A 143,904-nucleotide genomic window follows, 5' to 3' on the forward strand; every position below is an offset into this window, starting at 1 on the left:
TTTTAGTTATTTAATTGGAAATGTAGTTTTACTGTTTTCAAAAATATTAATATACAAACAAAATAACCTAGTAACATATAAACAGTTTAATTATGAGTCACTAGATGACTTAAAATAACCTTTAAAAAACAATATTAAAAGAAAGCCTTTTAAAATTCTGTGGTCCTAAATAATATAAAATTAACAGAAGCTGCTTCAATCCTTCATCCACCTTATCTTCTTCCTTCTTCTCTTCCTCTTACTCTTCCTCCTCCTTTTCTTTTCTTGAGACAGGGTTTCACTATGCAGTTCAGGCTGGCCTTGAACCCACTGTGGAGCTAATGCTGGCCTCGAATTCATAGTGATCCTTCTGCTTCAGCCTCCCAAGTGCTGGGATTGCAGGTATGCACCACCATGCCTGGCTTCTTCTTTCTTTTTAAAGTTACCTGGGGTCAAGACTATTTTTAATATTCCTTTACTTTTCATTGAACTTATTTCATGGCTGCACTGATCCTTTACTCTTGTCTATTCCAGAACTTTGGGTAAATGAAACAAACTAGATTTATTCTGCTACATATTGTTCTCATTGTTTACCATTGTTCTTGTGAAATTCATCTATATATTCTACTGTGAGGATATATCACATTTATCAGCAATAAATATAGACATCATTTTTCTTTTCTATCTGTCTTCAGCATTTTGCTATCATGAACAATGCTGTTACAAACATTCTACTATGCACAAGTACATCCATTATGTTTATGGAAGAAAGTCTGAGGACTATATACCCAGAGTTAGTGGGTCATAGGACATGTGTATATGTACTTAATTATCATGAATAAACTATTCTGCAACATGGTTATACTAAGGACCCAGCTTGAGAGGGCTACATACAATATGATTTCATTGATATCACAACCTACAGAAAAGCAAAATAATAGTGATATTAAAATCAGTGGTAGTTAAGGGTTTGGTGTTGTCAAAAGAAAGGGATACATAAATAGAGCAAAGGAGATTATTAGGGCAGAAAATTATTCTGCATGATGCCATAACAATGATTGTCTTTCTCTATGCACTCGTAAAAACACACACAATCAAAAAAAACAAAGTTATAACTGTATAGCACAAAGAGTGAATCCTCAGGTAAACTACAAACTATAGTTAATGAAAATATAACAGTTAGGGTTCAACTATATCAAAACACATTAAATAAAAGTACACATTTTAGATACACTGGCAATTTTATATATTTTAAATTTTTTTTATTTTAAAGATAGTAAAATACCACAAAGCAAGAGAAAACAAATTCAATTAAGACAATGCAGCAAAAGTGGTACAGAACTTCAGAGCAGGATATGGAGAAAATAATAATAGCTACCATAGTGTATCTTGTTATCTTCACAATAGTTGTCCATTCCATCAGGTATAGCAAAATCAAACCAAAAACAAAACACAATAAAACCAATCAAAACAGAATATTGAATAAAGCAAAGCAATTAGAACAAAGCAAAACAATGAAAACAATATTAGACTTCAAAGATAAAAGGAGGAAGTTCCTCATATTTGCTATATTGCATACTGTCATCCTCCCAAGAGATACTCAGACTGCTGGCCCCAGGCCTGCATAATCAACCAAACAATACAAGCATTTAGTGACTTTATGTAATCACTTTAGTTGCAATCAACTCAGGCTGTCCTTGGAACCATCATTTGCTAAGGGGGTGGGGGTTGATTTTCAGCCTGCACACCAGTAGGCTTGCACTGCTTAGCAGGAGGGCTGGATCCTTGACTTCTTGGTTGATCCCCCAAGACCTGGCACTGCAGATTCTCAGGAGACACTGGCTTTTCTCTTTGGCAATTTTATATACAATATTGGTACAATTTTCGGTGGAGAATATTAACTAGTGCATTTTATTTTTAGGGGAATCATGACAGAGCACTGTTTATATTTGCTATTTTATCATTATAAAGTTGCACTGTAAGAGTTAGAGAAGGAATGAGCATCAAAGGATAAAGGGGGAGCACTGAAAATGTCACTGGGATTGGAGAAGAGCCAACGATCATTAAACATATCAATTTGAGACCTTGGAGGTAGGCCGTGAAAGGCATATTGTGAAAGCATTTAGAAAAACACACATATTGTTATCCTATACTTGGAGATTCTGTGACAAGGTCATGAAGGACTGAATGTTAGAAACTTTAGAGTTTCTGTTTTGTTTCGTTTTTATGGTGGCAGAAAAGCTCTAACTGTAGGATGGTGTTTTAACTTAGGGCACCACTAACAGACCACAGATCTTGATCCGAGAACTGTGTTACATAGGAAAATGAAGATTTTTATTGAGAGTTTAGAGGTAAATTTGGACCAATGTTTAAGAATATATCTGTAGAGTGAGTTAGAAAGGTTAAAGAACTCGAAGCCCGTCCTATGGGCTTCCTATGCAAAAGGCAGCATCCACCCAAAAGATGTCTCTGAAGTGTGATGGATCTCAAAACCCATAAGGCAAGCTCTAATGTAGATCATCTTTTTGAGAAACTGAGCCTCAAAAACAATTTAAAAATGCCTCTATGTTGTTGTGGTGCACAATTCCACCATGCTCTACTAATCAGCTCAGGATAGACCAGAAATTTAGCAGTAACTGGGAACTGATCTTATGCACGGAATGCCCAAAAGATGAAAGGGAAACTCACCATCCTGGAGAGTTGGAAAACTAGTCACTAGTCTTCTGTATCAGGAAGTCTAACTGCGAGAGGTGAAAGACAGAGACCAGCAGCAGTTACATGGGTGTTCTCACAGTATACACAACTTCCCTGTGGTCAAGTTTCCACCAACTGCATTGTGCACTGAGAGGGAGTTCCTGAAGCAAGATAAAATGGTCCTTTAGCCTTGCAGACTATGGTGGGCCATCCTTCTTTTCCTGTTGCCTTTGAGTCCCACTTGAAATTGGTCCTACCCAGGGATCATCAGTGGCAAATAGGAAGTAAGATTTCCTGAAAGGGTACAAAAGCATTCCCTATCTCATATTGTGATGAACTAAGCTGGCCATGGTCATAGCCCAGAGGCCTTCAGTTCCCATCAGGATGTTGCCCTAACCAGGGTCATTATCTAATTTGTAGCAGTAACCACACATAAGTACCAGAGTAGAGAAAGACCAAAAGAAGCAAGAAGAGAGCTTGTCCCCGTACAGATCATCAGACGCCATTGGAGGCAGCATACTAATGCAGACAGTAAAAAGAATTTCCCAGTATTCAAGGAATACAGGAAAGACAAATTTTTATTCTATCCAGGTATATGGCAAATTTCACAGCAGGTAGTTTTCCCAAAAAAAGGAGTGATGCCATCAGAATTAGACATTGAAGATTTTATAAGGGGTTGAGAATGTGGACAATCAGTCTAAACAGCAAATATGATTATCTAAAGAATGTTTTCTTGGATCACATAGCATCTTGAAATCTTTCAGGGAGTATCTTCATTGTATTCAAAATTACGTTTACATTTATGATTTGGGGAGACCATTTCCTCTGGACTATAGAAGCCCTTTTAGCTTTAAATAATGGGGCATACATATCTTTTTGAGATGAGTCAGAATTCATTGAGAGGAATGGACAAATCTTACATTGAAAGCTTGTTTGTTTCAGTGTTGCTAGCTTTTAAATAACTGCCGAGAACAGATTGCTTTAGCTGGAGTTCTGCTGTTAATGGCTTCCACTGTTTTGTTTTCTGTGGCTACTCTAATCTTTCTTTCTTGTAGGCTGTGTGGTGGCCTTGTCAGGACTGGAAGCCTTACCGTGTCTCATCACTTTGTGAATGCCACCTTTCTTGTGGAATTTATTTGTGTTATTTATTTATTTTAAAGAGAATGAAACCAAACAAAATGAAACACAGTACAGCCAATCAAAACAGAAAGTGATACAGGATTTCAAAACAATGTAATAGGAAAACAACAATGGCTACCATAATGCTTCTTGTTATCTTCAGAATAGCTGCTTATACTAAGAGACATAAAGTCAAACAAAACAACATAATAAGCCCAATCAGAAAAAAAATGAAAGCAATACAGGACTTCAAAACAAGATAATAGGAAATCAGTAACGACTACCATATCTTGTTATCCTCAAAATAGCTGCCCATGCCTTCAGATAAAATAAAATCAAACAAAACAAAATAGAATAAAACCAAAGAAACAAAAAAAAAAACAATGAAAATGGTACAGGACTTTACAATGAGACAATAGGGAAGTAACAATGGCTACCACCTTCAGAAAGAGCTCTCCTAAAGTTAATATATGGTGTGTTGTTATTCTCTAAATAGAAGCTCAGATTACCAGCTTTAAGCCTGTAAAGTCAATCAAGCAATATATTATTTTTTACTTCAGTGACTATTATCTCATCCTGTGTTTCTTGGAATCAGCCAGTTGCTTACTAGGTTGGGATGGGGGGCTCGGCATTTCTTGTCTCCCAACTCGTGTGCTGGCTGTCTCACAGGAAGGATTTGGCTTGGCCTACAGCTGCTACTGGTTCACAGGAAGGGGTTAGCCTCTTCTTCTCTTGTGGAATTTATTGAACCGCTCTTCGCTGGCTTTAAATTCATGATTCATTGCACTTGTAGAGGAGCTTTCTTGCAATAAATTACTATGTAATTTCCTGACTTTTTCTCAGATCAGACATTCACTAATGCTATCATCTGTAAGTAGTTTTCCAATCAACCACCTTAACAAAGGTTTTTCCATCTTTTCCACTGCCTGTATCCTCTGATTAGTTGACATCATTACTCCTCTTCCTACATTGGATCATAAGATATTCTTCAAAATAGCTGAGACTGTCAGCTTCACAGTCTTGTACTCCAAGGCCATATAAGCCACACAAATACAATACACATGCTTTTCTACAATTTTCTTCTTCAATTTGATGGTGATTATCTTCAAAACCTTCTTTATATAATTCTTGCTACCTTCAATATTGCTCTGCACATTCTCATCACCTTCACTGTCACTCTGCATTTTCTTTTTACCATCATCCAAACTCTGTGCTTTCTTTGGAGCAATACTGGATTGAATGACACCTTAGAGTGTTACATGTGATAAAAAGCACATAAAAATGCTCACGAGCAAGTGTGTACAGATGTGTCTGTGACCATGATCTCAACTAGAGGAAGCCAAGACTGTGTGTCAGAGCAGGGAAATGGCCAGTTTAATGTTTATACAGGGAAGATGGCCATGGTTACGTTCATCACTGTACATGGAGTTCATGAATCAGAACAAAATTTCGCCAAATGCTCCTGTTCACAAGCCAGTTGTTCAAGAACAGCACCAGTTGTGGACTAAGGTTTCACTGTACTCATTCCTTTCCCATTTTCTTAGAATTTGAGGAACACTGGCTTCAGATCTTCCCTGAAGTTCTTTTTTTTTTTTTTTATTTAAGAGGAAAAAGAGAAAAACACAAAACAAACCAAAGCGGCGTAAGGGTACACGCAATACAGAACTACAAAAACAAAACAAAACAAACCTGTAATGTTTACAATGCCTAAGTTTTATTGGTCTTGTTCTCTACTGTTTTGTCCAACTCTATAATATCTAATAAGATAGACAATTCTTTTTAAGGAAACAAGGGACAACGTTGATCCCTGAAGTTCTTGTTGATTTGGCAGTGAGTCTATCAGACACTGGGCTACTCCTGGTGGCTTTTTGTTTTTTGATTTGTGTTTTACTTTCATTACCTGTTATTGAATTATTTAAGAATTTTAAGTCCTCTTGGTTCCATTTTGGTAATTCATATTGTAACTAGCAATCTCTCCATTTCCTCTCAGTTCTCTAATTTATTGGCATGCAGGTTAATGAAGTACTTGCTAATACTCTTCGGAATTTCAGCTTTGTCTGCTGTAATTTCACCTTTTTCACTTCTAATTCCATTAATTTGTGTCTTTGCTTAGGAAAGACTAACAGTCTGTCTATCTAGCTTATTATTTCAAAGAACCAGCCCTTCATTTCAATATTTGCATTGTTTTTCAATTTCTTTTCATTGATTTCTTCTCTAATGTTTATAACTTTCTTCCTTGTACTAGCTCTGGATTTGGATTACTCTTGTTTTTCTAGGACCTTGAAATACATCATTAAGTAATGTATTTAAGCTTACTGTTTTTCTGATGTGAACATTCATGGCTATAAATTTTCCTCTTAGGATTGCTTTTATTTTCCCAAAAATTCTGATATGGTGCATTTGCATTATCATTTAATTCTACAAACTTTCTTATTACTTCCTTAATTTCTTCTGTTATCTATCGATTATTTTAAAGTGTACAATTTGAGGCCAGGAACATAGCTTAGTGGCACAGTGTCTGCCTGGCAAGCACGAGGTCCTGAGTTTGATTTCTGGTACCAGGAGGGAAGGTGGGTGCTTTAATTTCTATGGAGTTGCATAATTTCTGTGGTTTTTTTTGCCATTGATTTATAGTTTCATTGCACTATAATCTGATAAGGTATATGATAAAGTTTGATTCTTTTGCATCAATTAAACATGTTTTATTGGCTAGTATGTGGTCTATTTTGGAGAAAGTTTTACACGCTGCCAAGTAAGATATATTTTTCCTTGTTTGGGTGGAACACTGTGATAATCTGTTAAGTCTATTTGTTTTAAAATTCAGTTCATTTTTCTTTGTTCATACTTGATCTATGTGTGTGGTATTGAGATCCCACACTATAAATGTATTGATGCTTATCTGGCCTTTCCCATGAGTAGTATTTATTTTATGACATTATGTGTACTATTATTTGGTGCATGTATGTTTGCAACTGTTATTTCTTCTTGTTGAATGGTTCCCTTAACCATTATGTGGTGTCTCTTCTTATCCTCTTCTGATCAGTTTTGACTTAAAGTCTCTTGTCTGAAAATAGGAGAGCTGTTCCTGGTTGAATACAGGTTCAGAATGCATAAACTATTGTTTTCCATCCTTTAATTTTTAGTGTATAAATTTATTTTGGAGTTAAATTTGTTTCTCGTATACAGTCTACCACTGGGTTTTGTTTTTTGATCCATTCTTGCTAATCTGTGCATTTTGACTGGCAAATTGAGATCATTCACATTGATAGTCATAACTGGTGAGTGTTGACTTATTTCTGTCACTGTATTATTTTCCTGTTGCTGGTTTTCTTTCTTTCCCTTCTTAATTTCTCACCCTTTTTGGTGCATTCATTTTCTTGGACATTTTAGCACTTTTAACTTCCTATTTTTCTGGAGTATCCTTGAGAATTTTTTGGATTGTTGTTTTGGTGGTCATAAATTTCTTTTAAATAAATTTCAATTAAAGAAAGACTAAACATAACAGAAAATAGGTAGAAACAGTACATATGTTCAGAGAAAAAAATAAACAGCAAGAAATCACTAGTTGATGTTTACATATTGTCGCTTTACAAATAGTTGTTCAAGATACAAAAATGGAGCATGTAAAGTGGGAATTCAGACAGGGAGACTGCAAACAGTTCTGTTCAACTGTCCCAAAAAACTTAGTAACATGGTTGTCAATCATGTACACCTAAACATACATGCAGTTATGCATATCTTCAATTATGTTGAGATTAAACAAACTAAAGCAGATTAAAATCATTCTGAACAAAGAATAATAGTATTGCTGGATTTCACATCATGACACTCTGGGATCAGCACTGGGTACTGTAGTGTCTTTTTTAAAAAATTAATTTAAAGAAAGACTAAACAAAACAGAAAATGGGTAGTATCTCTACTACATAATACATAATTGCAAAGAAAAAAAATAAACAGTAAGAAATCACTAGTTGATGATTACAGATTGTCTTCTTACAAATATTTAAGATACTAAAGTGGAGCATATAAAGTGGGGATTCAAACAGTGAGATTGTAACCAGTTCTGTTCAACTATCCAACAAAAACTTAGAAATATGGTTATTAATCCTATACACTTAAACATACATGCAGTTATCCATGTCTTCAAATATGTTGAGATTGAATAAACCCAAGCAGGCTAATATCACTCTTAACAAAGAATAATACTATTGCTGGGTTTCATATTATGACACACCAGGATCAGCACTGGATATTTTAGTGTCTCTTTTTCTTCAGAGTATCTGTTCATTTCATCATGTGTCATAAGATCCGTTCTCATAAACTGTTTATAGGTTTTACACAGGCATGAGTCTTAACTTGTATTTATATCCTTTCTATACTAGAAGGAGAAACAAAACAAAGCAACACGAAACAAAACATATTCCTATAAATGCATGGAATGAAAAAAAAACATAGAAGACCATTGTACAAATAATTCTATCATGGTTCCTGTGTTGTCTCTTGTTGTTTCCAATAGAACTGGCTATATCATCAGACATAGTATAATTGAATATATCAGTATGTAACAGTATTACTAAAAACACAACTTTGTATATAGAATAGAACTTCAAAAATCTGCAGTTATCAAACTAGAATGTATGCCATAGAGTCTTGTCATCTTCAGTGTAGTTGCCTATACTTCAGACTTGATATTATCAATCATATAAGTTTTGAATAAAATCTTTTCTGTCTCATTTCTGTTATGCTCTTTTTTTGCCATCAGTTGTCTGCTTATCATCTTCATTCTGTTTTCTGCTGCATTCATTGAGGCTTTTATGCCACTGTTCCTGGAATCCTAGTACTTTTCTGCCTCTCTAGAATGCCCTGCAATATTCTCTGTAGAGTTGGATTGGTGGCTGCAATTTTCCCAAGTCCCTCTTTGTCTTGGAAGCATCTTGTTTTTCCATTAATTTCTAGAGACAGTTTAGCAGGGTATATCAATCTGGGATGGAGGTTATTTTCTTTCAGGGCTTGGAATATTTCGCCTCAGGCTCTTCTTGACTTGATGGTTTGTGTCAAGAAGTCTGATGTTATTCTGATGGGCCTTCCTTTATAGGTGATCTGTTTCTTGTCTCCAACAGCTTTTAATATTCTGTTCTTATATTAAATTTCTTGGATCTTGATTATTATATGCCTGGGTGTAGCTCTGTTTTGGTTGTAGATGGCTGGAGTTCTGTATGCCTCATATATCAGAGTGGCATTTCCTTTTCCTATGTTTGGGAAGTTTTCCTTAATTATATCTGTGAACAGCCTTTGTAATTTCTTTGCTTGTATCTCTGTTTCTTCATTCACATTCTTTATTCTCAAGTTATAGATCCTCTTGTCACCTTCTAGCCTTTGTATTGTTACTGCTTATTTCCTTGTTATTTTTTAAAAGTTTTTCTTTTCATAATCACACATTGCAAAATTGTCCTCTAGTTTGGGTAATCTATCCTTAGTTTTTTTCAAGCTGATTTGCTGTGTTTCCATAGAATTTTTAATTTCCTGGTAATCTCTTTGAATCTACTTCATGTATTCTATATTTTGTTTATATTCTTCATCAAATGGTTCTCTCCTTTGTTTGAGTTCCTTCTGTCTGTGTCTGCTGGAGGGGTGCTCAGTATTTCTTTTATTAATCTTCTTATATCTTACTTTACTTGGCTAAATAATTCACTTTTGAACTTGTCTATGAGGTCCCAAATATATCTCTTTATGTCCACTGGTGCCGTGTCTGATATTGCATGTTTGCCATTCTCATTCTCCTTTGTATTTACCTGTCTTGGGTCAAAGTTCTCAGGGTTGAGACCTGGGGACTTTTTGTTGTTGCTTTCTCTTCCCATCTTTTTTGCTTCTTCCAGAAGGCCCCAGTTTCTTTCTTTTTTGGTTACAATTCTTCTGAAGCATGCTGGCTAGATGACCCTTCCTACTTCTGTGTGCTAGTGAGTTGCAGACAGGGACATCATAGACTAGACCCTCCCTCCAGATCAGTCAAGCTGCTGTGGCCTGTCCTACTGTATTCCATTGTGCTGCCTCCTCTCTGGACCAGCCAAACTTCCGAGGCACCATTGGGCCAGTGTGGTCAGTGTGTCCACCACTGCTGGGACTTGATCTTGGATAACCTATTGGGTCTCAGCCAGGTCACATGACCCAAGCCTAGCTCCCTCCCCCAATCCCATTTGGGAAGGGAACAACTGACTGAAGTCATTGCTGCCCCTTGTACTTGCTAGTCCTGCCCAATCCCAGAATGTCATCCACCAGAGCCCCCCTATCTATGCACTAGTTCCACTCCTATCACTCATCACAGGTCGATATAGGCACCCTGCCAACTCAGCCCTCCCTTTGGCTCGCTCACTCCCAAACTCAATGTAACTGCAACTCCAGTGAGTCTGGGACCTTGGACAGCTCGGCCAGTCACAGTGGGACCTCAGCCAGACACGGCAGGACTTTGGATGGTTGACAAGTCATCTTAATTTCTTCTTGGGACAAGAGAATTCATCTCCCTCTGTTTGGGGTTCCCCACTCTGTATTATGTTGAATTCTAAGTTGACTATCTCAGGGAGCCTCTGTAGCCATTTGTTATCAATCCGCCATCTTTGTTCCTCCCCTGTCATCTGTGTGGTGTTTGAGTTCCTTCATTTTGATGCTCTACAAAACTGCTTTGGGAAAGCTGGGAATTTTAGGCACCATTTTTTGTTGTTGTGTTAAAGAGAAAAATACACCAAAAATTTTTAAAAAAGCAAACAAAAATAAGCAACAACAACAGAACAAAAGTAATAGCAATATAGGATTTCAAAACAAGGTGATAGGAATTTAACAATGGTTGTTACATTGCATATTGTTATGGTCAAAATGTTTTCTCAGATTACTAGACATAGGCATGCAAAATTGATCAAATAAGAGCACTAACTTTTCCTTTCCATGATTACCTTTGATATCATATATATATTTTTTCTTTTCCTTTCCTTTTTGTCTTTTCTCTATCCTAGTTATTCTTTCCTTTGAGCACTATATTTCCCTTTCACTATATCTATTGTAAATTGTGGATCTTATTTACTTTTTCAGTTTCTTTTACTAGGGAGACTATGGTGTTTATACATATGAGTCTGATTTATTTGACATGAATATGTTCTGTAGTTGCATTCATTTATCTATAAAAGACTCACATTAATCCTTCTTTATAGATGAGTAGTACTCCATTGTATAAAAATACCACATTTTTAATATATTCCTCAGTTGATGGACATTTAGATTGTTTTCAAGATCTGGATATTACAAACTGTGCTGCTATAAAGATGGGTGCACATATATCACTGTGGCATGTTGTTTTCAGTTCTGTGAAAATAATCAGTAGGGGAAATTTTTTTTGTCTTTTTGAGACAGGGTCTCGCTGTGTAATTCAGGCTGGCCTTGAGCTCACTTTCTAGCTTAGGCTGGTCTTGAACTCGCAATGATTCTCCTGCCTCAGCCTCGAGTGCTGGGATTACAGGCATGAGCCACCACACCTGGCTGCGTGACGCTGCCGGCGGACCCCGTAGGCTGGCCTAACCCAGATCCCAGAGCCCGACGGAGGCCGGGAGGGGCGGGCCCCGCGTAGGCTGCCTGGTGCGCAGCGGTGAGTGGGAACACCTAACCGGCGCAATTCGATCAGGCTGTGGCTGACAGGGAGAGAAGCTGGGCCTCTCATATAAGCTTGCATATATAAGGAACAGAGAATATGGGAAGAGGCAGCAACAAGAAAGGCTCCTCAGCCCCCAATTCTGAGAAACAGGCAATAGCAGACACCGCACCATTACACATAAGGCGCCACATAGAGAGCCTCATAGACCAATTCAGGAATGAAGTTATCAACGACCTGAAGCTAGAAGTATGCAAAATAGTTAGAGAAATGCTAAGCACCACCCAAGAAAAAACAGATGGTGGAATGGAAGAACAGAAAAAGAGGGGAGAATTGTTTGATGGAGAAAACAGAGAAAGCATAGAATACGTGAAGCAGGTTCAAAGGGACTACCAAGAAACTAAGAAGTCTATCGGAGCCTGGCATAACAGCTTGAAAGAAACTAAGGACAGACTATCTGAACTGGAGGGCAGAATTGTAATATGGGAGAATGAAATGAAAAACTTCTTAAAAATAACAAAGAAACAAACAGCAATAATACAAAGACAAGAAGATGATAAGAGGATCCATAACTTAAGGATTAAGAACATAAAAGAAGAAGTAGGGACACAAACAAATGAACTACAAAAGCTACTCACAGAAATAATCCAGGAGAATTTTCCTAATTTAGCAAAAGGTAAAGATACTCAGATGTATGAGGCATACAGGACCCCAGCTACCTACAACCCAAACAGAGCAACACCCAGGCATATAATAATAAAAATTCCAGAAATTCAATACAAGAACAGAATATTAAAAGCTGTCAGAGACAAGAAACAGACCACTTACAAGGGAGCACCCATCAGAATTACAGCAGATTTCTCTGCACAAACCATCAAATCACGAAGAGCGTGGAGGGAAATAATTCAAGCTTTGAAAGATAATAATCTCCAGCCAAGATTGAGATATCCTGCACAACTGTCCCTGGAAATTGATGGAAAAACAAGGTGCTTCCAGGATAAAGAGGAACTGGGGGAATTTGCAACCACCAATTCAACTCTACAGAGAGTATTGCAGGATATTCTAAAAAAAGAAAAATACAAAGAGTCCTGAAATAATGGAGGACACAACGAATGGAGCAGAGAACAAAGTGAAGAAGACAAACTGACAGCTACTGACAGAATAAGAGCTCAACAGAAATGAGGCAGAGAAGATTGGATGATAGGAACAGCTATTTTGGAGAAAATGACATCTTAATAGGTAATACTGATTTAGTATCATCTTGTTTTGAAGTCTCATCTAGCTTTTGTCCTTCTGTCTCCAATGGTCCAAATAGGTTGTATCTTACTGGATTTTATTATGTACGATAGTATAAGCAAAAACCTTTTAAAGACAAGGAGATTATACAGAAACCATTGTTCATTTTCTGTTAGTCGATTCTAAATACTCTGTAATGCTGTCATTCTCTTAAATGGTTTTACATTGTTTTGATATACTTAATCCTGCAGTATACGAAGTTGTACTCAAGGATTTCAAGGAAAGAGATAATATGGTAACTACTTTTAGGTCAGGATTATCTGGTGGTGAAACACTATTCTGCTTAAATGGTTATGTTTTGATCTGTGCTGTTTCGTTGTTATGCCCTCTTTTATCTCAATCTCCACTCCATTATTTACTTTTTTATTTTTATCCTTTTAATTAAAGGAAAAAAATAGCAGGATATATTATAGTAACCCACTTTGACTTTCTATTATCTCGATTTGAAGCCCTGTATTACTCTCACCATCTTGTTTTTGACTGAGGTTCCCCTATTCTGTTTTGCTGGATAGTATCAGGTTCGAAAATTTAGGCGTCAGCTGTGAAGATAATGAGATTCATTATAACGCCCATTCTCGTTGACTTTTATCTATTTTTGAAGACCTACAATGTCTCCAGTGTTTTGGTATTGTCGGTTTTATTCTTTACTGTTTTGTTCAATTGTATTATAACTAATGGTATAGGCAATTCTATTAGAGATAGCGGGAGGCATTATGGTAACGATTGTTGATCACCTTGTATTATGTTTTCACATTATCTATTATGTCCACCCTTTTGACTTGACCGATTCTGTTCTGTTATGTCACATTTGGTTTTACTCTCTTCCAAAAAAGTAATAAGAACCATGGGAGCAATGAAACCCAAAATGTGTAATTGTTATTGTACAAAAGAGAGGAAAAGAAAGTGCTCTATACTATATAACTGCATGTATGTTTAAGTGTATAGGATGGAAAATGATATCACAGAGTTTTATTGGATCATTGAACAGAACTGTTTGCAGTATCATTGATGGAATGTCCACTTTACAAGCTTTAATTTTGTGACTTGAACAATTATTTCTAAGATGACAATATGTAATCCATTAACTAGTGATTTCCTACTGTTCATTTTTTTTTCTGCAAATCTGTATAACTTGTACCCTTTCTTTGCTTTTTTTTTCTTTTCTCCTTAAATAAAATTAAAAAAAAAAGAAAGAAAATAATCAGTAGGGGAACAGCTAGGTTGAATGTAATCTCTAATTCTAGTTTTGGAGGGGACTCCACAGTGATTTTCACAGTGCTTGTAATAGTCTGCACTCCCACCAACGGAGCAGAAGGGTTTCTTTTTCCCCACAGCCCCTTCAATATTTGATATTGGTTGATTTTTTGATATTAGCCTTTCTTTCTGGAGTGAGCTGGAATCTCAGTGTTGTTTTAGTTTTTATTTCTCAAATGACCAATGATGTTCAACATTTTTTCATATATTTATTTGCCATTTGTATTTCTTTATCTGAGAACTGTGTATTCATCTCAGATTCCAATTTTTGGATTAGGTCTTTGAATTTGGGGAGTCTGATTTTTTCAATTCTTTACATACTCTAGATGGAGGTCCTTTGTCTAAGGGATAGTTGGAAAAACTCTTTTTAAGGAGGCACTTTGTTGCATTATTGTCTGATTTTTTATTATTCTATCATTGTCTCTGCCTCTGCCTCTTCCTCTGCCTCTGCCTCTGTGTACATGTTTGCCTGTGCGTGTGTGTTCTAAGTTTTATATGTTGATTATTGTGTTAAGACTTTGATGCTATTATGGAGACCTCTTTAGTTAGTGTTTGCTTTTCAGTGATGCATTCTGGGCATGGATAACTTAGGTCTTTTCTTCTTCTGCAAGGTCCAGCATCCTCCATTAATTTTGATAAAAAATTTCAGTATAATTGCACTATCCTTCAGCTCACTGAGATTAGGACACAGTATTATTAATGTTATAAACCCAATGCATATATTGACATACAAAGAAAACTAGTTAATAACAATTTACCAGACTAACAATCACAATAAAAATTAGGAATAATAATGACATGAAAGACTGTAAGTATGTTGATGCACCACATGAACCACTAATATGCTATATTTGACCACAGAAAATAAATCTATAATTGTAGTATAAACACTAAGACAAATAAATGTTTACATACAGCAAATATCTGGTAAGTGCAAAAATTATGCTTCTACTAACAATAGAAAAGAATTCAACAGCAATAACATAAATTATCTAAAAATTAATAAAGCTTGAAGTTTATAACAGTGAAGATGGAGGGAGTAATGGGGGAATTTTGAGAAATTATTCAATAGAAAATGAAAGAAAAGTGAGATAAATGATTCTATTAATGTGGTTATGAAAATTAATAAAGTTAAATAAGTGCAAGAGAAAAGAACAAACAAGAAAAAGAAGAGAAAAACAGCAAAATAACAAACTAAAAAAAAAGAAAAAGCAAGAAAAAAGAAAACTTTACATAATTTTCAAAGTCAATAAGAATAAAACTGAGTCAAAACTTTTTTCTGTATTATTTTGTTTTGTTTTTTTCAGACAGGCTCTCATTAAGTAGTTCAGGCTGGCCTCAAACTCATGGCAATCCTGCCTCAGTCCCCTGAGTGCTGGGATTACAGATATGCATCACCATACTTAACTCTTTGTACTACTGGTCAAGTGATTTCTTTTCAATATCTTCAGTCTCACAGCCTGGGAAGTCATTGTTTTGTACACTTAGCTTTATGCTCTATGGATTTTTGAGGTGTCTGTGCATTCCACAACCTCCTCTGTCTACATACCTCAGACTGTGGCAACTGTCCATCTGAAACTGTGTCCTTACTCAGAGGGGGAGAGGGGGAAAGCAATCAGATTACTGATCTCTGCGATAGACAGGCACTAGGGCAGGTGGCACTAGGCAGCTGTTCAAGCAGATAGACACTAGGGGAGGTGTTTAAGCAGATATGTTGACTTAATGCCAGGACTTCTAGACCCATCTGCCCCTGAGAGCCACATAAATTTGGCTTGATTTTTCACCATGGATGGCAGGGTTGATTGTCCTTCCTGGACTGAGTTTTAACTTCTCAGGGAGCCCATGAGTAGTGTACATCTTTTGTCTGTCTCTTCTGACTGTCTCTCCCCATCACTAGATAACTTGAAGTGAAATTGTTTTATAGTTGTTCTGTGGGTCAGTCGTACACAACTTCTCAAACTGTTTCCTGGTTAAATCCTCTCCAATGTGGCAGGCACTGTACTCGATTTCTTCTCCAACTCTAACCATGTAGAAAGAGTCACTTTCAGAGTAAAACTCAATACTAGTGTGAGAAGTTGGAAGTGTAAATGAGAATCAAATGTACTCTCCAGTGGGTTCCCAGCATGGGTGGGGAAAAGCAGCCAGCCCAGTGTCCATACACACACAGGCTGCCATTTGCTCTCTCCTGTGGGTAGCCAGTGTGAGTCAGGAGAATCCACTAAAGAATTCTCTCCACTTGAGAATCCAAGCCTCAAAAAAGCCAAAAGGGTCTGGAGAAGTGCATGCCACACCCACCACCTCCTTGGGAATTTGAGTTAGGACAAACCCAGGTACTTGATCCAATCCCCTACACTGTGGATGGGTAATCAGTGCAGGAATCACTTGGGACCCCACAACCTGCTCACCTGGTGGGAAATGTCAAGACAACAGAGAAAAACCAATCTCTAAACTCAGCCCAAACAGAAAAAATACAGGAGACATGAACATGAAAGAAAGTAGAAATTACACTCCTAAAATTTCTAGAATGATTGTAACTGAAGTAAAGAAACTATTTCATGAGGCTGTAAAAGAAATTAGATCAGAAATAATATCTCAGGTAAAAGAAGAAGTGACAAAAATACAAGTGTTGCTGAGCATATCTGAAGAAGACATACATTTAAAAAAAGAGGAGCATTGGATAATGAAAGAAACCTTGAACAAACAATAGAGAAGAACGGGAATGCATAAAATAGACACAAAGAGATATCCAGGAAATTAAAATCTCCCCTGAAGGCGGGAAAAACCACTTGAATGAAACTGAAGATAAACTTCCAGACCTTGATGGAAAATAGTGATCGTGAATGGAAAGATCTCTTATGAATAATATCAGCTGCAAGAAAACACAAAGAAAAGTAATTTAAGAATGATAGGTGTCAGTGAAAAAGCAGAAGTCAACAAAACGACATTAAGAGACTCTTTGCAGAAGTCATAGCACAGAATTTTCCAAGAATGGGAAAAGGACCTGACATACAGGTAAATGAGGCATCTACAAGTTCAACTAATTGTACCCAAAGTAAATCTAAATCCAGACATACAATAATCAAGATTCCAGAAATTCAGACAAGGACAGAATATTAAAGGCTGTTAGATAAAAGAAACAAGTTACCTACAAAAAAAACCTCATAGGATTCACAACAAATTTATTAACTCAAACAATCAAGTGAAGAGCTTGAAGTAAAATATTTCAAGTCCTGAAAGAAATCCAACCCAGACTGAATATCTTTCAAAATTAATGGAGAAATAAGATGCTTTCATGACAAAGAACAACTATAAGAATTCATGACCACCAAACCAACTCTGCAAAGAATGTTGAAGAAGAATCTAGAGCGAGATAAAAATGACCCTGGACCCTGGAACAGCAGCAAAATGGAATCACAGAGCAAGGCAGGAAATTGAATGGAGAGGAAAACTAGGGAGCCAATGACAGGAAAAAGCATGGCAGAGACAAACCAGTGCATGTTGGCCATAACCATTAATGCAGATGGCCTCAATTTACCAGTACAAAGAAACACAGGCAGAGTGGATCAAGAAACAAGATCCATCAATATGCAGTATACAAGAAGCACATTAACTCTAAAGGAAATTTACAGATTGAGGGTCAAAGGAGAGAAAACAATGCTCTATGTAACGGGGAACCAGAGAAAATCAGGGGTAGCTTGCTTATCAACCACAGAATGAATGTGAAAGATATGGCCTTTTAATACAATGGACAACTACTCAGTTATAAATAAGGTAATCACAAGGGTCTTGTGGGTAAATGGATGAAACTTGTGATCATGTTCTTTAGTGAAATGGTTTGAATCACATAGATGAACATTATGTTGTCTTCCTAATATAAAAACTGTATGAGTTAGTGGAATCTGAAATGTAGAATAGATATTGTGAATGTGAAAAGGGAGGAGACATCTACAAAGCAAAGGTGATAACCATTGTTAATTCCCTATTATTTTGTTTTAAAGTCCTGTATCATTTTCATTGTTATCTCTTGATTAGTTTTATTCTGTTTTTTTTTGGTTTGATACTATTGTATCTAATGGCATGCGCAATAATTTAAAGGAAGCCAGATATATTATGACAGCCATTACTGATTTCCTATTTTCTTATTTCGAAGTCCTGTATTGCTCTCACTGTTTTGTTTGGATTGGTTTTATTCTGTTTGGCTTTATTCTCTTAAAAATAAAAAACTAAAAAAGTTAAATTTTACAAGCGATATGGTGAAATGGAAAGAAATTGCTCATAAAGAAAATGAGAACTAGGAAGGAGGAGAGAGAAAGGAAGGGAGGCAAGAGAAAAACTGAGATGAGTAAAATGGAAGCCAAACTCTCAGTGAGGAGGGGAAGAGGGAGAGAGGGGTGGAAGGGCGTGGAGAGGAATGGGAGGGGGAAACCAAGTCAAGGTGTGTCATGTACAGTACGAATTTCCTTTGATGAATGTGATCACTGGGCATACTGAATTGTACCCACAAAATTAATCAAATTTTTAAAAAGCCATGCTGTTTTTTCAGCTTATAAATAAGGGTTTTTCTTAGGATTAATGCTCTGCCCAAACTGTTGTTTCTCCTTCTGACTGTCTTCAGGTTTATCTCATCTCTTTGGGCATTGGCCTCATGCTCAATCAGGTCAGGGGTTGTTGGCAACTCTGCTGTGCTGTGCCCAGGAGAAATGAAACACATAATGTGACCACAGCTGGGCAGCAGCCTCAGCCAGAGGATACAGTGCAGCATCCTCGAACTAGCCAGGGGCAAATGCAACTCTAAGGAGTTTCAACGTCTCCTGGTCCTCTAACTGCTGCCTCCATGGCTGAAGCCTCCTGTGGGTGACATCAGCTCATTTCCTTCCCACCCTTTTGCTTCTATATTATTATAGTATCTCGTTTTGAGAAGTATCTATTCTGCGCACTTTCCCCTTTTTCACCAGGTTCTATATTTTATGGAGGTTAATTTTTAAGTTTTTTCATATATTCTGCATATCACTATCCTATTAGAAGAATAACTAACAAAGGTGTTCTCTTACTCAGTGAGTTGTTTTTTTAACTCTGCTAAGTTATCTTGGCCATGAAGAAAGTTTTAATGGGGTATAGACCCTTTTGCTGATTCTTTTTTTTTTTTCCTTTGTTGATTCTTGAGCGTGGAGCTATTGAAGAGGAATTCGGGAGAGGTTTTGATTGTGCATGTTCAGTGCATTCTAACAAAGATATTTAGCCTTTTTGAGTGTGGACTGAAGGGCCAGGTGGGAAGTCAGGAGTCTAGGCAAACTGAACTGAGTTCAGTAGGACTTAAACATATGTGACCGTTTTACTTTAGAATGAAAATACATACTTCTCTGCTTGAATAAATAAATTCAGTGTCACATTTCCATCTGAAATATTAAAAGTTTTCTTCGCTAGTCCTTGTGAAACTACTTCTGGTCAAGGCAAGGTACTTAAATTCATTGGTACAGACTGAATATTATGACATATAATTCTGTATTTATTAATGTTTTTTCATCCCAATATTTGTTCCAAAGGTGGAAATTAAAATTTAAAAGACATTTAGTAATTGGCCCAGTGCTATTAAGCTGGCAGTATTTAGGTGACATGAAGTCAAATGTCGACATCTCTAAAAGATTTGATTATTTTTCATGTCTCGTTATTACTTTACCATTTTGCTAGAAATTTTGTTTTAACCTTTACAAAAATGCTGACATGGAATAAATCAAATCCTAATATGAATACGTAGAACTTAAGTATATATATGAATTTATACTGTTGTTGAGTGTTTATAGATGTGTGTTTATATTTTGACATATGGTCACCTTTTAAATACATAAATAAAAAGGCTCTGGATCTGTGTGCAGAAAGTCCCTGAGTCAATTTCTAGTACTGCAAAAATGAAGCGAACTTCCAAACAATGCACACTACTAAAAAGAACTCTCAGACCTAATTTTCCAATGTTGTTATACACAACAGAACATAAATGATCCATTACTTAACTACATTAGTTATTATGTGGTTATTAGCACATCTGAAATTGTAGCCTCTTCCTTGTTATACTGTTAGACTGTCTTTCAGTTAAGTTGTTTCTGCCTGAGCATTTTTTGTTAAATAATAAGCTATTGCAGGGGGAAATTTTGAATAGGATTAATAAAGATAAGATAAACTTGTGGTGGAAGAGGATCAAGATAAAGGCCGTCAAGGAAATGGTATCAGGTACTTGAGTAAGCAGTAAGGTTATTTCTCAACTTATTGATAATGTTTCCATATTTTGTTTAATCAAGTTAGAAATATTGGATTCATGGAATTATTTATTTTTACCATAATGAAGGGAAGAGAGGCATGCAAAGATAGCCTTATGATTCAGAGAGAAAGTTTTGTCACCCTTTAACTTCAATGATAAAGTCAGATCAATTGTAGCTTAATTATCAGGGCCACAGATGATCAATAGGACTCAGACAGCATTTGTAAAGGCTAAATATCTCACAGAATTTATTAACTCAAATAGAAACTTCAAGTACAGTTTGATTTTTAAAAGAACCAGAATCAATTAAAATTGTTTTAATATTTATTACCTTTAATGATAAGTCAATCATACTCATTTTCTACCCAGAAACTATGAAAAACCAACTCCATATCTTTTAGGGAAGAGACTGATATGTTTAGGAACTATATTCCCCTGAGACAGGTGGTGATATTAAAATATAATTTCCTTCACTCTTTTAATCTGAGAAGGAAAATATTAGAGTATTTCTGGTGTTTTTGAAATAGCATTATGTCCAAATACCAGAGCGTGGTTATCATATTTAAGCTCTGGCTGCATTTGTGACATACTCTGAAATACATTTTCCTCAAAGTAGGCCAAGTATCTAAGGAAGCTCTGTAAATCACCAAATTCCTAAAAGTTGTCTTGCAGTAATTCATTATTCCCTCAAGGATCAACTATCTGATGTCTGTTTCAACACATTGTTCTTTCTCAAGGGAGCCACAAGCAATGAAGCAGTGATACCTGATTTGTCTCTAATTTGGAACTGGGGAGGAGGAATTGTCCTTGGGGCCTTCTCTATAGTTTGAAAAATTAAAACGCACACTGATTTTTCAAGAGCTGTGAACAAAGAAGTATACACATGTCTACTATGCTTTTTCTAGAACTGGTGACTCTTCTGCTTGTTGCAGAACCCACCTGTTTTACTGCATTCTGCATAATCTAGTGAGGAATGAAAGAACTTTTGCTACTTTCTGGCTGATGGGATCTGGGCTCAGTATCTAAGGCACTGTGCCAGAGAAGAAGCAGACTTTACATTCACTAATGTATTGTATGTGTTGTGATGTGTGTGCACTGAGTATATGCTATTGACTCCTAGATTCTACCTCATCTCGCATCACCATATGATACACAGTCCATGAAGAGAAATTGGCCTTTTATTGGGTATGTATCCAAGTCTTCAGATGATAGATCAAAACCAAATCTCCATGTAAAATAGCCTATCTCAAATTGATCTTACATTTAATGGAAATATATATTTGTCTTTGGTTATGTTCAATAAGCAATGGGGTTTATTGGATTCTCTTCCAAATTTACAATTTTATGCCATATTCTCTGTAATTCTTTTTGTCTCTGCAGTCACAATTCAACTGTAAGCATATATTATTATTTTGTACCTAAATTACTCCAATAACATCTCATCCAGATTTGATACTCTTCCCTAATCTCTCCCTAGTAGACAGCAAAACATTTTAAAAATTTAGTTATGTTTTTGAGTTATGTTATTTCTCTGACAATTAATTAGAAACTTTCTATGATAGCACAAAAAAGCCTTTTGCGCCCTGATTCCTTGGTAACTCTGTCATACATTTCTTTCCTAAGGCTGAGTTTGGTGTTATCTTTTGTTTCCTACCATCACCCTGTTCTCTCCAAAGACTTGAGAAATGCACCCTTTTTTATAATCTTCATTTGGCAGCTTTTTATATTAGGGTTTCTATGTAAAAGTTTACTTTTATTTCTTTGTGTTAGAAAGGTTTTATAGTGATTAAAGATAGAAGAAGAAGCATGTTCTGCAGAGTGAGAGCTGTTCACTGAGAATGGAGATCAAATAGCCACAAGGGTAATGGCTGATGTCGTTTATACCCCTCATTTCAAAGTTTGCTTTTAAAGAAAGTCGTCTTCATCACTTTTGGCCTCTTGCAATTTGACAGTCTATTAAAGTCATGAAATAGATCCTACCTAATTCCATTTCTAAGACTTTTTCTGACAGAAGAATCTGCTAATTTGCAAATGACATATGAACAATGTTAGAACTGCAATATTGTTGGAAACAAGAAGCAATTAGATAGAAGAAACTATAACTATCTAAAAAGGTAACTAGCATTTTCACTGTGATAAACTAATATGGAAATGAAAAAAATATTTGAAAATATAATCCATATTATGTATCAACATAAATAACACTAACAAGAATTTTAACATAGTGGGTTGAGTAATACAGAAACTTAAAGATAATTTCAATCAAATTGGCTTAATTGATATATTAATGTAAATTTTACTTAAGCCACAAAATCAGTAATGAATAAAATACTAAGCTTTGCAAACACAAAGGCCTTAAAATGAAATTAGTTTTTATATAGAACATGGATTGTTTACACAGCTTCTAAGTGACCTGCAAGACAAAGGGACAAGAATGATTAGCAAAGTCTAGGAAATGTTGAAAAAAGTAACAAAGAAAATATGATGTAAGAATTTTTGGTAAAAAATTAGAATATGAACCAGAAAAACAAAATTTATTGCTAATCCTAGACAGAGATTTACAAAAACTTCCATTGATAGATGTTGGATATAAATAAAAACGGAAACTATTTCTTGACATTTGTGAAATTCAGTACAGATTATTTGATTTCAGCTGGGTTAATACACAAGGGGCAGGATTCACATTAGATACAGACTATTTCTCACATTCCATGAAAATTTCTTCAGACGTGATGATGCTAGAAGACTAAATATTTTGAGCAAATAAAATCATCTCAAAAGAGTGAATGGGTGGATTATTTCAAGGTGTATCACTATGGTATCATAGACCCATGCCTTAATGCCCTTCTCTCAATCTGCTATTAAATGTTATTTCCTCCAAGTTTCCAGATATTTTCATCTCAGAGATCAGTAGATTGTCAACCTTGACACAGTGCATAGAAATAAAACACTAATTAAAGTGTGCTTCAGGAGCATGGGAGAAAATAAGAGTCAACAGGTGATTAGAAGTGCGTTCTAGTTTTTATTATTAATTGGTTACTGAATTGCCTTTGAAACTTAACCTCTGATGTTAGGTTTCCATCATGATCTTATGGACCTCTCAAGGCTTGAACCTGATCTGCTTTGAGGATCATTCAGAAGTTTCATGGTTTCTGCAAAGAGGTTTAGTGTTTTTCTAGGCACACAAATAATGTTCAGTATTCAGAATATCACTAATGCATTAGTGTGGCAAAAATTGAAAGACGCATATTAGGTTAACATGCACAGATAGAGTGGTTCACAATCATGTTTCCACTATTTAATAGTCAAAACGAATTCTCATTCTTTCTCAAGTCCATCTCTTTTTAATTTCCAGCAAAAGAGTGGAAGAAAAGTATGATGGTAGATAATCAGAGCAGTGTGTCTGAATTCATCCTCCTGGGGCTCCCCATCCAGCTGGAAGAGCAAGGCTTGTACTACACCCTGTTCCTGGTCATGTACCTGACCACAGTGCTGGGGAACCTGCTCATCATCCTGCTCATCAGACTGGACTCTCACCTCCACACCCCCATGTACTTCTTCCTCAGCCACCTGGCTCTCACCGACATCTCTTTCTCATCAGTCACGGCTCCAAAGATGCTCATCAATATGCTGATGCAGAGTCAGTTCATCTCTTACACTGGGTGTATTTGTCAGGTATATTTTTTTTTGTTGTTTGCAGGTCTTGACAACCTCCTTCTCACCTCAATGGCCTATGACAGATATGTGGCCATTTGTCACCCTTTACACTACACCATCATCATGAGCCAGAGACGCTGCTTTTTTCTAGTAACTGTGCCCTGGGTCTTATCTTCTGCCAATGCTCTTCTACACACCATCCTTCTAGCCCATCTCTCTTTCTTTAAAAACAACATTCTCCACCACTTCTTTTGTGACCTCACCACCTTACTTAAACTATCTAGTTCAGACACCACTATCAACCAACTGGCTGTTCTCACCGTAGGACTGGTGTTCACTATTCTGCCTTTCATGTGCATTCTGGTGTCTTATGGTTACATTGGGGCCACCATCCTGAGAGCTCCCTCCATTAAAGGAATCTGCAAATCCTTGTCCACGTGTGGCTCTCACCTCTGTGTAGTTTCTCTGTACTATGGAACAATTATTGGGCTCTACTTTTTTCCCTCTTCCAATAATACTAATGAAAAGGATGTCATTGTGGCTGTGTTATACACCATAGTCACACCCATGCTGAATCCCTTCATTTATAGCCTAAGGAATCAGGAGATAAAAGGATCTGTCAGAAATATCCTTAGTGTAGGAAAGTGTTCAGTGTACTGGGCATGTGATTCCTGTTAGAATGAGACCTTCTCAAATCTTCCCATTCATCCTTTCCTCTTTAGATCGAAGCTTCTTCATGAATTTGATATAGAAATCAACTTCCAGGCCTTGTTTCAGCGTGGATGTAGTTATTGTCTCTGTTTGTCATACAGACATTGAAAGTCTTGGGAAAAATTATGTTTTTTTTTTATTAGCAAAGCTTTTTTTCCTTTCTCAAGATAAAATAATTCTTGTGGTTGGTTCATTTTATTTTTGTGTTTAAATTTGTTATACTCATGTAATCCATTTGTTAAGCAATAGAATCTTGAAGTTCAGAGTTACATTTGTTTGTACTTTAAAAATTTATTTCTTATTTTTAAATTGACATATATAAAATTTTATATAGTCATATGTGTCATATGATGTTTCTATAGATACACACATTATAAAATAATCAAATTGAAGATAAGGATATCTAATTTGTGAAATATCTACCAATTTTTGAAGTGAGAACACTCCAAATCTTTTCTCTTACCTTTTTTGAGATACGCAGGAAATTATCATTGTCTATAATTATCCCATTGTGTAATAGATTACCAGAATTTATTCTTCAGTTTTAAACTTACAACTGGTTGACCTACTTTTCTGTCTTTAATTTCATAGTCAATGTTTACTTTTTAGTTGTTTTCTTAGCATGATCGTAGCTAGGCACACAGCCTGGCCAAAAAATGAAGTGGGATGAATTTCGGTATAAGGAATAACAATAGGACACACAGAATAGGTTCATGTCCAAAGCACCGGCAGAAACCTGTTTGGAGCTCTCTGTGTTCTAGGAAGGTAAGGGACATGAAGCCTAGCAGTAAGAGTGAAAATATTTCACAGGTCTTCCACACAGTGGAAGTGGGATTCTGATAAGTGAGATATCTCTCCTGGGTGTGGGCAGAGGGATAGCCGGGCAGGATGACAGTAATCTAAGCAACCTGAACTGAGTTCAAACAAGATGTCAACAAGAGACCTATGATTGATTTGAAAATTAAAGAATAATTTCCAGACAGAAACATGTGTAGTTTCTTGTTTCACCAGAAAAGTTAACCTTTTCATTTTAGTCCTTGAGAAAATCTCTTCATTGCTTCAACTGATTACTATTAAATTGACATATATGAAATTGTATATGGTCATATGTGTGTGATTACTGCAGAGATTCCTATATTTATTTTGTCTTTTTCATTTTTATTGGAACCAGGGATTGAACTCACGACTGCCTGCTTGCAAGGCAGGTGCTTATGCTGCTGAGCTAAATCCCCAGCCCCTTATTCCTATATTTATCTATTCAACTCTACCAGTTGGTATAAAGGTAGACAATAAAATTTAAGAGAGGTTTAGCAATTGGCCACGTGACATCAAACTTGCAATATTAAGTGGATGTGGAACTCAAAGTACTGTGGGGGTGGTAGCAAATCCTGAGACCAGTAAACCACTTGAATATTTAAAAACATGAGCAATATTTTTACCCACTTCCCTGGCAATTTTTCTTTAGTCTTTATAAGGTGCTCACAATAGTACAAAATGGTATATATGTAGCTAAAATATTTGCATATATATCATGTTGTATTATGACAATAATATGCATCTTTTCAAAATCAATTTCCTGTCTCTATACCTAAAAATTGTATGCTATGTTTTATGCAAAATTTAAACTTTGCTGTCAGAGATTAAGCCTTAGTATGTGAGAAGACAACTAAAACTCAAAAATTTATATTCTATGTCTAAGCAATTCGGTGCTGAGTATAAAACTGTCAAAACTGATTCCTTATGCTAAAAAAGTCATAGATGATAATATTCTTAGATGCTTTACTTTAGATGAATATAATTACATAAAATAAACACAAATATATGCAATAAACCCTTTACTAGTCTAAGTTAATTAAGAGTTGGATTTGTTCATTATCACAGCATTTCCTGGTTTATTCGCTTCTTTTTATATCAGTACATAGTCCAACTTAGAATACAATGTTATTGACTAGAAAGTTCATATTTTTTTGCAGTACTAGGAATTAAACCAACAGTATCATGCATGCTAGACAAGTGCTCTATCACTCAGCTATATCCTTAGACATAAAAACATTGTTCTTCATAGACAAAAACTGAAAAATCTTAGTATTTATCAGCTGGGTAATGGTAATAAGAATTTCATCTGTTGAATAATATAGAACTGTTCATACTGTTGAATAACATAGGGCAACACAGGAAAGAATGAGCCACTACTATGTAAGACACCATAAATTAGTGTTGTTTGATACACTTCTTTCGTATAGTAAAGTGAAAAGCATCATATAAAAATGCAGTCTCTGGTTCTATTAGATGAAGTAGAAATCATGCAATTGTAATCAGTTATGACAATGATTAGAAGGCTCTTTACACATGGGAGGATATTGACTGTGAAAGGAAGAAGGAAGTTTTCTTCATGGTGCTGAAAGTTGACACTATCTTGATCATTTCATGGGTTTATACTAATGAAGAAATAAAAATTTAAATTTTATATCCTAAAAAGTGTTTTAGTTATCTGTTACTGAAAATAATTAAGTAATCTGCAAATAAACAATCTGTATATAATTGATTTACCAAACATAAACCAAAATATAAATTAGAACTGATATTGATAATAAATGATATGATACTGCACAGGAAATAAGTTTTAAGCTTTGCCCTCTTAGAAATTTGCAGCTGGCCTGAGAGTTACACCAATGTGAGACAGTTTAAGCTACATAATAGACCCAATTGACATAGCAGGCAATTATAAAACACTTTGTTCAGCAACTCTAGAGTACACATTTGTTTCATTAGCACATAGAACATTCTCTGTCCAAGACCATATTTTATTAATTTCTTTTGAGACTGGATTTTGGATGTTCACGCTAGTCTGGACTCACTGTTTAGCCAAGATTAGCCTTAAAATCATGCCAATTCCCCTGCCAAAACCTCCTAAGTGCTGGGATTACAGGTTTGCATCATGTTTTAGTGCACAAGTCTTTAGCAGTTTTGAAAAATTGAAAAAATAGCCTTTAAATTCCTCAACTATAAAAGAATGAACATAAAAAACAAGAGATGTAGAAATTTTACAAATACATTGAACTTACACATGTCCTTAAAAGATCATGGATTCAAGGAAGAAATCAACAGGAAGATTTTAAAACAAAATAAAATGGAGCCATAACATAGAAAATCTGTTATGTAAAACAAAGTTTATGAACTGGGTGTGGTTTTGCAAGCTTGCAATCGCAGCACTCTGGAGGCTGAGGCAGGAAGGTCACAAGTTCAAACTCAGCTTAGACAGCTCAGCGATTTAACAAGACTTGCTTTAAGATAAAAAAGAGCTGAGATGTGACTGAGGGAAAAAGCACCAATTACTGGTTTAAATGACAAACACTGACAAAAAGGAAAAAGAAGAAGAAGAAGGAGTAGGAGGAGGATTAGGAGGAGATGTAAAAGAAGGAGGAGGTGGATGAGGAGGAAGAGGAAGAGGAGGAGGAGGAGGAGGAAGAAGAACAAGAACAAGAACAAGAACAAGAAGAAAAAGATTACAATGAATGTCTTTTTAAAAACCTGAAAAATTTCAATAATAGCCTACTTAATGATGAAAGTTAAGAAACTAGAGGTTCAGGAAAACCAAAACCAAAATCAAACCTAGTTTAAAATCAGAGCTGAAATAAACAAAGGCTACAAAAGATTAATGAAAAAATCAATTAAATGAAGTTTTTATTTTTAAACTTTTTATTTTAAAGTGATTAACAGAAAACAGAACAGTAAAAACAAAACAGCAATAAAAATAATGTGGGATTTCAAAACAAGATGACAGAGAATTAACAATGGTCACTATATTGCATATTGTTATCTTTGAAATAGTTGCTCAGATTACAAGTTACAGGCATGTAACACATGTCAAACAATATAAGCACTCACATTTTATTTCCACGAACTGGAAAGTTTTAGTTTTGAAAAACTATTCCTGAAAAGCATTTATCCAGACTATCAAGAAAAAAGAGAGAAAATCCAAATAAATACAAACAGAGATGAAAACACAGACACTACAATAGATACTATACACGTGCAAAGAATCACTAATGATTATCACAAATAACTCTATGCCAAGTAATTGGAAAAAATTTCTGAGCACATCTAACCTACTCAAATTGAAACATAAAAAAACTGAAAAAACCAAAAGCAAGTAATGAAATCAACTTAGTAATAAAATAGTCTTACAAAGGAAAAGACAAAGACTCTACGACTTCAGTAGTAAATTGTATCACATTTTTAAGATGAACTAACATCAATCCTTTTCAACCAAATATGATGTATTGAAAGGAAAAGAATACTTCCAAACTTACTCTATGAGACCATGACATTCTATCATGGTAAAAAGTAGATGAAGACACAACAAAAAATCCAAACTAATGTTCTTGATGAACATACATACTACAATTGTCAAAAATACTATCAAATAACATCAAATCACTATCAAAATATTGCACAGCATCATCCTTGGATAAGACAGATGTATCTAAGGATGTTCCAATAAATTCAAATTAAAAAGACATACTACATCACATCAAAAGAATGAATGATAAAAGTTATGTTCATGTCTTTAGATACAGAAAAAAGTCTAATAAAATTCAACATCCTTTTGATTTTCATAATGCCAATGATGAAATAAATTGAAGAAGACGTGACAAATGGAAAACCTCCCAGGTTCATGTATTGGAATGATTAATACTGTTTAATTTACATACTACACACAAACAATATATATCAAAATATTTTTCACAGAAATAGAAAAAAAACCACCATTCTCCAAATTTGTTTGGAATCACAAAGTACTTGAAATAACTTATACATACACAGCAACCTGGCACAGAGGAAGAAATTTTTTACAAACCATCAGAAGCAATCTTGAGATGAGTCCTACTATTAGGAAATAAACTCCTCTGGGGGAATTTTATCAACTATTTCTGTGTATCTCTTGACATAATCTTCTGCTGTATTAACTGGATGGGAGAAGTAGAAGAGATAGTGTTTACTAGAGAGTGCAGGACAGAAGCCCACCAAAAGATCTGAGAATTAAGGAATGTGGTCTACATTGGAGATAGAAATGGAAAGTGAAGATATTGATGATTTCACCCATAATGACTGGGATTCAAGCCAATGCAGAATAATGTGCATCTGAGGATGAATCAAGTGATCCCTCAGTTCAGTGGCCACCTCTCCATTGCAGACCTTAGTGAGTTACTTGTTCTCCCAATTCCCTTGGACTCCTCAGAAACTAATATTGATGTATTACTTGATCATTTGCCACATCCTTGCTTTGTGTTCTAGACTCATCTGGGCTGAAGCTATACAGGATCATTGCTGCTCACAAGTCATCAAATGTGGTCTCTGAATGAGGCTTGCTATTGTTCAAATGTAGACTTGCTGCTCAGAATTCGACCTGCATCTTGGGAAAGTGTGAACACTTGTTCTGCAAAGTCTAAAATGCCAAGAATAGATTGGTAAAAGGGACTCCTGGTGGTAGGTCTGTAATTTGCAGTGCTGCTGAGTGCCCAGATGGAGAGTGTGACCATCATTCCTGATATGTCAATTCATTGACTTAAGAAACACCTATTAGATTAGTAGAGTATTCTGCTCAGTGTTCTGGGCCAGTCAGAAGGCATAGGTTGGGGTATTATCCATGGTCCCTTGTCCATTCCTCTGCCACACTTTCCAGTGCTCTCCTTTCTGGCTGCCATGAATTAAGTGAATTTGCTCCACCATGGTCTTCCACCATGAGGTTTCTTCCTTGAAGACTGTTGGTCATATACTGGATCTCCTCAAGCCGTAAATTAAATTATACATTTTCTCCTTAAATTCGGGGTTTTAGGTATTGTATCTCAGCCACAGGAAAGCTGATTAATATAGAAAATTAGTACATGAGGAGTGGGGTCATTGCTGGGCCTGTATCAGACCATCTGCATTAGAAGCCTTGGAACTGACCTGTAAATGAGTTTGGAAGGGATTGATGATGCAAGCTCAACAAGTCCTAGAATGATGTAAACAGCTTTATGGGTAATTTGGCAGGAGGGGTGGAGCTCAGAAGAAAACAATGTGGATATGAATGTGAATAGTAAAGGCCAAGCATAGGAGGTTGAACCATGAAAGCTCCACTGGCAGCTGTGTGTTACATTCTGAAGACCCATGTGTGTTATAATCTGGCAGAAAATTTGTCTACATTTTAAGCATGCAATGAAAGTGCAAGAGACTGATATTAAGGGCAGTGGAATAAATAATCTGGCAGAGGAAAGTTGAAGGCATCCCAACATTTTGGTTATGACAGGAATACTGCTGGTTGCATTTAGCCATGATTTTTGTGAGAATTAGGAACAATAAGCAAAAAGAATAGTTGTAGACATACGTTTTGTGCCAAGAAAATCCAGATATATAAATTTGAGGCAAAAAGCAAGTATGTAACCCAAAGATATTCACACAGTTAAAAAGCAACAATGCACTTTGTACAGAAATAAGAAAGATGTCTTGAAGGCATCTCAGGAGCCAGCAAGATCCTACCCAAGCTCAAGAGTGGGAAAGTGTTATCTTTCATTTAAGAGAGAGTATTTGCAACCTCTATTCAAGAAGAGCCTCATAGGTAACTGATGCTTAGACATTCATTTCACCATGCATAGATATCAGGACACTCAGAAGGAACAGCAACCATGGTTCAAAGGAGCCTGCACGTAGCTTCCATTCAAAATAGACCTTTACATTGTTTATATGATGCAGACTTTACTGGCCTACAGCATGCACGCATAATGGAATCAGGGAGGCTCTACCCAAGTTTCAAAAAATGTTTAAGAGGTCAGGAAAATAACCACTAAGAGCACAGTGTATGAAGCCAAATGTGCAGGAGAGACCCCAGGAAGTAAGCGATTCCAGGAAAGTGGATTGTTAGCTGAGGAAAGTTTCAGGCTATGAGTGGAACCAGCCTAAGAGAGAAACCTCGGACTGCAACTGCTAAGGCCAGAACACTGGAGAACTCCCATCTGGAAGTGATATTTTACTACATGTTTCCTGGATGCTGGCACGGAAATGGAGCCACAGAAACAGCAGCCCTGAGTTTTTTCTTTTTGTCTTGCTTGATCTTACTCGTTTCTATTCAACGTTTCTTTGTTTTAGAATGTGTTTACGAAGTGCCATTGTACTTTAGTCATGTGAACTTTGTAGCTAAAAATTTACTTCAAATCTCAGAAGAAACTCTTAACGTTCAAAAAAATGATGAGACAGTTGAGACTGTGGGGGAAGGAATTACTACAACTGCTATTGTACACAGGACAGCTGTATTATGTTAGGAAGAATTAAACTTTATTATTGCTTTTATTTGGATATTAAATATGGCTTAAGGATAGGCTTATTGCAAGGTGAACAAGAGGTACATTGTGACCATTTATCACAGCATGCCAACTTCACTAGATTAAGAAATAGTAAGAACTGCCTAGCACATTAATATAGTATCCTCCTACTTTTGCCTGTGACAGTCATGGAAGCATGCCCTTTGATTCTATATATGGTCATTTGCCTATTTCATTCTATCACTATTACTATTACTTTGGTCTGCTCTCTGATCACCATGAAATAAGCAGCTTTACTCCAACATGTTCATCTTCCTTTGAGGATTGTGACATGTGTTCTCTAAGCATTCCCAAATTTCTTCTGCAAACCAATTGTGAAGGTTTCTGAACCACATTGTCAGGATAATTACAGGAATGACCCTATTCCTGGTACCAATTTCTCTGTATTAATCACTTTCTCACTGCTGCAATCTAATACCCAACATCAAACTTGAGGAGGAGTTTGTTTGGTTTATATTTTCAGAGAACTTAGTCCATAACCCTCTGGTCCCAAGACAGAAATGATAGAAAGGCCTGGGAAGGAAAGCTGTTTCCCCTTTCCATCAGCCAGAAAACAGAAAGAAAGAGTGCATCTGAGAATAAGAAACAGTGATCCGCCTCTTCTGACTGGTCAGAAGGGAAATGTTTCTAAGCAAAGAAAATGAAAATTACTACAAATATTTAAGGAGATGGATGTGACTTAGCTTGATTATAGTAATCATTTCACCATGTATATGTATTTGAATACATGACATTGTATATCTTGAATATGTATGATTTTGTGAACTATACTCAATAAAACACTATTTGAGAGTGATGTCTGACACTGAAATGTATGGCCCACAGCAATGGACATTTTCAATGGTAAATCATAATGTCACAATATTTCTCTATTAAAAGTGATTAAGGCTTCTGATTAACACACATCATTGATTGCCTTCAAAAGTCCTCAGCACAAATACTTTACCCTACATCTATATGCAGTGACAACCTACTGAGGTTTTAGTATGTCTTTCCCTGACTGCTGCTGAGTTTGACCGTCTTTCTAAGTGATAAATCCATTTGAAGTTATCATTATTAGGGTTTCTCTGAAACCCTAATTAATATTACTTGCCTGTTTTTAAATGTTTTTGTGCCTGCATATTTGAGTGTTTTTGTTATTAAATTATAAGCTATTGCATAGAAATGTTATGTAACCCTAAACAAGTGATAATGCCATTTATTGGCTCAAAGATACATTCTCTTACTGCTGAATCAAGTGAGAAATCTTGAAGAGCCTCTGAAATTTTTGTATGTGTCCATGAAAGTATGGAAAGAGGAAAGAGGAAATGATGTTCTAATCTGGGAAGGAGGGAAGTTTTGTCAGCCCAGGACCTTTATGAAAACATATAGCTCAATTATAAGATTATCATCATGAAAATGGAAGACCTACCATGATCTACAGGAACTGTTCTTGTCTGAGTATCTTTCAGGATTTCTACATGGAAATAGCTGTCCCAAGTACAGATGAATTTCACATAAACAGAACCAACTCACAACACTTGTAGTCATACATCTTCACTTTGAGTAAAGAACACAAGATATTAATTTTCTACCAGACATCGCAGAAATGGGACTGGAAATGTGTGGAATGGATTTAAGAACAGTTTTATAAGAAATTGAATGGAAAACAAACACTGAATGTTTATTTTTAGGGTATAGTTAGTCTTACATGAATAGAATGCTTACACCATATCATTTGGAAAAAGACTGAGATTTATAAAAATTATAGTCCAGTCCCTAGCCCCAATGATGATGATGAGATATAAGTTCCCTTGTGTTAACACATAGAATTAAGATGATAGATTATTTTTGAAATATCATGGAACTTGAAATAAAGTCTATTATCATACTTGACCTCAAGCTTGTTTTATTACAGAATTTGAATCATATTTAGGGTTTCAACAAGTTGGTAATAACTGTCTTTTGGTTATTGCATTTATTCCTCCAAGAGTGAACACTCTTGTACTACTTCAGTATAGTTCTTCCCTCAAGGGAGTCAAATGCAGTTAAGCAATTTTATCCATTTGTCTCTAATTGGGACCTTGTGTTTGGAGATTTTTTCCAAAGTCCTCTTCCTGATTTGTAAAATTAGAACTCACACCAATTCATCAGGACTAGTGATAAGCATGTGTCCATATATCTATCTTGTTTGGTTCTGAGCTGGTGATTCTTTTGTCCTTTGCAGTAGAACGTTGATCCCTTTAGAGTTTTCATCCATTTCATTTTAACCTGTGTCTTCTAGTGAGAAATGGAAGAAACTTCCCTTGCTTTGTAATTGAAAGTACCGTGTTGATCATCTAAGGGACCACATCAGAGCATGAGTAGGATTTGCATAGTAACTCATAGTAGCGTGATTATGTGTGTTTGTGTTTTTATGTTGTGTGTCCAATGCTTGCTATTGATCCCAAGGTTCTGTCCATCTCCCACTGCTGTGTGGCCAACAACACTGTGTGGCCAACAACACTGTTAAAGTAATACATTTTTTAACTGAGTATCTATATATTGAGATGATAGGGCAAAAGGCATTTTCATGTGAAATAATCTCTTTAAAGCCAATTGTAAAGGTAAATTTCTGAAAGTTAGAAAAATGTATCTCTCTTTGCTTACCTTAAACCTGAATTAGCTCCTATTTTTTCCACAATATAGCACAAGCTTTTGTTTTCTTTATGTATGCTGCCATGTCTAAGTATAATAATCTATTATTTCATACTATTATTGCAATAAATTTCAGATTCTTGCCAGTACTTTTACTTGATTATAGCCTGGTGTCTTCCTAGTAGAAAACAAGCCATTTAAAAAATTTTCACTTCTCTACTTAAAAATTTTCATAATGTAATAGTGTTCTAGAGTATCTTGAAGCTTTCTATTAAATCTGAGACGACCCTATACTCTGGCTTCTTGATAATTCTCCAACTCATATATTTTCCAGGCTGATCATGGTTTTGAATTGTTTCTGTTACTCTAATGTCCTATCCCTGTTTTCTCCAAGTACTTGGTTAACATATCCATTTTTACAATTTTCATATGAAAAGCTCTTGTACTCACACATTGTTAAATGATACGTGTGAATGACCTTCCTTATCAACTTAACCTCTTGAAATTTGACAGTCTTTCAAAATCATGAATATATATTTCTTCCAATTCCATTTTTAGGAATCTAGCCAACAGACATACACACTAGTATGAAATGTGACAGGAGAAAAATGTTGCAGGTTACAATACTAGGTTAACAAGATTCTTATTATGGGGAGAATATCCAAGGTGTCACTACACATCCACATCCACATCCACATCCACATCCACATCCACATCCACATCCACATCCACAAGTTGAAAACTTCCTGATCCCCTAAGGACTGAAATAAGATTATTTGATCTTAAATAAGATTTGTGGAAATATCCAAAGTGTTCATTTGTAGAGACATTTCGTCCACATTTCATGAAAATTTTCTCAGAAAACAGGGAAGAATGACAGTATTGAGTGGGAAAACAATTTTCTTAAAGGAAGAATTGAGATATGTATATAAAGTATATATATATATATATATCATTAAATATTTGATGTTAATATAGATTCATGCCTTTAATAACCTTGCTTAAACTCCTAGTATGTGATATTTCCCCCAGCTCTTCAAATTCTGATATCTTGCAGATTCAAAATCATCAGTTAGGTTCTCTTATCTTGACATAATCCATAGAAATAGAGTACTAACCAAGGTATGTTTGATAGCATTGGGAAAGGTTAAGAGAGCACAGTATATTAATACAGATCACCTAGTAATTTTTCTTTACTGGTTACTGGTCTGTTCTGGAACTTGAAAATCCAACTTGTTTTTCCCTTAATCTCCTGATGTCCTCATGTAGAAGTGAGTAAGATCTCATAATCATTCAGATTTTTTCAAGGTTTCTCCAAAAATAAGTAGTTGTTTTCTAGGTAGCAACATCCTTTGCCAATGCCAGCCACTTAACGCGTTAAGTTCAGATTAAAATGAACATACTGATGTAATTCAAAACCAATTTTTTACTATGGAAGTGATACCACAACTCTTCATTTGTTCATATTTCTATATCGCTTTTCATGTCCTAAAACAGAGAAGAGAAAGGAGGAGGAGGAGGAGGAGGAGGAGGAGGAGAAGAAGAAGAAGGGGCAGAAGAGAAGTAGAAGAGGAGGAGGAGGAGAAGGAGAAAGAGAAGGAGAAGAAGAAGAAGAAGAAGAAGAAGAAGAAGAAGAAGAAGAAGAAGAAGAAGAAGAAGAAGAAGGGGCAGAAGAGAAGAAGAAGAAGAGGAGGAGGAGGAGAAGAAGAAGAAGAAGGAGAAGAAGAAGAAGAAGAAGAAGAAGAAGAAGAAGAAGAAGAAGAAGAAGAAGAAGAAGAAGAAGAAGAAGAAGGGGCAGAAGAGAAGAAGAAGAAGAGGAGGAGGAGGAGGAGAAAGAGAAGGAGAAGAAGAAGAAGAAGAAGAAGAAGAAGGGGCAGAAGAGAAGAAGAAGAGGAGGAGGAGGACAAGGAGAAAGAGAAGGAGAAGAAGAAGAAGAAGAAGAAGAAGAAGAAGAAGAAGAAGAAGAAGAAGAAGAAGAAGAAGGGGCAGAAGAGAAGAAGAAGAGGAGGAGGAGGAGAAGAAGGAGAAGGAGAAGAAGAAGAAGAAGAAGAAGAAGAAGAAGAAGAAGAAGAAGAAGAAGAAGAAGAAGAAGAAGGGGCAGAAGAGAAGAAGAAGAGGAGGAGGAGGAGAAGAAAGAGAAGAAGAAGAAGAAGAAGAAGAAGAAGAAGAAGAAGAAGAAGAAGAAGAAGAAGAAGAAGAAGGAAGAAGAAGAAGAAGGAAGAAGAAGAAAAGCAGAAGGGAGAGGAAGATGGGGTTGAGGAAAAAGAGAGGAGCAAGAGTCAGAAGAAGAAAGGAGAGGAAGAAGAGGACGATAAGGCAAAGAACAGCAAGGAGGAGGAAGAAAACAGGAGTATTAACAGGGATCATCAGAGCAGTGTGTCTGAATTCATCCTCCTGGGGCTCCCCATCCAGATGGAAGAACAAGGCTTGTACTACGCCCTGTTCTTGGTCATGTACCTGACCACAGTGCTGGGGAACCTGCTCATCATCCTGCTCATCAGGCTGGATGCCCACCTCCACACCCCCATGTACTTCTTCCTCAGCCACTTGGCTCTCACCGACATCTCTTTCTCATCAGTCACGGCTCCAAAGATGCTCATGAATATGCTGACACAGAGTCAGTCCATCTCATATGCTGGGTGCATCTCTCAGGAATTCTTTTTCTTATTATTTGATAGTCTTGATAGTTTCCTTCTCACTGCAATGGCCTACAACAGGTGTGTGGCCATCGGTCACCTCCTCCACTACTATAATAGTATGAGATGAGTCATATCCTCTGTTTCTTGCTAGTAACAGTGTCTTGGGTCCTATCCTTTGCTGCTGCCCTTGTGCACACTCTCCTCCTAGCCCATCTCTCCTTCTATAGAAACAAATCTCTCTGTCACTTTTTCTGTGAGCTGTCTGACTTAAACTGTTCTGCTCAAACACCACTATCAATGAGCTGTTTATTCACATTATAGGAACAATGATCATTACTCTGCCATTCATATGCATTCTGGCGTCTTGTCACATTGGGGCCACTCTCCTGAGAGCTCCCTCCATTAAAGGAATCTGCAAAGCCTTGTCCACTTGTGGTTTTCACCTGTCCATGGTTACTTTGTAGCAATTATTGGTCACTATTTTGTTCCTTCGTCTAATAACACTAATAACAAGAATGTTATTCTGGCTGCTGTATATTTTCTGGTGACTCCTATGCCGAATACTTTCATCTACAGTCTGAGGAATTGAGATATGAAAAATTCTATGGAAAATCTGTTTAGTAGAGAAAAATTTCAGCTTGATCAGCATTGTACTTTCTATTATCTGGATCTGAGATCTTCTCAGTGACATGTATACAGCTCTTCTCTGAATTGCTGTTTTTTGGTGACTCGTGATTGCATATTCTCTTTTACATTTGTGTTTCATGTTAAGCATAGTTTTTCTATTTGTCCTGTTGGTTTGAGGGTCTTGAGAAAGGTTCTTACAAATACACCTGTATAATGACCTTTGCCTATATCTCTTCCTTTCACATGTTTTGCTACTGTTACAAAAGTTTTCATTTTATTTATGGTCACAGCATTTGGTTCTTTTTACTGGATGATTTATAGCCTTTTTATTTAAAGAAAAAACAAAACAAAACAGTAAAAGGGTACAGGTAATACAGAATTTCAAAAAAATAAGAAATTACTAGTTAATAGATTACATATTGTCATCTTAGAAATAGTTGATCAAGTTACAAAATTAAGCATACAAAGTGGACATTCAAACACTGAGACTGCAAACAGCTGTTCAATGGTTCAACAAAAACTTAGTAATACGGTCATCTATCTTACACATTTAAACACACTTGCAGTTGTGTCCTTTAGAGAAATTTCTTTTCCTATCTTTTTTACAATAACATTTACACATTTTGGGTTTTATTACTCCCACAGTTCTTATTACTTTTTTGGAAGAGAATAAAACCAAATGTGACAAAACAAAGCAGTCAGTCAAAACAAAGGATGGACATAGTACATGATGTAAAAACAGAACAAAAGGTGATCAACAATGGTTACATAATGCCTCTTGCTAACTTAAAAAGGATTGCCTATATCATCAGTTATAATAAAATTGAACAAAACAGTAAAGAACAAAACCAATAAAACCAAAAAATTGGAGACATTACAGGACTTCAAAAGAAGATAATAGTCAAACCAGAATGGGCATCATAGTGAATCTTATTGCCTTCAAAGTAGTTGTCTATACCCTTGAAACTGATAATATCAAACAACAGAATAGAGTAAAATCAGTCAAAACAAGACAGTGAGAGCAATACAGGGCTTCAAATCGAGTTAATAGGAAATCAAAAAAGTTACTATATCATGCTAATTTTTAAAAACTTTTTCTCTTAATTAAAAAATAATACAAAAATAAATAAATTCTAAAAAAGGGGGGAGATTGACATAAAATAGGACATAACAACATAACAATACAGGTCAGAACAGTACAATTTAAGCAACATAGTGTTTCACCACGAGATAACCTGACTTAAGAGTAGTTACCATAGTGTCTCTTTCCTTGAAATATTTGAGTATAACTTTGTATATTATAGCACCCAGCTTATCAAGACAGTGTGAAACTATTCAAGAGGATGAAAATATTACAAGGTATTTAGAACCAGCTAACAGAAAATGAAAAATGCTTTCTATATTATTTCTTTGTCTATAAAAAATTTTGTTTATACTATCACATATAATAAAATCCAATAAGATACAACATGATAAAAGCAATGGAGACAGAAGAACAGTTTGATGGGACTTCAAAACAAGATGACATTAAATCAGCACTGGCTATTATGATGTCTTGTTTTCTTCAAAATAGCTGTTCATATCATCACAGACAATAATATCAAACAGCCCACGATAAAACTATTCCATTTAGTGGGTGAAAACTTTGTAAGACTTCAAAACAATATAATGAGGAATCATGATTACCACATAATTTTATGTATATGTATCATTTCATACACTAGGGAAACTACTCAGATACATACATGTGAGTTTGATTTATTTCACTTATGAGTATGGTCTCAAGCTGCGTCCATTTATTTATAAATATCTCAATGTGAGCCTCCTTTATAGCTGAGTAGTACTTCATTGTATAAAAATACCACAACTGTTTTTATCCATTCCTCAGTTGATGGACACTTGGGTTGTTTCCAAGATCTGGTGATTACAAATTGTGCTGCTATAAATATGGGTGCACATATATCATTGTACTATGATGTTTTCAGTTCTTCTGCAAATATGCCTAGAAGTGGAAGAGCTGGAACAAATGGGACTTCCAATCCCAGCTTTCTGGGAAATCTCCAGACTGACCTCCACAATGGGTATACCAGTCTACACTCCCACCAACAGTGCAGGAGAGTTCCTTTTTACTCACAGCCTCTCCAGCAATTGTTGTTGATGGTTTTCTTGATCCTGGCCACTCTTCCAGGAGTGAGATGGAATGTCAGTGTGGTTTTAATTTGCATGTCTCTAATGAGTAATGATGATGAACATTTTTTCGTGTATTTATTTGCCATTTGTATTTCTTCATCTGAGAAGTGTGTATTCATCTCAGATGCCCATTTTTGGATTGGATCTTTGAATTTTGGGGTCTGATTTTTTAAAATTCTTTATATGTTTTAGACAAATGTCCTTTGTCTGAAGGACAGTTCACTAAGATTTTTTCCCCAGTTTGGGGTTTTCTTTTCACTATGCCAGAGATTTCTTTGACATGCAGAAATGTTTTAATAAGAGTGACCCAGTCTTGTTCAGGAATTCTCTACCTACCCCTATGTCTTCAAGGTTTTACCCAATTTGTTTTCCAATAGATTTAGTGTTTCTGTTTCAATATTCAGATATTTGATCCATTTAGATTTTAATTTAGTATATGGTGATAGACATGGGTCTAGGTTTAGTTTTTGGCATATGGAGAGCCAGTTTTTCCAACACCATTTATTAAAGAGACTGTTATTCTTCCAGTGAACATGTTTGGCCCCTTTATCAAAGATAAGGTGGTTGAGTGTGTTTGTAGTTGTAGCTGTATCTTCTAATCGATTCCATTGATCTTCGGCTCTGTTTTGATTCCAGTACCATGTTGATTTTACTACAGGTACTTTGTAGTATAACTTAAAGTCAGAGATTGTGATGCCTCCTGCCTTGCCTTTGCTGCTTAGAACTGTCTTTGCTATTCTAGATCTCTTCTCATTCCAGATGAATTTTAGGATTGATTCCTTGAGACCTATGAGATATGCTGTTGGTATTTTTGTTGGGATTGCATTGAATCTGCATAAGAGTTTTGGGAGAATGGCCATTTTCACAATATTTATTCTTCCTTTCCATGAGCAAGGGATGTCTTTCCATTTTCTGAGATTTTCTTCAATTTCTTTTTTCAGTGAGTTAAAATTTTCCCTGTATAGGTCTTTCACTTCTTTTGTGAGAGTAATTCCTAAACATTTCTCTTTTTTTTTTTGGTTGCTAGTGTGAAGAGTGGGGCATCTCTTATTTCTCTGTCAGTGATTTTGTTGTTAGTGTATAGGAATGCAATTGATTATTGAGTATTGATTCTGTATCCAGCTACATTGCTGTATTTATTTATTATATCTAAGAGTCTTTCAAGGGAGCTTTGGGAGTGTTCTATGTAGAGTATCATGTCATCTGCAAACAATGATAATTTAACTTCTTCTTTCCCTATCTTTAACCCTTTTAAATTTCTCTCTCGTCTAATTGCTCTGGCTAGTATTTCCAGTACTATATTAAATAGCAGCGATGATAAGGGACATCCTTGTCTTGTGCCTGATTTTAAAGTAAAGGCCTTCAATGTTTGACCACTTAGTATGATACTGGCTGCTGGTTTGTCTTAGATGGCCTTTATTATATTGAGGTAAAAACTATTCCAATTTTCTGTAAAGTTCTTATCATAAATGAATGCTGGACCTTATCAAAGGGTTTTTCTGCCTCTATAGAAATGATCATGTGATTCTTACTTTTGGCTTTATTGATATGGTAAATTACATTTATTGATTTATGTATGTTGAACCATCCCTGCATGCCTGGGAGGAATCTCACTTGGTCATGGTGTATAATCTTCTTGATGATTTGCTGCATCCTGTTTGCCAATATTTTATTGAGGATTTTTGCATCTGTGTTCATTAGGGAGATCAGTCTATAGTTTTCTTTTTTAGTTGGGTCTTTCTCAGGTTTTGGTACTAGAGTAATATTTGATTCCAGGAATGACTTAGGAAGGATTGCTTCCTTTTCAATTTCTTTGAAGTATTTGAGGAGTGTCGACATTAAGTCTTCTTTGTATTTCTTGTAGAATCTACAGTGAATCCGTCTGGGCCTGAGCTCTTCTTTGTAGGTAAAGACTTAATTAAATTTTCTATTTCATTAATAGAAATTTCATTAATGCAGTTTTACATCTTCTTGACCTGGCTTTGGTACTTCATATGTCTCTAGGAATCTTCTTTTTTTTCTGTGTTATCAAACCTTTGAGAGTAGAAGTTTTCAAAATAGGTGTCGATGATCTTCTGTCTTTCTATAGAGTCTGTAGTGCTTTTGCCTTTTTCAATTCTTACTGCATGAATTTGAGCTTTTACTGCCCTTTTTAAAATAAGGTTGGCTAGGGGCTTATCAATTTTATTTATTTTTTGAAAGAACCAACTCTTTGATTCATTGATTCTTTGAATTGTTTTCTTAGTCGGTATTGCATTGATTTCTGTTCTGATTTTTATAATTCCTCTCTTCTTTTGGCTTTAGACTTGACTTGCTCTTCTTTTTCTAGGTGTTTCAGGTGTAGCATCAGGTTATGTATTTGTATTCGTTCTGTTTTCCTGATGTGTGAACTCAGTGCAATAAATTTTCCTCTGATGATGGCTTTCATTGCATCCCACATATTCTGGTAAGTTATGTTTGCATTTTCGTTTGCTTGTAGATATTGTTTAATTTCTTCTTTAATTTCCCCTGTGACCCATTGATTACTCAAGAGTGTGTTATTCAGTTTCCATTTGTTTGTGGGATTTTTGCAGTATTTTTATCATTAATTTCTAATTTCAAAGCGCTATAACATGATAACATGCAAGGGATAATTTCAACCCTTTTGCATTTATTTAAATATGTTCTGTGAGCTAATATATGGTCTATTTTAGAGAATGACCCATGTACTGTTGAGAAGAATGTGTATTCTGATGCTGTTGGATGGAACACTCTGTATATGTTTATCAAGTCCATTTGTTCACAGGTGTGATTCAGTTCTGTTATTTCTTTGCTGGTTTTCTGTCTGGTTGATCTGTCCCTTGGTGTCAAGGTGTGTTAAGGTCTCCTGTTATGATTGTGTTACTGATAATTTGATTTTTCATTTCTGTTAATACTTATTTTATGTAACTGGGTGCTCTGGAATTTGGTGCATATATATGTTAGTTATCTCTTCCTCTTGAAGTTTTCCCCTAACCAGTATGTAGTGACTTTCTTTATCTGTTCTGATCATTTTTGGTTTAAAGTTCACATTGTCTACAGACAGAATGGCTACTCCCACTTTTTTTTTTGGGTTCCTGTTGTGTGAAATATTGTTTTCCATCATTGACTGTCAGTCTGTGAGTATCCTTTTGAGTTAGATGTGTTTCTTTTTTTTTATTTAAAGAAAAGGAAACAAAAAATACATGGAGATAAAAAAGGGTAGAAATAATACAAAACTACAGAGAAACAAACGGTAAGAAATTGCTGGTTGATAAGTTACATATTGTCATCTTAGAAGTAGCTGTTCAGGTTACAAAATTAAAGTATTTAGAATGACATTCAAAAAGTGACACTACGAACATTTCTGCTCAATGATCGAACAAAAACTTAGTAATATGGTTATCAATCCTACACACTTGTTTTACATCTCAAAGAGGGTAAGATTAAACATATCAAAACAGAACAAAACAGTTAAAAAACAATTTAAAGAAATACAGATTTCAAAGCAAGTCCACTGGAGATCTTCACTGTCTATGTAACTGTCTCTAGTTTCTTACAAATAGTTGTCCCCATCTTTACCCACTTTATATACTTATTGCATATTATAGAACTAATCAAATCATTGCAGGATGATGAAGGCTTTTTAGGTCTTCAAGATCCAACATTAGGGAAGATAATAATAACTACCATCGCATCTCTCATTCTCTTCATGGTAGCTGTCCCCATCTCTACATATGCTGAAATTGAACTCAAGAGACCAGTCCAATGTCATTCTAATCAGCGAACAATAGTATTGCTAGAATTTATATCATAATGCTACAAAATTAGCATTGGGTTTCTTAGTGTCTCTTCTTCAGAGTATCTGTTCATTACATCTTGCATTATATAATCTGTTCCCATAAATAATTTTTAAAAAAAAAACTCATGTGTGAATTTCTACATATATATCTATCCTCTCTGTATTATAGGGAAAACCAAGTTGTAACAAGACAGCAAAACAAATTCCTAGAAAAACATGCAATGGATAAGACACATAAGACCACAATGTAGGTGATCTTCCATAGTTACTATGTTTTCTCTTGTTATTTTCAATAGATTTGTCCACAACACCAGTTTAATATAGTTAAACATAGTATTACCTATTTTTGTAAAAACACAACTTTGAAAGCATTGTAGGATTTGAGAGCTGTTACTAGTTAATACCAGTATGGATATCCTTTACATCTTGTCATCTTCAGAGTAGTTGCCTCTACTTTTAGGGTTGATACTAACAAGCATACCAAATTCAAATAAAATCAGCCAAGCCCAACCCATGGTCTTATGATTCAGATTCAATTAAGATCAGTCATAGTAAGGCAATGTAAATAATACAGGATTTCAGTTTAAGTTAATAGGATAGTAAGGATAGTTACCATGGTATAACCTGCTATTTTTGGGTCAGATGTCTGTGCCCTCAAATCTGACATGAGTGGACAGACCAGAACAAATTAAATTCAAACTAAATATGGTGATAAGACTACTGTGTCTTTTAAATCCTGATACACTATTAACAATGACCTCGCCTTTTCTATAGTGTTTCAGAGCTGTCTGTACTAAAGCTATAGCTTACCGTCTCTGCCTCACGTCTGCTACTCCACTTTTCTGCCATAATTTGTCCACCTTATTCCCTCATTCCACTGTCTACCCCGTTCATTGAGGCCTCTCTGCCACTGTTGCTGGAATCCTGGTATTCCTACCTCTCTTTCTCTGGAATGCCCTTCAGCACTCTCTGTAGGGTTGGATTGGTGGCCACAAACTCCCACAGTTCCTCCTTGTCTTGGGAGCATCTTATTTCTCCATTAATTTTGAGAGAGAGTTTTGACAGGTATATGAGTCTTGGTTGCATATTATTTTCTTTCAGGACTTGGAATATTTCTCCCCATTCCCTTCTTGACTTAAGAGTTTGTGTTGATAAGTCTGTTGTTATTTTGATAATTTTCCCATTGTAGGTAATCTGCTTCTTTCCTCTGGCTGCTTTTAATATTCTGTTCTTTTGGTGGATTTCTGGAATCTTGATTATTATATGTCTAGGCGTAGATCTGTTTTGGTTGTAGGTAGCTGGTGTTCTGTATGCCTCTTTTATCTGGATATCATTTCTTTTTGCTATACATGGGAAATTTTACTTTAATATATCTGTGAATATTCTTTGTATTTCATTTTTGGTTGCTCCTGTTCCTCACTCACATTCTTTATTCTTAAGTTATGTATCTTTTTGTCATCTTCTAGTCTTTGAATTGTTTCTTTCTGGTTCCTTGTTATTTTTAAGAGGCTTTTTCTTTCACGATCATTTGTCATAAATCTCTCATCAAGTTTCAGAAGGCTGTCTTTAGTTTCTGTCAGTATATTTTGCCAATGTTCAATGGAGTTTTTAGTTTCCTGGTAATCTCTTTGGATCTGTTTCATGTATTCTAAGTTATGTTTAAATTATTCTTTAGAAGTTTCTCTTTCTTTTCTGATTTCCTCAGTTCTTCCATTTGTGTTCTCTTGGGTGGGGCTTGTCATTTCTTTAATTAATCTCTTTATATCTTGCCTCACTTGGATCAGAAGTACAGCTTTAAATTCATCTATGAGGTCATGGAGGTATTTTTTAATTTCGGCTTATGCTGTGTCCAGTATTGGTTGGTTACTGTGCTTGTTCTCTTCAGTGTTTACTTCTCCTGGGCTTATTTTCTCATTTTGGGCAGCTGGAGATTTTTTTTTAATTTTTATCTCTTGTCATGTTTCTGGATTCTTTCAGCCTGGAGTGTCCTGGGGGCCTCTGGCCCTCTCCGTATTGCTTAGGGCCTTTCAGAAGTGTCCAGATCTCTCTGTGACAGGAGCACCAGGACAGTGGGTCTGCCCAATTCCAAGTCTTCCACTAGTTCTCTGTATGATGCTGAAGCCAACATGGCATCAGGCTCTGCCCAATTTCAAGATGTCCTCCACCAGGCCTCTCTACAGGGCAACTTGGTGATGTCACCAAGCCACAGGTTCTGCCCAACTCTAAGAGGTCTTCTGCCAGACTCTCTGTGTTATTGATGTCCCCGTGTTGTCGGGCTCTGCCCAGTTCCAAGATGTTCTCTGGCCAAACCCAGCAGCCGTGGGACCCAGTCCCCAGTACTCACCAGGGCTTGGTGCAGGTCCTACTGCACACCATGCTGCTCGCCCTCACTGCACTCCTGGCACAGCGTGGAATCAGAAAACTGCACAGCATTCAGCTTCGGAGCTCCAGAGCCTTTCACAATCTCCCCTGGTGCAGACGGGCAGTCCTGGCTGCTTCTTGGGGTTCCAGGTCTCAATTTCCAGCAGTCACCAAAAGCCAACACAGCTTTTCCTATTGGGTCCTCAGGTCAGTTTGCTGCATTAAAGACACGGGATTTGCAACCTCCCATTATCAGCCTTCACAGTCTCAGCATGACTTTAAATCCTCCAGCTGCGCTGTCTTGGTTGATAAGAATTGTTATCCATTCGTCCGGCCCTCTCCATGTTGTCATTTTCTAGCATCTAATATGATTTCTCTGGAGAGACTCTCTGCCCGATCCCCTAGCAAGCCGCCATTTTTCTCTTTTCTAGATGTGTTTCTTGTAGACAGCGTTTGTTTGGATTTTGTTTCTTGATTCATTCTGCCTGTTTCTTTTAATTGGTGCATTGAGTCCATTTACATTAATGGTTATAACTGTTATATGTTGGTTTATTGTTGACATGTTATCTTTCTGTTGTTGCTTCTTTATCTTTCTGCTCTGTGTAGTTGTCTGCTTTGCTTAGTGGTTTTTTCTAAGTGTATCTAAACTGTCTTTCAATATTCTTTGCATGGTTGGCTTGGTGATCATGAAGTTCTTCAGCTGTTCTTTGTCGCGGAAGTATCTTATTTCTCCATTGATTTTGAAGGACAGTTTTGCAGGGTACATCAGTCTAGGTTGGAAATCATTTTCCTTTAGGATCTGAATACTTCACTTCATGGTCTTCTTGACTTTATTTTTTGTCCTGAGAGGTCTGCAGTGATTCTGATAGGTTTTCCTTTATAAGTGATCTGTCTTTTCTCTCTGACAGCTTTTAATATTCTATTATTTTGGTGGATTTTTGGATGGTGATTATTACATGTCTGGGTGTAGTTTTATTTTGGTTATGACTATTTAGAGTTCTATATGCTTCACTGATCCTGATGTCGGTTTCCGATCTCATGTTTGGGAAATTTTCAGCTATTTCTTCCTTAAATATCCTCTTGACATCCTTTATGTTGTCCCCTCCTTTTTCATTTATCCCTATCAATTTTATGTTGTTTTCTTTGCATCATCTTGCAGTTGTTGAATTGTTATTTCTTGTTATTTTTAAAAAATCTTTTCTTTCCTCGCTAGCTGCAATCTTGTCTTCAAAGTCTGAAATTCTACCTTCACTTTCATTGAGGTGGTTTTACAGCCTTCAATGAAATTTTTGATTTCCTGTATATCTCTGCGCATCTGTTTTATGTATTCTGTTTGTTTCTTATATTGTTCATCCTTTTTGTTTAGTTCCTCCATTTTTTTTTTTTTTTTGTGGCACCAGAGATTGAACTCATGACCACATGCTTGCCAGGCAGGCACTTTTGCCACTGAGCTAAATCCGCAGCCCCGTTCCTCCAATTTTTTAACTGTGTCTTCTTTAGATATGTTCAGAATCTCCTTCATTTCTTTTATCATTTCTTCTTTTACCTGGGAGATTATTTCTAGTTTGAATTCCTTTAAAGTTTCCCATAGTTTCTTCTTTATTTCAGTTGCTATTATGTCCGATATTTCAGGTATACAGCATATATTTTGTTCTATGTACATTGCTCCTAAGGTTTCTTTGGATGGGCTGGAGGCTTGAAATTGTAATTTGGTCTTTTGTTTTGTCATTTTCCTATATTTTTGTGTTTCAAGAGTTATTCCAAGGCTTCCCTAGGGTCTGTTGAAGATCCTCTTCAATGCCCTCAGCTCCCGGGACTCTGACCACCCAGCTCCCCAGATTGAGAGAGGGTCACTGGGAGTGGGGCAGGCCAGCCCAAGCCCAGCCCCAGAACTGATGGTGCCCACTCACCCAGAACTCCAGAGTCCTCCAAGTTGGGGAAGGGGGATGCCACAGGCCCGCCCAGGACCCGCTGCACTGGTCCAGCCACCAAGTTCCTTCTCAATTTATAGCCTTTTGTAGGAAAGCTTTTTTGCATCATTCAACCTAAACTTTTTCTTTCACTAGGTTTATGATTTTACTTTTGTGTTTTATTTTACAATATATTTAGAAATTGTTTATGTTAGTATCATTAATAAGAAATACAGTACAACTTCATTTTTGTTTGTAATTGTTTATTTTAAACTATTAGTAAATGTGTAGATATTCATAATGTACCAGGTGATATTTTGATAGAGTTCTATGTTGTGTAATGTCAAATAAAAGGAAACATATTTTCTCAAACATTTATTGTTTCTTTGTGGCAAAAACATCAAAAAACTTTTGTTATTCTTAGAAATGTGTGTTGGTACTTCTGTTCATCTTACTGTGCAACTGCATATCAGAATTTATTTCTCTTATATTTATTTCTCAAGAATTCTGGGGTTACAAACGTGTGCCACCAGGCCTAGCTCAAATAAAAATTTTTGGAGAAATTGATTCTATTTTTATCCTTATATGTGTAAGAAGTGAGGGAGATGCAATGATGTTCTTTGATGTAAAGAGGAAATTTTCTCAGTTTTAGACTTTCACAACACCAATCAGGTCAATTATAGTATTACCATCAACACAGTACATGACCAAGTGTGATCTACAGGACCGTGAAACAATTCTTGAAGTCTAAATATCTTGCAGGATTTCCACATCCAAATTACAATTTCAAACAGATTGATTTCTAATATACAAAAATCCAAATAAGAACATTTATAAGTATTTTTGCATCTTCACCTTGATTAATGAACACATGATACTCATTTTTCACACACATTGAGGAAATGATTTGGAGATGTATGGGATAGATTTGGTATATTTTGTATGAGTTGAATGGAAAGAGAGTGAGTCGAATCAAGTATATTCTCTTCACCTGAGTCCACTGGTGACAAAGATACGTAATTTCCCCGACATACGTAGGCAAAGAACAAATATATTAGAGTGATTTTGCTGGTTTTTTTAAAAAAATAAAATACATTTGGAACCATAGCATCTGGATTGTAAACTGAATAATTATCCTCCTTCGTGAAGACCTCTGAATTTCATTTTCCCTAAGGTAAACCGGAAGACTAAGAGCTTTGTGACTCAGCAAGTTCCTAATCGCCGCCCCAGTGAGGCTTCTTCCCATTGTTTCACTACAGGTAAATTCTCCAGGGGCTTCTGTCACGAGTACTTCTACCCCCAAGGGAAGCAGGTAAAGAAGCAATTACACTTGCCTTCAGTTTGGAGCTGGGGATAACAGTTTGCTCCTTAAGTCCTTTCCGTGATCTGTAAAATTAGAGTTCATCAGTTTGTCAGGAGTATGAGCAAGTGTACATTGGTACATCTATTGGGTTTAATTCTGATCCAACAGCTCTTCTGCAAATTGCCTGGAATGTTAAGCTCCTTACAGGCTCGACTTTTTTCTCTGTATTCTGTGTCATCAAGAAAGAAATTGAAAGATCTTCCCGTGTTTTTTTTTTCTCCCCAAAGATATCCATGCACTCCACTTAAAGGTTCATATCAGAATAGAAGCATCAGCATTCTGAGGTATGAATGTGATGTTTGGATGTGTCTGTCCATTGTGTGACGTTTGTCCCTCGATACTATGCTCATTTCACTGTACAGCATGCAAGAAAGCTGCGATTTGAACAATTTTTCTTTAACTGAGTAGTTTTTGGTTTTAAAGATTTTTTCTGGTTTATTAGTGTATGCGTGTAGCACATAATGTTTGCATTCTTTGTAGGAATTTGGTACATGTACGTAACACACTGTAATTCCTCATTTTATCCCCTTTCCTCTCCAGCCTCCTCCTTCCACCCATCCCGTTATCCCCTCCTCTTTATTTTTAGTACACATTTTCAGTACATAAGGTTTACATCCCTTGCATGGTGTAGGCAGGGAAAACAATTCTCCTCTTAGAATAATTTATCTGAAACTGATTTTATATCCATTTTAAGGAGGACATTGAAAAAAACTATCACCTTTTACATATTTTTAACTATGGTAAGTGGTGCAAGCTTTCTTGCGAATTTTATACTAAGTATCTGTAATTTGTTTATTTATTTAGCTTCCAAAATCCAGTTAGCAGCAGGTACTGTTTTAAATACATTAGCCTCTTAGTCAAACGCTGATAGTTCTCTTGTCTTGCTGTAATCTGATCTCTACACCAAGACAACAAGCTAGGTAAAATATTTTGTCATTTCTTTACTTTAAACATTTGCTATTGCTCTTGAAGAGAATTGACAATTTTTGTTATAGCCCAAAAAGTCTTGCAGTTATCTGACTTTTTGATAATTCTCTCCAAGTAGTCCCAGGATATCCATATTATTGAGCTGTCTCTGTTCCTCAAATGCCATAGCTTTGTGTACCTACATAGTTCACTGGGATGCTCGCATTTATATTCTCCCAGTGACAGGTTCTTCATTTAGGACTCTCTTAAATAAGACACACAAATGAGCTTCCTTGTCATCCCAGCCTCTTGTAATTTGACAACTTATCAAAACCATGAAATAAATTCTCTTGAATTCAATTGCTAGGGATTTATACTAAGATATGTATGCTAATGTGAAAGGTGACAGAGGAACAATACTATTTGATGCAGCATTTTTGGACAATAGCAAAATATTAAAAACAAACCACATATATGACAATGAATTTTATGATAAACCAGTAGATAATGACATGAAAATTAGTAACATCATTGATTATGTAACCTATCTCCTTTAGCAACATCACATAAAGTGAATTTTTAACATAGTGGGATGAAAAATTTAGGAATTATGATACAATATCAGTCAAGCTGGGAGCATTGGTAGATTGTGCAAACTTTAGGTAACCACAAAAATAGTGATGTGTGACAGTGGAATATCTCCTTAGCTCTCAAATACAAAGAACTTCAGGTTGACTAAATCCTTATATGCACTATGAATTCCATTTTTAGCAAACACTTCTCATATTCTCTTTTTCTTTTTCACATGGATAAGTTTAAGACCAACTGGTGGGAAGAAGAAACAGGAATAATTATCAAAGTATTGAGAATTTAGAATGATGACTAGAAAGATGTCTTTTAAAAATCATTATCAGAAAACCTAGAATATGAATCACAAGAAAGGAGAAGGCATTATTTGTTGATGCTAATCATTCAAAACAGCCTCTTATTCATCAGATCCCTGATTGTGAGTAGAAAAGCCAATTATTCCCCAGTGCTCTCAGGATTTCAATGGGGATAATCTGGCTTGATTTGAAGCAGTGAAAAGATGGAGATTGGAAAGATGAACAGACTTTTTCCTGAGTTCATGAAGAGTCCTATAGAAAGATGAAATTGTAAAAATGTTGAGTGGGAGAGAATGTTCTTAGAGGAAGAACCAATGGCTAACTCATAAGACATATGTCTAGATACTGTATGTGTTGATGTACCTTCATGCTCTCAAAACACTTCTTTGACCCAGTGCTCCAAATCTCCACACTGTGATATTTTGCAGACACAAAGCAGCCTTTGGTTTAATTTGACCCAATCACTGGAAATAAATTGTTACCAAACAAGTTTCTTAATCTTGAATTTCTAACACAAACTCTGAGACTCTTCAAGTAAAAACCCAGTCTGATCTGATGACTAGTCAGAAATTCCATGTTTCTCCAAATAATGTTGAGTTCGTTTTCAGGAGGACAAATAATGTCTTTGGTCTAAATCATTACTACCTCACATTGTAACAAAAAGCCTGGCAATTTCAGATTAAATGTTGCAGATACTAATAAGTTTCAAACCACATTTTTATTGTGCAATAATCACAATAACTGCTCATTTTAACATGTGTGCTTCATTTTGCATTTTCAGCATAACAGATGACAAAGATCATGAGGAACAATAATCAGAGCAGTGTGTCTGAGTTTATCCTCCTGGGCCTCCCTATCCAGAAGGAGGAGCAAGGCATGTACTACACCCTTTTCCTGGTCATGTACCTGACCACAGTGCTGGGGAACCTGCTCATCATCCTGCTCATCAGGCTGGACTCCCACCTCCACACCCCCATGTACTTCTTCCTCAGCCACTTGGCTCTCACCGACATCTCTTTCTCATCAGTCACGGCTCCAAAGATGCTCATGAATATGCTGACACAGAGTCAGTCCATCTCATATGCTGGGTGCATTTCTCAGGAATTCTTTTTCTTATTATTTGGTGGTCTTGACAGCTTCCTTCTCACTGCAATGGCCTATGACAGGTATGTGGCCATCTGTCATCCCCTGCATTACAACATTATCATGAGTCCTGTCCTCTGTGTCCTACTAGTAATTCTATCCTGGGTCTTATCTTCTGCCAGTGCTTTTGTGCACACCTTCCTCCTCTCCCATCTCTCTTTCTATGGAGACAACATGCTTTACCACTTCTACTGTGAGCTCTCTGCCTTAATTAAACTGTCCAGCTCAGACACCACTATCAACGAGTTGGTTATTATTATTGTAGGAACAATGGTCATTACACTGCCATTCTCATGCATTCTGGTATCTTATGGGCACATTGGGGCCACCATCCTGAGAGCTCCCTCCATCAAGGGAATCTGCAAAGCCTTGTCCACTTGTGGTTCTCACCTGTCTGTGGTTACTTTGTACTATGGATCAATTATTGGTCTCTATTTTGTCCCTTCATCCAGTGACAATAATGACAAGGATGTTATTGTGGCTGCAGTGTACAGTCGGGTCACACCCATGCTAAACCCTTTCATCTACAGTCTGAGGAGTCAGGATATAAAAAGTGCTCTGGGAAATCTGCTTAGTAGAAAAAAGATTTTCAGCATAATGGGCATTGTATTTCCTATTATTTGAATGTGAGATCTTCCCAAAGGCATACATATATCCTGTCTTTGAATTGCTGTGTCTTGGTGCAGCTTGGTTGAACTGTTCTTTGCACTTGTCTTTTACGTTAGACATAGTTTTTCTATTTGTCCTGTTGAGTTTGAGAGTCTTGAGAAAGGTCCATGCAAACATACCTATATAATTACCTTTTCCTGTATCTCTCCCTTTCACATTTTATTCTCCTATAAAAGTCTTCATTTTATACGTAGTTCCAACATCTTGTTCTTTTTATTGAATGATTTATACCTTTCATAGCAAAGCTTTTTTGTATCACACAACTTAAACTTTTTCTTCTGCTAGGCTTATGATTTTCCTTTGGTGTCTTATTTTAAGTATATTTAGAAATTATAGCATAAAATACCACTTCATGTTTAATCCATTCCTTGGTTAATGGGTATTTGAGCTGTTTCCAAGATGTAACTGTTACAAATTGTGTCAGTATAAATATGAGTGCACATATATTGCTGTGGTATGATGTTTTCAATTCCCCTGGAAAAAATACCCAAAAGGGGAATAGCTGAGTCAAATAAGACCTGTAATTCTAGGATTTGAGGAATTTCCACACTGACTTCCACAGAGATAGCAGCAGTCTACTCATCTATAAAGAAACATAAACTCGAGGCTTTTATAGGTAAATGATGCAACTAGAGATCACACTCAAAAGGAAATAAATCAGACGCGTATGTAAAAACATTGTATTGTCTCTGTAGTGTAAGAAACTGAAAGGTACAACACTACCAAAAGGTGCAATAGATATTGTGAAGGGGAAAGATACTGCTCAAAAGGAAACAACTGGGTTGGGAGAAAGGCAAAAAGAAGAAAGGGGGAAATACACATGTATATACACAAAGATAGCTAAGATTATTGTACTACTAATTCTATTAGATCTTTGAAAGGAACAGTTAATGCTTATACTGCTTGATCAATGTTTATTTTTATTTTGAAGGTAGTAAAATATAACAAAACAATACAGAACAAAGCCAATCGAGATAATGCAGTGAAATTGGTACAGAACTTCACAGCAGGTTACCAGGATAACAATAATAAGCACCATAGTATATCTCATTATCTTCACAATAGTTGTCCATTCAATCAGGTTTAGCAAAGTCAAACCAAATACAGAACATCATCAAAACAGAGTATTATATACAGCAATACAATTAATAAGAACAAAGCAAAACAGTGATAACAATATTTGCCTTCAAAGAGACGGTAGAAGGAAATCCCCCATATTTGCTGTATTGCATAAGGTCATCCTCCCAAGAGATGCTCAGTCCTCTAGCTCCCATTTGCTAACTGCGGAGGAGGGGAATGGTTCTCTCCCTGGGTCATCCACCATTGCTTACCAGGGAGGTGAGAGGGTTCCTTTGTTGCCCAGCACCCTGTTTGGTCAATTTTGTCTGGCTATATCTGGTAATTTGAGCAACTGTTTTGAAGATAACAATATACAATATAATAACCATTGTTAATCAAGTTTTCTATCATCTTGTTTTGAAATTCTGTATCGCTTTGCTTGTTTTTTATTCTCTTTAAAAGAAAAAAATTAAAAAGGAATACAATACAGCTTCACTTTTTGTAATTCTTATTTATTTATTTTAAATTACAAGTAAAATTATAGATATTTATGATGTGCCAGGTGATCTTTTCACATTTATCTTTTCTTCATGGCAAAAACATTGAAATGCTTTTATTCTTCTTGAAGTACATAACATGTCATTATTTCTATTTACTCTGCTGTGCAATTGAACACCAGAATTTATTTCTCCTATATGTATTTACTAATACATAGGTATTAGTAAATACAGTTGACTAACCTGTTTCCAACTCTTCATGCTAATGGTTATCCTCAGCTACTTGTATTTTCTTAATCATTTCCCTATTTTATTTTTATCTGCATTCTTAGAGTAGTGAAGGCTAGGCACATAACTTTTTTTCCTTTTTCATTTCCTTTTTTTTTTTTCTTTGAGACAGGGTCTCACTATGCAGTTCAGGCTGGCCCTGAGCTCACATTGTAACCCAAGCTGGTCTCTAACACAGTAATCCTCCCACCTTAGTCTTCAGAGTGCTGGGACTACTTCTTTTTCTTCTTAAAGAGAGCAGGTATTTTCACAAATTGAGATGAGATGGCTTTCCATAAAAGACCAGTTCAATGATCTATGCAGATACTTAGACACATCTCCCAAACGTTGATCAGGGAAACTTAATTTAAATTCTCTAGGTTCTCAGAATATCAACTAGGTGTAAGGAATGAAAGGAATGAAACAGTAGATATTTCATGCACTTTCGTGTGTCGACATGATTATAGGTGATTTTTTCATTCTGATAAGGGGATCTGTCTTCCTCAGCGTGGGCCAAGGAATGGCCAGGAATCAGGAGTACAAGCAACAAAACTGAGTTCAAGCAAGATTCCAGGGTAGTTAGTCCAACTATATTTGATTTTAAAATGAAGAAAAGAACTTTCCAGCCAAACTATAAAAATCTAGTGTCCTATGTTTTCATGGGAAAGGGCAAAGTTGTCTTTCATCCTTGAGAAACTGCCTCTGCTTAAAGTAAAGCTATTTGACTTCATTGCAATAAGCTCATTACAGTGATGGATATTTGTGTATTATTTCCTAGTTCTTTGTTATAAAGGTGGACATCCTAATTTAAGAGTTTGGTAACTAGCCATGTGCTACTGAGATGGTAATATTTTTTTTAAGCTGGTAATATTTAGTGGAAGTGGAACTCAAACTCCTGTGTCCATAGGGTCAAATCTTCAGATCTATGTTGGTAGTTCTTCAATATCTTGCAAACTTCAACAATGTTATTATCCGCTTTTTGGAAATTTTACTTTAATCTTTATAAGAATTGAAGTATTACAAACAAAATGACATATTTCCTATGTAAAATGTAAAGATATATGTATATATGCGATATTGTATTGTGCTTATTTATGTGTATGTCCATATATATGATGTTTGAATATCATTTCAAGGTAAAAATATTAAAAGAAATACTTTATATTTTAGCAACTTGCATCATATAAAACAAATAATAGTGTTGAAACTCTTGTTCCTCCCTCATTGTTTCTTTTTCTCTTGAGGAGACACGATGTCTTTCCCATCTTCAATACTTCAACAATTCCTTTTCATTGCTGCTTTAATATTTGTGCACTAATCCTTCAACTTGCCTGCCTTAAAACTGTGTATAAATGAAATAAAATAATATTCAGTGTTTCATTTTTTGTAACCTGTTATCTTATTAAATTTATGTATATATTTTGATATTCTACTCCGAGTGTAAAACGAACTTTGCTCTATTGTCATTCCCCCCTTTTAATTATTTTTTGACCTTTTAAAAAAATTTTACTTTAAGAGAAAAAAACAAAACAGAAAAAGGGTACAATTAATACAGAATTTCAAAAAATAAACAGTAAGAAATCACTAAGTAATAGATTACATATCATCATCTTAGAAATAGTTGTTCAAGTTACAAAATTAAAGCATACAGAGTGGACATTCTAACAGTGAGACTGCAAACAGTTCTATTCAATGATCTAACAAAAACTTAGTAATATAGATATCTATTATAAACACTTAAATATACATGCAGTTATATCATTTAGAGCACATTCTTTTCCTCTCTTTTTTACAATAACAATTACACATTTTGGGTTTTATTACTCCCACAGTTCTTATTACTTTTTTTCACCTTTTTTATTCTTATTCTGGCTTTCAGCATTTTTCATCAGGATCATTGTTCATATGAACAATTATATAAACATATAGGTAAACATTCTCCAGTATGTATATATTAAAATGATTCTGTAAATTATAATTTCAGAGGGTTAATCTGTAGTAGGACAGGTGTGTATCCAATTTAACTATCACTGCTAAGTTCCTCTATAAAATGGTTATACTAAGAAACTAGACCTGACATATTTCCAAATGTATCACATTCTAGAAAATACAAAACTAAAAGGTGGTGACTAAAATGATCAGTGGTCACTAAGGACTTGGGAAAGGAAATATGAAGGGGGCAAAGGAGATTTACAGAACAGAATATGATTGTGTATGTTGGAACTTTGTATAGACGAATTTGTGAAAACCAACCAACCAAACAAAAACAAAACAGTAAAAGAAATGAAAGTTTACAGAGTCAAGGGAGCATTTGTAACCTTGGAGAATAAAAGCCAGTTTAGTCTTTGTAAAAGACATGCACCAGACTTAATTAATATTGTCTGATGAGAGACTGAGTCAGAGTTCATAGGAGCTACAATACTAGATAGAATAGCAATAGTATACGATTAGATTACAATTCAACAGGACCAAGTTATTACAGAATATCAAGGTTTTCATCTCCTGATAAATTTTGTATTGGGATTGGTAAATAAATTGAATTCTTTGTATGAAGTTTTAAGCAAATATACTAGAATTTGAAAAATTAAAGACTTCCTTTATCCTATGTATCTAATGATAGTACATCAAATTTCTATTTAAAATTTTATAACCTTTATTTCAGTCCTTGCTAGTCATTGCAAAATACAAATTTTTAACGTTCTTTGAGATATAAATGTGTTTGAATCTTTCTTCACCTGAAATTTTAACAAGAAATTTTTAACAAATTATCATTGCTCCAGCAATATCTTAAGCAATGTCATTTTTTCCTATTTAGTTAGACTTATAAATTGCTTCTTATACAGGCATGCATCTCTATGGCCATATACCATTAATCTATTTATTAAGATCTATGATTATCCTCTTTGCTTGAAATTTAATTTAAGTCAAATAAAATAAATTAACCGGGGTTGAGCAATGTAAACCATATGAGTCAGCACTTCCAGATCAGTATACATCATCTCAAAACTGAGTGGCAGTGCTCAACAAAAATCAAGTATGAGAATGCTCATAGAGTCTTTTGTATGGATAAATATAATGGCACAAATACTTACATACTGTATATGATAGATAAGTCTTTTATGAGTCAAAATACCTAAGAATTGGGTTTGCTCATTACCATATCATGACCCAGTACATTCTTTCCTATTTTAGGGCAGTATTTTTCCAAGTGAATCATATACTATTACTAATTACAAGCTTTATTCTTGATAAACAAAAGCTAGAAACATAGGAATGATTATAATATCCACCAACTAGTGAATGATTATCTAAACTGTCATATGTTTCTACTATGAAATAAGATATGATTTATTTCTCTTATGAAATAAGATGGACTATTAAGAAAATGCATCGCAGTTTACTTTATTAACCCTCTTTCAGGTTGAGTGTATTTCCTATTCAGAGCATCTCGATGGATCCTGCCTCCTAATCTACTCTGCCTGTGTTTCTTTTTTTGTTAGTGTATCAAGGATATCTATATTAAAGATTATAGCTTACCGTCTCTGCCTCATCTCTGCTATGCTAATCTTCTGATATTATTTGTCCACTTTTCTCCTTCATTCCACTGTCTGCCCAAACACTGAGGCCTCTCTACCACTGTTACTGGAATCCTGGTATTTTTTCCTCTCTTTTTCTGGAATGTCCTTCAGTATTTTTTGTAGAGTTGGATTGGTGGCCATGAACTCCCACAGTTCCTTCTTGTCTTGGAAATATCTTGTTTCCCCATTAATTTTGAGAGTTTTTCCGTGTATATCAGTCTTGGTTGGAGGTTTTTTCTTTCAGAGCTTAGACCATTTCCCCCCAGGCTCTTTTCAATTTGAGAGTTTGTATTGATAAGACTTTCATTATTTTGATGATTTGTCCTTTGTAGGTGATCTGCTTCTTTTCTTTGGCCGCTTTTAATATTCTGTTCTTGTGGTGGATTTCTGGAATCTTGATTATTATATGTCTAGGTGTAGATTTAGTTTGGTTGCAGGTGGCTGGAGAGCAGAACTGTTTGCAGTGTCATTATTTGAATGTCACTTTGTATGCTTTAATTTTGTAACTTGAACAACTATTTCTAAGATGACAATATGTAACTTATCAACTAATGATTTATTACTGTTTATTTTTCTGAAATTATGTACTACTTCTACCCTTTTCTCTGTGTTTTAATTTCTTTAAATAAAAAAAGAAAAGGAAACATTACCACAGGATTTTGTTTAGTAACCATACTGTCATACACAGTACACGTAACATGTTGTGTTATTCTAATTAGATGAGGTTGAAATGTGTGCAAAACTAACCAGAGATTGTAGAAATGAGAAGACAACTAATCTTTTGAAGGTTACTGATGTGGGAAAAAAGCAGAAATTTGTAAGTGAGGTTGAAAATAATTTCTGTCTCAGTAGATTTCATTCACATAGGTACCTGGAGAAAAAGATGGACAATTTATGTGCTGAAGAATATTTAAGTTCTACCTCAACAGAAATAATATGGAAATAAGAAATTATATAATAACTTCCATATATTTGCCAAAATATAAATTAGAAATTATTTTTGAAAATAAATGATATTGTAGACAATATAGAATTTTACCTCTAACATATTAGCAAGTTTTGGCTTGTTTGACATAATAGTACAAACTAACTGCACCTAACAGATATTTACAGAATGTTTCTGGCTAACTAGTATTAAGCTAGATAGCTAGTATTAAGCTAGATATCAACAACCAGTGGAGCTTTAGAAATATTATGGTCACCTAAAAATTACACACAGTTCCCTTGAGTGACAAATGTACCAATGAAGACTGGAAAACAAAAATTTTGAATTTCTTAAAAGATGAAAATGTTCATACTGAGATCTATGAGAATGGCAAAGTACTACTGAAAAAACTTCACAGTGATAAGTGCCTACATTCAGGGATGGATTTGAACTATATAACTTGTGACCCAACTCAAGAAACTAGAAAAAGATGAACCCACTAAACTCAAAATGACTGGAAAGAAAGTAATACCACAGGTAGAGTTGTAAAATACAAAGACTTAGCAAAATACAGATGATCATATTTATGAGCCAAAAATGAATAGGTTTTCTTGTGAAAGGTTAAACAAAATTGACAAAGCTTTAGCTAGCATAAAAAGGAAACACCAAAATAAGTAAAATAAGAGGTGAAAGGGAAATTTACAACTGATAACACAGAAAAAGTATTGTTAGTGACTGCTTTAAACAAGTGTTAGCCAACAAATTGACCAACTAAAAGAAATGGTTTAATATACAGCCACATGAACAAATATAACCTCCCAAATGAACCACAAGGACATAAAAATCCCAGCCCAATATTAATGACCAGTACTGTGACAGAATTCGTGATAGAAAATTCTTGCAGCAAAGACAAGAACATCAACAGATGGTTTCACTGATAAATTTTACCAAGATTTTAAAGAACTATCTTTAACTCCTTCTATGTATCAAAACGATAGAAAAACTTTCAAACTCATTCTAAGAAGCCAGCATCACTCTGATCTGAAAAGTTTACCATACATGTGGAAAAAAAGAGAGAAAAACAGATCAATCTATGATGAAGTTAGATGCAAAAATTCTCAACAAAATATTAGCAAATCAGTTTCAGTAACATAAAACACCACTGGTACAGGAGGTTAGGATATAGTTCAGTAGTAGAGTGCCTGTTTGGCACGCATGATTTCTGGGATCAATTTCCAGCACTGCCAAAAAAAAAAAAAAAGAAAGTCAAGATTTACATCATGGTCAAATAGCACTTATCACAGGGATGCAATTCACCATAGGCAAATCATAAATATAATCCATCACTTCAATAGGATGAGACTTGAAAACCATCTGATGAAAATAGGTGCTGAAAAAATTCAATGAAATTCAACAATACTTCATGACTTCAAATAATCCCAAAACGTAGACAGAGAAGGAATGTGCTTCAACACAGCAAAGGCTCATAAACAAATGAACATCCTACATCAACTGATTCTTGGAAAAGCTGAAATGATGTACAGGAAGGTCAGGAACTAGACCAAATGTCTATCATCGTTATTATTCAGTCTAAAATTTGAAGTCATAGCCAGAACAATAAGACAAGTGAATGAAATGAAGGACTTATAAAGAGCAAAGATAAAGGTCAAGTTATTCCTGTTTGCAACAATGTGATTTTACATATACAAAAATCTGAAAACATTCTTGAACAAAGACTCCTCAAAACACAGTGCAGTGTGCAAAATATTTTTTAAGAATATGAAACCCCAGTTGGTGAAGTTTACCCCATGCAGTTTGGGTTTTATTCATGAACTCTCTGCCTACCTCTGTTTCCAAGATTCTACCTACTTGCTCTTCCAGTAGATTTAATGTTTCTTTTGTACCATTTAGATCTTTGATTCATTTTGACTTTCGTGCATAGTGGAAGACATGGGTCTAGTTTTAGTCTGTAGTGTGTGGAAAGCCAGGTTTTTAAAGATTTTTATTTTAAAGACAACAAAACCAAGAAATTAAAATAGAATAAATCCCATAAGAATAAAACAGTGTAAGTGATACAGGGTTTCAAAACAAGATAATAGGAAATCAACAGTGGCTACCATATGCCTCTTGTAGTCTTCAAAACAGCTTCATATATCATCAGACATAGGAAAATCAAACAAAACAGAACACAATAGAACTAATAGAAACAAAACAATGAACATAATACAGGACTTCAAAACAAAAGAATAGTAAATCCAAAATAGCAACCATAATATATCTTGTTATCTTTAAAATAGCTGCCCATGCCTCCAGACATAAAAAGATAAAACAAAAGAGAATAAAACCAAACCAAGCAAAACAATGGAAATGACACAGGACTTTAAAACAAGATAATAGTGAATTAACAATGGCTTCCACCTTCAGAAGGAGATCCCCATAGATGTTATAACGCTTATTGTTATCCTCTAAATAGGTGATCAGATTATTGACTTTATTCTGCAAAGTCAATGAAACACTAAACACTACAAGCATAAACTGTATTTTACTTCAGTAGATATCATCTCAGCCTGTGTTTCTCTGGATCAGCAGGTAGCTGGGTGGGGGCAGAACCTTGGCTCTTCTTATCTCCCAATCTTTGCACCAGGAGGGGCTGGTGTCTGGTTGTCCTTCCTGCAGCCCACATCAACTCACAGGAAGTGACTGGATTCTTGTTCTCCTCACTGTAGACTATAAATGGTGCCAACTCTAGAAAGCCACCTTTTCCAGTACTATTTATTAAAGAGGCTATCTTTCTTCCAAGGAACATGTTTAGCCTCTTTGCCAAAGATAATCTGGCTGAGTGACTTTGTAGATGTGTCTGCTTCTTTTATTCAATTCCACTGATCCACAGATCTGGTTTTTGTCCATACCATGCTGATTTCATCACCATAGCTTTGTAATATAGTTACAGGTCTGGGATTGTGATGCCTCCAGCCTTGCCTTTGATGCCCAGAACTGCCTTTACTATTCTAGGTCTCTTCTGTTTCCAAATGAATTTTTTAGAGCAGTGAGGTATGTTAAAGGTATTTTGATCAGAATTGAATTAAATCTGTATAACAGTTTTGAGAGTATGGCCATTTGCACAATATAGGATCTTCCTATCCATGAACAAAGGATATCTTTCCATTTTCTGATATTCTCTTTGATCTCTTTTTTCCATAGTACTATAATTTTCAAGAATCCTTATCATGGAAGTACCTTGTTTCTCTGTGAATTTTGAAAGATAATTTTGCAGAGTATATCAACCTGGGTTTGAAGTTGTTTTCTTTAAGGATTTGAAACACTTCACACCAAACTCTTCTTGACTTGATGGTTTGTGTTGTATCTACTGTGGTTCTGATCCATTATAGGCTATCTCTGTCTTTTTTCTTCTCTAATAGCTTTTAATATTCTGTTTTTGTGTTGAATTTCCGGGATCTTGATTATTATATGTCTGGGTGTAGATTTACTTTGTTTATGGCTAGTTGGAGTTCTGTATGCTTCGCTTGTCTATATGCCAGATCCTTTCCCCACATTTGGAAAATTTTCTACTATTTCTTCTGTTAATAGCCTTTTTATTTCAATTGTGTTGACCTCTGCTTCTTCACTGATACCTATCACTCTTAAATTACTTTTCTTTGTGTCATCTTTTGTGTGTGTGTGTGTGTGTGTGTGTGTGAGAGAGAGAGAGAGAGAGAGAGAGAGAGAGAGAGATCTTGTAGCCATTGAATTGTTATTTCCTAGTTCCTTGTTATTTTTAAGAGTTCTGTCCTTTCACGATCACTAGCCATGATCCTGTCTTCAAGGTCTGAAAGTCTATCCAGTCCTTTCAAAAAGTTTTGCGAGCTTTATATTGACTTTTTGATTTCTTGTATATGTCTTTGAATCTGTCACATACGTTGTAATTCCTTTTTTTGTTGTTCATTCGAGGTTTCCATCATTTTCCTATGCCTCGCTTTTTTTATCTATGTCTTCTTTAGATATGCTCAGCAATTCTTTCATTTATTGTGATTTCTTCTTTTACCTGAGACATTATTTATGATCTGATTGCCTTTAGAGTCTAATGAAGTTGTTTCTTTACTTGAATTTCTATCCTCTTGGAGATTTCAGGTGTGTGACTTCTATTTTTTTCTATGCCTATATCTCCCAGACCTGTTCTGTGTGCACTGGAGGTCTGAAATTTCCTTTTTCTCCTTTGTCTTGAAATTTTCCTGGGTTTCTCTCAACAAGCTGGTTGTGGGAATCCCAGTCACTTTCCACATTGGCTGCCCCTCCACAGTGTAGGGTAATGGGACAGGCAACTGGATTTCTTTGACAAAAGTTTCCCAGGAAGGTAGCAGGGCATGGCTTGGGCTTTTCCAGACCCCGTGCAGCTACCCTGGGGCTTCCCTGATGGTCAGGGGTACATGGTGTTGGGAGGCTGCTTCTTTCGACATGTGTGTTTACATAGGGACTTCTGCGATAGTGGCAAACACACAGGGGTGTGTTAGTCTGATTCTACCAGTGAGTACTGAAGAAAGAAATGTTCTCCATTAGTGGCATGTGTGCAACAGGGATTACCAGGATGCCTGTCCCTGCTCATGCTGGCTCCCACTGGAAGCAAGCCTTCTGATGGCAGTGGCCGGCAAGCAGAGGTGGATCTATGATGTTATTTTGTGTGATAGGGAAACTTTGTCAGACTTTGACTTCTATGAAAACAAGTAGTTTAATTTTAGTATTATTATCAAAGCAATATATGACCAACCATAATATATAGGACCTTGAAACTATTCCAGAAGTCTGAATACCTTACAGGAGTTCCTCACTCAAAGATTCCCAAGTTCCAAGTACAGGTTGATTTTTAACATAAACAGAATCAAATAATAACATTTGTAAGTATTCACATGTCTTTACCTTGAAAAATAAACACATGGCATCCATTTTCCCCCAAATATTACAGATATCAAAGAAAAGCTCACATAGGATGCTTATTTTATTGACTATGAGAGTCTTGCACCAATGGATTGCTACAACTAAGCTTTTGGACAAGAGATAAGTTCATATCAACTATATTCTCTTACTCTAGTGTACTGGTGAGAATGATGCATAATTTTCCCCATTCTTTTAGCCAAAGAATGAAGATTTTAGAGTATTTCTGCTGTCTTTGAAATACAATGGGCTTTGGAATGACTGGAATTGTAAAATCAATAATCAACTAATTTATGACCAACTCTGAACCACATTTTCCACAAAATAAACTAGAAGGCAGAGGTTTGATTCACCCAGACCCTAGTGGTTTCCCCAAGATTATTCCTCCAGAGGTACATTCTCCAGTGGCTTCTTAAAGAAATAATTCTACCCCTCAAAGGAGCCAGGCAAGGAAGCAAACACTGTATGTTTGTCTCTAATTTGGAGTTGGGATGAGATTGCTCCTTAGGTCCTTTCCATTGTTCATAAAGTTAGAGCTCACATTAATTTCTCAGGACCTGTGAGGTCCTATACTTCCATATGGCTCTTGGGTTTGATTCTGAAGTGATAGCTCTTCAGGAAGTTTCAAGGAAATGCTGAGCCTGTGGAGACTCTAAATGCTCCTGTGTGTACTTTGTCTTCTAGAAAGAATTTGGGAACTGTCCCCTGTTTTGTTTCTGAAGGTATCTGTGTTCGTCACTTAAGGGGTCATATGAGAGTAGGAACAGAGGTAACATTCCACAATCTGATGGACTATGGATGTGTCAGTTCAGTGTGACAGTCTGGTCTTTAAATACTACTCCATCTCACAGCACAGTATTGCCCTGAAGCAAGTATCTAAATTTTGGGATATTAGGGCAAAATAATTCTCCTTTTAGCATAATTGATTTGAAACTGATTTTATATACAATTTTAACAAAGATACATTAAGAACATTTCCTTTTGCATGTGTCTAACTCTGAAAACTATTGTTGAGTTTTCTTCCAAATTCTATGTCAAGTCTCTGCAATTTTTTTTATTTCTGTTCTCACAATCCAGCTTTAAGCAGGTACTTTTTAAAAACCTAAACTATATTAAGCTTTTATTCAGTTGCCTGAATATTTTCTTGCTTTGCTATATTTTCCACCCATGAAACAACAAGCTATGCAAAAATTTTAATCACTTCTTTACTTAAAATTTTTTTAGTGTATAATTGTTCCAGAATAAATTGTTCTACATTTAAAAATTTTTGTCACAGCCCAATAGACCTTGTAATTATCTGGCCCTTTGATAATTCTCTCCAAATATTTCCAATATATCTATGGTTTTGAGTTGTTTCTGTTCCTCAAATGCCATAGCCTCACGTGTGCAAATACTTCACCAGGATGCCCATATTTAAACACTGTAAGGGACAGGCTCTTCATTTAGGCTTCTTTTAAATAAGACCTAAATAAGCTTCCTTATCACCTTAGCCTCTTTTAATTGGACAGTCAAAACTATGAAATAGTTTCCCCTCACATTGAATTTCTTTTTTTTTTAAATTTTATTTAAGGAGAGAAAGGAAAAAAAAGCAGAAAAAGGGTACAAGTTATACAGATTTACAGAAAAAAAAATAAACAGTAGGAAATCACTAGTTAATGGATTACATATTGTCATCTTAGAAATAGTTGTTCAAGTTACAAAATTAAAGCTTATAAAGTGGACTTTCCAACAGTGAGACTGCAAACAGTTCTGTTCAATGATCCACCTAAACTCAGTAATATCATTATCTATCTTATACACTTAAATATACATGCAGTTATATCATTTAGAGCACTTTCTCACATTGAATTTCTAGAAATTTATTGTAAGATATATGTTAATGTGAAAGGTGGCGTACAAACAATGCTTTAAAAATGCTCATCAATTAGTAAATTACCATTGTCATTGTGGTACACTACTGAATATTGATGTAGAAATGAGTAATAGAACTGGGTAAATAGCCTGTCACATGTAATAGCATGGTGTTAAGAGATTTTTAACATAGTGAGATTAAAATGTGGTATTATAAAATAATAGTATCAATCAAGTTGAGAGATTTGGCACAGTGTATAAAATTCATTTATCCCCAGAATGAATGATGAGTCAAACAAAGATATATTTCCTTAGATCTTAAAGATAAAGAATTCCAGGTTGAACAAGTCTTTATATAGTTTGTAGATTCCATATTTTGCAGACAGATCATAATGTTCTCTTTCCCTAGACTTTTGTGTTGTTCACATGGATAATTCTAAGACCAACTGATTTGAAGGACAAAATAAATAATTACTAAAGTATTGAAAATGTTAGAATATCTACTAGAAAAATGTCAGTTAAAAATCTTTACCAGCCTTAGCATAAGAATTATATGAAGAAGAAAGTATAACTTTTTGGTGTTAGTAGACATTTTTCAGATTCTGGATGTGACTAGAAAAGCTAGAAAAGCTAAGCATTTCCCAGTGTCTAAAGATTTTGATATAAATAATCCATTTTGAGTTGAAGCAATAAAAAGATGGGAATTTGAAGATAAACAGACTGTTCTTCATAATCCATGAGAATTTCTATTGAAAAGTTGATGAAATATTCAAGTACTGAGTGGGAAAGAACATTTTTAATGGGAACTCCAATGGCCAACCTACAAAGAACAGGCATATATATTTCAAGTTATGGCGTACATTCATGTTCACAAAGCACTTCCTTGAATATATTTTCTCCAAAACTCCACGTTTCTTCTCACTGCAATGGCCATCTGCCATCCCCTGCCTTACAACATCATCATGAGTTATGTCCTCTGTTTCCTGCTAGTAATTCTATCCAAGTTCCTATCCTCTGTTGGTTCCCTTGTGCACACTACTCTCTTAGCTCATCTCTCTTTTTTTAGAGACACTTGCCACCACTTTTTCCGCAACCTCCCTTCCTTACTTAAGCTGTCCGCTCAGACACCACTATCAATGGCCTGGTTATTCTCATTGCAGGTTCGATGGTTGTTACTCTGCCATTCACATGCATCCTGGTGTCTTATGGCCACATTGGGGCCACCATCCTGAGAGCTCCCTTCTTTAAGGGAATCTGCAGAGCATTGTCCACTTGCGGTTCTCATTTCTTTATGGTTATTTTGCACTATGGAGTAATTATTGGTCTCTATTTTGTCCCCTCATCCAGTGACATTTATGATAAGGATGTTACGGTTGCTGTGTACAGTCTGGTCACACCCATACTAAACCCCTTCATCTACCATCTGAGAAATAGGGATATGAAAAGTGCTCTGGGAAATCTGCTTAGCAGAGGAAATTTTTCAGCGTGATGTGCAGTGTATTGACTGTTATCTGGACATGAGCCCTTCCCAAAGCCAAAGACATGTTCTTTTCTCCCTGAACTTCTAAGTCAATCTTAATAGGGCAATCTTTTTATACCTATGTTTCATACTATACGTAGCTTTTCTATTTTTCTTGTTGATTATCAGAGTTTTGGGCAAGGTTTTTACAGACTTTTTGCTTTATTTTTCCCTCATGTGTTATCCTTCTGATGCAAAAATTGGAATTTTTTATGTAGTCATAGCTTTTAGTACTTTGTAAGTAGATAGTACACAGCCTTTTGTAGCAAAACTTCTTGAATTCTTCAACATAACAAAATTATTTTATTGTGACTTTTATGATTTTTATCATTGTGTTTTATTTTACAATATATTTGGAATTTATTTTTGTTAGTAACTTTATTAAGAAATACTGTTTACTTTTGCTTGTATTTGTGTGTGTGTGTGTGTGTGTGACTTTTTGAGGCAGGTCTCTCTTTGTAATGCAGACTGGCCTTGAATTCACAACATCCTTCTGCCTCAGACTCCCAAGTGTTGAGATTACAAGCAAGGGCCATCATGTGTTCTTATTTCATAATTTATTATGTATTTTTTAAAATTATAAGTAAAAATTGTAGATATTCATAATGTACCATGCAATCTTTTGCTGCATTTGTACATTGTGTAGTGTCAAATGAAGGGAACCATATTCATATCATTAAATATTTATCTTTTCTTTGTGACAAAGATACCCAAATGCTTTTATTTTCACTTTTTGAAGTAAATAGTATGTTATTAATTTATTCAGCCTACTGTGCATTGTTGAGAGCTGTTGAAGTGGAAATTGAACACATGTGCAGAGCTGTGGCATGGCCAGGGCATGGCCCCCCAAAAAACAAAAAGATACCTCTAAGGGTAAGATAAGGCCAGAGCTGAGGACACCTGACTCCAACCCCAGTTAACAAGCTATAGACTGCAGCCACAGATATCTCATTCCTGCTACTTCCTACCACAAATGTTATCATGAAACAAGACAGTTCTTTTAAATTAGCATAAAATACCACTGGGAAAAGTCATTGAGATGACTCTCCAGGTCTTAGATTCCATGCTTTCCTCAGTATTCAATCTCCTTTTGTAAAGACCTAATAAATATGGACCAACCCAAAAAAGCTCTTTGTCTTAGCCCCCAGAGTCTTAAACTCAGCTGGAAGATTTTGATCCTCCTGGAGCTCTTGTCTTATTTATTTATTTATTTATTTATTTATTTATTTATTTATCTATTTTTGGTACTGGGAATCGAACTCATGACCTCACAGTTACCAGGCAGGTATTTATGTCACTGAGCTAAATCCTGAGCCCCTTGTCTCATTTATTTAAGACTTCATCGTCACTCATTTGGGAGACTGGGGATCTTGGTCAAGGCCCTGATACTGCATTAGAACATCAGATCTCATTTCTTCTGTGTAACTAGTACAGTTACAATTGAGCAATGCTTTTCCATTCTTCTTCCTCTCGTTTCTCTTCAATAGTTTGGGTTTTCTTAAACAATTGTCCTATTTTATTTGGTTTGTGACAGAACACTGGAAAAAATAAAGTTTGTGAAATGAAGTACAACTGTATTGAGGATGTATTAAAAAGCACTGAAAGTGTAATTTTAGTTGATATTCTACTGTAGTAATTTTAGTTGATATTCTACTGTATATTGGATATATATATATATCCAATTTGAACTATTGCTACTAAGCTATTCTATAAATTGGTAATACTAAGAAGCTACAATACCAAGAGTATGTATCATGGTCAAGAGGGGCTTATTCCAGCAATGCAAAGATGGTTCACTTAATTCAAATCATAAATATATCACTTTAAAGAATGAAACTAAAACCCAAATGATCATTACAGTAGCTGCAGAAAAAAATATTTTATCAAATTCAACACTTCATGACTTAAAAACCAAAGAACTTAATTACAGAAAGAATTTAGTTCAACACAGATAGGGCTAAAAAAGGAGGAACATGTCTTGAATCAATAGATATGGGCAAAAGTAGAAACGATTTTCAGCAAGATCAGAAACAAGATCAAGATATCTTGATTATTCAGTGTAGAACTGAAAATCTTAGCCAGAACAATAAAGGAAGAGAAAGAAATAAAGAGCATACAAACAGGATAACTTGATCACAACATGATTTTATATATACAAAGACCTAAAATATTTAAATAACTGAAAAATATGAAATATTTAAATAACTGATGAATTCAGGAAGGGTGCAGAATACAAAATCTTTATAAAAATAACATTTCAGTGAATTATTGGGAAACTAATCCCACTCACAATAGATTCCAGAAAACAATAAAGTACTAGGAATTAATTGTACTATAGAAATGAATGATTTCTACAATGAAAATTACAAAACAGTAATGTAATACTGCTCAGTCGAAAAGAAGGATAAATTTAAATCATTTGTAAGAAAGTGAATGCAACTTGAATCCATAATGTTAAGTGAAATAAATCATACACAGAAGGTTAAATACCACAGGGTTTTTCTTTTATGAGAAACTTAAAGTATAAATAACTTAAATAACAAAACAAAACATAAGAAGAAATAAGGAAACATTTTGTGATGGTAGGAATGTGTCTGGGTAGGGGAAATTGGGCAATAGAAGAGAGTAAGGAAGGGCTAATAAAATGGATCAAAAGATATACTATGTATGCATACCAATTATCTGTGATGAATACATTTATTATGCATTATAAACATACACTAGTGAAACTTTTTAATTATACATATGATGAAATACGTTTAGAAGGACACACAAATTGAAAGGACATTCCATATTCATGGATTGGAAGAATCAATATTGATAAAGTGTCCATTATAGCAAAGTGATTTACACAGTCAGTGAAATTCCTATGTAAATATTAGTGATACACTCTAAAAAAATAAAAAATTCCTAAAATTTTTATTGAAGCAAAAATTTCCCTTGGTGCCACAATAATCTATAGGAAAAAACCCTGGAAGTATCTGAATATCAGATTTGAAAACATACTACCAAATTATAGTAATTACAAAAGGCATGGTATCAGTGTGAATACAGACACATGGCCCAATGATACAAAATAAAACAACGGCAGCAATTTTTCCAAAGTACAGATCTGGACTACCGGGGATCTCAACAGGTGTGATGAACAACCTTCTGGAGGATCTGCCTGGAACACCAGTCCTATATGCAAGCTACATGTTCGGACTAGTATATATCATTCCCCAGCCCTTTGGTAGAATTCTGTTCTTCAGAAGATGAGACACACAGATGGCACCCAGAGAATAAGGAAGCACAGTGTCTCATAACTATAGACTGAAATGTTTGTGAATTTTAGCACAAGAACAAATTTTATTTGTCAATCCTTTCAGTATGTATGGAATATCTTAATGTATGCCACTACATCATAATGAAGAAAACAGGTACATCCCAACTATGTCCTTGGGTTATTCATATTTCAAAAGAAATAAAACAAGAAGAGATAGAGAATCAACTCAATCTTATACAAAAGGGACAAATTATTGGGATTGTTTATCATAACTTCCAATGTACTTTGCCAGCCCAAAATCAATGAACATGTTACACATGCCAAGGCAACCAGAGTTGGTACAGGGTTGAAGCAGGCCTCCAGATGGTCAGGGGCAGCACAGGAGCCCAGAGACCAGGAGAGATGTGATAGAAGAACAATGTAAAAGGATAAACCAACCTTTAATGCCCTCCCACTATGCCAGTGCTATCTCCTCAGGCCTGAAACAAAATTCTAAGAATGTCCATGAGTTTATGAACTTTATTGTTTTATAGAAAGCAGTGCCTTATATGTATCTCATCTTATCTTGGATTCAGAGCATGACATCCATGGTCTCCTGACCCAGCTGTAGCAACTGGACGGCACTGTGACAGAGTCTGAAGGTGGAGAGGACTGAAGTGAGGGACATGCATATGTAAGTACTGTTAGTCTTATGTGAGGCTAAGAATGATGATTAATCTCATGCTACCCATCTGGATGGACTGTCATCTGGGAAGACTTCCTGGAGGTATATTTCTTCACTAGGGGTTTTCTAAGTGCAGTAATGTCCAATTCTAGCTCTACAATCAGTTGTGGAGGTAGGCCAACCCCTACACCTGCTTTAACCTCAACACCAGCGCTAGAGTCAATTCTGGAGCTGGAATTAGTATTAACTCTACCACCGGCTCCTTAAATAGATGTATTTCTAGAACTGACAGCTATGCTGCCAACTCTAACTGAAGCTGGCACCAGTGTCAATCTAGAGCTGGGGTTATGGAGCTATAGACCTAGAACCAGCTGCAGAATAGGTTACATCTCCAGCATCAGACTAGATCACCTCTAGAAATGCATTCATGTCCTGTGAAAACAAAGTGATTCATCACAGTAACTGGAGAAGAGCTCAAGGGAGCCCCCTGGAGTGAGCTCACTGCTTAGTGCATGGATACATATTTACCTAAGTTGATAGGCTTGTTTGTTAGTTTCTGAGCACATCGTTGCATGTAATAATATAACATAATTTTAAAAAATAAAAATTAGAGGTTTTAACTCCACCTTTATGAGGTCAAAATTAGTCAAGCATAACTTTTGTAATAGAAAAAATGAGATTTATATTTAGAGGACGAAACCAGAAGGAGCACTGTGGAGGACTTGGTACAACATTTATGTAGTTGATCGGATATCTAGTTGGGACTTCATGCATGCTGTCTCTGTGTTTTATACTTCCATTAACTAATACTTATTTTTAGTAAAGCATCCTTTATTTTATCCTTGAGCTCCTCACATACTATCCACCCATCACCCTTCAGTAGAAAATTACTAGGCTGAATTTTAAAGTCCATTGATTTGGACTTTAAAATATATATTGTATGTATCTTTACACATACATATCTTGGGTTGACTGGGCTGCTATGACGAAAGACCATAGTTGAGTGGCCTTACACAAAATCATGTACCCTTAATTCTTGGGGCTAGAAATCCAATACCAAGCTTCAGCTTCTTTAATTTTATGTTGGAGGCTCCTTTTCTGGCCTGAACATAGCTGACTTTTGCAAAATCCTCATATAGTGAAAAGAAACAGAGATACCACAGGAGCAACTGATGTCTATTCTTATAGGGACATGAAAGCTACTGGATCAGGGCCCTTGATTTCATTTAACATTAATTAGTTCTTTAGAGAACCTTTCTGCAAATACAACCATAATGTGTATTAAAATTTCACCGTATTAATTCAAGGAGCGGGGGAAAAAAATTCAATCCATATAACGCAATATTTATACATTGTTTCTATTTCTGTGTTGTGTTACATTGTTGCAGTCTTGTTTTGCTTCGATGAACATATTTCTTTAATTCATGTATGATGTGGAATATGATTGCTCACCAAAACTCCTCCTGTCAAATACCACACTTTTTGTTGAACTCAATCTTTCTTTTTTTCTGCCACTATGAATCATGTTTCTATGAGCCCACTCATTCGTTTCTCTATCTGTACCTGTGAAATCTTTATGAACTGACATTGTATGATACACAGCAATACTCAGTTTCAACTGTAAATCACATCACATGGTTTCTCAATTAAAAGTGATCAGGATTTCAGCTATTTATTCATTGTCAGAAAACATCTTTAAACTTAATTTTTCCAATTGGTATACATTGAACTTTATTAAGATTTTAATTTAGCTCTTTATGAGTATTATTGACCATGTTTTTATATAGTTACTAGTCCATTGTATTGTTGCCATCAAGTTCTTATTAACCTTGACAGTTTCCAAAGTTTCCTATGTCTTTATATTTGAATATATTTTACTATTAAGTTATAGGCCATTACTGGCAGCAAGATTTGAATGGGAATTGAGTAAAACTTAAGTAAAAGAGACTATGATGAAAGTATTCCAGGACATGGCATCTGGTGCACAGAGCAGTAGTACTGTCATTTGATAAATCAAAGAGAACTTTTTTCTCACGCTGTTTAATGAAATTAGATATCTTCCAGAGTCAGGAAGTTTTAAAAACACATGTTCAGGTGGGTGACATCATGGTCCACGCTGCTCTGAGATGAGGTTGAGGAGGTGTGCGATTCCAATGCAGCCTGCAGTCTTGACATCTCTCTGAGGCCTGAAGCCAGTGCAGCAGTGCTGCCCTGGAATGAGCAGGAAGCTATGCCACTCTGCCTTGGAGCCAACTGAACATGGACTGGCTTCTCCACAAACTGGAGAAAAAAATGGCAGCTTGCTAGGAAGCTGGATAGAGAAACTTTCTAGGGAAAACAGCTCAGATGCTAGAATTTGACAACATGGAGAGGGCCAGACAATTGGAGAACAATTCTCACTAACCCAGGAGGAAAAAGGATAGAAAAATTAAATTAGGAAGAGGAAGGAAAAGCACAGGTGTAGGGCTAAAGCCCGACACACTCACTGAGACCAGTTCCGCCCTGTGCTGGGTGCACCGTGGAGTCAGACGATTCAAGATCAGGCTGAAGCCACAACTGCCGATAATGGAGTGGGTGAGTCCTGGGCCCTTGGAGGGAGGATATGACGCATTGTGGAGTGGAGCCAAGGTGGAGAGCTTTATTGACTCTCAGTGAGTGCTGGAAATTGGGTCCCTCAGCATAGGTGGCTGACTAGAAGACATCTTGGAGTAGGGCAGAGCCTGGCACCATGGTGGTGTTAGTCAACCGCACCCTGCCCAGAGAAGACTGGTGGGAGCAGCTTGGTCTGCACCATGCTGCTGGTCGGGAACCAATAGCCAGGAGTGAAACTGTTTTGACCCTATGACATCTGCTACAGAGCAGTGTAACTTGCTGTAGGCACTTGCAGATTGACTGACTCAGAGGGGATGGGCCAGCCCTAGCATTGCTGCACCCACCTCAGATATCAGCAAACTGGAGAAAGCAGCAAGCCCTCAGCCAGCACACTTTAGAGAAATTGTAAGTAATACAGAAGGCCTGAGACCTCCTCCATACACCTGTCTGAAAGAAAAAAGAAACAGGACAAGAGCAAAAGATAAGATGAAACCTCCAGCCATTGACTCTGGGAAAATAAGACCAGGAGAGGCAAATACAGAAGAGAACCAGTCTAGCAATAATGCTATATTAGCCACAACATCAGCAGACATAAAGAATTATATTCGTGACTTCATAGATGAACTTAAAACTGAAATTCCAACCCAAGTGAGGAAAGAAATAAAAAGGTTGATTAAAGAAATGCTAAGCCCCTCTCAAGAAAACACAGAGGCAAGAAGGGAGGAACCCAGAAAAGGAAGAGAAGCCTTTGGTGAGGAATATAAACAAATCTAGAATACATGAAACAGATCCAAAGAGACTACCAGGAAACTAAAAACTCCATTGAAAGCTGGCAAAATGCCTTGACAGAAACAAAAGCTAGCCTTTCGAAACTTGAAGAGAGATTTACAATGTGTGATCATGAAAGAAAAGACCTTTAAAAAATAACAAGGAACCAAGAAGTAACAATTCAAAGGCTAGAAGACCACAAGAGGATCTATAACTTAAGAATAAAAAATGTAAGCGAAGAAGCAAGAGTAACCACAAATGAATTACAAAGACTATTCACAGAAATAATTAAGGAAAACTTCCCAAGCATAGGAAAAAGAAATGCTATCCAGATAAATGAGGCATACAGAACTCCAGCCAACTACAACCAAACAGATCTATACACAGACATATAATAATCAAGATTCCAGAAATCGACTTCCGGGAGAACATGGCGGACAGATAGCAGCAGCTATGGAGGCTCTCTGAAAGACCCAGCTTAGAATTCAGGAATGGTGCAGAGTAAGGAATCATAAGCAAGTGGAGATATGCCCTGCTGATCCAAGAATGAATAGGGCTGAGAGAAACCAACTTGGAATGCAATCCTGGTGCTATAACAGGAACAGAAAAGCCTCAGTGTGGAAGCTGGAGCCCGCGGCATTGGAAGCCATGATTTGGGTTTCCCGCCGCGCGGCAGCTGCGTCTACGTCTACATCGGCTCGGCAGGGAGAGAGACGCGCGGAAGCTCTGAGAAAGGGAATTGGTGAACAGTGTTGAAAGCAGAACGAGCGGGGAGCTGTGCATTGACTTGCAGTGCAGTGAGTGAGAGAAACTGAGACTCTTCCACAGTTTAGGAGACTCCAACAGATGACATTCTGGGACTGGGCAGACTTGCGGGAACAGGGCACTGCAGTGATTTCAGCCACGTATCCCACTCTCAAGCGGGATTGGTGAAAAGTGCCTAGCCTACGTGACACTGCTGGCTGAGACACAGTAGGCTAGCACAACCCAGACCCAGCACCTGAGGGTGACCTGGAGGGGTGGGCCCTGCATAGGCTTCCTGGTCTGCAACTTCCTGGAGTGCTGCGGTGGGTGGGAACACCTAGCCGGCACAATTCAATCAGACTGTGGCTGACAGGGAAGGAAGTTGGGCCTCCTACATATGCCTGCATATATAAGGAACAGAGAATATAGGAAAAGGGAGCAACAAGAAAGGCCCTTCGGCCCCCCATCCTGAGAAACAGGCAATAGCGGACACCACACCAATAGACATAAAGTGCTATCTCCAGAGCCTCATAGACGAGTTCAGGAATGAAGTTATTAATGACCTGAAGCTAGAAATAAGCAGAATAGTTAGAGAAATGCTAAGCACCACCCAAGAAAAAACAGATGGAGGAAATGAAGAACAGAAAAAGAGGGGAGAATTGTTTGATGGAGAAAATAGAGAAAGCATAGAATATGTGAAGCAGGTTCAAAGGGACTACCAGGAAACTAAAAACTATCGAAAACTGGCATAACAGCTTGAAAGAAACTAAGGACAGACTATCTGAACTGGAGGGCAGATTTGTAATATGGGAGAATGAAATGAAAAACTTCTTAAAAGTAACAAAGAAACAAACAGCAATAATACAAAGACAAGAAGATGATAAGAGGATCCATAACTTAAGAATTAAGAACATAAAAGAAGAAGTAGGGACACAAACAAATGAACTACAAAAGCTACTCACAGAAATAATCCAGGAGAATTTTCCTAATTTAGCAAAAGGTAAAGATACTCAGTTGTATGAAGCATACAGGACCCCAGCCACCTACAACCCAAACAGAGCAACACCCAGGCATATATTAATAAAAATTCCAGAAATTCAATACAAGAACAGAATATTAAAAGCCATCAGAGACAAGAAACAGATCACTTACAAGGGAACACCCATCAGAGTTACAGCAGATTTCTCTGCACAAACCATCAAATCACGAAGAGCGTGGGGGGAGATAATTCAAGCTTTGAAAGATAATAATCTCCAGCCAAGGTTGAGATATCCTGCACAACTATCCCTGGAAATTGATGGAAAAACAAGGTGCTTCCAGGATAAAGAGGAACTAGGGGAATATGCAACCACCAATTCAACTCTACAGAGAATATTGCAAGATATTCTAAAAAAGAAAAATACGAAGAACCCAGAAATAGTGGCAGAGAGGGCACAATGAATGGAGAAGAAAACAAAATGAAGAAGACAAACTGACAACTAATGACAGAAAAAGAGCTCAACAGAAATGAGGCAGAGAAGATTGGATGATAGGAACAGCTATTTTGGAGAAAATGATGTCTTAATAGGTAATACTGATTTAGTATCATCTTGTTTTGAAGTCTCATCAAGCTTTTGTTCTTCTGTCTCCATTGGTCTAAACACATTGTATCTTATTGGATTTTATTATGTATGATAGTATATGCAAAAACTTTTATAGACAAGGAGATTATACAGAAACCATTGTTCATTTTCTGTTAGTTGATTCTAAATACCCTGTAATGTTGTCATTCTCTTAAATGGTTTTACATTGTTTTGATATATTTGATGCTACAGTATATGAAGTTATGCTCAAAGATTTCAAGGAAAGAGACAATATGGTAACTACGTTCATGTCAGGATTATCTTGTGGTGAAACACTATTTTGCTTAAATGGTTATGTTTTGATCTGCGCTGTTTTGCTGTTATGCCCTCTTTTATCTCAATCTCCATGTCATTATTTACTTTTTTATTTTTATCCTTTTAATTAAGGGAAAAATAAATAAAAAATAGCAGGATATATTATAGTAACCCACTTTGAGTTTCCATTATCTTGATTTAAAGCCCTGTATTACTCTCACCATCTTGTTTTGACTGATGTCCCCTATTCTGTTTTGCTTGATAGTACCAGGTTTGAAAGTTTAGGCAACAGCTGTGAAGATAGTGGGATTCATTATGACGCCCATTCTGGTTGACTATTATCTACTTTTGAAGACCTATAATGTCTCCAATGTTTTGGTTTTGATGATTTTGTTCTTTACTGTTTTGTTCAATTTTATTATAACTGATGATATAGGCAATTCTATTAGAGATAGCGGGAGGCATTATGGTAACCATTGTTGATCACCTTGTATTATGCTTTTACATTATCTATTATGTCCACCCTTTTGATTTGATTGACTCTATTCTGTTATGTCACATTTGGTTCTACTCCCTTCCAAAAAAGTAATAAGAACTGTGGGAGCAACAAAACCCAAAATGTGTAATTGTCATTGTACAAAAGAGAGGAAAAGAAAGTGCTCTAAATGATATAACTGCATGTATATTTAAGTGTATAAGATAGATAATGATATTACTGAGTTTTGTTGGATCATTGAACAGAACTGTTTGCAGTCTCACTTTTGGAATGTCCACTTTACAAGCGTTAATTTTGTAACTTGAACAATTATTTCTAAGATGACAATATATAATCCATTAACTAGTGATTTCCTACTGTTTATTTTTTTCCATAAATCTGTATAACTTGTACCCTTTCTCTGCTTTTTTTTCTCCTTAAATAAAATTTTTAAAAAAAGTTTTCAGATATCCACCACAAGAATAGAATATTAAAAGTGGCCAGAGAAAAGCAGATCACCTACAAAGGACAAATCATCAAAATAATGACAGACTTATCAACTCAACCTACTAAATCAAGAAGACCCTGGAGGGAAATAGTCAAATCCCTGAAAGAAAATAGCCTCCAACCAAGACTGATGTATCCTGAAAATCTCTTTCTCAAAATTAATGGAAAAACAAGATGTTTGAAAGACTAAGAGGAACTGTGGGAGTTCATGGACACCAACTCAACCCTACAGAAAATACTGAAGGATATTCTAGAGAGAGAGAGACAGAGACAGAGACAGAGAGAGAGAGAGAGGGAGAGAGAGAGAGAGAGGGAGAGAGAGAGAGAGAGAGAGAGAGAGAGAGAGAGAGAGAGAGAGAGAAATACCAGGATTCCAGCAACAGTGGCAGAGAAGCTTCAATGAACAGGGAGGACAGTGGAATGAAGGAGAAAAATGGACAAATAACAGAAAAATAGAATAGCAGAATTGAGGCAGAAAAGATGGGCTATAATTTTTGACATAGATAGCCTAGATACACTAACAAGAAGAAACACAGGCAGAGTAGATTAGGAGGAAGGATCCATCGAGATGCTCTGAATAGGAAATACACTCAACCTGAAAGAAGGTTAATAAACTGAAAGTCAAAGATGAGAAAATGAAGCTGTAAGAGACAGGGGACCAGCGAGAAATAGGGACAACTCATCCAGCAGCCGCAGATAGCTTGGAAAGTCATGACACTTTTGTGCAGTGTAAAACTACAAAGCTAGAAGGAAGGAAAACCTTGTGGTTTTAGTAAGTAAAGGAGTACAGCTCAAGATCAAGCTCAGGAGTAAAAAGGTTCAGCAACACTCAGATAGATAACAGGTTGACCCCTAATGTAAAACCTGAAGGAGCTAGTGGGACCCAAAATATACAAAGTGTCCTGAGAAAGGGAAAGGTGAGGAATTGCCTGAAAAAGGAAGGCAGAGGACATTGTTAATAGTATATCAGGATTTAAAATCCACAGCAGCCTTATCGCTCTGCTTAGTTTGATTTTATTTTGTTCTGGTCAGTCTACTCATACTAGATTTGAGGGCACAGATAGCTATCCCCAAAATAGCAGGCTATTCCACAGTAACTATCCTTAATTTTCTATTAACTTAAACTGAAGCCCTGTATTACTTACACTGTGTTACTATGACTGATCTTATTTGAAGCTGGTTTGTTAAACTGCTGTTTTGCCTTGACTGATTTTATTCAAATTTGGTATGCCTGAGGGTGACGAGCCTAAGAGTAGAGACAACCACTCTGAAGATGACAAGTTGTAACATACCCACTCTGGTTTGATTATTAATTGCTTTTGAAGTCCTACAATGTCTCCAAAGTTGTGTTTTTATTAAAATAGCTATGTAATGCCATGTTCAATTATTATCTCTGATGATGTGGACAACTCTGTTGAAAATAACAAGAGAAAGCATAGTAACTACTGTAGATCACCTAATATTGTGGTTTTATATGTCTTTTTCATTCCATGTTTTTCTAAGAATTTGTTTTTTGTCTTGTTATTTACTGTTTTGCCCTATAACACAGAAAGGGTAGATATACATGTAGAGATTCACACATGGGGAGAATTTCTAAGTAGAATGTATAATGTACGATGTAAGGAAGAGATACTCTGAAAAAGAAGAGACACTAAGAAACCCAGTGCTAACTCTGTTACATTATGATACAAAATCTAGCAAAACTATTATTCACTGTTTATAATAATATTAGTCTAGTCTCTTATGTTCAATTTCATCATAAATAAAGATAAGGACAGCTACTGTGAAGAGAATGAGGGACATAATGGCAGTCACTATGGACTTCCCTAATGTCAGGTCTTGAAGACCTAAAAAGTCTTCATCATTCTGTTATGATTAGGTTAGTACTAAAATGTTCTGTATGTATTAAAGGCGTGTGAAGATGGGAAATCTATTTGGAAGAAAACTAGAGACAATAAGACAGACAGTGAAAATCTCCAGTGGACTTACTTTGAAATCCGTGCTTCTTAAAATTGTTTTCTTAAGATTTGTTTTGTTATGTTTAATCTTACCCTCTTTAAGATATGGGCAGTTCATTGAAGATAGCAAGAGGCATTATAGTAGCCATTGTTGATTACCTTGTATTTTGCTTTTACACCATATACTATGTCCATTCTTGTTTTAACCGACTCCATTTTGCTTTGTCACATTTGGTTTTATTCACTTCAAACAAAGTAATAAGAACTGTAGGAGTAATTAAACCTAAAATGTATAATTGTTATTATAAAAAAAGAGAGGAAATGAAAGTGCTCTGAAGGATATTTAATTGTATAAGACAGATAACCATACTACTAAGTTTTTCTGGATCATTGAATAGAACTATTTGCAGTCTCACTGTTTGAAAGTCTACTTGGTATGCTTTAATTTGTAACTTGAACAGCAACTTCTAAGATGACAATATGTAATCTATCAATAGGGATTTCTTACTACTTGCCTTTTTTTTGAAATTCTATATTACTTCCACCCTTTTTTCTGTTTTGATTTTTTTCTCTTTAAATAAAATTCTTTAAAATAAGAAAAAACACCTGTCAATATGTGAAGGGAAATAAGGAAGTGCCCTTGGTGTTCTGTGGTTTCAGAAGAAGGTTCTATCTCAACTCCTGACTACTAGAGAAACAAGCTGCTCAGTTGTTGCACTATCATTATGGCAATGGATGATCACCCATAATTTGCAGGACCCACAAACTATTACTGAAGTGTTACTATCTTGCAAATAGCTTCTTCATTCAAATAAATGATGGGCTAAGACACAAGGCACTGGTGCACAGCTTGACTGCCGTGATGTGCTAGTGGGCTATCGGAAAGGGTGGAGGTAAACTGCTGGCACAATGTTCAAGAATTGAGAAACAATGCATTTTTGGAAAAGTAGACAGGGACTGATCACGGTTAACTAATTGTCTGCTAACTGTGACTACTTAGCTAGACAGAATTTGCAAGAGCTAAAGTCCTCAGCTGCCACGTTATCTTGCTTTGAGGCTCCAGAACCTCACAGACAGACTGTTTTCTGGTCTCAGTTCTGTCTGTTAAGATTAATTTATCCTTAAACCAGCTGGGGGTTTGTCACAAGTCATTTGGCTAGGACAGACTCTTGATTTATTCTTGTAGCAATTTGTCAGTATTAATTACTGCCTGTTCTGCATTATGTCAAGCTTGTCATCAGCAATAATGCTTTAAAATATTTGCTCATTCTTACATTGAATGATAAGCAAATAATAGTTATTTTCTGTCATGTGTTGAAGAAACACAGCTGGAGATACATAAAATGAATTTTGGGATCAGTTTTATAAAGGATTAAGTCAAAAGCTTATATTGATGGGATTTTATGGTATTGTGGGAAACTCATATCAATGGAATATTTCGTTCCCCAGTTCCAGTGGTGATGATAAAATATGAGTTCCTTCATCCTGTAATTCATAGAATGAAGGTATGAAACAAGAAACATTGGTTCTTACACCCAAACTTTGCTGTGATTTGTGAGGGACTCTGCATCGCATTTTCCCCAGGCACACTGAGAGGATAAGCAGTGCTTTGAACCGCCAAGTTCCTAATGACTGCCTTGTGGTTATTAACATTTGTCCTCCAAGGATAAACTCTCTAGTGTCTGCTTCAGCACACAGTTAGGAGCCAAAGGCAATGAAGCAATTATATCATGTTTGTCTCTAAGTTAGAAATGGGGATAGAAACTGCCCCCTGGGTCTCCTCCATGGTTTGAAAAAATTAGAATTCACATTGTTTCCCCAGGAGCTATGAAGAAATGAATGTTTGCATGAATGTCTCACTTCATTTTGACCTGATAAATCTTCTGCTTGCCTCAGTTGAACTTTGAGTTCCTCAAAGACTCCTCCTGTTTCACTGTATTCCATGTTTTCTAGAGAGAAATGGAGAACTACCTCAGGACCTGTAATTGAAGGTATCGGTGCTCATCGATCTAAGGAGCCACATCAAAGCAAGAGTAGAATTTGCATTCACTAGCATGGTTGGACATGTTTGTGTGTGTACATGTGTGTGTCCCATGTGTGTTCCTGATCCCTAAATTCTATATCATCCTTGCACCATAGTATGACAGACAGCTCAATGTAACTTATTTTGAATTATTTATCCAAATTCTGAGATGATAGCCAAAAACCAAATCTCTGTGTAGACTACTTTACTGCAAAACAATCCTACCTATGTCTAGTTTTTGGAAGACAGTAGGAGACAAATGTATCTCCTTTGCTGATCATTGGCCCCCATTAAGTCTCTTTGGTTTCTTCCAATTACCATATGTCTGTAATTTTTTTGTCTCTATTGTCACAATCCAGGTGGAAGCAGGTACTATTTGTAATAACCTCCGATTGAGATTTCTGTTGACATTTTTGTCTTGGTTAATCAGATCTCTATGAAATATATGGGGTTGTATTTAAAATTTTTAGTCAGTGCCCTATTTAGACTTTTTCTTGGGAACACTATTACTGAGATTGAAACTTCTATTATAGCAGAAATAGCCTTACATAGTCTTACTCTTCTACAATTCTCTAGGCCCAAATATTTCTAGACTGACTGTGTCCTGAATTTTCTCTGAATCTAATGCTCTAACTCTGCTCTCTACAAACTTCTCTAGCATGCTTGTTTTTATATCTGCATGTGGCAGGCTCTTATATTCTCATGAAAATAATCATATTCCTCTCAGAAAATACAGAAAGATTGGTTTCCTCTTCACCTAGCTTTTTATAATTTGATGAGTTTTCTGTCAAAATAATGAGTATACATTCCCTCTAACTTCATTTCTAGGAATTCATCCTACAGGTGTATATATGCCAAGGAGCCAAATAACTTATAAACAATATTATTTATAGTAATATTATTACAAATAACAAAATATGAGAAACAATCTACATCTCCTAGAGACAGTTGATTTGCATTTCATTGTAATAAACTGATTGTTACTAACAAGGTAATAAGTAATATAATTCAATGTATAATATATATCAGGTAATATCATATGAACAAAATATTTTAACATTAGAATGCTAAAGATGTTGGAAATTTAAGGTAACTTCAATCAAGTTGAGAGAATTAGTACATTAATGCAAATTTTGTTAACTCCTAAAATGAATGAAGATTCTTAAACTCAGACCATCTTCAGCTCTGAAAAACAAAGATCTTCAGATTTATGAGTTTTTAATTTTAAAAAATTGTTTTCATTTTTTAATAGGCAAATCATCGTGTTTTCTTTCTCTCTTCTTCTGTTATTGTTCACATAGATATGTATAAGACCAAATGACCTGAAGGAAAAGAGAAAAAGACTATTTATAGATATAAGAAATGTTAAGAAATATGACCCAAAAATACCAACTAAGAATTGTTACATAAAATACTGACTAAGACCCTTTAAAAAGGTAAAAGTATTACTTTATTATGTAAAGAACTTGTTGTTTGGTAGATCTAGGAGTGATTACAAATATCAAATATACCAGGTGTCCTAAGGGTTTGAAAACGCAAGAACTGATCTCAAATGAGAGAATACACAAGAGAAAAATTGAAAGTAAAGCAAACTTTTGTCTCCACATTCCTTGAAAGCTCCATCAGAGAGGGTGACAGAAGACTGAAAAGGTTGAGTAGAAAAAGATTTTCTTTAAGGAATAACGAATGGGTGTGTGCAAGGTGTGACTCTGGTTTTTTATAGTATTCATGTAGATTTATGCCTTAGAGGCCTTTGATCCAACCTACCACCACTCTCCAGACCTTGATATTTTGAAGTATTTGAAATCCTCCAATTTGAAAGATTTATATTTTGAAGCTTAATAGCAGCCCACTAAATTCTTTAATCTTGATGCAATTCCTAAAAACAAAGCATCATTTGAATTGTCTTTCAGAAGTTAATAGAAGCTAACAAATCACTAGAAATAATCTATTAGTTTTTGATTAATTGGTTACTGATCTGATCTTGCACATAATTCCTTTACCTCAGCTTTAACACGGACTCCTAGACTTCTGAAGTTGGAAGCTGGCCTGAACTAATAACCATTCAGATGTTTCATGATTTCCCCAAAAGATGTAGAGTTGGTTTATAGATAGGTAAATGATAGTCTTTGTCCAAGTCATTGTTAACTGATGTGGTAAAAATCTTAAGATAGGTTAAAAGCCACATAGTACTAGTTCAAATTCATACTTTGGTTGTGTATTTGTGATAATAACTTCTCGTTCTCTCATATGTTCACTCTTCTTGCTTCTCCAGCAAAAGAGTAGAAGAGAGCATGAGGAAGGGTAATCAAAGCAGTGCATCTGAGTTCCTCCTTTTGGGGCTCCCTATCCAGAAGGAGGAGCAAGGCATGTACTACACCCTGTTCCTAGTCATGTACCTGACCACAGTGCTGGGGAACCTGCTCATCATCCTGCTCATCAGGCTGGACGCCCGCCTCCACACCCCCATGTACTTCTTCCTCAGCCACCTGGCTCTCACTGACATCTCTTTCTCATCAGTCACGGCTCCAAAGATGCTCATGAATATGCTGACACACAGTCAGTCCATCTCATATGCTGGGTGCATTTCTCAGGTATATTTTTTCTTATTTTTTGCAGATATTGACAGTTTTCTTCTCACTTCAATGGCCTATGACAGATACGTTGCTATCTGCCATCCCCTGCACTACACTAGGATCATGAGCCAAGGCCTTTGTTTCCTGCTAGTATTTCTATCCTGGGTCTTGTCCTGTGCTGGTGCCCTTGTGCACACTCTCCTCCTTGCCCATCTCTCTTTTTCTGAAGACAACACGCTCCACCACTTTTTCTGTGACCTCTCAGCCTTACTAAAGCTGTCCAGCTCAGACACCACTGTCAATGACCTGGTTATTCTCATTGTAGGATCAATGGTTATTACTCTACCATTTATATGCATTCTGGTGTCTTATGGTCACATTGGTGCCACTGTCTTGAAATTACCTTCAATCAAGGGAATCTGCAAAGCTTTCTCCACATGTGGCTCTCACCTGTCTGTAGTTTCTCTGTACTATGGAGCAATTATTGGGCTCTACTTTGTACCCTCTTCCAATAACACTAATGACAAGGATGTCATTGTGGCTGTGTTGTACACTCTGGTCACACCTATGCTAAATCCCTTTATCTACAGTTTGAGGAACCAGGATATGAAAAGAGCTCTGAAAAATCTGCTCAGTAGGGGAACATTTTCAGTGTGAGGGCCTTTCCTTCATATTAAGTGGATATGAGACCTTCTCAGTCCTGGACATGCCTTATGCACCTGGAATATAAGACCGTACAAATCGTTTCTTCTCAGAATTATTATTTCTTCGTGAATTTTGACTGGCATTCATTTTTCAGCATGCATTCTAACTTGAATGTAGTTTTTTTCTCTGTTCAACTGTTTTGAGAGAATTTGGAACAGTTTTTAGAAACACATGCATATTTTCCCTTCTTGAATAGTATCCTTGTCATATATGATTTGAGTTTTTCTACAGTTTTTAGTCATTTTTATTTTTCCTGATGATATTTACTGCCTTTTATTCCAAAGCTATTTTTCTTTTCTCAAATTATCAGAATATTTGCTTTGATATGATCATGATTTATTTCTGTAGTTTGCTTTTCAACAGTTTTAAAATTCATTTTTATGAATAAGTAATGAGAAATTCAGTTATAATTTTGTTTTTAATATGTTTATTTTTATCATAACATGGAACATATTTACAAGATACTATGTGGTATTTCCACACATGTTGAGTGTATAATGTTCATACTAAGATCAAATATAGGCTGGGTGTGGTGGCAATGCCTGTAATACCTATGATCCCGGGGGCTGAGGCAAGAGAGTTCACTAGCTCCAATTCATCCCGAGCAAATAAAAACTTTGAAAAGGAATAGGTATGTGGCTCAGTGTGAGGGCTCTAAGTTCAATCCACAGTACTGAAAAATAATTTGTTTCTTCAGATATCTCTCACTTCTTTGTAGGGAAAATACTCAAAATCATTTTTAGATCATTTTTGAAATAAATTATATTTTATCATTATTATAATGAATCTGCCATGAAATAGAACATCATTCTTATTTCTCCTATCTAATTTTTAAAAATATGCTTATTTAGTCCATTTTGGAGTCACTATCTTTACTGTGTGAATTGAGATAAACTGTATTACTCAGTGGTTTACTGCATGCAGAAAGAAAAACATACCAGAATTCTAAACCATACATATCAAATATTGTCCCCATGAATATAAAAAAATTAAAATTAAACATGAACATGTAACTATGTAAAATTTTAGAACTCAAAATATATTTTTGTTAAGTTAAAACTAATTATAAGATAATATATTTACTAATATATCTTTCAAAATAACACCTATTATTAATATATTTTCTGATTTTCTTAGTATAGGTAACATATTTATAATTTACTACTATAAAATGTGAACCTTTCACATGTTAAAATGTGGTTTATTATTTAGTGTATAAAGTTTCACTTCTTTTCCAATTATTTTTTAAATTTATGTTTATTCATACAGTTTAGGTATACATAATGACCACATTCATTATAGAGAATTAGTATCTGTACATGAACATTTTGATTCCTTTTAAAAATATTACTTTGTACTTAGTGCTCAACCTTTCCCCATTCTTCTACCCACTCCATTCCTTCTTTGTTGTTTGTAATTTCTTATACATCATTCACATTTTTAATTGTGTTAGAACGCTGTTTAACTAGGCACACAACTCTTTTTTTCCAAGTGAGGAGGCTTAATCACAAGTGGAAATAAATAATTTTTTTTGTAAAAGGCCAGGACAGTGGTTTACATAGGATAGGCATACTACTAAGAAGCCAGTCAGAAAGGCCAACACACTACATGACTCCAGATCTATGTCCAAAAAGGCTAAGTGACTTTTTAGAGGCAATAAAACAATACATGCTAAAAGTCTGGTGTTTGAGGAGAGGGGTGAAGAATTAGAACGAAGGCAACTTGCAGAACAGAAATTTTACTATGCATGATGATGAAATAGTACACATACACCATCGTTTGTCAAAACCAAGGGAAAAAATTTTGCAAAATCTATAGAACGTAATGTATAAACTCCAGCGCAAATGATGAAATTTAGTTAGTAATATTTTACCAGTTTGATTATAATAAATGTCCTACATCATGCATGTTAGTAAGGCAAACTTTGAGCAGGAGTGGAGGAAATGAAGTATATGGACATAATTTTTACCTTAAACTGCCCTAAAAACGATCCATCAATTTTTAAAAACCTGAGTGAATGTTAAATTCTCCTAAGACTATGAGAAATCTTGTTATTTATCTCTTAAGCTTGGTATTAATAGAATTCCAAATGTTTTGTAAGCCTAGTGAATGGCAAATTTTATTTCATTGCACTGTTACTTCCCGTTTCCCTGATCATCAGTGTAGTAAAGCATCTTAATCTGCATTTGTTGGCTATTTGTGATGAATGCCTGGTGCTTTTTCAAATTTTCAACTAATGTAATTGTCACTGGAAGGTAGCTTCTACATTTTTTACTAACTTAGATGATCTAGGTGACACAATGTTCCCCGTAGAAAAGATAGCATGTGACTTCCCCGGGATTTTAAAGAAGTGCGTGGGTATCTCCTTCTATTGAGTGGAAACAGATTACCTGCTGCTCTCAGAGACAGTTGAGCCTGATTCTGAATGACCACACTGCAAAAAGTGAATCTATCCATGAGGACAATCATATTGACCCAGGGGAGCATCATCATTGCTCTTATTACTACAGAATTCCTTCACTGGAAGTACATGATCGTGTCTTTCTCTTGATTTCCTGCTGAGTGTCGTGTCTTTTAATTATCACACTGTAAACAGTCTTCACAACACCTGGAAATTAATACTTTTACATGTTCATTCATAACTGTCTTCCACTATTTAAATTTGTTAGCTTTTTTAAACTATCAATGGTTTAATTTCAATGTACTCAATACTGGTGTATCAATTTGTGATTGATGTTCTTGATTTTAAAGTAATTCTTTGAGGAAGTCACCTTGAAAATGGCAATCATTCTGTCTTCTAAATAATGAGTAATAGATATAGCAACAGAAAAAACAAGAGATGAGGGAAGGCAGTCTCATGTTTTCTACATGAGGAACAACTTGAATTTGCATAAATAGTATGACTATACTAAAATAATTCTCTCTAGTTCAATATATCAGCACTAATTACACACACACACAAACACACACATATCAAAACACCTCCTTACTAATAGTTTATATAACCATAAAGTTGTTCGGAATCCAGGGAAAGTTTGTGATTTTGGAAGACTGAAGCCAACATAGGCTCTTCAGTGAGATGTATGGGCCTGACTTAATTAGTATTGTGTTATTTAAAAAAAACTGAGATAGATGTCAACAGAAGTTTCATAGATATAAATAGCATATGCTCTGATCACAATTCAACAGGGCCAGAATTATAGAACTGGAAGATTGGCAGCCTCTAATAGGACTTTGTGCTGGCTTTGACAAATAAATTATGTGCTTTATGCCATATTTAACCAAATATATCTGAAAGTTTTTCAAAAGGACTCCTTTGTCCTTTGTACCTGATGACATTAAGCTACAATTTTATGTAAAATTTAAAACTTGTTTTTAGTTTTTAAAATCTTTGAAATATATGGGGTTGGTTGGTTGTTTTGAAGTAGTATGAGATAGAAATTCATTTTAATTAATTCTTATGCTACTTAATAATAAAGTATCTGATGTTAACTTTTATGATTCATCCTTTCTCAAGATTTTTTTAAATTGAAAAACATATATCTTCTCTGATCACAGTGGTATAAAACTAGAAATCAGAAAAAACATAAATTTTTAAAGTTATAAAAACATGAAAAATAATAATCCTCATTGACTAATGAATTAATGAAAAAATCAAATGAGAAATTTAAAAATTTATTGAAACAGATAAAAATAAAAATAATACCTTCCCAAACCGGTAAGATACGCTAAAAGCAAGTTTATAGCCATAAGTGCTTACATTAAAATGTAAATATAAACAGCTGAATGTAAGAACTGAAGAAGTAGAGGAGCAAGAACAAATAAAACCTGAAATTAGCAGTAGGCGAGAAATGACAATTAAGTATTAGAATAAATAACATACAGACAAAAATATAAATGTTAAGCAAAATGAAAGGATTAGTATTTGAAAAATGAAACAAAATGATAAACTTTACGCTCCACTACCAGAAAAAAAAGAGATGATCCAAACAAATAAAATCACTACAATTGATACTATACAAATACAAAGAATCAGTAATGGCTATTATGAAGAAGCATACACCAATAAACTAGAAAAACATGAACAAATTTCTGACAAGATATAACCAACTTAAACTGAACGAGTGCAATAAAGTGTGAACTGATCAATGGCAATGTAGTAGTAATTTTTAAAAATACCTATAATAATGAAAAGCCCAGGACTAATTAGCTTCCCCATTGAATTTTACCACTTTCATAAAACAACTAATATTAGAACTCAAATTATTCCGATGTATGTAAGGGAATGACCTTTTGAAAATCATTCTGTGAGGCCAGCGTCAGCATGATACCAAATCACTCAGTGGCACAACAAAAAAGAAATATGCAATCCAACAACCTAGTTGCAACAAAATCTGAGAAAATCAAATCTAACAGCTTATTAATAAATATTTCATATCACGATCAAGTGGAAATTATCCCAGGGAAGCAAAAATGGATATACAAATAATAAGCATAGTACATAATTTCAATAGAATGAAGCATAAACTCATATGATGTTCTAAATAGACATAGATAAAACATTAAAATGCAGCATTCATTTATTATTTTAAAAACCCTTAAAATTAGATGAAAAAATGTAGCTCAATATCACTAGAGCTATGTATGACAAATCCACAACTTACATTTAAATGAGAAAAATTTAAGTCATTTTTCCAAGATCAAGAGGAAGAAAAGTACATCCACCTTTATTCAGTGTAGTATTAGAAGTCTCAATGAGAACATTAGGACAAGAAAAACAAACATAGGGGCTTGAAATAAGAAAGGAAGCAAAATTAAAATTGTTTGCAGAAACATGCTTTTGTACACAGAAAGATCTCCATAAAAATATCAGAATGGATAAAAATTTCAATAAGGTTGCAACATACAAAATCAATATACAAAAGCTCAATATCCTTTGTATACACCAATAAGAAAATTCTTAAGAAAGAAACCAAGAAGGTTATCCTGTTCATATTAGTCACAAAAAATACCATAGAATTAATTTTTTTTAGTTTAAAGAGATTAAAGGAAAACAAAACAATAAAAAACAGTAAAACTGATACAGGATTTCAAAACAAACTGATATGGAATTAACAAAAGTCATCATACTGCACACTGTTAATTTCAAAATAGTTGCACAGATTTTTTAAAGACATTAAAAGAAAACAACACAATGAAAAACCAAATAGTAGAACAAGGAATTAATTTAATCATGAAAGCAAATGATTACTACAAAGAAAAAGTACAAACAACTGATGAAAGAAATTGAAGAATACACTAAAAAACTAAGAGATCCATGTTCAAGGATGGAAGAACTGATATTGTTAAAGCATCCGTAGTACTCAAAATGGTCTACCGAGCTAATGAAGTTTTTATCCAAATGCTAGTGATTATTGACAGGCATAGAAAGAATAAGATAATATACTGTCTCACAAGAGAATAAGACTATATGGTGTTCCATAAGCTGTGAGTTAAGGTGTCACTCATTCTTTATGAATGCTTAACATAAGAGCAGAGTTCATGTGTTGCTTAATCTCTCTGATAATCACAGAGTGCCTGGCCCTGTGTGAGTATAGTCCACTGAACACAGCACATGCATGCTTCCCAAATCTCATAGATTTTATGCTCCAATGGAGAGAGATTTAGAGAGACAGGTAAATAGGTCAACTTTACTGATGCATGGACAGTGTGGTCAACTGTTTCTCCAAGCTTCCTCCTATGGAGGATTTTTCCAGTCCAAACTCAGTAACTAGGCTTACTAGTATCAAGACAACCACAGAGGGTATGGGAGAGGGGTGAGGCCAGCCTCTAGATGATCAAAAGTAGCACAGAAATCTAGCATCTAGCAGAGTTGCCATAGGGTGAAAGGAAATACCAAGACTCTGACTCTGTTACTGTCCTTTCTGTCCTGTCTATCTCACTGTCTCCTTAGGGTTAGCAATATCTCCTCTGTCCTGGATCCCTCCTTCTAGTAATATCTCCTCTGTCCTGGCTGAGTCAGGACACAGAAAATATCTGTAAACTTTAGCACTTTAGTGGCCTAAGTCAACTGATAGCCTACATATAACTCAAACTGCCTGGCTCAGATGTGGAGAACCATGTCTGCCTGCTCCTGGCCCATCTAGAGCACCTGGCGTTCACTGAGGTTTAGTCTGAGGATGAGGAGGACTGTGTACACCTAGGCAGGTAAGGAGGGCCCAGGCTCTGCCACACTAGAAAGAAGCTCCAGAGTTTAGTACTAGGCCAGGAGGGAAAAAGTAGATCAAGGCCACATATTTGGGTGAACAATTGTCTGGGAATACTTTCCAGAAGAGGAATTGTTGACAGAGTTCTCCAAAATGCAATGCAATGACCCAGTCCCAGACTTACAACCAGCTCAGAGGTAAAACCAATGTCAGCTTCCCAATAAGCACCAGAGCTAGCATCAGTTCTGGAGATGAGGCCATCTCCAGCTCAGCTACACTACGAGCTTCCTATTGATACTTAGTTCTAGTATTTCCAGCTTTGCTATAGATTCAAATTGAAGCAAGCACTACAGTAGCCCTGGCCCCAGCACCAGGTTTAAAACTAGCTGTGAAGCTAGAGCTATCTCTAAAGCAAGTTCTAGCTCCAGTGCTGGGCTAGTCCCACCTTAGGAGCCACAGTAATATATTGTGAGAGTGTAGCTCTTGATTCTCCCACCCCCAGCCAATGATCTTCATTTTGTTAGTTGCCCAGGTAATAGTTCTGGTTACAGTTCCTGTTATTTTCGTTTCTTAGAAACGGCTGTTCACTGTAACATATAGCTGGTCACTATGATGCATATTGTAAGAACCAATTCTCAACTGACAAGCCATTCTGCCTCTGTACTTCCTGCTTGCTTATCCCACATAAACCCTAGCGCACCAGAAATCAGGGCCTGATATTCGAGAATGATCCCCATCAGTGCCCATCAACATAAATAAATCTGCCTGTGAATCCCGAGTGTCACTTTGGGCTTTCTGCTTGCCATTGCAAGAGTAAAACATAGATTAAAAAAGTGAAAAAGAATGAAGTGAGTCCAGAGACAGAGGAACAGTGGAGGTAGTGGAGAGATAGTGAAATAAAGAAAATCAGGATTTGTTAAGCATATATGTGCCTATTCCCTAAGATGAATATAAACACTATATACTATAAGTATGTATTAATAAAAATTGTTTTTTTAAAAAACCAACATCCTCCTCAAAAGATCAGTGTCTGCTTCTGGGTGCTGTTGACTCAGAATGGGCATTAGGGATGCTCCTGGAGTAATGTTAATGCTTTTACATTGACATGTATTTGCCAAAATTGACTTGGTGGTTCAATAGTTTGGGCATGTTTAATTATACAGCATAATTCTAAAAATGAAAATAATACAGACTTTAATTCTCATTCATCTTCATTAGGTGAAGAATAATTATGGTAATAGACTAAAATAAGGTTTATAGGTATAGAAAGTGACTAGGAGAGGTGGTATGGAGGATGGTTTGTTTATCTCATTAATTGTTACATAGCTTTGTTTCTTTTGTTACAATTCAACTTAAGCGTTTCATGTAGGGTTCAGGGATTAGCTTAGTGGCATAAACACCTGCCTGGCAAGTGTGAGGTTATGAGTTTGATCCCCAGTACCACCAAAACAACAACAACAACAGCAACAACAAAACCTAACAAATTTCATTGGGCCGCTGAAGGGACAGCCAAATGCAAGCCTCTCTGTGAGTCAGCACCATTTGCAGACTGTAGGGGTAGAGAACCAGGCCTCACCAGCAAGTGATCCCCTCTTGGAAACTTCATTGCCTTCTTGGATTGTGTTTTATTCTCTTTTGTTTTGTTTGATTGTGTTAAATCTGACAGCATGAGCAGCTATTTAAAAAATAGCAAGACATATTATGGTAAATCCATTTTGGATTTAGTAATCCATTTTGGATTTACTATTAGCTTATTTTGAACTCCTGCATTGCATTTATTGTTTTTATTGTTTGTACTCTATTCTGTTTGATTTTTACTATTTTGAAGACAAGACATTAATCGTAACTATTGCTGATTTCATAAGGTTTTGAAGTCCTGTATCACTTATACTAGTTTATTTTAATTGGTTTTGTTCTGTTTTAGTTTCCTTGGTTTTATCGTCTTAAAATAAAAAAAAATTCATGCATACTAATTTCTGTCTACGCATGTTAAAATTCTATTAGCAAATTTTTGAAAGCATTGCTTGAATCTACTCTTTACCACATACTCACTACCTCTTATCTCTTTTCAATAGGAAAATATTAAACCGAATTTTGTTTATGATTGATTTTTGTACTAAAGTTTGTTTCTATATATTAATCTCTAAGATAGGTATTTATATTTATGATGAATGTTCCAACTGATTTGGTTTCTTATCGAGGGCTCTCTCTTCTTGCCTGTGTTCAGCACAGCTTCCTTCTTCTTGTTATATCAGGGAAAAAGAGAGAGAGAGAGAGAGAGAGAGAGAGAGAGAGAGAGAGAGAGAAAGGACAAACAAGAATAAAAGCAAGAAGGAGAAGAATGAGGAGGCAGAGGAGGAATAGGAAAAAGGAGGAGGTGAAAGAGGAGGAAAAGAAAGAAAGAAAAGAGGAGAGAGAGAAAGAGAGAGCAGTCAGTGTAAGAATAAATTTTCCAATCTCCTGATATACAATGGTGCTTTATTGAGATTTTACTTCTTTCCCTGCTTGACTGAGGTTGACCATCTTTAAATTAAATATGGTGATTAATTCATTTGAAATTATTTACTCTGAAATTCCTGTTATTCTGATCTCCATAATTTTCAATTTTGTTGTTGTTATCTTGTGTCTACTTCACCAAGAAGCTAATTTCCCAAGGGAACCAGTCAAAGAAGCAATTATATCAAGTTCATCTCTAAGTTGGAGCTAGAGACAAGGGTTTGCCCTCGGGTCTCCTCCATGTTTTGTTAGGTTAGACATCACACTGATTTCTCAGGAGCTATAAACAAATGTGTAGCCACATATCTGCCTTGCTTCTTCTGAACTGATAGCTTCTGTGTCACATGGTACTTTGAGCTGCTTAAAGACACCATCTATTTGCGTGCATTCTGTTTTGTAGCAGAAGGTATACATGCTCATCATCTAAGGGGCCATGTCCCAGCAGGTTAACGTTTACGTTCAGTGGTATGATTTCTGTGTTTCTTCGTGTTTGTGTGTGTGTGTGTGTGTGTGTGTGTGTGTGTGTGTTGTGCTACTGATGTTTGGGTCTTATCCTTTCCTACACCATAGTATGTCAGACAGCCCCATAGGTAATAATTTATCTTGAACTATCTACCAAACTTTAAGACAATAGGGCAAAATAAAACATCTATGAAGAATAATTTAATTCAAATTGAACCTTTACTAATTTTTGAGAAGAGGTAGAAAAAGATACCTTCTTTTCCTTATGTTTAATCTCCATTAGGTGTGTTAGGTCTTGTTCTAAATTTTATTTGGAATGTCTGTTGCCACAAACCAGATTTAAGAAAAAACTGGCATTATTGTGTATCTAGATTTGTATGGTAGCTGACTAGCATCCCGCTCATAATCTAGCTTTTCTACAATCTGATCTCTGCCTAGTAGCTAGTGAACCCTTCAAAATTGTTAGCACCCTCTTCATCCTTTTCTTGAGTCTACTATTGCTTTATGAATAGATTGAAACTTTCTACAATAGTAGAAAAAACCTCATATACACAGACTCCTTGATTGCTCTGTAATCCCATGTATCCAAGCTGGACATGATCTGAAATTGTCCCTATCCCTCAAATGTCCTAGTTCTGGCCTCTCCAAACACTTCAATACAGTGCATATTTTTATAATCTTCATATATAACACATGCTCTTCTATTAAGAATTTCTTTTAAATATTTCATGAAAATAGGCTTTCTCATCACCTTGGCATCTTGTAATTTGATATTCTATCAAATCTGTGAATTTATACTCCTTCAAATTCCCCTCTAAGAATTGTTGAAATGTGTGTGTTTATAATTGGGTGTGTAAAATGACATAAGAACCATATTAGAAAAAACCTACATGCCCTATAGGCTTCTAATTGCTATTTTCCTTATGTAACCAGATTATTATGAACATGATATTAAATAACAAAAAAGAGTATAAAATCCATCTTGAGAAATGAAATTACATTAACAGGATTTTTAATGTAGTAGTCTGAAAAATGTAGGAATTTGAGAAATAATTTTGATCAAAATGGGAATATTGGGACTTTAAATAAACTTTAGTTAACTTTTAAAAATGAATTGTGGTTAAATAATAAAACACTCGCACAGCTCTAGAAGAGACATTCAAATTTAACTAATCTGTATATAGGATAATGATTTTATTTTTTAATAGAGAGAATTTCATAGGTGGCTGCTCACATCAAAAAACTAAAAAACCAGAAGGATAAATGATAGAAAGCAATATTAAGAATATGACAAAAATGTCAGTTAGAATCATTGACATAATCATTGACATAAAATCTGGGCTAGGAATCTAAAGTAGCAAAAGTTATTTGTTTATGTTAGCCTCATAAACTTCTTCAGCAGGGTCCAGGATTTGAGAAAAACTCAGATGTTTCCTACTGTTCTAAGGATCTGGATAAGAAAATTTTGTTTTAATTGAGGGAGTATACAAAGGGAATTGGGAAGAAAATCAGTCACCTCCACATTCCACGAACATTGCTTTAAAACATGATGGAAGACTGAAAATGATTTTCTTGAAGGAAGAGCTGATGGAGGTATACACAGTGTGTTATTAGGTATGCTATGTTGTTGACATAGACTCATGCCCTTGATGCCTTCACTTTGACCTACTATTTGTATTTCCACCAAGTGTCCAGTTCTTGACATCTTTGAGATCCAACACATCTCATTGGATTCTCTTACACTGAGCAAAGTCCTGGAAATGAAGTGTTAGCCAGTTCTGTTTCAGAGCCATGGAGAAGGTTAAGAGAGGTCAACAAACCATCAAGACCATCTGTTGCATTTTCTGTTAGTTGGTTACTGACCTGACCTTGCACAGACTCAGTCTCAGATTTCCATCATGAACCTCTACGTTTCTCAGGTACAAACTTGGCTTGATCTGATAATCATTCAGATGTTTCATGGTTTCTCAAAAAGAGAGAAGGATTCGGTGAATCTTTTGTCCAAAATATCACTGACTGATTCGTGAGTAAAACTTCTTGAGAGAGCCAACTGAAACAGCACACAATAACTAGTTCAAAGACATATATGTTTATCATTCAGTAGTCACAGTGACTTCTCTTACACATGTCCAACTTTTTCTTAACTTTCATCAAGATAGTAGAAGTAGAGAATGAAGAGGAATAACCACAGCTGTGGTTCTGAATTTCTTCTCCTGGGGCTCCCCATCCATCTGGAAGAGCAAGACCAGTACTACACCCTGTTCCTGGTCATGTACCTGACCACAGTGCTGGGGAACCTGCTCATCATCCTGCTCATCAGGCTGGACTCCCGCCTCCACACCCCCATGTACTTCTTCCTCAGCCACCTGGCTCTCACTGACATCTCTTTCTCATCAGTCACAGCTCCAAAGATGCTCATGAATATGCTGACACAGAGTCAATCCATCTCATATGCTGGGTGCATTTCTCAGGTATATTTTTTCTTATTGTTTGGTGATCTTGACAGTTTTCTTCTCACCTCAATGGCCTATGACAGATATGTGGCTATCTGCCATCCTCTGCACTATGCCACAATCATGAGTCAGAACCTCTGTTTTCTGCTAGTAATTGTGTCCTGGGTCTTGTCCTCTACTAGTGCCCTGGTGCACACCCTTCTCCTATCCCATCTCTCTTTCTGTGGTGACAACACTCTGCCACATTTCTTCTGTGACCTCTCTGCATTGCTTAAACTCTCCAGCTCAGACACCACCATCAATGAGTTGGTAATCCTCACCGTAGGAGTGGTAGTCATAACCCTTCCATTTATATGCATTCTGGTCTCTTATGGCCACATTGGAGCCACTATCCTGAGAGCTCCTTCAGTCAAGCGAATCTGCAAAGCCTTTTCCACATGTGGTTCTCATCTCTCTGTGGTTACTCTGTTCTATGGAGCAATTATTGGGGTCTACTTTTTCCCCTCATCCAATAACACTAATGACAATGAAGTCATTGTGGCTGTGTTGTACACTCTGGTAACACCCATGATAAATCCCTTTATCTATAGTCTAAGAAATCAGGATATGAAAGGAGCTCTTAGAAATATCCTCAGTAAAAGGATATTTTCAATGTAATGAATGTTGTTTCTTATTAATTGAATATGAAGAATTCTCATTCTTTCCCATGCATTTTCTCTTTTCTCTGCCTTGCTTTTTTTTTCTCTAGAGAATTTAATATGGCACTCTCTTTTTGACATGTGTTCCATTTTTGATTTAATTTTGTCTTTATTAAATTTTCCTGCTGGTTTGAAGAGTGAGGCAAAGTTTTTATATACCTAGATGCATATCTTTACTGTTTCAAATGGAATTTTTCTTCCTACAAGTAGTTTTAATTTTTCTAGCTCTAGAATTTAGTTCCTACACTTAAAAAAAAAGCTTTTTTTTGGTTTGGCTTTCTTTCTTTCTTTCTTTCTTTTTTTGGTAACTGGGATCAAACTTATGACCTCCCACTCGCGAGGCAGGCACTTATGCTGCTGAGCTAAAACTCTGGTCCTAGCTTTTTCTTTTTTCCAGACCACACACCCAAAAAATTTCTTCTGATCAGTTTTTTTTCCTATTTTATGTTCAATTTTACAGAATATTTAGAATTTATGTTTGTGATAAACCTTATTAAGAATGCTAGTTTTATTCTTTTGTCATTTTTTAGTTAATTATTTTTATTTTTTATTTGCACATAAAATTTTAAAATATTTGTGGGTACCATGTCAAGTTTCCATACATGTATAGCATGCATAGTGTTCAAATCAAGGAAAGCATATCTGTTTCTTCAAACATTTGTCACTTGTGTGATGAAAACATTCTAAATCTTTTCTTCTACCCTTTTGTAATACATAGTATATTATCACTATTTAGAGTGACCTTTTTGTGAAATAGAACATCAGAAATTATTTCTCCTACTTAACGATAGCCATTTGTTGACCAGTCATTTCCCACCCCTTTTACCAACTCTCCTCACTGGTTGCAATTTTTTATACATGGTCAAATATTTCTTTATTTGTGTTAGAGTGATGGTAACTAGACATACAATTTGTTTTTCTCCAAGTACAAGGGATTTTCACGTATGGAAATGAGATAGCCTTCTGTAAAAGGTCAGGACAAAGATCTGGACAGAAAGAAGACAGATCCAAAATGTTGAACAGAAACTTGATTAAAATCCTTGAGGTCCTTGGTCATCTGAGCTTTAGCCATACGTGAGTGTAGAGATTTTTAATGGTCATTCACATGGCACTTTGATTATGGGGTATAGTCTGTTCTAATAACGGGACTCAACTTCTTCGAGTGAGGACTGAAGAATGGCCATGCAGGCCACCTGAACTGAGCTCAAGCATGCCTTTAGCATAGGTTAATGCAATTGTATTTTATTTTAAAATGCACAGGGGGTACCTCTCTGCCCCCTCCCATGTAAGTGCAGTGTCCTGGGTTTCCATGTGAAATGGTAAAATTTTTTTTCTTCAGTTCTTGAAAAACTTTCTCTATTCAAGAAAAAGCACTTAATCCCATTGCTATGAATTAATTAATGTGATAGATATCTCTATATTTATTAACTTTATATATAATTTTTATAAAAGTATGAATTTATATTTAAGAAAAGTTTAGTAACTACATGCTACTAAGCTAAGAATATTTATTAAAAGTAGAACTCAAACTGTCATATGTGTGAGATCAAATCCTAAGCCCTGTAAATCACTCAAATTTTTAAAACATTTGTATCCATTTTATCAATTAACTCCTTAAGTGAAACAAGAATATCTAGTGAAAACCCCAAAAACTTGGGAGTACTCCTGAGTCACACCATGACTGATCAAGCTGAATAAAGACCGCACTTGAAGGATAAGCAAAATAGTTTCATTTTTACTATTTTGCTCCTTCACCTCCTTCAAATTGACATAGTACCACAGGGAAAGACTTCCCCAAGCTCAGTAGTTTCTATAGTGGGAAAACAAAACAAAATTCCCTGGCCTTAGCACTTTTCGGAATACTCATTGTAATCACTCCCCACAGGTAACATAGGAGAAAAAGACATAGCTAGATCACAGGCAGAAGGTAGAAAGAAAGCAAAGAGGCAGCGCTCACAGGAACTAGCACGTAGATTTTGTTAGTAGCTGCCAGCAGTGATACCTGATCACAGCACTAATAGCTAATCTATACCAAAAGCTGACCTGAAGCTGTACCTGGCGTGAATTACTAAACAACCGGCACGAGCACCAGCCTCAGGCCTATTCAGAGCTCTGCCCAGGGAAAGAGATTACTGCCACTGAGAATTCTAACAAACAGCGAAGTTTAAATATACCCACCCATGGAATTCAAACAGACACAACCACTCTTGGAGTCTGCCCAAGAAGAAAGACAACTGCCACAATCTATTTAAACAAAGAGTAAAATCTAATTATCCATGTCTGGGGAATTAAACAATGTTCAACCTGGCCTCAAAGTCACTCCAAAGTCCCATGTAGGCAGAAGGGAACATTTCAACTATGCATTTGCACTCTACAGATCAGCTGGATCCATCTATCCTAGTAATTATACTTTACCTTAGGGCCTCCTTTACAACTCTGACAAGTTTCTGAACTCAAACAGAAGTACCAATTGGCCAGTGACTATGCCCTGTGATTCTTGTCAGGCACAATTACAGTGCCAGTTTAGCAAATCAACCTGATTTCATTGGTCATTGGTCCCACCAGATATCCGAGCCCAGCCATCTGATCCAAACAAAAGAAGTGGGCCAGCCTGCCAAAAAGTACCCCAAAGTAGCACAAAGTAGCTCTGCCTCTCAAGGGTTAGGACCACCTGGCCAAAGTAGCTCTGCCTCTCAAGGGTTAGGACCACCTGGCCTTCAGAGTCATACAAGAGGTAGTAGTCTCCTTGAAAACACAGCCATAAACACAAGGATCCCAGGATTATTAATACTCACTAAATTAGGGCGCCTCTGAAAGTAACTAGCAAATCTCTAACAGTGGACCTGAGAGAAAGGGGCATATGTATGCCACAGGAAGCATCTGTTAAGCTGAAGAATCAGTGAGGTTAAAGACAGAATATTTAAAATCAACAATCACAGTGTTGCAAACCTTGACATACACTGATTATGCACGCAGGCTCGTGAGAATCAGTTCCAATCACCAGCCCTAAGTCAGATTTTTGGCTTAGTTTTGTATATGTTTGCAAGTGGGAAGTTCAAAAGTCTTGAGTCTTTGGTTAACTTTCATTGGGTTGAGTTAGTCATCATCTATTTCTGGGTAGAAAGTCCTTAAGATATGTTAGAAAAATTGGATATATTTGTAGTTGGAAAGACACAGATATTGCATCTGGTCATGGTCAGGCTGAGTGGGCTAGGTTGTCTGTGAAAAGAAATTGGACACAGACAGTCAAGGCTGACTGAGTTTAGCAGTCTAAGCTATATGGTGGTCAGGATGAGCATATCTAGCCCCAACAGTATACCAAGTTAATAATTTGTTTCAAAAATTTTAAATTTCTATCATAACAGGAATAAAAAAACTACATTGTTGGTGGGAATACTAATACAACCCCTATGGAAATCAGTGCAATGATTTTTAAAAATAGAAATTTCATTTGACCTATTTATATCTTTTTCCACCTTAATGAAAACTCCTGACTCCTGACTCCTGACTCCCAAAGAAAGTCAAAATGATACATATGATGCATGCATACCCACATTGGTAGCAGCATAATCTGTATGCTGATCAACAGACACAAGGATAAAGAATGTATGGTGTATACATAGGAAGGAGTACCGCTTGGCTAATAAAGCAGGAAAATTTTGAGTTGTGTGTAGGAAAATGGATGAATCTTGAGATTAAAATGTTAAATGAAATAAATTAAATATAAAATTCAAATATCATGTGATTTCCCTAAATAAGAAACTCAAATTGTAAAGAGCAAAATAAAATAAATGATTGGACACGGACTTAGTGGAGATGGGAAGAGGAAGAAAGGAGAGTGAAAGTGACTAAGATATATAGGTACCAATTCCCCAAAAGAAATGTAATTATTATGTTGCAAACATTAACTAAAAATAATTTCAAAAATAATTTGAGAAGTGAGAAGAAAGAAATGTGTTTTAAAACAATAATCTAATCTACTTTACTCGATACCTGATTCTGTCTACAAATTACCCACTCTCCCATTTGGATTTATCCATGGACAAGTACGAGAGGTTCAGAAGACAATCACAATGGAATGTTATACTCATTCACCCATTTCTCTGAAGTCTACTTTTACATACTGAGCCCACACTCCTTTGATGGAGCATGGGGAGGAAGAATTAGGACTCAGACGTAGAATGTGCTTCTCTTGCATTGGATGATGGTCGAAACTGAATCTTCTGTGCCACTCCAGGTCATGAATAGAAACCTCCAGACTGACTTATTCCAAGCCTCTATGGCTCAAGTAAAACATTTTTTTATAGTGGATGTTTCCCTTATAGCCCTGGTTTTGTGGTGCTGCATTCCATATAGTTATCTTATTGTGTCTCTCAAATTCCTTTGGCTTTCTAAAAGACCTTGAAAATATTCCATGGCTTCACACCATCCTCTCTCTCTCTCTCTCTCTCTCTCTCTCTCTCTGTCACACACACACATCACATCACATACCCCACTTGGGTCTTTAGGAAATATTTTTACTTCATTTTATTGCCTGCTATGAAAAGAAGTGAAACTGGATCCAAACACTACTCCATCGTATTCTCCACCACCCCTCTTTCCTTTCTTCTCCATTACTGCTCTTGCTTTCATAAAAGCAGAGGACATATAGCAAATGTTTTTGATGATCTTCATATTCAAGTTCTCCTGTTAAGCTTGAAGTGAGGGGAGAAGTACCTCCCTTCCCATTGGGAGGATTTAGAGCTCACTGAAAGCTTTGCTCAAAGGAAATATACTTACAAGACCCTCTCTTATCTCCAACTCACATGTTTTTAATCCACATTAGCTTGCAATGCTTAAGAGTTATAATGCTAATTACATGGCATTTTCTATAAGCATCTTCACTTCGAATGTTAAAACTCATTCTAGTGTTATTTCATTTCGTGTCTACTAAATCTTCGTGTCTCAGTTAAAATTTCCAATATACCATCCTGACACATGATGGTGTCTCTTCCTGATCATCAGGACAATACAGAACTTTGTGTAGTGGCATAATTCTAAGCCTCAGATAAAGTCACACCTCTTGGAGAATTCTTTCATGTCTTCTTCCGCCAAGCTGTGTTAATCATTCCTCCTTGGACTTAACATAGTGCTCCACGTAAGGGACTACAGTTCTTACTACAATAAGTTGTCCTTGAGGTAAACAGCCAAGATTCATGTCTTTTTCACTAACTACAATTTGGAACTGTTTTTCAACTCTTTGAGCTCAAGTTTTCCCAAACTAATTATTAAAATTGTTCTCATAATAAAAATAGCTCTTAGACAAGTAACTGAGGTTGCTTTGATTTTGTCATTGCTATCTGCATGTATTTTGGGATAAAGAAAGTGTGAACTGCAATTCTGAAGGACAAAAAGGCAGTGTATTTTTATGTATGTAAAATATAATTTCATATGTTACTTTTGAAAATTCTAAAAGGTTTTTTCTGTTGCTAAATGTCTTGGTTTCTCAGTGAAAGAGGAGCTATATCTTTATAAAAATGTAAGTTTTTTTTAGATATGGAAGTATGAAAGACCAGACATATTTTATAACAAATTTAAAATTTGTAAAACTATCCCTGATGTCATAATATAATAATAACTTCCAAATTAGCTGACAGCGATACATACCTATACTTACAATATAATAGCACAATTTATAATGGCTAAATCTTGGAAATAGCCCACATGCCCATCAATCGATGAATGGATAAAGAAAATGGAGTAAATACAATAGAGTACTACTGTGCCATAAAGAAAGGTAAACAAGAGACATTTGGCAAATGAATGCACCTCAAGACTGTAATGTAAGTGAAATAAATCTCACACACAAATTTAAATATTCCCTTGTTTCTCATGTGTGAGAAACTCAACAGGTAAATAAAAAGCAAATTGGAAAGTGAATATTGGGAAGTAGGAAGATGATGTTCAGATAGTAAGGGGAACAAGGGAGGAGGAAGGGAAAGGGAAGAAAGGGAAAAGGGATTTTAAAAAAGAATGCGAAAAAATAGAAGCAAAGTTTTTATAAATAGAGGAAGAAGGATTGGAGGGGGGAGGGGAATGAAAAAGAGAGGAATTAAGATATATTAAGTACAATTACAAATTCCGTATAATAAATGTGATCATTGTATATGACAAATGTGTTCCAATAAAAAACTATAACAGTCAAAATATTTTCCAATATCAATATTGAAAAACAGATCAAATGAAGCCATTATAAAACATTTTATATTTCATTAACTCCCCTAACAAAGGCAGAAAATTGCCAGCAATACATTTCAAATGACAGCTGTTACTTATTTTAAAATAATTTATATTTATATTATTGAGGAAATAAGATCACATAGATGTTGTAGAGATTAAAAAAATATCATTTGGAAGAACAAGATACTTTATTCAATAGTTTTCCGAAGGCCCCTTTCATGTCTTTATTTCTCAGGCTATAAATGAAGGGATTCAACATGGGAATGATCACAGTGTACAGCACTGAAGCAATGATCTCATTGTCTTTGTTGCTGATGGAGGGAGGAAGAAAGTAGAGACCAATAATTGCTCCATAATAGAGAATCACCACTGAGAGATGGGATCCACACGTGGATAAGGCTTTGCAGATGCTCTTTTTGGAGGGAACCTGGAGGACCGTGACCCCAATACGACCATAAGAAAATAGAATATACAGGAATGGAAGCATAATGGCTGTCACACCTGCAGTAAAGATCACCAATTGGTTGAGGGAGGTGTCTGAGCAGGACAACCTGAGCAGGGCACCAAGGTCACAGAAGAAGTGAGGGACAATATTTTTAACACAGAAGGAAAGCCGACCCAGGAGGAGAGTGTGTAAAAGAGCACAAGCACAAGCAATGACCCAAGACATGGCTACCAGCTTGACACGAAGGCTCTGCCTCATAATGGTGGTATAATGTAGAGGGTGACAGATGGCCACATATCTGTCATAGGCCATTGAAGTGATAAGAAAACTGTCCAAGTCAGCAAAGAATATGAAAAAATATGCTTGTGAAATGCATTCCTCATAGGTGATGGACAGGTCCTGGGTCCACATGTTCATCAGCATTTTTGGAACAGTGACAGATGAGAAAGAGACATCCGTGAAGGCCAAGTGGCCGAGGAAGAAGTACATGGGGGTGTGGAGGCGGGAGTCCAGCCTGATGAGCAGGATGATGAGTAGGTTCCCCAGCACTGTGGTCAGGTACATGACAAGGAACAGGGTGAAGAATGCAGCCTGCTGCTCTGGCCGGATGGGGAGCCCCAGGAGGAGGAACTCAGACATGCCGCTCAGGTTCTCAGGCCTCATACTCATTTATCAGCTGCATGAAGGGGAAAAGTGGGATATCTTGGAATAAGAAAGGATGTCTTACGGGATGCCTTCTCCCATACTTTCTTATATTTGCCACATATTTTGATTTTTTAAATTTAATTTAATTTTATTTTATGTAAAAAAGGTAAAATGAAACTTGATAACAAAATATAGGAGAATATGAATAGTTAATAAATTACATGATTTCTTGGTAATACCTGACACCCAAAATGAAGTAAGGAAAGGTTTATTTAGCTCACAGTTTGTGGAAGTTTCAGTCTGTACTCAGCTGACTCCAAGGCAGGATGGCATGGCATAGGGGCAGATATTCATGGTGGCAGCAGTACCAAGGGTGACAAAAGCAAACATACAAATGGGAGAAGTAGGTCTCCTTCTCACACCACCAATCCCAGTGCTAGACAATGAATCAATCACAAATGCTAGACCCAGCTGCCTTTGAAAGACCTGCCCTCTGAGACCAAATGGGGTTTTGGGGGCACATCTAAACACAAACGTAACAAAGTTGTTATCTTTAAAGTAGTTATGCGGGGTACAAAATATGGGCATAAAAGTTTCTCCAATGGATATTAGCACAAACCTCCCTTTTTAATGAGCAAAGAGCAGCTAATAGTGTAACTGATTTGCATTTTTCCCTTTTCCCTACTGTCCTTTCTTCATTCGTCATCCTAGTTCCTTGTTCCTTTTGAACAATTTCTTCTCATTTCACAATATGCATTGTACATTTTAGAACTTGTTTACTGTTCAGCTTCTCAAATCAGGCAGAAAACATGGTGTTTACACATGCAAGTCTGATTTATTTCACTTATAAATATGGTCTCAAGTTGCATCCATTCACTATAAAAGTCTCGTTTATCTTTCTTTATAGCTGAGCAGTACTCCATTATATAAAAAGATCACATCCTCAGTTGATGGGCACTTAAGTTGTTTCCAAGATTTAGCTATTACAAATCGTGCTCCTACAAACATGGATGCCACATATTTTGTTGCAAATATGGCAGATAAGCAATATAGGTTTAAAATACACAGCCATTTTCTTTCTCAGCATCTAAGTAATAACATTAAAAGTTAATGCTCACTGAATGTCTTCCTTATATAGATTAACTTATATAGAGTAACTGATTTAATAGTCTTTTGAATCCAAAGTTTGTTCTCCAAAAGCAAAGTAATTTTTGTCATCAGAAATACTAATGCTTCTCATAACTTTGTGTGTAATGCCCTGTTTAACTGTATCCCTTGATTGTTCACTCATTCCAATTATCATTTCTAATATATTTATTGGTTGTAGATTTAGAATGTGTCATAGACACTTAATGCATATGCAATATAAATTTGTTGGTAAAATAGAAGATGCCATATCTGATTAAACTCATTGTGACAGTTTCAATAAAAAGCTTACATCAGGTCTAGTTCAGGAACCTCATTCAACCCTAATATTTATTTAATTGCCACAAATATCAAATTTCAAAAAGTATACTCTAAAAGTCAAAAAATTTAGAAGGAATTCTAAAGTTTTTCAGTGCATCTAAAATAATAAGGGATTGAAATACAAATATACCCCAAATCAATACAAAAATATCTCTATATTTTTTTAAAAGAAGTTAGGCGTTTACCATATCAATGCTTACTGTAAAGCAATAGTAATTATAATAAATAATTTATTTTTACAAGGACAAATCAGTAAAGCAGTGCAGGAAAAGACAGAGGCTAGAAATAGGTTTATAATGAAAACAGAAGTCAGTGGGGGTAAAAAAAGGATGGACTGTTCGAAGAATTGTGCTAGGGTGGTTGGCAAGTCCAACAGAAAAAGGGAAATATTGCATTACCTTCCTCAGACCATACATTAAAAATACCTGGTGACTTAAAAAATGACATGTGGAAGCAAAATTTCAGAATTTATATTTATTATATTAATATTACAACACATTTCTTTATTAAGATACTTAAAATGGAATATCAAAGAAAAATTCTCATAAATTTGGCTTATTTGGATCACTACCACAATAATAAAGCCATAAATTTAAGAGACAGATTACAAATGGGACAACGTGTAGTCATCAGAAGATTTATATTCAAAATACATATAAATTACTAGAACTCAGTAAAGACAAAAAACTCAATCAAAAACTGGCAAATAATGTGAATTGGAAATTCACAGAAAGTTAAAACAAAATGGTCATAAACACATATTTCAACATTTTAAAATATTTTTATTGCTATGCAATTGCATTTCATTTTGGGAGAACATCTATAGAACAAATGTTAACCATTTTTTATTCCTTTCCCTCCATGCCTCCCTTCCTCTCTTCCCAATTCCACCTTCCCTTCACCCCCTCTTCCTACTCCAAAACATCTGCCATCATTTTACCCTTAAATTTGTTCATAATTTAGTTTCTTTTATGAGAGAAACTATGCAATATTTAACTTCAGTGTCTGATCTATTTCACTCAACATTATGATCTCAAAACCCATTCACCTTCCCACAAGCCACTCAAATTCATCCTTTTTACTGCTCAATAAAAAGTAAATATACGACATTATCCTTTCATCTGTTGATAGACATATAGGTCAATTTCAGAACTTAGCTATTATGAATTAAATCTTTTTAAAATTCACAATAAACATTTTAAAGGGTTTGATATTAAGTGGTAAGAGACATGCAAATTAAAACAGCAAAGTAGACTGTCATGCACAAGCATGAGAAGAGAAATTCTGATAAATTGCTGTTAGATATTTAAATTTATTCTCCTTTGAATATACCTTATAAAGTTGAAGGTTTGTATTCTTTGATGTGAGAATTTTCTCCATATGTACCTTAAAATTGTTTTTCACTCTTCTTCACAAGGAAGTGGACTACATTGTTATTTCCAGCTTTGTTGGAAGACAGAATCATTGAAAACATTGCCCCATCATCAAGGAATGGATTAACAGCTGTTAGTCATATGATCCTATGAATCAGTAAAAACTACTTTATGCCACACATGTCTATGTGGACAGATATTTAATTATTACTTTTAAGTTGAAATATGTAAAATTATCCTTGCAGTATAATATTACATCCATTAAAATGTTGAATAATACCGTATAGAATATGTACTGTAAGTATAAAAATATATAAAAGCTTCATGAGATGGATATGATGATGCAAACTTATAATCCAAGTATTCTAGAAGACTGAGGGGGGATAATTGTTAAGTTAAACCCCTCCTGGGCAGTTTAGTGACTTGGAAAACCCTGTCTCATAATAAAAACTAAAAGAGGACTGAGGATATAGCTCAGTGCAACATAAAAACAAACAACAAAACTTCATGAGAATGAGCAACTTTAGAGAAGAAAGAAGAAAGAGGAGGGGTGGGTTAGAGTCTTAGCTTTGTCTGTAACATTCTGGGTTTTTCCCCCTAAAGATCAGAAGACAGCATGGCAGCAGTTAAGTGTATTTGTTATATGTAGTTGTATAGCTGTGGGTATAAGGGGTAATTTTTTTTTAAATAACAAAAATTTAGAATAGTGTTTTCAATAGAAAATAAAATGCTTCAATGATAACATTCTCTTAAAAATACATTATCGGTTTATGAAGATAAAGTAGAGGATGGAGGGTGAGGTATGCTTATTGGAGGCAGGATGCCAAACTTAGGAAAATTCTCTATGTGTTCTTAACGAAAAAACTGAAAATCAATGAGAACTTGGAAAAATATGTCTGGAAAAATCAAATTCATAACGCTTGTCAGTTTGACTGTTGTACTACACATTTGGGGTTTTAAAGTAATTTTTTATTTTATGAAAAAATAAAAATTTCATAACAAAATAATATGAGAAGCAGTAGTTAATACATTGTGTATCATTTCTTCAGAATAGTAGGGTATAAGACAATGGCATAAAATATTCTCTAATTAGATTCTTTAATACGCTTAGGTAATATTTACATCTTTAAAAAATGTCAGTACCAGGGCTGGGGATTTAGCTCAGCGGCATAAGCACCTGCCTTGCAAGCAGGCGGTTGTGAGTTCGATCCCCGGTACCGATAAAATTGAAAAAGACAAAAAAAAAAAAAAAAAAAAAGTCAGTGCCTATTCCTCTATTTTTTCTATTAGTTTAAAATTCATTTATTCCTCCATTTTCCAACCAACAGTTAAGGTAATTTTTACTAATAAAGTTTAATCAACTGCATTAATCCATCTACACAACTAAAGGGCAAATTATCAATCCCAAAGACCTATGATAAGCACAGTCTTTTGATCCTAGGACAGATAATTAAATCTCAGAAGATAATGTTACAAAAATGCTATAATGAAGCAGAGAATGCATTCCCTAGAAATTCTTTCCTGTTGAATGTAGGGATAAAGATTTCTTCTGCTTCCTTCACATATGGATACACACAGTCCAACAAGTAGAAGAAAAGCAAGAAATAGAAAATAATGTTCAGGGGCTGGGGGTTTAGCTCAGCGGCATAAGCACCTGCCTTGCAAGCAGGCGGTCGTGAGTTCGATCCCCGGTACCGATAAAAATGAAAAAGACAAAAAAAAAAAGAAAAGAAAATAATGTTCAGAGGACCCACTTGCTCTGTCAACTGAATGCAGAAAGCAGCCACACATCAATAGTCATGCCCTGTTCAGCTGAGTGACAGGAAGAGTATAATTATGCATCACCTTCATCCAGTATATGAAAATTCAGAATATAAATTTCAATTGGCTCCACATGGTATTTGGAAGTAGAATCAGAATATTTATGAACACTTTATCATTAGGTCTCCCAAAACTGAGTGAGAGATACTTAGTCCTAGAGGCCAAAAGCTTTTTGCAAAGATCCCAGTACCTTGAGCCCAAATCCGATTGAATTTTCATTAAGTGTATAAATGAATAGTGGAACCTTTTCTCTTAAATTTTTTGAGATTCTTCTAGCTAAATCAGTTTTCTTTCCTCAAGAGAGCATGCAAAACTATACCTGTGTAGTGTGGTTTCTAGCATGACACTGAGTCTTCCATATTTTAATTCCAACACTGCCCTCAATAGGTTGCTAATATATAAAATTCTCTTGGCAAGAGAAAAGGACATTTAGGTTCCAACTAAAGATTAGAATGAAGCAAATAATTCTGGGAGGAGCACTCTGGCCAGTACTGTCACTGAGACGGAAAGACTGCGAGTATTTTTTGGAGGCAGTTTTTGTTAACAGAACAAGGGCACATAGCTTCTCAGACAGACTGAGGAGGGAAGAGGAGTGGAAATTACAGGCAGAAGGAAAGTGGAAGTTACAGACTTTGGGAACAAATTTATCTCCCCAATTTGGTTAAGATGACTTCTGTAGAGCTAGGCTGTAAAAAGTGTTGCCTTGTTAATAAAATCTGAGGTATGATTGGCACCAGAAGATTTTCAAATAATATTCACTTATTTTCAATACCTTTTAAAATGACATACTTATCCTCATTTTAGAGAACATATCATTGGGATTTAGTAATGAAACTCACTCAAAGTTATAGCACTAGTCTATAGTGAACCTAAAATTAGATCCAAGATCTATTTATTTTAAAAATTATATTCTTTCCACTTTACCGTAAGCCCTCATTGAACATATCCTCAAGTAAGACAATACTTGATAAATCCAGCACTTACAAATTTCAAGGAGTAAATCTGAATTTAAGTTTGAATAAAAAATCTCTGATGTCAAAATCAGTGGTTATATCACTAGTATTGACAGCAATCATCCATCAGTATAGCAATCTTTCCTTAACCATGTATTTTTATAGTGGTACTATATACCAGCTTCTGTGGTATCTAATTTATATCATATTAGCCTATTAGACCACAAATTATTTATTACTTAATCAATTGGAAATTAGAACTTACAAAGTATAGGAAATTTGCCTAAAATTATACACCACATTAATGATAGAAAGGTCATTCAATCCCAAATATTTCTGATTTCAAACCCATGATCTTAACCACCATGTTATGTTACTTCTAGTGGGACATGCATTGAAGGAAAAGAGACATCTTGATAAGAATTCCTCAGTAAGGAAAGGTAGGAGTTGTAATTTCCCAAAAGCCTTGAAATGGATGTATTGATCAAGTGGCTAGACAAATGATTGGAGATAAATAGAAGGACTAGGATACTAACTATTGAGCTTACAAAGACAATTGACCATAAAGAATTTTCAGGGTCCAAGACAATAGCAGGTAAAATGTAGCCAATGATTTCATGAGCTCATTTCCATCAATAAGAGAAATATTAAGGTAATTATAGTACAGAATAACTGGAAGTAATACTGTGTAGTCAAGATGAATTCATGAAAGTTTATGAAAAATTTTGAAAGTGCATCATTTAAATTATCCACAGATATGGCTTTATTTACTTGCAAATTTAAGAATATTATTATTATACAGATATTATTTTTTAAACTTGGAAAGATGTGCTCACAGCTTGACCACATAGTCAGCATCATGTGAAATGAATGAGTTAACATTTTCCTACACAGGAAAATATAAATCCCAAATAAAAGCAGCTATGTCCACCTAAGTTATTTGAGATGGATCAAAGCAAGTATATAAAATGCACCTGGCACAAGTATAATCATCTGCAAAATTTTATAACAGATCTCACACACACATGCACACACACACCACTGACATTGCTGAGTGGAGTCTAAAGCAATATTCTTACCTAATTCAGGGAGAGATAAATTCAAATACTGTCATCTCCATGTATGAACTAATTATTATTTTTCTCCCAAAGACTTAGAGCTGAGACAAGGAGATAAGTCAAGAGCTAACTATGACACAGGACAAAACCCTTTTGTTACTGGTTCCACGTCAGTGACTAGTCAATCCCTCCTTACTATCTAGGTTGGGAACCAATGCCCCATACTCAGGTCTCTAGGGAGACACAATTAGGGAGTAATTCCTGTATTTTCCTTAATACTCCCAGTAGACATGTGCCTTTTCTAGATGTAGAATAATCAACTTCTAGATGTAAAATAATCAACTTCTTTGGGAGTACAAATAAAGGCTTTATTATTTTTATTTGTTTACAAAGATTTTCATATCCATAGGCTATGCAACAAGTAACAAAAAATTATAGGTAATTTTTTCCATTTCATTGAGTTTGAGAATAACTCAAAAGAAAGTGGCCAAATAAGTTTTCAAACCCAAGTACCTTAACTTGAAATCTAAAGCCTAGTTCCCTTGTACCATAATGTCCCCCTAATTAGGCGGGCTCTGTAGCATCTGGATGTCTTCCTTCCAACATTCAATTTGAAACTGAGTAGAGATTTGTTATTAGTTCAGAAAGGGAGATAAAAATATTTATCAGGCAATGTATGTTTTTCCTACAGAAACACCTGAATATGTGTAAGGATTTTTTGTTAGTTATACATGTAATAATATTACATATCAAGAATCATAAAATATTCTGTGATCATAAAAATGAGCGTGAGAATCTGACTTGATTCAGATTGGCAATAATAGAGAAGAGACAAAGAATCAAGTAGAAGGGATGGCATTTGATTATTTCTTTCACCCATCATTCATTCCTTTAGTGGTTCATAAAAATATTGTGTGACTGTTATGTTGAGAATTCTGGGAGGTAGAATGAATAAAAATTTGAAAAACACAGACTCTTTCTCTCAATCAGCTCTCATTACACTCAACATAGACAAACCTGCATGTGGCAGGTGCTGTAATGGGGGGAGATGTGAAGAGGGGAATCAAACCCAAATTTAGAGGGTCAAAGTAAGGCATACTTGGAAGAAGTTATGTAAGCAGATATTTGTGGCAATGAAAGAAAGAGAAGGTGATACGGACAGCATAGAGGTAGGACATTTTAAAAGGGTGAAATTCAGTTTGTGGTTGGCTGTTTCCAAGGCAGAAACATTTTGGCATAAGGGCATGGTGGAAGAAAGCAGACAACTCATGGTGCCCAGGATCCAGAAAGCAAGAGAAAAGCCACAGAGGAAAGGATCAGGCATCAGATGCTGTCCCCAAGATCATGTCCCCATGACCCACCCAGACACACCCGGGAATAAACTTTATTAATTTCAAGTAAGTCTTTTGTTGGGTCATCGAACACAACTGTTTGTAGTCTCACTGTTTGAATGTCCACTTTGTATGCTTTAATTTTGTAACTTGAACAACTATTTCTAAGATGACAATATGTAATCTATTAAATAGTGATTTCTTACTGTTTATTTTTTTTTGAAATTCTGCATTACTTGTACCCTTTTACTATTTTGTTTTTTTCTTTAAATAAAAATTTTAAAAAATTCAAGTCAATCAACTTGACCATCAAGATTAACCATCACAATCTACCATTTTTCAATTTGAAACCCCAATGTATCTCCTTAAATCACACTTACTCTCTAAATAGAGATGCAGAAGGCTGCCCTGTTAATTATGCCCAGAGCCGGATGCAAGTAGTGTGGACTACAAAGGGTTAACCCCACAATTGGCTAGTTTTAAATAGTGAGTCAGGCTATAGCCTATGTGATTCATAAGACTGATTTGGATAGCTTGCAGATTATCACTATTCCCCTGCCAACGGCCGTAGCAGAGACCAGAGATAGAGTCCAAGAAACTGTGGGGCTCTGATATAACACAGCAGCCAAGAACAAGTGAATCTCCCTAATTCCTCTCCCAGAATTGCAGTTCATTTCATTTGAAAATGAGTTAATAATTAACCGTGACCCATTCCTGGTCTCTTCTGTTCTTGATGCAAGTTTTGTTCTCTCCTTTACAAGCCCTGCCTGCATCAATTTATCCCCAGAACCACACATAGCTTCGTCTCTCCATTATATAGCTTGTAGAACAAATAAATATAATAGATCTGGTTGCTTCAGGATCTTTCTGTCTCAATACTGACCACTCTTGTCTCTGAGTTTTTCTTTGCAGCTTTGTATCACAACACCAAACAGGAGATCAGGGCCACTTTCCAGGGTTCCCAATATAGAGACAATAATGCAACTATCCTGCATAAAACAAAAAATGCTAATTTTTTCCCAAAAGTCTCAAGATTTCCAGCACTGTTCAAAACTCCCAGTGGAATCTCTTTTGAGTCTTATGGGAAACTCTTAACTATGAACCACTATAAAATTCAAAAAACAAGTTATATATTCTCAATATCCAGTGGCATGAGGTAAACATTCCAATTCCACAAGAGAAGGGTAGAGTAATACAGAGGAATGAGACCAAAGCAACACCAAAGCCCAGCAGGCAAACATTAAGTCCTACTGTTCCATGTCCATCATTCTGGGGCACATAGTAACAAGATATGATGGAGCAAAGGTTTTGAGGGGCTCTGCCCCTGTGGCTTGCTGATTGCAGACCCCATGGTCTCTCTGTCGTATTACATCTGATCACTACCTGAAGTTTTCCTTGACAGACATTCCATGTTCCTAGCATCATCTTCAACTTCTCAAGTTCTCCACTGAAGGTTGGTTTCACTTTGACAGCTTCATGTACCATTGTTTCAGGGCTTCCTTGCAGGGATTTCGTTGCCATCACACCTTGTCTGGTCTCCTGGGTCTTAAAAGAGTCTCTGAATTCCTATTTCAAAGTTCAATTCAGTTGTGACAGTAACTCATGGTCACCACATCTAAAGTAAGCTTCCTAGATATAGGCCTTGCTGTACCTACTATCTCCTAGACTCAGATGTCAAAAAGTGTAGTGACCAACTGCAGCCCTAGGTGTCCCCAGAGGGAACGATGGTGAGAGGGTGTGAAAATAAAGAAGAGGCAAAGGGGTCAGCTGGGGCACTTGCTCTCCTGATGGGAGAGAAGGAGCTATTCAACCGCTGTAGCACCTTTCTTTATACCCTCCCAATAAGAACGTCAATTTGAACCCCTCTGCCCAGCAACTTGTTTGCTTGGCTGGCCCCGGCCCCTTGATTTCTTGGTGCTAGAGCAGCTGGTTTATGTGGCTTGCTTTGAGCTCTCTGTGTTTTCAGGGATGGTCTTGCTTTAGCCTCACACATGTGATCAATCTCCAGCTTTAATGGCATCCTGCCAAAAAGGCTAAATTATTTTCAAAAGCTATAAATACTTCCTTATTTCTTTTGCATGTCTCTCCTCTAAGCATTCCAAATGCCTCAGTAGAGGACTATTTCTTTAAAAGGCCAGTTTCAAAGATCCTGAAACTTTTCAACTCTGAGTCAGATTTTCTCAATTTTGTGTTTGAACTTTTTCCCTCCTATTTTGATGTATGTTTTCTTTGTACTTTTTGTTTAGCTTTCTTTTTTATCCCTTTCCCCTTCCTTCCTTCTATCTTTCCTTTTTTCTTTTGGAGACTATTTTATTTGATATAATCATTTTTATGTCTGTCAGCAAAATAAAAATTCCCCCAAAGGTGATTTTTCCCTATTCTTTTTAAAAATTTTATTTAAAGAGAAAATTTTTAACAAAACAGAAAAAGGGTACAAATAATACAGAATTTCAAAAAAATTCACAGTAAGAAATCACTAGTTAATAGATTACATATTGTCATCTTAGAAATAGTTGTACAAGTTACAATATTAAAGCATACAAAGTGGACATTCAAACAGTGAGACTGCAAACAGTTCTGATCAATGATCTAACAAAAACTTAGTAATATGATTATCTATCTTACACAAACATATATGCAGTTTTATCCTTTAGAGCACTTTCTTTTCCTCTCCTTTTTACAATAACAATTACACATTTTGGGTTTTATTATTCCCACAGTTCTTATTACTTTTTTTGAAGATAATAAAACCAAATGTGACAAAACAAAACAGTCGGTCAAATCAAAAGGATGGACATAGTACATGATATAAAAACAGAATACAAGGTGATCAACAATGGCTACCATAATGCCTCTTGCTACCTTAAAAAGAATTGCCTATATCATCAGGTATAATAAAATTGAACAAAATAGTACAGAACAAAACCAATAAAACCAAAACATTGGAGGCAGTACAGGACTTCAAAAGAAGATAACAGACAAACCAGAATGGGTGTCATAGTGAATCTTATTGCCTTCAAAGTAGTTGCCTATTCCCTCAAACTTGATACTATCAAGCAAAACAGATTAGAGTAAAATCAGTCAAAACAAGATGGTGAGAGCAATACAGGGCTTCAAATCAAGTTAATAGGAAATCAAAAAAGTTACTATAATATATCCTGCTATTTTTTATTTTTCCCTTAATTAAAAAAATAATAATAAATAAATTAATTTTAAATAAAGGAGAATGAGATAAAAGAGGACATAACAACATAACAATACAGGTCAGAACAGGACAATTTAAGCAACATAGTGTTTCACCACAAGATAACCCGACATAATAGTAGTTAGTTACCATAGTGTTCCTTTCCCTGAAATATTTGAGTATAATAACTTTGTATACTATAGCATCAAATATCTCAAGACACGGTGTGAAACCAAACATATCAAGTCAATGGTGTGAAACCATTCAAGAGAATGAAAGTATTACAGGATATTTAGAACCATTAGCTGGTTCTAAATACCCTGTAAATATAGAAACAATTGTTTCTATATTATCTTCTTGCCTATAAAAATTTTGTTTATACTATCACATATAATAAAATCCATTAAGATACAACATGATAAAAACAATGGAGACAGAAGAACAGCAGCTTGATGGGACTTCAAAACAAGATGATATTAAATCAGCACTGGCTATTATGATATCTTGTTTTCTCTGCTTTACATTTCATCACCAGAGAGAAGAAACACAAAGTCACTTCCTTTGCAGAGCCTTGTGGATAGAGTCCAATAAAATCCATTTGAAAAGAATACAATTTTAACCAAATCCCACTAGGCCAGCCAATCATCTGACATTATTTTTGGACCTACTTGGTGGCAGTATTTTTTTCTTTCAGCTCTCTAGGGTTTATCCCATGCAATAGTGACTAAGGCTTGGAAGGTAGAAATTAGAACAGAAGAGACTTTGAAGGTCCCTTGAGATCCTTCCTCTGTGGGCTTATCCTCTAAGATTCCCAGGACAAATACTCCTCCCTCAGGACACCTCTCCTAGAGGAAGCAGGAGGGAAACTGGGTGGTTAATTGAAGGTTGATAAGTAGCTTTAGCAGAAATTATAAGTTACACTCCCTACACCTTAGGGTTCTCTTCTTCAGAGGTTGCACTTTGAGATTAATAGATCAGAGACTGGTAAATAGCAGTAAGAATTTGATCTGTGATTCTTCTTGAATCTGAGAAGTGGTAAGAATATAGGGAGTTTATTTTTAGGCTCTGTGTAAGGAACCTCAGGACACACTCACTCACTACACAACTGATCACAAATGCAGGCAATATTAATAATGGAGATGAAATTTCTGTTTTCCTTTCATCAATACAGTGGCTTGTATATGGATATACATGAGGAAAATTTGGAAGATAGGCTTTGGCATGGATGAACAAGAGAAAGAAAGAAACAATAAGAAAGAGAGAAAAAGAAGGAATGATTGCATGTGTTTTTTAAAGACTAACATCCCTTCAGAGTCACTTATTTAGTGTTTAATGGCTGCATAGGAAATGTTTAGATAATTCATGTCCTCTGAAACAATAAGAATGTACCAAAGTTGAAAAGATCGAGTGAAGAAAGATCATCAAGGAGGGAAACATATAGGAGGCTGAGATCAGAGTAAACAAAGTCACTTTTCACATCCCGACAAATATACATTTACCTTCCTGCCTGGACTCTGAGGTACGGTAGACTGCTCTTGGGTTGGCTCATGGCTTCTTGGTAAATTATCCAGTTCATCTCTAGCTGCAGTCTGGGATAGGTGCATTGCATCCCACTGCTGCATCATAGATTACAAACCACTTTTGTAAAGATAACCCATTCCCATGAGTTTTCTGTTGAGTTTCCTTCCCTGGTAAATAGTATCTATCAGTTTCTCATCTGCCTGAATGATAATTCTACCAGTAGAAGGATCATTTTCCCTCTGCATTCATATGTATCCTGTGGTGCTTCTCCTGGTTTGTTACTTTCATTTTTGCTAGTAATGTTTGTACTCAATTCCACATCTTTGTCCAAAGCATCAGCATTCAGAGCACAACAAAGAAACTGTTAGGAATCTTTCAATCCTATGCATATAAAAATGTATATTCCTCTGGTTCTTCTCTGAATGGATTTTGTCTTTAATTGTAGTGGAAAAGGAAGGGACATTCATAGAGCATGATGCAAGCATTAGCCTTAGGATTTTGCATACATCATAACATTTCATTATTCAATGGACGTATGGAGTATAATTATATGTTGTTCAAATATTATTGTCTTTTGGAGATTGCAAAGGTTAAGAAATCTGCTTTGCAACAAAAGTGCCACATCCAACTCAGCTGATGAGTCAAGTTTATCTTGCTCCAGAGCTTGTGGGATTTTTTCCTGTCTCGTGTGATCTTTAGTAGGTGGAAGAAGAGGAATGGGGAGGAGGAAATGTTCACTCTTTGGGTACTGGAAAAAGGATATGAGCCTAACACTTCTAATGTTGTGAACCAACCAGACTCCACATGTATGTTGGGGTGACGATGGCTTTTAGTAATTAGAATGGGGTCTCTGTAGTTACATTTGAAAAACCAGAAATTTTGAAACCCGCCATTGGTTTGTTGTTCTGCTGAATATTTTCTCTTGGCTAGAAGGGCATTGGATGAGCCTCTCTAATTCTCTGTTTGTTTGTTTGTTTGTTTGTTTGATTTAATATCCTCTTGTTTTGAAGTCTCATCAAGCTTTTGTTCTTCTGTCTCCATCCATTTGAATGTGTTGTATCTTATTGGATTTTATTATATGTGATAATATAAACAAAAGCTTTTATAGACAAGGAGATTATACAGAAACCATTGTTCATTTTCTGTTAGTTGATTCTAAATACCCTGTAATACTGTCGTTCTCTTGAACGGTTTTACATTGTCTTGATATGTTTGATGCTACAGTATACGAAGCTATACCCAAAGGTTTTAAAGGAAGAGACACCATGGTAACCACCACCACGTCGAGATTATCTTGTGGTGAAACACTAGTTTGCTTAGATGGCTATGTTTTGACCTGCCCTGTTTTGTTGCTATGCCCTCCTTTTTATCTCAATCTCCTTTTTATTATCCACTTTTTCATTTTTATCCTTTTAATTAAGGGCAAAAATAAATAAGAAATAGCAGGATATATTATAGTAACCCACTTCGACTTACCATCAACCTGATTTGAAACTCTGTATCGCTCCCACCATCCTGCCCTGACTGATCTTCCTCTATTCTGTTATGCTTGATAGTACCAAGCATACTGAAAGTACAGGCAACAACTATGAAGACAACAAGATTCATCGTGACATCCATTCTGGCTGACCACTACCCTCCCTTGAAGTCCTCCAATGTCTCCAATGTCCCGGTTTCACTGGTCCTACTCTCCACTGTTTTGTCCAACTTTACTATAACCGACGATATAGGCAATTCTTTTTAAGACAACAAGAGGCATTATGGCAACCATTGTTGATCACCCTGCACTCTGCTTTTACATTACGTATTATGTCCATCCTTTTGATTTGAATGACTCTGTCCTGGTATGTCACATTTGATTTTACTTTCTTCAAAAAAAAAAAAGTAATAAGAACTGTGGGAGCAATAAAACCCAAAATGTGCAAGTGTCATTGCACAACAGAAAGGAAAAGAAAGTTCTCTAAAAGATATAACTGCATATATATTTAAGTGTATAAGATAGATAACCATATTACTGAGTTTTGTTGGATCATTGATCAAAACTGTCTGCAGTCTCACTGCTTGAAAATCCCCTCTATAAGCTTTAATTTTGTTTTTTTTTTTCTTTTTTTTTTTATTTAAGAGGAAAAAGAGAAAAACACAAAACAAACCAAAGCGGCGTAAGGGTACACGCAATACAGAACTACAAAACAAAACAAAACAAAACAAAACAAAACAAAAAACCATAACAGTAAGAAATTACCTGCTAGTAGATTACACACTATTTTCTTGAAAATAGTTCCTCAAATCACAGTATCAAAGAACACAAGGTGGACATTCAAACAGGGAGACTGCAAACAGCTGTGTTCAATGTTCCAAAAACATTGATAAAGTCAGCTATTTAACACCCCCAAACACACTTGCTGTTATATCCGTTAGAGCTCCTTTTCTTTTTTTTTTTCCCTCTCTTTTTTACAACAAAATTCACACATCTTGGATTTCATTACTCCTTAGTGCTCATCACTTTCTTTGGGTGGGGGGGAAGAATACAGTCAAATATGGCAAAACAAAGCTGTCAGTCAATACCAAGGATAGACGTAGCACATGGTGCAGAACAGAGTACAAGTTTATCAACAATGGTCATCAACGTTGTCCCCTGTTTCCCCAAAAAGAACTGTCCATCTCATCAGATATCATAAAGTTGGACAAAACAGCAGAGAACAAGACCAACAAAACCCAGGCATTGTAAACATTACAGGACCCCCAAAGAAGACAATAGTCAAACCAGAATGGGTATCCCAGTGAATCCCACTGTCCTCAAAGCAGCTGTCTATGTCTTCAAACTTGATACTATCATATAGAATGGAACAGAGTCTAATCAGCCAAAACAAGATCGTGGGAGCACCACATGACCTCAAAACAAGTTAATAGGAAATCGAAAAGAGTTACCATTTATACATCCTAATTTCTTTGAATTTTTTCTTTAATTAAGACAAACATAAGAAATGACTAAATAATTTTTTTTGAAACAATAAGGGGGAGATTGAGATAAAACAGGACATAACAACATAACAATAGAGGTCACAGCATGACTGTTTCAACAACCTAGTACTTCACCACCATATAACCCGACCCAATAGTTGTTACCATAGTGTCCCTTTCCTTGAAATATCTGGGTAAAACTTCATATACTCTAGCTTCAAATATTTTCATATCAAGAAGCCCAGAATAAAGCCTTTCTAATTAATGAGTGAAAACTTTATAAGGCTTCAAGGCCACCTAATGGGGAATCATGATTACCACATATTTTTATATATTTGAATCATTACTTACATTAGGGAAACTATTCGGTATTCACACATGCGAGATTGATTTATTTCACTTATGAGTATGGTCTCAAGCTGTGCCCATTTATTGATAAATATCTCAATGTGATCCTTCTTTATAGCTGAATAATACTCCATTGTATAGAAATACCACAACTTTTTTATCCATTCCTCAGTTGATGGGCACTTGGGTTGTTTCCAAGATCTGGCGATTACAAATTGTGCTGCTATAAACATAGGTGCACATATATCACTGTGGTATGATGCTTTCAGTTCTTCTGGGAATATGCCTAGAAGTGGAATAGCTGGAATAAATGGGATTTCCAGTCCCAACTTTTTGAGAAATCTCCAGACAGATCTCCACAAAGGCTGTACCAGTCTACACTCCCACCAGCAGTGCAGGAGAGTTCCTTTTTCCCCACAGCCTCTCCAGCATTTGTTGTCGGTTTTCTTGATCCTGGCCATTCTTTCAGGAGTGAGATGGTATCTCAGTGTGGTTTTAATTTGCATTTCTCTAATGACCAATGATGATGAGCATTTTTTCATGTATTTATTTGCCATTTGCATTTCTTCATCTGAGAATTGCATATTCATCTCAGATGCCCATTTTTGGATTGGATCTTTGAATTTTGGAGGTCTGAGTTTCTTTAATTCTTTGTATGTTTTAGACAAGAGGCCCTTGTCTGAGAGAGAGTTCACTAAAATCTTTTCCCAGTTTGTGGGTTTTCTTTTCACTATGCTGGAGATTTCTTTTGACATGCAGAAACTTTTTAATAAGAAGTGGTCCCAGTTATTGATTCTGGGAAGTATTTCCCGTGCGGTTTGAGTCCTGTTCATGAATTCTTTACCTACTCCTATATATCCAAGGTTTCTACCTATTTTGTCTTCCAATAGATTTAGTGTTTCTGTTTTAATATTCAGATCTTTGACCCATTTAGATTTTAATTTAGTACATGGTGATAGACATGGGTCTAGCTTTAGTTTTCGGCAAATGGAGAGCCAGTTTTTCCAGCACCATTTATTAAAGAGACTGTCGTTCTTCCAGTGAACCTGCTTGACTCCTTTATCAAAAATAAGGTGGTTGAGTGTGTTCGTAGTTGTGGTTGTATCTTCTAATCTATTCCACTGATCTTCAGCTCTGTTTTGATTCCAATACCATGTTGATTTTACTACTGTTGCTTTGTAGTATAACTTCAAGTCAGGGATTGTGATGCCTCCTGCCTTGCCTTTGCTGCTTAGAATTGCCTTTGCTATTCTAGGTCTCTTCTGGTTCCAGATGAAATTTAGGAGTGATTTCTCTAGATCTATAAGGTATGTTGATGGTATTGCTATTGGGATTGCATTGAATCTGTATAACAGTTTTGGGAGAATGGCCATTTTCACAATGTTTGTTCTTCCTATCCATGAGCAAGGGATGTCTTTCCATTTTCTGAGATCATCTTCAATTTCCTTTTTCAGTGTATTATAATTTTCACTGTATAAGTCTTTCACTTCTTTCGTAAGAGTAATTCCTAAATATTTCATTTTTTTGCTTGCTAATGTGAATAGTCCAGTTTCTCTTATTTCCCTCTCTGTAATTTTGTTGTTCGTGTATAGGAATGCTATTGATTTCTGAGTATTGATTTTGTATCCAGCCACATTACTGAATTTATTTATTGTATCTAAGAGTATTTCAATGGAGTTTAGGGGGTCTTCTATGTAGAGTATCATGTCATCTGCAAACAATGATAATTTAACTTCTTCTTTTCCTATCTTTACCCCTTTTATTTCTCTTTCTTGCCTAATTGCTCTGGCTAGTACTTCCAGTACTATATTAAATAGGAGTGGTGATAAAGGACATCCTTGTCTTGTATCCGATTTTAAAGTAAAGGCTTTCAATTTTTGGCCATTTAGTATGATGCTGGCTGTTGGTTTGTCATAAATGGCCTTTATTATATTGAGGTAAAGACCATTTATTCCAATTTTCTGTAAAGTTCTTATCATGAATAAGTGTTGGACCATATCGAAGGCTTTTTCTGCATCTATAGAGATGATCATGTGATTCTTATTTTTGGCTTTATTGATATGGTGGATTACATTTATTGATTTGCGTATGTTGAACCATCCTTGCATTCCTGGGATGAATCCCACCTGGTCATGGTGTATAATCTTCTTGATGATTTGCTGGATCCTATTTGCCAATATTTTATTGAGGATTTTTGCATCTGTGTTCATTAGGGAGATCGGTCTATAGTTCTCTTTTATAGTTGGGTCTTTCTCAGGTTTTGGTACTAGAGTAATATTTGCTTCCAGGAATGACTTAGGAAGGATTGCTTCCCTTTCAATTTCATTGAATAGTTTGAGGAGTGTCGGCATTAGGTCTTCTTTATATTTCTTGTAGAATTTTGCAGTGAATCCATCTGGGCCTGGGCTCTTCTTGGTGGGCAAGGACCCAATTACATTCTCAATTTCATTAGCAGAGATTGGGTTATTCAACAGTTTTATATCCTCTTGATCTAGCTTTGGTACTTCATATGCTTCTAAGAATCTGTCTATTTCTTCTGTGTTATCAAACTTTTGAGAGTAGAGGTTTTCGAAATAGGTGTTGATGATCCTCTGTATTTCTATTGGGTCTGTAGTGATTTCTCCTTTTTCATTTCTTATTGCATGAATTTGAGCTTTTTCTTTCCTTTTTTTAATAAGGTTGGCTAGGGGCTTATCGATTTTATTTATTCTTTCAAAGAACCAACTCTTTGATTCGTTGATTCTTTGGATTGTTTTCTTAGTCTCTATTGCATTGATTTCTGCTCTGATTCTTATAATTTCCTCTCTTCTTTTGGCTTTGGGCTTGACTTGCTCTTCTTTTTCTAGCTGTTTGAGGTGTAGCATCAAGTTATTTACTTGTATTCGTTCTGTTTTCCTGATGTGGGAACTCAGTGCAATAAATTTTCCTCTCAGAACGGCTTTCATTGCATCCCACAGATTCCGGTAAGTTGTATCTGCATTTTCATTTTCTTTTAGGTATTGCTTAATTTCTTCTTTAATTTCTTCTGTGACCCACTGATTACTCAAGAGTGTGTTATTTAGTTTCCATGTGTTTGCGGAATTTTTGCAGTATCCTTTGTCATTAATTTCTAATTTCAGAGCGCTATGATCTGATAATATGCAAGGGATGATTTCAACTCTTTTGCATTTGCTTAAATATGTTCTGTGAGCTAATATATGGTCTATTTTAGAAAATGATCCATGTACTGCTGAGAAGAATGTGTATTCTGATGTTGTTGGGTGGAACATTCTGTATATGTCTATCAAACCCATTTGTTCACAGGTGTGATTCAGTTCTGTTATTTCTTTGCTCATTTTCTGTCTGGTTGATCTGTCCCTTGGTGTCAGTGGTGTATTAAGGTCTCCTGTTACAATTGTGTTACTGATAATTTGAGTTTTCATTTCTGTTAATAATTGTTTTATATAACTGGGTGCTCTGGAGTTTGGTGCGTATATATTTAAGATAGTTATCTCTTCCTCTTGGAGTTTTCCCCTTACGAGTATGTAGTGACCTTCTTTGTCCTTTATGGTCATTGTTGGTTTAAAGTTCACGTTGTCTGCAAACAGAATGGCTACTCCTGCCTTTTTTTGGATTCCTGCTGCATGAAGAATTGTTTTCCATCCTTTGACTTTCAGTCTGTGAGTATCTTTCTGGGTTAGATGGGTTTCCTGTAAACAGCATATGGTTGGATTTTGTTTCTTGATCCATTCTGCTAGTCTGTTTCTTTTGATTGGTGCATTGAGACCATTTACATTAATGGTTATTACTGTTAAATGCTGGTTAATTGTAGGAATGTTATCTCTCTGCTGTTGCATCTTTATCTTTCGGTTCTGTTTAATTATTTGCTTTGCTTAGTGGTTTTTTCCTTTGTGTATCTAAACTGTGTTTCAATATTTTTTGCAGGGTTGGTTTGGTGTTCATGAAGTTCTTCAGCTGTTCTTTGTCATGGAAGCATCGTATTGCACCATCTATTTTGAATGATAGTTTTGCAGGATATATCAGTCTTGGTTGGAAATCATTTTGCTTTAGGATCTGGAATACTTCACTCCATGCTCTTCTTGACTTTATCGTTTGTGCTGAGAAGTCTGCTGTGATTCTGATAGGTTTTCCTTTATAAGTGATTTGTCTTTTCTCTCTGACAGCTTTTAATAATCTATTCTTGTGTTGGATTTCTGGGATGGTGACTATTATATGTCTGGGTGTAGTTTTATTTTGGTTATGACTGTTTGGAGTTCTATATGCTTCACTGATCCTGATGTCAGTTTCTGATCTCATGCTTGGGAAATTTTCAGCTCTTACTTCTCTAAATATCCTCCTGACACCCTTCATGTTGTCTCCCTCTCTTTCATTAATCCCTATCATTCTTATGTTATTCTTCTTTGCATCGTCTTGCAGTTGTTGAATTGTTGTTTCCTGGTTCCTTGTTATTTTCAAAAGATCTTTCCTTTCCTGTTCACTAGCTGCAATCCTGTCTTCAAGGTCTGAAATTCTATCTTCACTTTCATTAAGGCGGTTTTTACAACTTTCAGTGGAGTTTTTTATTTCCTGTATATCTCTGTGCATCTGCATTATGTATTCTGTTTGTTTCTTATATTGCTCGTCTAGGGATTCTATCTTTTTGTTTAGTTCCTCCAATTTTTTATCTGTGTTTTCTTTAGATATATTTAGAATATCTTTCATTTCTTTTATCATTTCTTCTTTTATCTGGGAGATTATTTCGAGTTTGAATTTCTTTAAAGCTTCCTGGAGTTGCTTGTCAATTTCAGTGGCTATTGTGTCCGATATATGAGGTGGATGGGATATATTTTCTTCTATATACATCGCTCCTAGGGTTTCTTGAGATGGGCTGGAGGTTTGAGGTTGTAATTTGGTCTTTCGTTTTGTCATTTTCCTATATTTCTGTGTTTCAAGTGTTACTTCAAAGCTTCCTCAGGATCTGTTGAAAATCCCCTTCTATGTTTGGAGCTACTGGGACTCTGGCGCCGCGCTACTCCAAGCCATTAGGCCTACAGAACCAGTGGCCCTCCTCTGCCTGCTCAGAACTCCGCAGTTCCAGACAAGCTGGACCTCAGGGACACTGTGCGCCCACCTGCCCCTTGGAAGCTCCACAGTTCTTCAATCGCAGCCGGGTTAGGGTACTCACCACAGGCCGCAGTGCTTCAGGAACCTGTGGACCCTCCCTGGTTGCAGAGATATCCACAGTCCTCCAGACACGCAGAGAGGCCAGTGAGGGCACCCCAGATCTGCCCAGCTCCTCCTCTGCAGACCTGTGGCCAGGCGCGGCAGCTAAACAGGCTGGGCTAGGCTGGTAGTGTGGGCCAGCCCACCTATCGGGAGCTCAGCAGGTCTCCAAATGAAGCCGGGAATGGGGAGGCTGATGTGGAAGCCTTAAACCCACCTCTCTCCTTCACTGCACCTGGAAGCCTGAGGGAACTCCAGCAGTCTGGGCGCAGAAATCCAGAGTCCTCCAGACACGCAGAGAGGCCAGTGAGGGCACCCCAGATCTGCCCAGCTCCTCCTCTGCAGACCTATGGCCAGGCGCGGCTGCTAAACAGGCTGGGCTAGGCTGGTTGTGTGGGCCAGCCCACCTATCGGGAGCTCAGCAGGTCTCCAAATGAAGCCTGGAATGGGGAGGCTGATGTGGAAGCCTCAAACCCACCTCTCGCCTTCACTGCACCTGGAAGCCTGAGGGAACTCCAGCAGTCTGGGCGCAGAAATCCAGAGTCCTCCAGACACGCAGAGAGGCCAGTGAGGGCACCCCAGATCTGCCCAGCTCCTCCTCTGCAGACCTGTGGCCAGGCGCGGCAGCTAAATAGGCTGGGCTAGGCTGGTAGTGTGGGCCAGCCCACCTATCGGGAGCTCAGCAGGTCTCCAAATGAAGCCGGGAATGGGGAGGCTGATGTGGAAGCCTTAAACCCACCTCTCTCCTTCACTGCACCTGGAAGCCTGAGGGAACTCCAGCAGTCTGGGCCCAGAAATCCAGAGTCCTCCAGACACGCAGAGAGGCCAGTGAGGGCACCCCAGATCTGCCCAGCTCCTCCTCTGCAGACCTGTGGCCAGGCGCGGCAGCTAAACAGGCTGGGCTAGGCTGGTAGTGTGGGCCAGCCCACCTATTGGGAGCTCAGCAGGTCTCCAAATGAAGCCGGGAATGGGGAAGCTGATGTGGAAGCCTTAAACCCACCTCTCTCCTTCACTGCACCTGGAAGCCTGAGGGAACTCCAGCAGTCTGGGCGCAGAAATCCAGAGTCCTCCAGACACGCAGAGAGGCCAGTGAGGGCACCCCAGATCTGCCCAGCTCCTCCTCTGCAGACCTATGGCCAGGCGCGGCTGCTAAACAGGCTGGGCTAGGCTGGTTGTGTGGGCCAGCCCACCTATCGGGAGCTCAGCAGGTCTCCAAATGAAGCCTGGAATGGGGAGGCTGATGTGGAAGCCTCAAACCCACCTCTCGCCTTCACTGCACCTGGAAGCCTGAGGGAACTCCAGCAGTCTGGGCGCAGAAATCCAGAGTCCTCCAGACACGCAGAGAGGCCAGTGAGGGCACCCCAGATCTGCCCAGCTCCTCCTCTGCAGACCTGTGGCCAGGCGCGGCAGCTAAATAGGCTGGGCTAGGCTGGTAGTGTGGGCCAGCCCACCTATTGGGAGCTCAGCAGGTCTCCAAATGAAGCCTGGAATGGGGAGGCTGATGTGGAAGCTTTAAACCCACCTCTCTCCTTCACTGCACCTGGAAGCCTGAGGGAACTCCAGCAGTCTGGGCGCAGAAATCCAGAGTCCTCCAGACACGCAGAGAGGCCAGTGAGGGCACCCCAGATCTGCCCAGCTCCTCCTCTGCAGACCTGTGGCCAGGCGCGGCAGCTAAACAGGCTGGGCTAGGCTGGTAGTGTGGGCCAGCCCACATATTGGGAGCTCAGCAGGTCTCCAAATGAAGCCTGGAATGGGGAGGCTGATGTGGAAGCCTTAAACCCACCTCTCTCCTTCACTGCACCTGGAAGCCTGAGGGAACTCCAGCAGTCTGGGCGCAGAAATCCAGAGTCCTCCAGACACGCAGAGAGGCCAGTGAGGGCACCCGAGATCTGCCCAGCTCCTCCTCTGCAGACCTGTGGCCAGGCGCGCTGTTTGTTTGTTTGTTTAAGAATTATGTGAAGAGTTTTTAAGACAGGGAGTAATACACTTTCCTTCAAATGTCTATACCAAAATAGTAGCTTCATTTTCCTCTTTGTTAGGTAGGAAATGACTCTGTTGAGTGATTGCACTGTTCTGTTATATGCAGGGCAATTTTGTAGGAGGACACTTGGAATTTTGTTGCATACTGGCATCCATACAATTTCGGGTAATTATGAATTAATTCCAACACTAATATATCAGTTTTCTTTTATTGCTTTAGCAAATTACCATAAATTTTGCAGCTTAAAAGTATCCCACAAATATCTAAATTTATGGTTCTGGAATTCAGAAGCCTAAAGTGGGCCTCAATGTGCTAAAATAAAAATCTTGGCATCCTGGAAGTGTTAGGGCAGAATGCACTCCCCTGCCTTTCCCAGCTTCTAGCAGCCATTTTTATGGCTTGGCTCATGGCCCTTTCTCCAGTTACTAAGCCAGCCATACAGCACCTTCAAATCTCTGACTATGGCTCTTCAGCATCCACTTCCACATTTATGAATTTATGATTACTTAGAGCCAACCAAAAAAATCCAGGATAATCTTTTTATTTAAAAGTCAATTGGATTAGCAAGCTTAGTTCTATCTGCAGCCTAAATTTCCCCTTCTTGTATACAGTAACATAATTACAGGTTTTAGAGACAAAGATGTGGATGTCGTTGAGGAGCATTATTCTTGTAATAATTGACTAATAGGTGATGTGTTTTAAAACAACAAGGGAGTTCAAGAAGAAGCTAAAAACTTGATATGCAGCTAAAATCTCATCTTTTGGCATCTTTTGATGATAGTATTCATAAATATGCATGGAATGAATTTTATTACATAGCCAAAGAGGAAAGGAGAGCTACATTAGTAAAGAATTAGAAAAATACATACTCTGAAACAATAGATTTAATTTAAGATGATACTGAATTCTCACTTAATCTGTTCTATGTTGACAGTAGACAACAGAGTATAACTAAATTTGCATAAAATATTTTCTAGGAACAGTTGGGCTTTTTTTCCTCAATGTGAAGAGATCAAGAAAACCCATTGCTGCTAAGAAAAGGGTCTAAATGACAACAAATGGAAATGTGTCTTTTAGTGAAGTTGAAACAGAGAAGCCAGCAAGAATAGTGGTGGTAGAAGAAACAAATTGGAAATGTGACTCTCTAAGCCATATTAGTGTTGTTACATTCATCTTAAAATCAGTGAGAATCCTTTAAAAAATTTAAACAGGACAAATCATAGGTTATAAAAAAGATTTTTTGACTGCAATAAAGATGCAATCCAGAATTTATAGGGAGGGCTTCTCTATTTAATTGAAACAAAAATATGCATACTGGTGACTATATGGGGAGGAAAACAATGTTACTCTGTGCATCGTTTTAGTTGAAAGAGTTATCTCTCATTTGGAATCTAACAGTGGATGTTGATGTCAAATTCTCTAATAGAACTTCTATGGGCAATAACTTAGCTGAAACTAGTCCTCACTGTCACAGGAATTTTACTTTGTGTAATAATTCCATTTTGTTGACAAACCTCAAAATAATGGTTTTCATTATTATTATCCATCAATAGTTTTCTAGTTTGTTTATATACCAGCATATAAGGAGAAATATTAAAAAATTAAATTTTCCACATTTTTGAAATAGAACATTGACTTTTTAAAATAAGATTGCTAAAACTTATTTCCACCCATAATACTGTCAACCATTCTCACCCAATCAGTGAGAAGAGAAGAATGAGGCCTGAGAACCAGAGCAGCATATCTGAGTTCCTCCTCCTGGGGCTCCCCATCGGGCCAGAGCAGCAGGCTGCGTTCTTCCCCCTGTTTCTGATCATGTACCTGACCACAGTGCTGGGGAACCTGCTCATCATCCTGCTCATCAGGCTGGACTCCCGCCTCCACACCCCCATGTACTTCTTCCTCGGCCACTTGGCCTTCACGGATGTCTCTTTCTCATCTGTCACTGTCCCAAAGATGTTGATGGACATGCGGACTAATCTTACGTCCATCCCTTTTGCAGGGTGCATTTCCCAGATGTATTTTTTCATATTTTTTACTGACTTGGATAGCTTCCTTATCACATCAATGGCATATGACCGATACGTGGCCATCTGCCACCCTCTTCACTACACCACCATCATGAGGGAAGAGCTCTGTATTTTATTGGTGGCTATATCCTGGGTCCTGTCTTGTGCCAGCTCCCTCTCTCACACCCTTCTCCTGACCCGGCTGTCTTTCTGTGCTGCCAACACCGTTCCTCACTTCTTCTGTGACCTTGCTGCCCTGCTCAAGCTTTCCTGCTCAGACATCTTTCTCAATGAGTTGGTCATGTTTACAATAGGAGTGGTGGTAATTACTCTGCCATTTATGTGCATTCTGGTATCTTATGGCTACATTGGGGCCACCCTCCTCAGGGTGCCTTCAGCCAAGAAGGTCTGTAAAGCATTGTCCACATGTGGCTCCCACCTCTCTGTGGTTTCTCTGTACTACGGGGCAATATTTGGACAGTACCTTTTCCCAACAGTAAGCAGTTCTGCCAACAAAGATATCATTGTAGCTATCATGTACACAGTGGTCACACCCATGCTGAACCCCTTTATCTACAGTCTCAGGAACAGGGACATGAAAGAAGCCCTTGCAAAATGCCTCAATAGAGTATTTTTCTCACAGTAATAACAGCAAAGTAACTGTACTCTTCTTTCTATCAGAAGTTCATTTATTTGATTTCCTATTCAAATGTGTTTCAAAACCTTTATGTCACCTTAATTAATGATGCCATATTAGATTTTTTTGATAAATATTTGTTGAACAGACTTTCACTATCTTATTAGCAATTCTCTTACTTATACATAGGTTTTTATTTTTTACTTTTAATTAACACAAAATGTGTAGTGTTTACGGGATACAGTGTGATATTTTATATGTATATAATGTGTTAATCAAATTAGAGTTTGTTAGTATTTCTATCCCTTTATCATCTTTGGAACATTCAAGATCATCTCCTCTAGTTTTTCATAAAACACATCATTACCGTGAACTATAGTCATACTACTGCTACAGAACACTGAATTCAATTCTTAACATTTAATTCTGTTTTGGTATCTATTTATCAACTTTTGTCTAGATTTTCTTCATCCTTTGCTTCCTGGTCTCTAGTAATTACTATTCTACTTTAAAACTGACCTTTATTTTAAACAAATTTCTTTTGATCAGAATATACTAAATTAGTTTTATTGCTTATTTTTGAAAACATACATTTTGTGCATTGTATTTAAAGATAATACTTTAAAATTCAGTCCTGGAAATTGTGAAAAGCACATTTGTAACACCTTACAGGAATTCTAGTAGTAGATAGAGTAAAATATGACACAGCTATTTATAGATTAAAAACTGGTGGTCAACTTAATGCCAGTGGAGGTTAATCACCATGGTGCTGAGCATAGATGTTTCACCTGAGGAAAGTTGCCAGCATACATAGAGACATGTAGAAGGAGAAGGAAGGCATTGAGGAATTAAGGCGTTGCGGCATTATGGGTTCTTCTATGTGTTGCTGTTTGAGCCATTCGTTCTCCTGGAGACACTGGTACTCACATTGAGCATTGCTTCCTGGCTCCAGAGGAGAAGATGTATGTTGCTTAATCTCCAAGACAAACTGATCACTCTGGCTTCCTGGCATGTACTCCGCTGCACTTATTGTTGGAGAAGTTTGGGGCCTCTGTGTCACTGAGGATGGCTGTGGTACTTTTCAGGGCAGCCTTGGTTTTTATTATGAGCATGACTTCTCAGCTTCAGCATAGGACCCTCATGCCACCAGCACAGCTCCTTCACCCTGCTGGCATAGAATTTCTAGCTTCCACCACTGACCTTTGGGCCTTCCCAGCTCAGATTTATAAAAGAGACTAGGGAGAGTTCTTCTTATGGGTTCTAGACCTCCAGTTGTACTCATGGGAAGCACTGTCATGAGCCCTAGGTCTTCATCTGCACTCATGTAGGATGTTGTTTGGGATTCAGGCCTTTGGTTGAATATTCTATGATTTGGTGTTGTGGATAGATTTCCTGCACTTTGTGTTAACTCTGGGTGACCATGTTAATATTATTATCTATACAGATAATAAATATAAAATACTATTATAAATTCCATGTCCTAATTTTAATTGTTCTCCTCACAACCCCTGGCTATAACACAGCTTAAATTATTTTTGTATTAGAAAAAGTGATTTGTGTTGATAATTTCAGATTAATTCTGGCTTCAATACTTGCCTTTTTCAATCTTTTTTCAAGATACTTTCCAATAAGGGTCCCCAATCCTGAGAATACTGATCCAGGAAAGGTAAATGCAAAGGAGAATGAGGACAAAAAAACATGCAATATCAGGCATGGCACCAATCGACATAAAGCAATATCTCCAAGACCTCGGAGACAAGTTCAAAAGTGAAGTATTTAACCAAGTAAAGCAAGATATAAGTAGAATAGTTAAAGAAATGCTAAGCACTTCCCAAGAAAAAACAGATGGTGGAATGGAAAAACAGAAAAAAAGGGAAGAATTGTTTGATGGAGAAAATAGAGAAAATGTAGAATACATGAAGTAGGTTCAAAGAGATTACCAGGAAACTAAAAACTCTATTGAAAGCTGGCATAACAGCTTGAAAGAAACTAAGGATAGATTATCTGAACTGGAGGACAGATTTGTAATGTGGGAGTATGAAAGGAAAAACTTAAAAATAACAAGGAAACAAGCAATAACAATACAAAGGCTAGAAGATGATAAGAGGATCTATAACTTAACAGTTAAGAATGTAAAGGGAGAAGCAAGGATACAAACAGATGAACTGTAAAGGCTATTCACAGAAATAATCAAGGAGAACTTCCCTAATATGGGAAAAGGTAAAGATACTCAGATCTATGAGGCATACAGGACCCCAGCCACCTACACCCAAATAGAACTACACCCAGGCATATAGTAATCAAAATTCCAGAAATCCAATATAAGAACAGAATATTAAAAGCTGTCAGAGACAAGAAACAGATCACTTGCAAGAGGACACCTATCAGAATTACAGCAGATTTCTCAGCATAAACCATCAAAACACAAAGAGCGTGTGGTAAAATAATTCAAGCTTTGAAAGATAATAACCTCCAGCCAAGACTGATATATCCTGCACAACTGTCCCTAGAAATTAATGGAGAAACAAAGTGCTTCCAAGATAAAGAGGAACTGGGGGAATTCGCAACCACCAATTCAACTCTACAGAGAATACTGCAAGACATTCTAAAAGAGAAAAATACTAAGATTCTAGAAACAGTGGCAGAGAGACCACTGAATGGAGCAGACAGTGAAATGAAGAAGACAAATTGACAACTAATGACAGAAAAAGAGCTCAACAGAAATGAGGCAGAGAAGGTTGGATGGTATGAACAGCTATTTTGGAGAAAACAAGACATCATAATAGCTAGTGCTTTTTAAATATCATCTTATTTTGAAGTCCCATCAAGTTTTTGTTCTTCTGTCTCCATTGGTCTTAACATGTTAAAATCTTATTGGATTTTATTATATGTGATAATATAAACAAAAACTTTTATAGACAAGGAGATTATACAGAAACCATTGTTCATTTTCTGTTAGTTGGTTCTAAATACCCTGTAATACTGTCATTTTCTTGAACAGTTTTACATTGTATGGATATGTTTGATGCTATAGTATACAAAGTTATACTCAAAGATTTCAAGGAAAGAAACACTCTGGTAACTACTTTTATGTCAGAATATCTTGTGGTGAAACACTATTTTGCTTACATGATTATGTTCTGACCTGTGCTGTTTTGTTGTTATGTCCTCTTTTATCTCAATCTTCTTTTTTATTATTTATTGTTTCATTTTTATCTTTTTAATTAAGGGAAAAAATAAATAAAAAATAGCAGGATATATTATAGTAACCCACTTTGATTTCCTATTAACTTGATTTGAAACCCTGTATTGCTCTCACCATCTTGTTTTGATTGATTTTACTCTATTCTGCTTTGCTTGATAGTATCAAGTTTGAGAGTATAGGTAACAACTGTGAAGACAATAAGATTCACTTGATGCCCATTCTGGTTTGACTATTATCTTCTTTTGAAGTCCTGTAATGTCTCCAATGTTTTGGTTTTATTGGTTTTGTTCTTTACTGTTTTGTTCGATTTTATTATAACTGATGATATAGGCAATTCTTTTTAAGATAACAAGAGGCATTATGGTAACCATTGTTGATCACCTTGTATTCTGTTTTTACAATATGTACTATGTCCATTTTTGATTTGACTGACTCTGTTTTGTTATGTCACATTTGGTTTTATTCTCTTCAAAAAAGTAATAAGAACTGTGGGAGTAATAAAACCCAAAGTGTGTAATGGTCATTGTAAAAAAGAGAGGAAAAAAAAGTGCTCTAAAGGATATAACTGCATGTATATTTAAATGTATAAGATAGATAACCATATTACTGAGTTTTTGTTAGATCACTGAACAGAACTGTTTTCAGTCTCACTGTTTGAATTTCCACGTTATATGCTTTAATTTTGTGACTTGAACACCTATTTCTATGATGACAATATGTAATCTATGAACTAGTGATTTCCCTATTGTTTGTTTTTTTTGAAATTCTGTATAAGCAGTAACCTTTTTCTGTTTTTTTTTTCTTTTTCTCCTTAAATAAAATTAAAAAAAAAAAAGAAATGCTCTTCTGAGAATTCCATGATCCCAGGTCTTATGAATGAGAATCTCTGGAAGTGGATTGAGGATCTGCTTCCAAACAAGCTCCCCAGAGGATTCTGCTGAATAGCAAATTTAAAAACCCCTGCCATAGGGCATCTGTCCTGAAGGGAGCAGGAGGAAAATGGGGGAATTAATGCATGTTTAATGCATGCCTTTAACCAAGAACCTGTTGCTCTGTCCACTGTGTCCTCCCCTAGTGAATAGAATGGAGTCTTCACATGTCCATTTCTGAAGCTGGTGATTTGAGAAGGATAAGCTTCAGCTCGTGAGTTTCTCTCCTGATGTCATTAAGTGGTTTAAAACCTCAGAAGTTGTAAGATAAATCTAGTCATGAGGCCTAGCAAGAAGCTGAGAAACAAGTGCATGTTCCTAGGAACTGGGTAAACTGAGAATAAGTTCAGAGCAGACTAAATATTCTTCCTCAGTAGGATGTACATGTGCGTGTGAGTGTGCATGTATGTGTGTTTGTGTACACAAAGGCCCAGTACCTCTCTGTGTTCCTACTGAAATAATTTCTTATTCCTACTGGTCATCACCACTGGTCAGTGATGTTCATGACTTTAACCTCCAGCCTTAAGGAGATGAGGAATAGAGCCATATGGCCATGTAAATTAGCAGGCACATCACCAAATCCAGGTTGGATGTTCTGCCTCCTTATTCATGTTTTAGGAACCAGAATGTGTGTTTGTTTACTGTATGGAGTGTTTACCAGTCCTACTATTTCTCTCCAAAGTCAGTGATCATGTCCTCTCTTTTAGACAACACTTCTGCTTCCATCCATAAGTTATGTTGGAAGGACAACTATAAGTAGAAGACTTTGATTCTTTTCTGATTCAGTGCAGCATTCATACTGAAACTTACTAGAATATACTTGAAGATTTCCTATCAATCCCTAGTACAATATACTCACTGCAGGCATGAAAATTTACTCCTAGAAAAGATCTACTACCATAATATATTTTATACTTCAAAAATCACTAGAAGAGAGGATTTTGAATGTCTCAATACAATTATTATTTCTTTGATTTAGTTGAAGATAAGACCCTAAATTTCTTTCCTAGAGGCCGCTTTACTATATTGTTAATGGAAGATAGTGACCTCATTTAGGATACATCCTCTGAGCTAGTTGTTTTATATGTATTATTTCACTTAAATTCTGATGTAAAATTCAGAGACTGAAATCCCAGTCTCATGGAGGAAAAGCTGAGGCTACAAGTGGTGTATTATTTCTGCCAAAGACATATGACTGACAAATGGAGGAAAGGTGATTTGAATCCCTTTTATATGACTCCAAAACATGTGCTTTTTCTCCCACAACACATCATCTCACTGTCAGGAAAATATCAGTTGCTAGCAAGCCATGGCTAAGGTATTATTTTGAAGGCTGGATTGGTGCAGTGGGTCTTTATGTGGTCTTTACACAGAATTTATACAGATAAAAAAGAGACATCACTGAAGTGATTAGAGGGAATTTCTCTAAAATCCCAAAATTGGACAAGTTTACAGCATCCAGAGGGAGTCATCTTACTGCAGCATAAGGGAAATCAGAAAAAGAGGAGAAAGAGAGGGAGAAGTCCTAAACACTAGGACATCTGTGGTTCTCTTTGACTAGGCAGAATGTGGCTGGATTTTGCCTGTATCCCAAACACATCACTGCTATCTACATCCTTTGCCTGCATCTTGTCACAATGTGGTGATGAAGAAGTTTTGTAGCATCTGAATTTTGTTCAGTATCTGCCTATTGAAAGAAGCAGGCAGTCAGGAGAGGATATAAATATGTCTCATGAAGTAAAGGGAAGGAAATTACCATTAGTTGGTACAAATTATGTATAGTTTTTTATGTTATCTTATTAATATTTGGAATATTCTCATTAACAGTCTCATAATCTTATCACCAGATAAGAAATGAAAAACTGAGACTTAAACTGGGTTGTTTGCCCAGAACTCACAAATAGAAAGTAATGTTACCAGGATTCACTGTTAATTGTAATTGCAGTGCTATTAAACAGATACTAAGTTACTATCCTTAAGATCACAGCACTAGTGAGACCCAGTATATATTGGGAATGTAACCTTAAAAGCAACTTTAAATTGATAATATTCATATTTGTTATGTTTGTTATTTTTTAGTAATTTTTGAAGAGACATATTTACCCATTATGGGATAGAAGTATGCTTAAATCACCCAGATTAAAGAACCAAAAATTTTTCTCATTCTTGTACAAAAAATAAACAAAATTTTATAACAAAATAATAAAATAATAAAAATAGTTAATACACTGTGTACCAATATCTTCAAAGTATTTACTCAAAGTACAAGACATAAATCAAAAAGATTCTTCCAAAAAAAGAAACAGATAATAACACAAAACTTTCTTTTCAACTAAACTAGTAGTATGAATGAAACAAATTAGTGTATTTATTAAAATATTTTTGAAATAAAATATGTAATTTGAAGAAGTGTTTGAATCCCTCCCTAATTCCAATTTAATCTCTCTTCTATTTTGCTTTTTATTTGTATATTTATATAGATTTTTCTAATATAAGGGAACCATGTAATATTTGAACATGTTTGTAACTTATTTCATTTGATACTATGTTCTCAAGTTGTATCCATTTACCTATGAGCAAAGAATTTTAAACCTACTATTAACCTGTATAAAATTTTCTAAATTCTTTCTTCAATTAAGAACTCCTATTATAAAATCCTAACATCTTGCATTAATTTGTTCTATGTAGGCACCTGCAGTAGGCAGTATTAATATTTTAATTAAACAGGATTTGCTGACTCTTTTCCTGCTTTTCAGGATTTGGTAACTGAAGCTTTTGGATCTTTTAATGGGTAGATATTGAGTGTTGTGGAAATCCATGGATAGATTTGTCTGGAACTTCGGCGGGGATAATTAACAAGTATTATAGTTTGAGATGCCAGGATGAGCCAGGCATGGTAGTGCACGCCTGTAATCCTAGCACGTAGGAGGCAGGGGCAGAAGGACTGCTATGAATTCATGACCAGCCTGGGTCATGGCTGGTCTAAACTACATGGCAAGACCCTGTGTCTGAAAACAAACAAACAAACAAACAAAAAAAAAACTGATGCCAGGTTGCCAAATGAGGAAGTTTTAAAAAAAGAAGGAAGAAAATATCAGTGCCCCTCTCATGGTATTTCTTGATGATAACACTTTTTGTTGTGTATTGTGGATTTTCATTGTGTTATGGAAGTTTATTGAATCAAAAAGACATAGGAAAATGGCTTAAAAGATCCCAATAAACATGATTGCTGGCAATAAAGGTATAATTGCCAATAATATTTCTGTTTTTTATACCAGTGATATCATAATCAATAGATATGCTTCTTTTTCTCATTAGCTGAATATATAATGGAAATTTGGGGGTACTTATTTCTGATCCAGTTTTATTTAGGTGTTTATTATTGAAATCCCTGCCTCAGCTTTTATTAATAATTTTTTTATTTAAAGGAGAAAAAACAAAATAGTATAAGGGTACAAGTAATACAGAATTTCAAAATAAACAGTAAGAAATCACTAGTTAATAGATTAAATATTGTCATCTTAGAAATAGCTGTTTAAGTTACAGGATTAAACAGTTGTACAAACAGTTGTGTTCAATGATCCAACAAAAATTTAGTAATATGGTCATCTATCTCAACACACCTAAACATAATTGCAGTTGTATCCTTTAGAGCACTTTTTTGTCCTCTCTTTCTTACAGCAACATTCATATATTTTGGGTTTTATTATTCCCACGGTTCTTATTACTTTTTTTGGAAGAGAATAAGACTAAATATGACAAAACAAAGCAGTCAGTCAAAACAAAGGATGGACATAGCACATGATATAAAAACAGAATACAAGGTAATCAACAATGGTTACCATAATGTCTCTTGCTTCCTTAAAAAGAATTGCCTATATGATTAGGTATAATAAAACTGAATAAAACAGTACAGAACAAAACCAATAAAACCTAAACATTGGAAATAGTACAGGACTTTAAAAGAAGATAATAGTCAAACCAGAATGGGCATCATAGTGAATCTTATAGCCTTCAAAGTAGTTGCCTATACCTTCAAACTTGATACTATCACACAGAACAGAACAGAGCATAATCAGTCAAAACAAGATGGTGGGAGCAATACAGGGCTTCAAATCAAATTAATAGGAAATCAAAAATGTTACTATAATATATCCTGCTAATTTTTTAAATTTTTTCCCTTAATTAAAAAGATAATAATAAAAAATAAATCAATAATTTTTTTAAAAAAGGAGGAGTTTCAGATAAAAGAGGACATAACAATATATGTCAAAACATAACAATTTCAGAAACCTAGTGCTTCACCACAAGATAACCCGACTTAATAGTAGTTACCATAGTGTCTTTTTACTTGAAATATTTCAGTATAACTTTGAATACTATGGCATCAAAAATATCAAGTCATTGTGAAACCATTCAAGAGGATGAAAGTATTACATGGTATTTAGAACCAGCTAATGAAAAACAAGCAATGGTTTCTATATTATCTCTTTGCCTATAAAAATTTTTGTTTATACTATTACATATAATAAAATCCGGTAACATACAACATGATAAAACCAATGGAGACAGAAGAACAACAGTTTGGTGGGACTTCAAAACAAGATGATATTAAATCAGCACTAGCTACTATGATGCCTTGTTTTCTTCAAAATAGCTGTTCATTTCGTCACAGGCAATAATATCAAACAACCCAGAATAAAGCCATTCGAATTAATGAGTGAAAACTTTATAAGGCTTCAAAGCCATATAATGGGGAATCATGATTACCACATACTTTTACATATTTGAACCATTTCTCACAATATGGGAACTATTTGGTATTCATATATGTGAGTTTGATTTATTTCACTTATGAATATGGTCTCAAGCTGTGTCCATTTTTTAAATAAATATCTCAATGTGATCATTCTTTATAGCTGAGTAGTACTCCACTGTATAAAAATATCACATCTTTTTTATCCATTCCTCAGCTGATGGACACCTAGGTTGTTTCCAATATTGGGCGATTACAAATTGTGCTGCTATAAATATGGGTGCACATATGTCACTGTGGTATGATGCTTTCAGTTCTTCTGGGAATATGCCTAGAAGTGGGATAGCTGGAACAAATGGGACTTCCAATCCTAGCTTTTTGACAAATCTTCAGACTGACCTCCATAATGATTACATCAGTCCACAGTCCCACCAACAGTGCAGTAGAGTTCCTTTTTCCCCACAGCCTCTACAGCAATTGTTGTCGATGGTTTTCTTGATCCTGGCCATTCTTTCAGGAGTGAGATGGAATCTCAGTGTGGTTTTAATTTGCATTTCTCTAATGACTAATGATGATGAACATTTTTTCATGTATTTATTTGCCATTTGTATTTCTTCATCAGAGAAGTGTGTATTCTTCTCAGAAGCCCATTTTTGGATTGGATCTTTGAATTTTGGGACCTGATTTTTTAAAATTATTTTTATGTTTTAGACATAAGTCCTTTGTCTGAGGGGGAGTCCATTAAGATTTTTTCCCAGTTTGTGGGTTTTCTTTTCACTATGCTGGATATTTCTTTTGACATGCAGAAACTTTTTAATAAGAGGTGGTCCCAGTTATTGATTCTGGGAAGTATTTCCCGTGCAGTTTGAGTCCTGTTCATGAATTCTCAACCTACTCCTATGTCTTCAACGTTTTTACCCAATTTGTCTTCCAATAAATTTAGTGTTTCTGTTTTAATATTTAGATCTTTGATCCATTTAGATATTAATTTAGTACATGGTGATAGGCATGGGTCTAGTTTTAGTTTTCAGCATATGGAGAGCCAGTTTTTCCAGCACCATTTATTAAAGAGACTGTCGTTCTTCCAGTGAACCTGTTTGGCTCCTTTATCAAAGATAACGTGGTTGAGTGTGTTTGTAGTTGTGGTTGCATCTTCTAATCTATTCCACTGATCATCAGCTCTGTTTTGATTCCAGTACCATGTTGACTTTACTACCATTGCTTCATAGTATAACTTCAAGTCAGGGATTGTGATGCCTCCTGCCTTGCTTTTGTTGCTTATAACTGTCTCTGCTATTCTGGGTCTCTCCTTGCTCCAGATGAATTCTAAGCGTGATTTCTCTAGATCCTGAGGTATGTTGATGGTATTTTTATTAAGATTGCATTGAATTTGTATAAGAGTTTTGGGAGAATGGCCATTTTCACAATATTTATTCTTCCTAACATGAGCAAGGGATGTCTTTCCATTTTCCGAGATCATATTCAATTTCTTTTTTCAGTGTATTATAATTTTCCCTGTATAGGTCTTTCACTTTTTTCGTAAGAGTAATTTCTAAATATATCATTTTTTTGGTTGCCAGTGTGAAGGGTATGGCTTCTCTTATTTCTCTGTCAGTGATTTTGTTGTTAGTGTACAGGAATGCTATTGATTTTTGAGTATTCATTTTGTATCCAGCTACATTACTGAACTTATTTATTATATTTAAGAGTCTTTGAATGGAGTTTAGGGGTTCTTCTATGTAGAGTATCATGTCATCTGCAAACAATGATAATTTAACTTCTTTTTTTCCTATTTACCCTTTTTATTTCTCTCTCTTGTCTAATTGACCTGGCTAGTGTTTCTAATATCATATTAAGTAGGAGTGGTGATAAAAGACATCCTTGTCTTGTGCCTGATTTTAAAGTAAGGGTCTTCTAATTTTGGCCATTTAGTATGATCCTGCCTGTTGGTTTGTCATAGATGGCCTTTATTATATTGAGATAAAGACCATCTATTCCAATTTTCTGTAAATTTCTTATCATAAATGAATGTTAGGCCTTATCAAAAGCTTTTTATGCATCTATAGAAATGATCATGTGATTCTTACTTTTGGCTTTATTGATATGGTGGATTACATTTATAGATTTATGTATGTTGAACCATCCCTGCATGCCTGGGATGAATCCCACTTGGTCATTTTGTATGGTCTTGATGATTTGCTGCATCCTATTTTTCAATATTTTATTGAGGATTTTTGCATCTGTGTTCATTAGGGAGATTGGTCTATAGTTCTCATTTTAATTGGGTCTTTCTCAGGTTTTGGTACTAGAGTAATATTTGCTTCCAGGAATGACTTAGGAAGGATTGCTTCCCTTTCAATTTGATTGAAGAGTCTGAGGAGTGTCAGCATTAGGTCTTCTTTGTATTTCTTGTAGAATTCTGCAGTGAATCTGGGTCTGGGCTCTTCTTTGTAGATAAGGACTTAATTACATTATCAATTTCACTAATAGAAATTGGGTTATTCAGCAGTTTTACATCCTCTTGACCTAGCTTTAGTGTCTCATATGTTTCTAGAAATCTGTCTATTTCTTTGTTATCAAACCTTTGAGAGTAGAGGTTTTCAAAATAGGTGTTGATGATCTTCTGTATTTCTATGTAGTCTTTAGTGATTTCACCCTTTTCATTTCTTATTGCATATATTTGATATTTTTCTTCCTTTTTTAATAAGGTTGGCTAGGGGCTTATCAACTTTGTTTATTCTTTCAAAGAACCAACACTTTGATTCATTGTTTCTTTGGATTGGTTTCTTAGTCTCTATTGCATTGATTTCTACTCTGATTTTTATAATTTCCTCTCTTCTTTTGGCTTTGGGCTTGACTTGCTCTCATTTTTCTAGATGTCTGAGGTGTAACATCAGGTTATTTATTTGTATTAGTTCTGTTTTCCTAATATGGGAACTCAATTCACGATGGTGAAGTAAGATACTTCCACGATAAGGAACAGCTGAAGAACTTCATGATCCCCAAGGCAACCCTGAAAAAAATATTGAAAGACACTTTACATACACTTAAGAAAAAACCACTAAGCAAGGCAGACAATTAAACAGAACAGAAAGATAAAGATGCAACATCATAAAAGTAACATGTCAATAATAAATCAACATATATCAATTATAACTATTAATGTAAACCATCTCAATGCGCCAATTAAAAGAAACAGACTGGCAGAATGGATCAAGAAACCAAATCCAACCATATGCTTTCTACAAGAAATCTATCTAACCCAAAAAGATACTCACAGACTGAAAATCAAAGGATGGAAAATAATACTTCATGCAAGAGGAACCCTAAAAAAAGCATGAGTAGCCATTCTGTTTGCAAACAATATGAACTTTAAACCAATAATGATCAGAAGAGATAAAGAAGGTCACTACATACTTGTTAGGGGAAAACTTCAAGAGGAAGAAATAACTATCTTAAATATATATGCATGAAATTCCAGATCACCCAGTTATAAAATAACAAGTATTAACAGAAACGAAAAATCAAAATATCAGTAACACAATTGTAACAGGAGACCTTAACACACCACTTCCATCAAGAGCCAGATTAACCAGACAGAAAATCAGCAAAGAAATAACAGAACTGAATCACACCTGTGAACAAATGGACTTGATAGACATATACACAGTGTTCCATCCAACAACATCAGAATACACATTCTT

The 143,904-nt window shown here is 36.0% G+C and overlaps 5 protein-coding genes and 1 pseudogene across 5 annotated transcripts; 5 read left to right on the forward strand and 1 right to left on the reverse strand.

The window, feature by feature from the left end:
- The first annotated feature begins 23,603 nt into the window (after window positions 1-23,603).
- On the forward strand, window positions 23,604-24,563 carry LOC100712650 (olfactory receptor 1J21-like). The gene has a single exon (XM_063255808.1). The coding sequence runs from the start codon at window positions 23,604-23,606 to the stop codon at window positions 24,561-24,563; it is 960 nt and encodes a 319-aa protein (XP_063111878.1).
- Window positions 24,564-52,053: 27,490 nt separating this feature from the next.
- LOC134474143 (olfactory receptor 1J21-like) lies at window positions 52,054-85,792 on the forward strand. Its single transcript, XM_063240856.1, has 2 exons — window positions 52,054-52,550; window positions 84,853-85,792. Exons 1-2 carry the CDS (start codon window positions 52,054-52,056, stop codon window positions 85,790-85,792), a joined length of 1,437 nt encoding a protein of 478 aa, XP_063096926.1.
- On the forward strand, window positions 67,094-67,656 carry LOC100736024 (olfactory receptor 1J21-like; annotated as a pseudogene).
- An 11,383-nt stretch (window positions 85,793-97,175) lies between the features above and the next one.
- LOC106027891 (olfactory receptor 1J21-like) lies at window positions 97,176-98,114 on the forward strand. Its single transcript, XM_013153313.3, has one exon. The coding sequence runs from the start codon at window positions 97,176-97,178 to the stop codon at window positions 98,112-98,114; it is 939 nt and encodes a 312-aa protein (XP_013008767.3).
- Window positions 98,115-104,540: 6,426 nt separating this feature from the next.
- LOC106027882 (olfactory receptor 1J1-like) lies at window positions 104,541-105,488 on the reverse strand. Its single transcript, XM_013153283.1, has one exon. The coding sequence runs from the start codon at window positions 105,486-105,488 to the stop codon at window positions 104,541-104,543; it is 948 nt and encodes a 315-aa protein (XP_013008737.1).
- A 15,299-nt stretch (window positions 105,489-120,787) lies between these two features.
- LOC100735191 (olfactory receptor 1J2) lies at window positions 120,788-131,319 on the forward strand. Its single transcript, XM_013153282.2, has 2 exons — window positions 120,788-120,799; window positions 130,393-131,319. Exons 1-2 carry the CDS (start codon window positions 120,788-120,790, stop codon window positions 131,317-131,319), a joined length of 939 nt encoding a protein of 312 aa, XP_013008736.2.
- Window positions 131,320-143,904: the final 12,585 nt, after the last annotated feature.

The sequence above is a fragment of the Cavia porcellus genome, unplaced genomic scaffold (genome assembly GCF_034190915.1).
Source record: "Cavia porcellus strain 051 isolate PalLab524CR breed Dunkin Hartley unplaced genomic scaffold, mCavPor4.1 scaffold_1, whole genome shotgun sequence".
Taxonomy (NCBI): domain Eukaryota; kingdom Metazoa; phylum Chordata; class Mammalia; order Rodentia; family Caviidae; genus Cavia; species Cavia porcellus.

Coding starts and splice junctions, on each gene's coding strand:
- LOC100712650 (XM_063255808.1), top strand. CDS start 23,604: ATGATGGTAGATAATCAGAGCAGTGTGTCTGAATTCATCCTCCTGGGG.
- LOC134474143 (XM_063240856.1), top strand. CDS start 52,054: ATGAGGAACAATAATCAGAGCAGTGTGTCTGAGTTTATCCTCCTGGGC. Junction 52,551..84,852: donor ACCTTCCTCCTCTCCCATCT/CTCTTTCTATGG, acceptor AGTAGAAGAGAG/CATGAGGAAGGGTAATCAAA.
- LOC106027891 (XM_013153313.3), top strand. CDS start 97,176: ATGAAGAGGAATAACCACAGCTGTGGTTCTGAATTTCTTCTCCTGGGG.
- LOC106027882 (XM_013153283.1), bottom strand. CDS start 105,488: ATGAGTATGAGGCCTGAGAACCTGAGCGGCATGTCTGAGTTCCTCCTC.